Below are 144179 nucleotides of genomic sequence, written 5' to 3' on the forward strand. Positions count from 1 at the left end.
ACAGAGCGTTATCACCCAACCCTCCAAGCTAAAGCATCTTTCAGCTCATTGTTTTTGGTTTTCTGGCCAGCAGATTTTTTTGGACCATCATCATTTTTGACCACACAAACTGTTGTTTCCAGCAAGAGGGCTCAAATAAACCCATTGTATACTATCTATCTGGAGGCAAATGGCAAATTGAGAGCTTAGCTGGTGAGCACAGTGGAGCATTTAAGAAACTAAACAACCAGATATTTTTCTCAGGAATTGGTGGAGTCCAAAATGAGTTAAAAGGAAAGTTTATATTGGAATTACATTCATCAGATGGCCAGTAACACAACTGCTGCTCTGTATCAGCTAAATGTGACACTTTGCAGCTATTTGTTCACCATATCAACTTAAAAAATGATAGTGTGTTTTTACAACTTGTTGCCCCCAAGTGGCTAAAAAAGTCAAATATTGCAGGCTCAAGACTTTCTTTATTTCAGTTTCATAATTCCATCTCATCTAAACATCATAAAATCAAATTCATACACAGTCAATACTGAGCTAAGTATATTCACGAACAGATCATTGGTGGGTTGGGGAGCCCGTCTGGACTCTCTTGCATGTTAATATGACCATGGTAGGCTTCGTTGTTTTTTTTTTCTGAGTTTGACTAGGACCATGCCCTTGTCAAACTCAGTTAATATCATGTCAGATTTACTGCTTATCACGCTTTCACATTTGTGACACCAAGTAGGGGATATTAAACTTTACTGAGCCAAAGTGTGCAGAAAATGCAGCAGCCATAATTGAATTTGTGGAAAACAAGGACATGGTAATGGGGTGTATGAGAGAAAAGCATCTAGGAGGTGTCGTATTAGGTCTCAGCTCATTATGTCTTGATCTCTGAAAGCTATATGCTGTCGTAGTCAGAAGCGAAACCTGCAGTGTACTCTGTTTAAATGACCATTCTCGGTGTCTACTCTGTCTCTCTCTGCCACTTTGGTCAAGAAAAGAGATGGGATGTGCCTTTGAAAGTCATATAATTACCATGGAGTAATCAGCCCATTTAACATTCGTCTTTCCTTTTGTCCAACATGTACAAAAGCTTAAGGATGGCTAATTGGGCAAGAGGGCTTACCCAAATGGTGAAGACTTAGGAAGAAAAGTGCCTTTCAACATAGGAAGATATGAAGGGCTTACGTTCTGTTCTGAATAATTTTCTGATAACATTGAGACCACTCTTTTAGTTTTTGGAAAAAGGCGGTAGAAAGAAAAACCTGGCTGAGCACAGCTTGCAGCCACTGTGGCGCTTTGTGAGGAAAGACTGCCTGCAGCCCAAGATAAAATGATGGGAGGTGACAAATTCATAACGGCTTTGTGTTCATACAATTCAGAAGGATTCTGGGGTTGGCCGGGAATAAGGTGACACGGCTGACAGGGATTTCATCTGGCTGAACTTGCCACACACTGCAGCAAGGAGACAATCCTCGACAAGATGCGTCTTGGAAAGTCAATCAGTGGAAGATTCTTTATTCATTTATTTTTTTGTGCACAGACTCAAGCAAAGATAATTTGCACAGCATGGTGAATATATTCACATAGTTATTAAAAACAAGAGCGGCATAAAATACATGATAAACTCACATCAAAGCAAAATACCTTTTCAGGTACAACACTTTAGTCTTCTGAAATTTAACGTCTGTGTTACAACTGGTCAACAACCCAAATTACAGCCATTATGAATGTCGAAGCTCAGTCATATTGCAATTTTCAACAGATTAGTATGTAACAGTATGTAATTTAAATAGGAATAGCTACAACAGCCAGTGTCATAAAAACAAAAGTTCAGCACACAGTCCAATCCAGAAACTGTTAAAGCGGGAGCTGGAAAAGCTGGAGAAACCAGTAAGAGTAAACTAGATTTTGAAGGTACACAACCAAAAAGATCCCACCCTCGCTCTTCATGCCTCCTTCCAACGCCATTCCCCCAAAACACATGAACACACGCTGCCTGACCACTGCTCGAGGACAAGTCCATGTGAGAGCTTTGGGGAGAGGAGTAATAATGAGATGAGCAGTTCTTTAAAAACAAAATATATAAAATAAAGTGACTCTGTGAAATGCCACAGTCATATAAACACAGGCAAATAGCCCTCATGAACATAGTTTTATGTCTACCAGCTATCAGTCTTTCAAATGGCTACCCGGCCCGCCATGTACTGCTCACAGGTTGTGTACTTTGTGCTGCTGTGTTAGCTGTGAACAACAGTTTGTCGGTTCAAGGGGTGAGTACTGGAGCTCAGCACATCATTGTCATTGCTAACCATGTCCAACTACCTCATGATGTGAGAAAACATCTAACATTATCATAATAAACGGAAATACATTTTCAGTTACATCACAGATGTAACCCAAACCTAACCCTAAGAAAAAGAAAGTGAAAACAGTCTTTCTACAACAATTTCATTACCTCTGTCACTGACTTTGCTAGCTTGGTACTTTTTGTCAGTTAAAAAGAGAACATTTAAATGACAAGTGTTTTTATGTAATGACATTACTCATTTACACAACTGTAATTATTTTGAGGTGGACTAACTGGCTGCTGACCAGCTATAGTATACTTTCAGTTAATGAATTTAGGGAAGAGGAAGTGACAAACTTCACTGTGGAAATTAACTGCCCACTCAACGGAGAACCTTGGTTTTGGCAAAGCGTCATAATATTGATTTTTTTTCCTTGTATATGATACTGTAAGGCTTCATCCTCGACTGTATGAGAATCATGGACTCAGCTCAGTTTTGAGCTTTAAACCAAAAACTGCTTTGATGCTGAAACTGCCGCGTTCACCCCAGCATGCTTTCAGTATGGTGAATGTGAGCCGTATTAAGCCTTGACTACTCATACACAGATGTTTCCTGAAACTGATATTGTCTCCCTCCCTTTAAGAAGAATTCTGCTCACATGACCTTTGTTTTTCAAAATATCGCCATACACGCAAGAAGGAAAAGCTGATTCCAAATGCTCAAACAAGAATCCTGGGCCAGTGGGTGGCAATAAATGTCAATGATACATCAAATGCCACAGAAGAACATCATGAGTGCGTAGTGAACAGACTTTCCTTTGCTGTTAGTAACTTCAAAACATAAACAATAGTAGGTAACTCATTTGTAGTTATTGAACACGTCTGACACACGGCCTACCAGTGTTGACCAAACGTTCATTATACAAAGCGATAATGGGCATGTGTGAATTGATCACATCACTGTATCCTAAACGCGCTGTTATACATGTACAAACAGATAGAGAGAGTTTGAAAAATCGTCCCTTTAGAAGCTGTTTTAAAAATCTCCCTTTTAGTGACCTACAACTCTGTTTGTGTGTGTGTGAACAAGAGGCCCAAACATAGAGAAAAATGTTAGTTTAGTTTCATAAAATATCAATATACATGTGATCAAGGCCTTAGTGTATCCTCACTCTCTTTACAGCTCTTCTCCCGTCAGTCACTGCACCTGCCACCACCACTTTTGATGATACCAACAAAAAGAACCATTTCCAACTGCCAGCCATTGTGCAGCTCCCTGGAATATGTGCTTTGAAGTTTGAAAAAGGAATAAAGACAGACAGAGAGAGAGAAAGAGAGAGAAAATCCACATTCTCCTACCCTCAGCCCCTAACGCCCCCATCTCCCACCTTCCAGCAATCCCTACCCTGAGCCACTACCGCCCACAAGCATATGCATTTTATCATACCGGTTTCTGCGTAGGCCAGAATGATTCATCATAGAGGGGATGTGAGGGGTAGGAGGTGATGGTGGGGGAACACTGAACATCCATCTTAGGTGATGAAGTAAGAATCCCGTGTTTCTAAACGCACTTCATTGTCAGTTCTCATGTATAAGTGAGGGATGCTGTTGCATGCAGCTGCAAGGAAAAGCATCACTCCACCCGGCATCTGTTCTGTGTGAGGACAGGAGAAGCTTTCCATGCAATTCCTCTTGGGAATGGACTGACTGTGTAGCAAGCACATAAAATATCACTATAAATAGACCTCAACTGTGGCTAAATTTGATGTATCTGCCTGTGGTGAATGTTCATCATATAAGCATGGTTTTATGAAAAGACAGCACAAAATAATTTGATGACATTGATTAGAATTTTCATATTAATATTACATACAGTAGCAGATAAAACAAGATTATGAGAGTCTCATAGCTAAACACTACAATGTGCTCAGCTAATGAACAAAGTATAGTTTATTTGGATTAGAATCCATTATGCTTCATTCTCTTTTGCCAGATGTGGTTAAAATCAAATTTCTGTCAGTGAAACATGTTTAATAGATTAACTTTTAAGTAGTTTCTATCTCAGATCTAATGTCTTTTTAATGGACTGCTGTGTATGTTCATGTATGATTGCTACTAAGAATAATTACAATTCTTTAAAATGAGAATCAAGTCAGTTTCTCATATTGTTGAAAGAGACAAATACGTTTAAGCTGCAGCAATTGTATTCCTGCTAGACCAAATTAGACTTTAAACTAGAGTTGATTTCATTATTTACAAATTACTCAAGAGTAATTGCATGTTGTTTTGATCTCCTTATCAGCTTGTCATCCAATCAAATTTTTCTTATTTTGAGCTTGTACACATTCATTGATTCATTCTTTCAACAGCAGTGGGGTGTCGTGCTTGAAACACAAAGGCCAACTGTGTGACTTTATTAGTTCGCGCTGGGGGCCAATCACTTACATCACTTAGGGTTTATCAGAGTTCTCCATCTGAGATTGTTCTGAGCTCAGGAGTTCTTTTTCTTTTATTCACTTTCCCATTTGAGGGACAGGTTCTTTCCCTATTGTCACTGTGAGGTGTCCTCATAAAATCACCGGGCCATGCCGGGGTTCATCCCAGACGGGTCACCTGTCTCCTTGGCCACCTGGAGGGAGGTGAGAGAACACAGCAGGCTGTCAGTCAGGCCTGAGAGCAGACAGGAGGAAGGAAGGACCAGGGAGGAAAAGGAAATGAGTGTTAATAGGGGAGGGGACATTTCTTTAGGTGAAAAAGAGCAGAAAAGATCTGTCTTGCATGCGTTAGTGACCTCTGACCTCTAATACATTACGCTTTTAGAATATGTTCTGTTGAACTCTTTTAGTAGACGTTATGTTATACACCCTGGGACAGCAGTATTGTCTAGAATTTCCTCACTAGATGCATGACTTAAAAAGCAAAAAATTATGTTATTTGAAGCAAACCAATAGCAGTAGAAAGTATAGGTAGCACAAAAAAAGGGGTTTTTATGAAAGTCTGCTGTATGCTCAAAAACATCCATCTGAACATTATTCTACCTCTTTGCAATCATCTGCATACAGTATGGTGGAGAAAAGATCGTAAAAATCGCAAAAGAGGGATAATCGGCAATGCAACAACTGTAGGCAGGCCACCACGTTCATGAAAATAAGGGGTTTTGTTTTGTCTCAAATGCACCTGGTGAGTAGTCTCATCAGAATGACAGAGGACCACATTAGAGCTGAAATTCTCAAGGTCGTTCACATTCTCGGCCTGGAGAATGCAAAATGTCAGCAGGTAGCTGGGTTCTGGCAAACATGTAGAGATCTGCACTCCGCTGGAAAGAACAGAGGTGGTACCATTGTTCAATGTGGTTCTCTCTGAGGCTTCAAGACAATCTTCTCTCAGAGGTGAACGATGCCAGCCCCTGACTACTATTCATCATTTTTTTCTCCAAATTCAATCCCATTTACCACTGTGCCACAGGTGTGCCACAGGTGTGTCTGTGCTGTGGTTTTGTTATGAAAAATCTGTTCGTCCATGTGAACTACTGTCTGCACCTGCTCCCAGATTCCAAAGACATGTAACCTAAATGACAGGACAAAAAGTGTATCCTGAAATGTTGAATGTAATACTTGCCAGTCAATACTGGGTTTATGTTGTATTACAGAGCTATCAATGAGATAGTGTTTCACTTGACTCAAAAGCCCTTGTCTAAAGAAGATGTGGAAAGTGACATTGCCACAATCATAACTTTCATAGTGACTGATCGGCAGAAAGTGCAGGACATTGTTATGTTTTGTAATGATATTGTAAGCCCCAAAGCAAAGCTTAAAAGAAATGCCCTCACCTCTTGGTCTTTAAATGACCCATGCTTACATTTTCCTGACAAGCCATTTGTCATTCATGTGTGAGAACTTATTGGCCTGAAAATACTGTGCTATTTGTTTTCTCACTCTTTCTAGCCAGGGATTTGTTTTTAGATTCAATTGTGGCAGTTCAGGTTTATTAGCATAGTAGACTACTGGTGTTTGTTCTGGTCCAACCAAACACAGAGGCAAAGCACCGAATCCATGTAACTTTGAAAACCTCTCATTTCAGTTGTATAGAGCTGACTGCTTGGTATTATGATGCACTCAAAGCTGTAATCATGATAAGTGCATGATTTGCATGCTAGCATACTGCTACCCTGTCTGTTGTGGCTGTATGGAATGCCAATATAAGTGATTTGGTCCTGTTGCCATCAACCCTCTGCAATTTATTGACGTCGGAGACAGCACACAAGATGTCAGCACATTAATAGATTTTTTTGCACTCCACCTGTGGGTCTGAGATTGGGAAAAAAGCGAGAAATAAACACATGGAAATGAAGCTTAATTAGACCCTTCTCTGATAAGGGCTCAATATATATTGAGTAAGTGGAGGTCTTCCAATAAATTCTGGGATGTTACAAATGAGAAGGCAGGAAACAGAAGCGCATCTGATATAGTCAATCAAGTGCAATTAATCTCAGTTGTGGGTGAAGGTATGGGTTGGTTGTAAAGTGCCTCACACCCCTGGCATCATTACACACTTGGATGCCTGCTGCCTTTTAAGAGGTGTGCTGCAGCGGTCTATTTGTGCATCAGACCGTGCAGTGTACAAGCAAGGCCAGGGACATTACCCTCGCTGTGTGTCACGACACTGTAGCCTCATCAAGGTAACCTCTGGGGAGGCAATCTGTGAATGGAGTTTATCATTGCTCTAATCCAAATGTCACTTCCTTTACCTTGCGTTCCTTCGGCAGAAGCGTCCGTCTAAAACAACACATTTTTTTCCTTAGAAATAAAGAGCAAGCTGACAGAACAACACACATGAGCCTACATCATCAACCCCATGATTAATGGCCGACTCTTTCTGCCAAGTGAGCCTGTGCTGACGGGACCAAATTATCACAAAAACATAATTTACTATTACTTTCTATTTTGCACAATGTAGCTACATAGGTTGGCCCTTTTTTCTATTTGTTGTTTCATGGTTTAATCTGTGGCAGTGATGAGGAAGTAGTATCTGCACATTTCACTGAGTTAACCATGTACCACGTCCCATCATTGGAACTTTACTTTATAAAGCTTCTTCTGCCTGCAATATGCTCCTCATGAACATACTGTTTGTCTTTCCAAAACTCAACATTTGGTTCGTTCCATCTTCTTTTCTTTAAGTTGTGCAGCGCCTGTTCAAAATGGACCTGTTTGGAATGTGCCGATTGGTTGTGCATGACAAAGGATGGGCTGACATTAATTACTGAAGGTAACTTGTTAACGTAAGCTTAGTAACATTAAGATAACCACAGCATGAGGTTATCAGAATGTCAACATTAAAACTGTTATTAGCTGACATCTTGTGAGGAATAACCGACGAGAGGGTTAACACTCTCTCCACATGGCACTGGGTCTAATACATCTGGAACTATAGGCTCATTCTTCACACTTGACATTGCGCCTCTTTGAGTCCTCAAAAATACACCTGACGAGCGTGAAGGATGAGCGATTGTTGAGAAAATCAAAGCACGGACATACATACAGACAGAGACTCCTTCCATTTTAGGCAGATTAACAATTTCTGTTTTAAAATTGCTGACGATTCTTATTTTTTGTATATTTTTCTGGAGCTCAGGAAAATCTTCAACCTCTGAATGAAAAATAAAGATTAGGTACTAAAAGTAAAACTATGCATTATGTCTATTTGCCTATTGACACTTTTAATATATATTTTGTTGTGGATTATTATTGCTAGTGCAGTTATATATAAGCAAATTAATTGTGCTGAGACAAATGCGGTGGATAAAAAATATATTTCCTGTCACAGTATATTCTCTCACCTGCTGCCATTGTCTCCTTGTCTGCTCACCTGTGCTCACGTGATGACACACCTGAGGCTCATCAGTGCAGTATTTAAGCTGCCCTGCCACACTCACTCCTTGCCAGACGGTTCGTTGCTTCTATGCAAGGGTCTCCAGCAATTACTAGTGGATTTATCTCCCGTTGCCAAACCTGCCTCTTTCTGTCCACACCTCTTACCCTGTAAATATCTCAGCGTTTTGTCCCCAACCACGAGTCTTACCTTACACTTCCTGGATCTTTGCCTGCCTGTGACTGTTTGGTGATTGATGAACTATACGTGACTAGAGACTGTGTACTTGTTGCTGCTTATCTGGTCTTGCCAAGTCTAAGATTGAAGTCAGTATAAGGTATATCCATGTTGTGGTGATTCTGCATTGTGGTCCAAAACCAGCCCATTACATTTTCCCTCTAAAATAATGTATAAAGAGGCATATAATGTAAATATTCAACTAAAGTACAATACAGTACTTGAGAATTTAAATTAATTATGCTTCACCACAGATCTGTGGTCATGTCTCCAAGATTACAGAACCTTTGAATGTTCTCAGAGAGGTGGATTAAGTCAGAGAAATTTGTTTTTTGGGTTGTGGTGCTCCAAAGAATGCCTTTTCCACATTAATTCCCCGCTTCCCATCGTGTTGGAGTTTGTACCGTTTAATACACATGTATTCTTGTGAGCCGGAATCCTATTTTGTTCAGGAACATTTCAAGCATTCACATGACACAACCAAACAATTTGTAGTTTTCCTCTTAATGAATTCCCCAGTGTTATTAGACGGCCCAGTGCATTCATCTTAGCAAACATCCAAAAAGTCACCATGGTACATTTATAGTGATTAGATTCTCGCACGGACCAGAGGAAAATCCTTCTCTCATTTTGTAATGTAATGTATATTAATCTGTTCATCCATGAAATCAGATCAAGGATTATGAGAAACGCTGAATCCAATACTTTTCATGATACATTAACCTCATGTGTATTTATCGCAAATGGCGTTTGTATCATCAGCATAGTGATAACAAACAAAACCACAGGGGAAACAAAGAGAGGTAGAGATTAGACTTTTCCTCTTTTTGTAATTTCAAGCCCTCTTCCTTCTGTTCACTGTTTTAGACTTTATTTTCTAGTCACACAATGATTACACCTGAACATAACAATAGCAGGAGCAACAATAAGCCATTACTGCATGTGGAAAACGCCACTTTGACTTTCAGGATTTCACAATTGTCAAATCAGTCACCTGTGATATTTTATTCTTTGTGTGATGTGCAATTGCTCCGAAAGACGTCAGACTTGTATTCTTGTGAAATGAGAAGCAGCAGACAATATAACCCCATCCAAGGCAACAGCAGATATGTGTGGCCATCATGTTAACTGTCTGACACCTTTAAAGTACTCTCACCGCTGTCATCAGGGATACTTCTACTTCTTGACTCATTCTTGCTGTGTGGCTGTCAAACGAGTACCACCACTGATGACATGCAACATATTTCCATGTCTTTCCTAAGAAGCTCAAGGACTGCTCAGTGGACAGTCATCTCCACAATGCAATGCCACTCTTCAGAGGCTTCCTTTCATTCGGTCTGTTCCTCTGACAGCCAAACTGATCCATGACCAGGAGGACAAGTGATATTAGTGGCAACCTGCTAGGAGGCAGGGAGAAGTTGATGGGGAACGAGCAAGTGTTTGGGCAGGTCTCAGGGGACTGCAGTTCAGAGTCAGAGGTCCTCATAGGTCCGGTGAGAAGAATGGACAGAGAGAGAGCTAAAGGGTGGGAGGGAAGGTGATGTAGACCAAGAGGCTGAGAGTCCAGGGAGATGGAGAGGTTAGCGTAGTGGGAGGAAGGTTCAAAATTCAGAGGAGAAAAGTAAGACAAGTGTGGTGTTTAGGGCGGTCACCCTCATGCTTCCTTCTGACGTGGGAGGATGCAGAGATCAGTGAAGGGCTCTGGTTTTAAGAGCAGTTGAGGAAACAGAGCATGTTTGCCATTTATGTCTTGGCATCATCATCTTGATCTCAAAATCTTTCTGCTGCACTATGATAGATTTTGCTAATAAGACTAACGCTTTGAATAACTTGTACTCTGTGATTTGGGATGGATACTCTTCAAGCTAACATTATTTTAATTCAAGAATGTTGTTACATCAGCATCGCTCTGAATCACATTCATATCAGTCAAATCTCTCTTGTATACTTATCTTGTATACTTGCCACTGTGCTTGCTCTTTGTTACTTGTGTGCTGTAAGGACTTAAGTTCCCTGGTGTGGGATTAACAAAGTCCTATCTTATGTTATCTGAAGTGTATGATTTACATCCAGAGCAAATGTGCAGTGTTAACGCCTGAAGTGACCTCAAAGCGGAAAGTGAGGGAGGAAGCCATTTCCAGAGGAGGATTGGAGTTCATGTCCAGTCATTGTCACAGTCTAAAGGTTAATGCTGCCTCTTTTAAATGGTCCACATGGTCTTTCCCTAACCTTAACGCCTCTGCCCTCACTATGTGTCTACAGAGTGAATTAAACACACCTCACTTTCCACAAACTTTCTAGTTTTGATCAGATTTTGGCTAATCAACCCACATGAAATTCAGAATTAATTTCCAAAGGTGCTCAAACAAAGAATATTCTTACAAATACATATATTTCCTGAATGTCTTCATTTTCAATGTTACTAAATGTGTATAATTTGACCAAACAACCAAGACAGATCTTACAACCCCAATGTCAAAAAACAGGAGGCTGGGTGAAATATCAATAAAAACAGAATGCATGATTTGCAAATCCTCTTTGACCTAGATTCAATTAAATACAGTACAAAGATATTTCATGTTCGAACTTACAAACCTCATTGTTCTTTGTAAATATACATGCATTCTAAATTTGATGCCTGCAACACGTTCCAAAAAAAGCTGGGATGGGGGCCTGTTTACCACTGTGCTACATCACTTTTTCTCTTAACAACGCTCAGTATCAGACTACACAATATTTTTGTCTTTGACAGTGGTCACCATGTTACATCAAATAATTGGTGTGTCTTGGTCGGGTGACTGGCAAGACCATACAAATTACCCCGACCAATCACAGCACATCTGACTTCACAATCATAATCAAGTTAAGGAAAAAGAAGTTCAGGAGGAAAAACAATTGTTAAATGGTTGTTTGGTAAAAGAAGATATGAGGAGAGCATGTGATTGGTCAATGCTAAGGAACACATCGTGGGAGATGTCACTTTTCGTCTGGGTGTGCAGAACACACTTCATTCAAACACCACAGAAAACACAAAATAGCACTCACCAAAACTGTCTCGTCTTTCCACTGTTACATTAATCACCAACTCTGCTTTTCCATGGTGGTGATGACTGACCTTCCTTTTGTTGCTCTGTTGCTTCATGGATCCCAAACTGCTGTGTCTTCAGTATCCCTAGAGTCAGAGTCGTGGTTGAGCCTGCTGTAAATCACATCAGCACTGTTTTCACTGTTGTCAAACTGGCTTCCTCCGGCCATCCAGCAATGTTTACTGGGAGGGTCCCGAGCCCGGTTCTGTTGCATGCACTGTGATCACCAATAATCCCATGGTCCTCAGAGATCTCTGTTGGGGCAGAATCAAGTCAGCAACAGGGCCACTAGCTGCACCTTGTGTAACCTGTGCATCTGTATGAGAGGCCAAGAGACATGACAAAGTATCGGTACGTGACTCACTGGGAGTGAGACCATGCTCCCCCACACCATCACAGATGCTGGCCTTGTAAAATCTGGACAGTCCTTTTCCTTTTTCTTAGCCCAGAGGACACAGCATCCATGATTTCCAAAAACAATTTGAAAGATGGAGTTCACAGACCACAGCAAACTTTTCCACTTTTCCACTTTGCATCTGTCCATCTCAGATGAGGTCTGGCAAAGAGTATTTGGCAGCATTTCTGGAAGCTGCTGATATACGCTTTTTGCATTGCATGATTGCATTTGTAGATGCAGTGACAAACTGTCTTTAGCAACGGAGCTGCCTTCGGGTTCAAAGGGCACAGGCAGTTAATGATGTTTTTTGGCCTTACAACACCTTCTGAACCTCACTCCATCCTCGCTTGTGATCAACTGAGCCTTTCCAGGATGCCCCTTTCACACCCAGTCATGATACTATCACCTGTTACCACTGAACCTGTTTACCTGTGGAATGTTCCAAACAGGTGTTTTTGGAGCATTCGACATCTTTCCCACTCTTTTGTTGCTCCTGTCCCAACTTATTTGAAATGTGTTGCTGGCATCAAATTCAGAATGACTGTATATTTCCAAAGTGATTTTTGGCATTTTCATTGAACCTCTACAGGGAGTTTGTTTGATGAGTTTTGAAGAAAAAGAAAAACTCCAAATATTAATGTTGAGTACATTTTGAATACAAGTCCATCAAGATCATGTAATGATTGCAAACAGTAACCATTTTTGAGGAAGTAAGGTTTTCTGGCACAACTTCACCTGTTGGACCACTGCATTTCAGCTTGTGACCTTTATCAAGGTCATCATCAGCCAATGGCAGACCTACAAAGCTGAATAGGGTATATGGCTGATATGTATATGACTATAAATGACTGGCTGTGTTTTCTATATTTTTTCACTGATTCTTATGCGTGTGCTTGATTTTACTTAATACCATTTCAAATCAGGAGGCCAACTTCTAACAGAGACTAATAATGTTGTTAGAGAGATTTTCTTGAATGTGTTTATTTTTCTTTTGTTTTTCAGCAATTTTTTTCCATTTTGTTTTGTTTAATTTGACCAAACAACCCACATTACAGTCTCAGTTAAACCAGTACTGGTTATAATTATGCTTATACCTTTTGTAGGAAAAGCAAAACTCATATTCATCACAAATTTTCAATAACACGCCAAAAAAGCTTTTATGAAAACAGGGCTGTTCACATTATAATACAGCAAAGGTTCTGAAAATTATATTCATATTTGCTTTTTGTCTGACCTTCCCTGGCAGCAAAGACCACATTTTCCTCCACGATAAAAAAAAAAAACAAAAATCTGACATGTTTGCCTGAGGACCATCCCAATTCAAAGGTGGACTTTGTATGTAGACAACAACCTAGTAATTTCCCTCGGTGCAGCAGCTGAGCACACTCATCTGTGCAATGACAAACGGAAAGGGTTATCCAGTCCCCTCAGAATATCTCACAAACATCGCTCAGATAAACCTAATTTTGCCCAAGGCTCTCTTCACCTGCTTGAAAACTAGAGCAATAAATTTGAAAATATCTTCAAGAATTCCCAGTCCTCTGAACCTGTAACTATATCTCCACAGGAGCATATCATTTTCCCTTGAGGATTTCTGGATATATATATATATATATATATATATATATATATATATATATATATATAGAGAGAGAGAGAGAGAGAGAGAGAGAGAGAGAGAGAGATTGTAACAATTACAATTACAAATGTCATGGCACAAAAATCATCAGGAGCCTTGTGGTACTTTTTAGGGGGTGACATTGCCAAATGTGTTGGCTGTTTATTTATTAATTTTGTCTTTTATTGTGCATAACATTACTCATGAATATAAATGTTGCCTCATGGTGGGAACTGTTTGCAGTACTCAGTGGGCTGGAAGAAGCCATGAAACAAAGCTGGGGAAAATCATACTCACTAATGTGAAGTGGGAGTTGTGGGCTTTCGGTGCAGTGGATCAGTCACTGAAATAACTGCATGCTAACAAATGTGACTTTTTTTATTTTTATTTATTTATTTATTTATTTCATTTTTTTTTAAATGAATAAATAGGTTCAGGGGGGAAAAAAAATCAAGCCAGCCAAAAATGCCACATTTCTGCTCAAATATTTGACATAAATTGTCTCTGACTTTCCAAAGAGGTGTCCAAGAAAAGCTTCATATCATTTTCCAAGAATAAGTCATATGGGAGCTGTGGGCTGACCTATAGTGGGTCTTTACCCTGAGACTAGAGCTGCTTTTAGAACAGACAGCCAAACTTCAGGTCAGCAGGGATTAATTAGCTTTTTGAAACCCAACCAGCAGATGTCAAGGTAATCTTGGGATGTGGGCTGCAGAGGTCAACGCAATATCTCAGAGCAGAGGGAATGAGAGCTGATCTCACCAGTGTCCAATGCTCTGCCATGCCAGGCATTAGTCCCAGATAGGCTGAAACTGCTCTGTGCCAACCTCCAGCCGTCATTCAGGTCCCATTAATGGCAAAGCATATAATTGGGTCACATTTTTCATGGCTGCATAAATAAACATTACTTTTTTATAGTGTTTCATTTCATATCACCCATCAGTACCTGTACAGAGTGTTTATGAAAATTTACACAGACACGACTAAAGAGACTTTCTTATCTCTTGGATAGATCTAGATTTCACAATGAGGAGACATTGTCAGTTTACCCTTGCCTCTTATGTCTGGATGAGCAGAGTCTCACATTGCCGGACCAGCCGCCATTATTCTGGAGCTCTGTGCCAACACAAGGGGAATCACGGGCCAAATCCATTATTATGCTGTGAAAGGTGAGAAAACAGGGTTGAGAGTCATTGAGATCAGAATTGTCAAGGGCCAGCCTAAACTGTGGTAAACTTCCTGGTGCTCTTACAAAAATATGCTAGGGGGAAAAAAAAATACTGTGGAAAATTTGGCGACAATACCAACACCATCACACTTATGGCATTTTCAGGCTGTATCTGGATGTGTTTCTCATGACCCCTCTGTAAATGATACTGCAGATTGTCATAACCTCTCTGCTTGAAACTTACCAACAAATCTGTATGTTGTATAGTATTTCACTATTTCATTTAATTTATTTTATTTATTGCTTGTATTATCCATTTTTGTGGATATTTTCTTATCTTAACTCCCCATCTTTTATTGCTCTTATTCAATTTACTTTTATTTTCTTTTTGTCATTCTATATTTTGTCAGTTTGTAGTACAGCTCTTTGAATTGTATTTGATTTGTTGGAAAGGTGCTATATAAATAAGGTTTGATTTGTTGTTTGAATCTGAGGGGGACGTGACTGTCTGTGTGAAATGTCATGTCAATTGATCCAACAGTTGTGGAGACACTTTGACTCAAATCCTCAAATGTCAACTTCATGGTATAGACTTGTGGAAAAATCAGTCACAAAGGTACGATGCGTGCCTGTCCAAAATTTCTTGCCAGCCCATTTCATAGATGAGGTTTTTCATTCTGAGCCTGCCACTGTGACTGAAAATCGACAGAAGGATCCAACCAGGCCCACACTTCCACAATCCAAGCCTCCATCATTAACATGTAGAATTTTAGCTTGAGCATATGTCATTATTGCTGCTTAGCACAGGAGAGAGGTCTGGCAAAACCAGCTCTGTGATTGGGGAAAACAATGTTGGCAGGCAGGCCTTAACTGCTCTAAGCCAGCGTTATTGTGCAACAATTTGCACATGCATAATTAAACATTTTAACCAGCCTTTTCTCTTTTGCATAAAAAAAGTAAAATTATGTTCAAATCACCAAGATAATCTACAGACTTCATCCATCTACAGACCATCCAAGTGCAGGATACAAATACTTTACTATCACTGGAATGTTGATAATTAGGTTAGTTCTCATAGCTGATACTGCACAGAATTTAGACATGTTAATGTTAGAGTATACAGTAAGCATAGAGGGCTAGCAGTTAGAGTGGTCTATGTCTGATGATTCAGACTAGAATGAAAATACACAGCTTTTCTGCATGAAGAGGAGATGACAAAGAGGTGAAGGGAGGAAAACAAAAAGCTTACGTATAGTCAGACCAGTTGCTGAGAATACACTATTCCCTTTGTTCCTGTTTGACCCCACCATTGAGATTTGGTGACCCCCTCTGTAGTGGCACAGCGTTAATGACTCAGAAAATGCAACCAGGCAAGACACTTCCATGGGAGCTTCAGTATGGCCACTAACATTGGATGTGCGCTGCTTTAATAAGCAGGTGCAGAGCTTGAAAGTAGGTCTCATCAAATCCAGCAATTAATATGTTAAGAGGAACTTTGATGGTAAGCATTTATTTCAGTAACAGCCCAATAAAGAGCACAGAGTTCAAAGTGCTACATATAAACACTGCTTTCTCTATCTCTCTCTATATATATATATTTCTTGCAGGTGTGCCTGGTTATTATTCATACTTTATAATGAAATGCTATTTTCGAGGTACCAGTATATCTGTGAAATTCCACCTATTTCTTCAGAGTTAGTGCTGAATACAGCAAAATCTTTGTGGGGGAACCTGCAGCCTGAAGGCTCCTGTACTCCCATAAGGAACAGCTGGACTCATGACTGGTAGGCTACAATAATAACAGACTCCAATGATTCTAACATTTTTATTAAAGTTTCAGAAATGAGCCATGTGAATGTGTGGTGGGAAATGCTCCCCTAGTGCAGGTGGATACAGTATCAGGCATCGTGTTAGTGAATGCAGCCCCAGGCCTGACACCTCCCCCAACCATGTCCCTAATCAGGGCCAGATTACATAAGACACGTGTTGGTCTATGCTTATTCTTTTGGTTCCTGTCCTCTGTTGCCTGAGCACACAAGTGATCTCGTAAGTTAATGCAGTGTGTTAACGCCTCATACCTTAGGTAGTTCACCTGCTGCTGTTTCCCTCCTTATTTTTTTGTTGTTTTGTTGTTGTTCATTTAGTTTGAGTTGTCATTCTTTTGCCTGTATTGTCAAACCAACTGGGTTGTGTGTTTGTTATTCTGTTTGTATTAGTTCCCTTTCTTTAAGTGAAGCAGAGTGCCGTATTGTTGGGAGGCAGGCACCCATGTGCGAGGTCTCTACACTTTATGCATGTGGGTAAAGGCACTTTGGAAACAAATGGAGACTGTGCCATTTTTGATTTTTGCTATGTGGCAAATGAGATGAGTAAGTGGCAGCACCCCTTGGCACCACTCAGTGTGGTTTGCCTCTCCAGAAGTGGCCTCAGCTCAGTTTCCACAGTTTATGCAGGACTACTTTAAGGCTCACTCACAGTGTTAGATTTTGTATTAAGGCCATTTCGGCTACTTGTAATAAAGCACTATTTTATTTGGCTGTAATCAGCAGCTTCAGTCTCTACATATCGTTGATTTTTCCAATAAAATAATTGGTTTATTGTGAAACATGCATGTTGTGTGTCAGTAACAAGTCTCTGTGCCTTATCAATTTTCAAGGCTCTTCAAACCACAGTGCTCCAGGTAGTTTTGTTTGCCTTTTCCACATTCTCCCCTCATTGCCATCACCCCACATTAAGCTCACATGAAACAGTCTGATCATCTCCAAGATAGGAAACATTTCTTGCCTTGTTGGCTTAAAACAAAGCATGAGCTCATTGCATGTTTTACCATTTTAGGGTGATACACATCATGGTGCAATACTTTTCATTTTCATTCATTTTGAGGGACCAAATTTGTGTACACAAATCGTATATTAGAGGATATGTGTCACTCATTTGTGCACTCAAATTAGTTACTCATGCGTGCAAATTAATAACTCGTAGACACAAATTAGTAGTTTGAGCTTAGCATTTACCAATGATGAAAAATTTTGCCCCTGATGCCTGCTGGGCTCCAAACAAAATCATCCATATGAGTGTTTTACTTGTCGAATGACCCAATAGATATGAAAAAGACACCAGCAGTAATTGAATCCATGTAACTAAATCATGGTCATGTTTGCAAAGTCAAACACTCGATACAACAATCTGCATGACTTTTGTAGCAGTATAACCAACTGCGGTTGTTTTTTCGTCTCATTTGTTAGTATGGTGGTGTTTTGTGTCTATATACTGTACAACGGGGAAAACTCAAGGAAAGAGACGCCACATAATTTTCCACGGTGACTTGGAAATATATATGACTGGTGCAAATGATAACGATATTCAGTAAAGCACACACGGCCATTCTGTGTGTGTCTGCATCCTTCCTCCTTCCCCCGCCTCTGGTTTCCTGTTGTATTCTCCTTGGATACTGTTATTCAATCATTATTCCGAGGTGGCCCAGCACATTCTACTACTATAAACTCCATCAGTCCTGAAAACTGCTGTAGCATCTGGGACAGCTCACAACGAGGATAAGACAACCCTTAGAACTAAGTTCTGTCAACCTGTTATGATGGGAATGAGCATAAATTCCACGTTGACGTGATGTTTTCAAGTCTGCGGTTTAAGAAAAAGCATCTGTGAAAGGGCAAGCTAAAGTCAATGTGGTCTGCCCCAGGCTTAAATATACTGGCAGAGTATATTAGAAAATACACACTTTCAAGATTACTGCTGCTAACATTTCTTAGAATCTTAGGCATTAGAGTTTCTGCCTTAAACACTGTTTTGTAGGACATTCTGTGTGGGGTGTTGATGGTGTGCCTTACATTATTTTGCAATGTAATGCTGCTTAATAAACAGGGTTCTACAGATAATGTAATACCTCCTGTAGATGCAGATAGACACTATGCACAGAGCATTTAAAATGTTTAACTTCTTTAACTCAAACCACAGAATGTTTTTGCTTTGCTTTTATCATTTAGGAACCAAACTCCTCTTCATATATCTTGCTGATTCTAATATGGCCAACTGCAAATGGATGGAGAGGGAATATGAGACAAGAGAGATAGAATATTGCTCTTTGCAGGGATTTTTTATTTTTTATTTTTTTTTATTCCCTTCCACATGGCTGCTAGAGGAGGTTGAGGTCATCAGCAGAAAGGTCACCTAGGATAAAGAGTATAGAGATTCACTGTCTTGCTTGAGAACACCTCAAGGTCCTGTATAGTTGAAAGAGATTTTCCCTTCTCACTGTGAGACTGTGATGGCCCACGGATGTGATGAGCACGAACAAAGACACTAAAAAGGTCAGAGACAGAAAGAAAAATGACTTTGTGGCATTAATATTCGGGGTGCAATGACATTGTTTGGTGAATCTGAATTGCTGAAGAGTTCATCTTGAAAACATACTTAGCCTTTTCGCTTCCATCTGTAATTAATCAATGGTGCACTCATTCAGCTGAGAAAGGTAGAGTTTAGATGCAGGGGAATCAGTTGAATTCACAGTCACTTAGTGGAGATTGATGAAATTTACATTTGCTAGGTCAAGGTTTTGGTCTGCAAGACCTTAATCAGAACATTCAGAATGGTAATTGAGTAAATTCAAGTGTGGGAGAGTCTTTTGACTTTGAAAAGAGATGGTATGGGTTAACATAATATATATATTTAAAAAAAAAAAGAAAAAAAAAGAAAAGAAAATAAATAAATTCTTCAGGTCATTATACTGTTATTGATATTCAAATTTCTTGTAACAGCTACTTCAATAACACAGTATAACACCCTGAGCTTAGCAGTCTGACATGTACTTATAATTAGTCCTTATTGTGCCTCATACTGTAACGAATATACAAACCATGCCTTTGTTTCATCCTCAGAACTGCAGACGGTGGACATATCTCTTTGTGTTGTTTGTGCTGTGCAATACTGAAGCAAAATGTGCATTCAGGTCTGCAAGAATAGACCTGACATGACTATTGTTCAGCATGTCAGAAAATGTATAATTCAAAGTCATGTTACCTTAAGCTGGAGCATCACATTCAGTTTAAGAACCTCTTTGAAAACTGCTAGTGACTTCCTGGAAATTAGACTTTTACACAGAAATATGGTTGAACCCATTCTTTTTGGGCTAAATCTGTTTTATCTATTCTACCTAAGAATCATCCTTTAGCTTTCCTTGTTGTGCCGCAGTTGATACCATCAATAAGTGAGATCAGTCAAACCATGATTAAAACATTAAAGTCGTGCACAGATAAAAAAAAAAAAAAAAAAAGAAAGAAAGAAAGAAAGAAAAAAAAAGTGCTTTTTAGGGACAATGAAGGAAATGAGGGAAAGAGGAAAAAAATCTCTGTGGAGCATGAGCAATGCAGCTGTATTCTTCTTAATTATCTTTTAAAGCCAGCAAAGGAGTCACTGTAGCTGGGTTTTGTTCCCCTTGAGAAACTATTTACCTCCGACTGCATTTCTTTGTTTTTCCTAATTCTTTGCAAGTTGGGGAACGTGTTATCTTTGTTTTTTCTGAATGCTACATCAGAGGGACTTGTTTAATTTACAAATGCAACAGTTATCACCTCCAAGATTTTTTCCTTCTTCTTCTTCTTCTTCTTCTTATTATTATAATACTTTGATGTTACTGAGTTTTAGAATGAACAAGAACAGACACAGACATAAAACAGGTTTAACATAACATATACATTGGTCATAAGGTTGCATGGTGTCAAGGGATATACAGAGACAGTATAAACCAACCTTCCCCAAGATTCCCCTCTTTGACTACATGTTGGGAATATGCACAAGTAGGTAACTATTATAAATTAAAATTCGTGTTAATCCTCTTGCTGCAATAAGAGGTGGTAGCTAATTCATCCAATAATTAGCAAAAATATCCATATAAGGTTTCAAGGAGAAAGTCAAGATTTCATAAATAGTCCATCCACTCGGATGTTGGGGGGTTCTTTCCTACTTATAGCCTTTTTACTGCCTGCGTATAGTATTTGGAGTAGATACTTGTCATGAGAATTGAGTTTGGTTTAAATATTACCTAAATATATTGTACTGAAATCATGATTCATCTCAAAAAGCCAGTTATTGATTTTTTTCTCTGTGACTACTCCCAGCCACTAAGATCTAATTACAGCCCCAAAAGATGCAAAAGTGATCCACCAAGGAGTTCCATCACTTCCCCAGCAGTGAGGAATCCTGGTTTGGTAGTTCATCTTCTTCATTTTCAACCTCTCATCTTTTGACTGTTTATGTGTAAATATTTTAATTTTTCATGAGGTCATGGTCCCCGAAAATACTGATCTCAGCTGTGTTTTATGTACTTGTGCTATCAGGCCTGGAGTTGTTATTACAGATTATGTAGACTATTCTCTACAAGGAAAACAAGTAACAGCCATCATCTGACATAGTGAGATTTAATTGAGTGGATATTATTGTAAGAGACATAACACTGTGGTGAGAATGTTCACATGAATTGAGGACACAGTCTCTGAATATTTAATGACCGTCACAATAGCCCAGCGTTATCAAATGATCAGATTTGCACTTGTTTTTATTCACATGGTTTATGCATAATGCACTTTCCTTTTGCAAGAGAAGATATTTAACCTGAGTCCACAGAGCGGAGCTGTGGATGTTTTGATTGAACTATAACAGAAGTGGATCTTTGTGTGTGAGAGATGTGAGTGAAAACAACACAAGAAATACCTACCCTGACCTACACCATGCAATGTTAAGATCGTTATTTTTAAACCTTAAATAATCTCTCTCCGACCAAGAAAAACCACTGTAATGTTTCCTGGCTCAAGGAGAGATTATGTGGGTTTTTCAGCAGTTTATCATCAGTTCCCACTGAGTACCTCTCAAGAACGTAGTGATCAGAACATGATAGATAGCTTTCACATTAGCCTTCATCTGCAGTCCCTCTTGGCGGCACCCACAGAGGTATTCATCCGCACTCGACTACGTGGGTGTAAATGTGAATATATGTAGCCATGCAATCTGTCTTGCTCGGTCATAGCACGCTGGGGAGCAATTAACTTTAATCAGGCTTCAACTGGGTCAGCAATTCCAGAAGCAATCACAATATTCCAGACATGTTGACGTTAAATGTCGATTTGGCACTGAGCTTGTTTCGTGAAGAACTGATTCATGGTTGTTTTACAAGATGCTTGTTACGACAAGTGAATGTCTAGTGACTTCTGCGAATGCCAATTTAACTTTGTTGCAAATGATCAGTTCAAGACTGACAGAAGAAGCGCTTTGGCAACTTTGACTGACAGTTTCACAAAAAATAATGATCAACACAACAGGACATGATGTGCTAATATGTCCAATACCAACGTCAGCACCAAAGTATTATTATTATTATTATTATTATTATTATTATTATTATTATTATTATTATTATTATTATTATAACCATTATTAGCATTATTAGCATTATTATTATTATTTAGGCTAAACAACCTATAATAAGTTACCCTAAAAACAAACCAATAGATTATTTGACAAACAAAATTTTAATCAGTTGAAGCCCAATAGTGAAATTCTGTATGTATACATGAACGTCTGCAGGGCTGTTTTGAGCTGTGTGTGTGTGTGTGTGTGTGTGTGTGTGTGTGTGTGTGTGTGTGTGTGCAGTGTGCACATCCTGTATGTGTGTATGAAGTCCTTGTTTACATCTGTTCCAGTGCGCCGGGTTCATTGTGAGTGAGCATTTATTCGATAAAGGCTTAGAGGGATTTGCGATGAATCTTGTTTCTCTGTCGTTTTCTGCTCCCTGTTTGATTTTGGTATGAAGGCTGAAGATGAAGATTAGAAAGAGCTGTGCAACCTTAAAAGGATGTGTTGGGACCATGTCGGAGCTGTGTGCCTTTCATTTGACCTCTCTGCTGATTTATTTATGACTCAATCTGAATCTGCAACTATTCAGATTTAAAGGTGATGTGTCTATAATCACTCTAAATTGAATTGTCATTGTAAAACATTCTTGTCAAGGTCTGACCCTGATGCCCTCTGGGGTGTCGTGGTGGTTCTTCATTTAACATGATCGTACTGGCCTCCTTTTCAGTGATATCACTTTGAAATGAAAGCGGCACATTGAGAAGAGCCTGAAAAAATTCCAAATTTGCTAGCAGCCCTAATCTCACACATTCAAAATAACCTTGTTCTTTTGAGACGACCAGACTCCATTATATAAAGAGCTGGAGAGAAGCCAGTGATTCACCCTGTTAAAATAAAAAAATAAAGGTTTGTCTGTCAAAGGCTATTTGAAGCATGAGTTCACATCTCAACTTGCACCTCTCACAGACCGACGTCTGAATGTGAATGCTGTGCCCACACAGGTATCTGAAAATGAATGCCAATTGCCTGTGAACAGTGCCTTGTGAGGCCCACAGTAACCTTGCGTGGAAATTCCAGAGCTTGCAAGCAACTAGCAAGAAGCTTTTGCAAGTGAGTCCCTTTAGAGCAAAGAGGGTGTAATTTAGCTAGAATGGTCATGCAACGATCTGCAGGATTCCCAGCAGTAAGACAAATGCTGTACCTGTTTGTGTCAGATTGATGCTTATATATGACATAAGTGACATGGTAGCCTGCTGCTGCGCTTATCAGCTGTGAGCTGACACATTACCAGGAACACTGGTGTCCTTATCAAAATTCACTCTGCGTCCTGAACCGCTACCAAACAGATGGCTTTACATAAACCCATAAGAAATTGTTACAACTCTTGCATACAAAACACAACGTGGGCTCAAATAATGGGTGTCACTCTGCATAATGTCCACATTTCTGATGGATTTGGGCTCATAATGGATTCTTAATTAATGCTTGTACGTTTTGAAAGGCGCCGGTGCCGGAGCGAATGATAAGGCTCTCGAGCCAACCACACTTTTTTTTTTTAATCAGTGGACGTGAACGTGATGACGATGACGGTGATGATAACAGCTGTATTTACATTCTTGTGTGCCTGTGCAGGCACCGGTCTGCCATACATCCATCTGTGCCGTTCTAATATTGGCGAATGTGGGCTGAGAGCGTCATTTGTCTTAAGTGTCAAAGGCGCTTGACATTACAGGCCCTCCAGCTCGCATCTCAAAGAGAGGTTGACAAGGATCTACCAGGCAATTTGGAGCCATCTGAGATGGGGCTGATCTGTCAGAAGCCCCTTCTTTGTGTATTTTAAAAGTTAACCACTAAGAAACTTGAGATGAGGCCTGAGACCAAACCTCCAGTACACAGATGAAGCCAGAATCCAGGCTGCAGCATGCGGCTATGAGAAGATGAGCAGATTATTCACTGAGTACTGCAGCATGATGGGCTTTGGCCAATTTAGCAATTCATCCAAAGCCAGTTAAGTAGTGGGATGGACGATTGCAGGAGGCAGAGAAGCACTTGAATTGATTCTGTGTAAAACTCTCTGTCTTATGTGTTCTTCTAGCTCTCAAATGGTTTAACGATGCATACTTTCTGTACCACATAATTTCTATATTTTTATGTGTCAGAATTGGTTGTGAGAAAATAGAAATTGGTGCAAATTGCATTGAAGTATAGCATTTTGCGCTCACTCCCTTCCTGGTTGGACCATTCGGGGAGAGAAACTTGCACTGCTGCTATGCCTGATAAATGTCTCAGCAATGATTTATTTCCGCCAGATACCCATAACGTCACCGTTCTGTCAAATTCATTCACTCTGATCAAGGAGCAATTTCAGCACATATACTCGAAAGGCTTTTTTGATTTAGTTTTTGACATTTTTGCCAATATGTCTGACATGCAATATATGCAAATTGAACCTCTCTAATAAGCATCTTCTTTGGTTCAATTGGTTCAGACCTTTTTTCTCTCATCTGACAGTCTGCGCCTCTAATTTTGGTCATGAAAATAGCCTTATTATTTTCCTGATAAGGGCATGCCTATTGAGATGTCACTATTCTATTCTTGTGGAGCAATCACCCCATCCATTCAATTTGGATTCAAAATATCACTTGCACTTCTCAGGGGAGATTGTTACCTCTCCACAGCATGTAGGTGCATGCACAGATGCACGCATACACACACATTCGAGCACCTCATCATTGTCATCTCGAATAGGGCTTGAATGATGGATGATTTTGCAATGTATTCAAGGCCAAATAGGAACACTGAGTTCTCTCACTCAGCTCCTCCAATTTCTTGCTCTCTGCTCCACCAGGAGGAGGAGAACAATGTGGCGTCAATATGTGCTGTTAATATTTTTCCCATCTGAAGATAAAACAATGGGTGGTTTGGGTCAGGGGTCAGCGCCACTCACATTAACTGCCTGTGAAGGAACCGGATCAAAGATATAACCGCGCCTTCTGCTCCTGGGAGGGTCTGATTCCACCCTGCACAGTGCCTGCACTCCCTCTATGGGTGTGTTCCCCCCGAGAGGTTGAAAAATGAACGGCACCAAAGCAGATCTGAGGAACTGTTGCCGAGCAGCTGCACTGTGAAATTGATATTAATTGAAATTGATTATTCAATCTGGGACACATGGGTCATTAATTTCTAATCTCTGCCTTCAATCAATAATATATCCCTCTCCTCTCTAAAGCGTCTTTTACAGCTTTTAACTCTTGTTTATGAATAAAAATGATTACAATGATAGCATTCCTTAATTAAAGCCGAGGCTTCCCTGCCTCATCATTATTTCACTGAATTTCATGCCTCTGTGAGAAAAAAAAAAAGCCATTAAGCTAAAAGAAAAGAAAGATTAGGAGTGGGAGGAAACTCCTTGTTTGAACTCGCTCCTTTGCCTCAAAATGTTTGCACTTCACCAGTTTGATTCATTTTGATGCCAGAGACAAATGGGTTTTCTAATCTATGGGTCTGTATTTTTCTCTCAGCAGTACTGACAGAGGGTCAGGTAATTTAACACACCCGGTGGCAGCTATGTGGAGGCTTGGGCAGCGAACTCAGATTATCCACTTAGGATGTTGTGGAACTGACAAAACAATGACATGTGTGAGGTTGACTCTGCTTTTAGTCCTGTTTGTTTTTTTGTTTTTTTTTCATACACATTTCATTCTTAGTTGGGCCTCCATACATACAAGTAGTATATAAATTGCAGTGTGCACATCATCACTGTAACTGTCATAATTCTTTACTATATAAAAAGAGTATACCGTGTGCACTGTATCCAAAGTGCACCAATAGACGTAAACTGTGATTCTAGAGTGACAAAGACGAAGCAAAATGTTTTCCATTTGTTGTTGTTATCCAAGGATTTTTTTTTTTTGAGCCACAATTGATAAAGGCCACAATATCTGGTGGCACGGTGGCACTGTGGTAACACTGTCGCCTCACAGCTAGAAGGTCAAGGGTTTGAATCTCGCTGTGGGTGCTGGGGGCGTGTCCTCCACCATGCCTCCAGTGCCTGCTGCTCGAGGAAAAAGGGCCTTTCTGTGTGGACTTTGCATGTTCTCCCCATGTTCACCTTGGGTATCCTCCATAAAAATACCCCCACTGAAAACATGCAAGAAGATCACTACCTGACCAATGGTGACAAAAGGAACTGGGTCCCAGCCCACCGCTCCTGGTCTGCCATGGAGGAAGGACGACCAGGATGGGTTAAAAGCGTAAGACAAATTTCACCAGTGCATGGCGTGTGTGTGCATGGATGTATCTGTGTGACAAATAAAGGGGATTGTCCGTCTGATTCTTCTTCCTTCTTCTTCATCTTTTTTACATCTATTAACAAGTCCTCCATGACCTTTGTGCTTCGTATTGGTATCCGCCAACAGCGCACTCAATAATCAAGCAAGTTGTCTGATTGTTGACGCCATTACTTTATCACATTATTGGAGTTTCTGACAATACTGCTAAACCTCTAAACATTTCATGTACAAGCTTTCTTAGTGCAAAATACTAATTTGAATGCTGGCAACTTGCGTTCTCACCACCAACCTCTTTATGTGGCTACGGAAAATTAACAAGGGCCGTCTTCAGACAGAGTTGTTTTCCACAATACAGCCTGATTGGGCGTTGATTATGTTTGTTGGTTCAACCTTAATTATCCCGGCTGTTTGGTACACATCTTCTCCCTCTGATTGCTGACGCATATCACCGTGAGGTTGCGAGCAGCAGCATCCTGTGCGCTTCAACAGCAACATTTCAAGTGCCACTGAGGCTCCTAATGATCGTTTCCAAGCACTCCAGGCTGCTCGGGATTTGATTTGGAGTGTGTGTGTCATTGGAAAAGGAGCTTTTTCAACAAACACACACAAGTATTGCTTTTTCATGAACTTGCCTCCTCTTGAATCATCATTCTTAAGGATGTTAAGACCCGTTTGTCCCTGAAGTGATTGAATTACCTTGTTTCTATCTTTTATTAGCATAAGAAGTAAGGGCTCATTCAGAAACATGCAGAAAGGCTTTAAATGAAAATCTATTATATTTTTATTCTGTGATATATATATAACGACATATTTTATTATGTGATTGGTAGAAATTATAGCATTAGAAACCATTTATCAGATTAAACATTCTCTGATCTGTATCAGATAGATAGGTAGGTAGGTATGTAGATAGATGCATACATACGTAGATAATAATCTCATCTGATCTTGGAGTGTGATACTGTAATAATTTAGTGATAAAACGTATAAAATCTAGTAGATACATAAAAAGAAGTACATTGTCGTGACTGCTGTTTCCAAAGATAAACTTTAAATCTCAACTTTTAAGACAATGTGGACACGAAGTCCTTGAATTGCTAAGAAAGATTGACATTCTGCTCTGCGTGATACAGTTGAAAGCACCAGAATAGCTGAGCTACAAAACAGACCTTGGTGAGTTTGTTTTGACAAATGATTAATTTGAATTACATATTTAGCATTCTAACAATATACAAAAGCTGCTTGCCAGCAATATGCAATGTATGCTGTATATTATATAATTAAACTCACTTTAATATATCTGATATGTACATTTTAATGATTCTTCCACTGGAGAACTGCGCATATTGATGGGAGGGGAGGGGGGCTTGAATATGGAATACTTTCCTTGGTGCTTCCTAGCTGCAAAATGTGGCCCTAGAATTCACACTTTTGCATAAATAAAGGATGTAAATATCTTAGCTGTGACATCAGAAATGGTGTAATAATTTCGTTGAGATACACAGTGGGTTGAAAAATGAAAAGCCATATCATTTTCTTACATTCTTTTCACAGCTTACTTCCCATTTTAAACACAGCTTATGTTGGTATTTCGATTCATCTACATTACCTTCATGAAATATAACATGATGAGCCCAATTTCAGTCACCCTATTTGGACAGAATCGCCATTATCTAAGGGCAAATCTAATGTTTGGTGAGCATTAAGTAGAAAATACTTTGTAATACTTTACTTGAGCCTCGCAGCACTGTACGGCCTCAGCTATCCAGACAAGAAATAGTGCTGATTTCACACTCCACTCCCCTAACACACAGACTCAGACATTGACTGTGGAGCAGTGTATTTGTAAAAATGTGACACAAATCCAAATAATTCATAAATGACCTTGTCTAGCGCCAGTGCCTCAATCCTCTGATGAGTACATGTCACAGCAAAGGATTGTCTAATAAGTGATGCATTGGAAAGCCTGGCCAGAGGATCCCTAAAGCAATTCTTTTGTAATTGATGTTGCAGCATAAAATGGCTCTCAGTGGGCCCAGCTGATTAGGTCGGTTTTTTGTTGCCGTCTAGCCGCTCGCCTCTCACGAACAGTCACTCACCAGGTGGAATGACAGTTTCACATCCAATTATCCCATTAAATGCGATCACATTCTTTCTGTCCTGTCCTGTGTCTTTTACCTCATCTCTAAATGTGTGTTTGCACAAGAGAAGGGTCTGAATATTAATAGTAAAGTCTGATTATTGGCTATCACCTGCATTGATGGACGGCAGTCAAAACAAACAGAGACAAGATGCAGGTTTATTCTGGAGTATTGAACGCAATCTATAATTTATGGGGATAAACATGCTGGGAAAATTCTACTCTTTCTCTCTCCCTCTCCTCCTCTGTCTCATCTTGCTTGTTTTATTTTCTGTGTTCACTGCCATGTGGACTCTGGGGACTCAATGCAAATGTCCTGGTGCTCCACTTACTCCTTGATCCAACAGAGTTCATCAAATCTAATCAGCTGTGTGCTCCGTTGATTCCCTCTCCTTGCCACAGACTCAGACAACAACAGAAATATATGTGTTGGTGTATGCAACCTTATAATTTCTCAGAGCACTTCCCTGCATTCTGAGTGTTACTGTATATTAACATCACATGCCTAAAATGTGTGTACTGTGCAATATAACACATTATGATACTCTTATATATACTGTATAATACATTAATACATGATTATAGCACCATGTTAGATTAACATGCAGCTGTCTAGCGGCCCAAAACCCAGTGGCCCAAGCATGCAGCACCCTACATGTTGTAGTAATCAGGCAATTATGATAATGCTCTAAAATGAGCACACAATGTGCTTTTGATGCCTTGCGACTGGCATCTCTACTTAAGCGTGGTGCATTTGTGTTCTGCTGGGCAGTCTGAACAGTGTTATTACTATGGTGCCGTGTGACACATTTGAAAGGATTTTTCCATAAAGTAGTAACAGTGTCCAAGTCAGTGTGTCATCCGACATGTCAGTGATGTTGTGCTTTTTCCTCCTGTCTCTGTAGTTGTACTTGCCGTAAAACTATATTCTGGTGTTTTCAAAGACACATCTTCTGCTTTCTTTAGAAAAAGAAGCAAATAAATAGAACTGATAGAATGAAAAATAGATTTGAGACGTGAGTGAGTGTAAATGATTTTAAAGAAGTAGCCAACTCGAACAGTAATCACAAAGGTATTTGCAAATCTGTTTATCTATCTATCTACATAAGCAGGTTTATCTAATACTTCATAAAGCTGTTAAATTAGCTTCCCCACAACCAGCTAGAGCACTGAAAAGCAGCTTCCTTGTTAATGCATCAAAGATAATCCAATAATACAGTTTATATAATGACATTTCGAAAGGGCCATTGCTCAATTTACTACTGAGACTCAGTAAAATTTTCAATGCAGGACTTTTAGTTTTCTCACAATATGGTATTACACACACAAACTTTAAAATGAAATTACTTAATTGATTATTAAGAAGCAACTTTCTTGAATTAGTATTTCCCTATGCTGTATGTGCCACGTGTTCAACCTGAACAAGCAGATGAATTAAACCAGTACAAAATAGCAAGAAAATAAAGCAAAAATGGTTCAAATGCATTCAATATGCTACCTACCTACCTGTCTATCTATCTATCTATCTATCTAGCTATCCAGCTATCATGTTCAACTGAGGATGATTTTTTGTGAATAATAATGTAATAATATTTGGGATAATATTTTCCTCAGACAGATTATGTTAGTGCTATTATTGCTATATGTAGTAATCTAATAATTAATACTGAAAAACATAAACCAAAACTGTTTTCTTTCAGTACATCTTTCACACTCTCTCTTATTCCCTGCACAGCCGCAGTCAATGCAGCCTTACTTCCTAATGAATGGCATTCATCTGGCACCCTGAGTAATGCCATTTTACAATGCATCATAGCAGCTAATAAACTCAGGATTGATTTGTGCTTATACAAAAACACATCAGGTGGAAACCATCACATCGGTAATAAATTGATGCTGATCTGGTCGTGGGGACAGAGCAGCCAAATGCCAGGAGACTTTTATTTATTTATATTTTTTTCTTATTGGAGGCTCCTCAGCGGTGCAATCGATCTCGGTGCAGAGCCTTTTGTTCTCTGAAGTAATAAAGGAGCGTATTGATTTATTGGCGGGCGACAGTTACCTTTTGCCTCCTCCTCCTGTTCTCTGTTTCGTTCCACTGTTGAGTCCCCGGGGAGGAAAAGTTTGGTCTGTGTGGAAGCTGAAGCCCTGCACTTTATTCCAGCAGAATGCACATCCACACTGACACTGAGATTTAAGTTCACTGTGAAAATACAACGCAAGAAGTATAGATCTGAAGTAGATTTTTTCTGAAATGGATGTACAAATATGTTTGTTGACAAAACAGGGCCAGTACTAATCTCCACTCAGGGATAACTTATGTCCTCCAGTTGTTATAATAAGTGTGAGCATCCTTAATTGTGCAAATGGGAGCAGAAATTAAAGCAGGAAACAAAATGGCAGATGTGAGAGCAAAAGCTACCTGACTCAGCTAAATATCACTTTCACCAACACCATTAGTACACGTTGCAGCTCCCGTTTTAGATAACGTTTCGTATCTGTGTCACTAAATTAGTTCATTTTCACTCATTCAATCTTCATGCAATCTTTTTCTCCTTGAAATTGCAGTTGCACTGGAAATGCATTAGCCAAATCAATGATTGAATCTACTAAAATTTCTAAAGGCAGCCCTGTCTCCTAGTCCAATGTGCAGGTAGGTTTCTGCAACAAAAACATTTTGGGTAAGATTAGGGAGAGCAATCATTTCATGTAAATAAGCTTTAAGTCGCTGCTCCCTGTGAAGTTTTTGACCTCTAGTAGCAATATGGAGACATTTTCTTAATTAAAGAATGCATCAGCAAAGACAGGGAAGAAGAACGCTAACAAGGAAACATGGACATAAACAATGCAGGATTTGAAATAAAAGTAAATTAAATGTTTATCTTTGCTTAGCTAGAAAGCACAGTCATCGATTTAGACTTAAACTCTGACCTAAAATGTCTAGAAAATGGCAAAGCCAGCCTATTACCTCTTCAACTGAAAGCAAGAATAGAAACCCCATGTCAAAATAAATATTTAAAAAGTAACTCTTCCTTTTATCTCTACTAGGATGATGCACGGCAATGATCTCGCCTCAGGTCATGATAAGATGTCTACAGCTACAATGCTGAGCAGATGTGGGCGCAAACATCAAGGTGGTCTGAGTTTGGTTCACTATCTGGTTATAATTGATTTAAAGAGAATCTAAGGTCATCATCAGAATAGATATTCTGTCTTTGGGTAAAATGTATTCTCAGCCAAAGCAGAATAAAACTGCTTTGCTGCTGTATGCCTTGTCCAACCAGTCAAGTCAACAGTTGAGGTCACAGTGACCTTTGATGTCAGACCACCAAGATTGAATGAGTTGATCTTGGAGTCCAAGCGAATGTTTGTGCCAGATTTGTTTGTGCCAAATCCTGAGACATTGTGTTCATGAGAATCAGATGGGCGAAAACATACTGCCTCTGGCTATGGCTCTTGCTTGTGTGGAGGCATAAAAACAAAATAAGAGAAGTCATCTTTAGTAAACCACAAACAGAGAATTTAATTAAGCACATTTACAGAGATTCAGAAGTTTTTTCTTTCCTCTGATACCTTTGATTGACAGTCTACTAAAGGTCAAAGTGTCTATAATCAAAGCTTGCCTCTTGCCACCCACTCACACTGTCATAAGGGAGGCTGCATGGAGACACTGGTAGAATAAAAAATGGAGCCATTTACAAGCTCATGGTAATGTATTATAGCTAGCTGCCTCTGCAGCACAGGTTTTTAGAAAAGAGTCTGGTAATTGCACAATGAGCAGAGTGCTGTTAAACATCATAATTATGGGTACGGTACCTTGGGATCTTTTTATTTTGCTGGAGGAGGTACACATACTGTGGGAGGGCAGAATTATTTTTCAGTACATTTCTTTTTTTAATTTTTGAAAAACACCGTCCATATCCCTAATTATTCAGACTGTGTTTATGTTTAATTAATATTTTGGTAAAGATGGGTAACATGTATTTTTGACTCCCGCAGATTTCCTATTTGGTGATTCCTTTCCCTTCTGTGTATGGAGTTATAAATACAACTGGTTAGCAAATCTAAGGGTTTGCCAGCCAGCTGTAAGAGACCATGTCGGTTTCAACTCTGAGGTCACTGAATGTCCAAAGTCACCATGGACCAACAAACACAACCAGAGATGCTGTCTCCCATTCTTTCTGACCTGCTCTTTTCACGCTGCAGTGAAGCACTCATTTCCTCCATGTAATTGACACGGCCGTATCCAGGAAAAGACATGCTGACATTTGGTAATACATTCCAGCACTCACACATCTCATCAAACACTACTCATCCATGTACAGCCCTCGTCCAACGTAGCTTTTGACATGAGTTGGAGTTGATAGGGGGAGCAGGCAAATTGAGGTGATGACTGTTAACCTTCACAGGTGCATGACTTCCCTTTGGTGTGCAGTGTCATTAAGGCATGACATGATAACAGATTAGAGGTGGCATCTTATACCTGACATTAAGAAAGCAGACAGCGTCTTTGACCTGCTCTGCAGAGGCACAACAGCATTTTGATCAGTGACTGAACTAAAAATCCATACATTTGTGTATCTCCTTCACAACAATAAATCATTATTCATTTGGAGACATGGCGCAATTATACTTGGAGTATAATTAATGCAAATAAGAAAAAAAGAGAAAGCCTGAGCCTTCCCACAGCTGAAACAGAGCCCACACAGCTAAGCCTGTCTGACAGTTTATGTTTAAACCAGTACTTTCACCCATTCCAGTGTTAAATTTACCGTGTGCTTCAAACACCTGACAAACAAACTTTAACGTTCATGCAAAACTATAGAACATATATATATGTTTTATATATAGTGATATTTTTATTGCCAATATTTATAGGTAGCACGTTGTTCATAATCAAGGACACATCCTCCAATGCACTGTTATAAAGATGTTTGTTGACTGAAACAAAACTGCAACAGTTTTCTTGCATGGCAAACTTTAGCTTCTGACTCTTATTTCAGAACTATCAGCTTTTCAGGCCAGAGTGTGCGCAATGCAGTACTTTGTTCTGTCTCATCAGGAAACATGGGTATACTGCCCTTATTCTGAAATTGACAAGAGTGAGTGATGATGTGTGCAGCGGACGGTGGATGATTTCAGGCAAGAGGTAATGTGAAACTGTCGTAATCTACCTCTTCCATTGGTTATTCCTAAGACATTGGTGCATGGTAAATGCTGAGTGGTAAAGGTGTAGTTTAGTTTAAGTTTCCACTTAAAGCTACAGAAAGATTGTGGACATGGCAAAAAAAATAAAAAAAATAAAAAAAAGGTTTTCTGGTAGAAATGGTAATTATGGTTGCTTTTTCAGCCTGTTATTAAGGCCAGGCTACAAAAACAATCAGCTTAGAGTTAGGGAAAGATTGTAGTCATGTTTAAACACCAAAACAACAACAACATACTGTAGGTACAGGATGACCTGTAATGTTAGTGAAGTGAAGCCCTTGTTTGCTTCCTTTTCTTCACAGCATGTCTTGGCATACTGATACCACACACAAACTGTCCTGCAGGCAAAGTTCAACAATAGCTTGTTGAGCTGCTATGCACTTGGGTTGGACAGAAGGTGCTGTGTGCTGCCTGAGCTTAATTGGTATTTGGTCCCATCACCTTGTCTAAACTGGCCATGCAGCGGAAGCAGCACGTCAGCAGCACAATAGCAGCAGCTGCTGTCCTCTTTCAGTGTCTACACTGGATCTGTTCAGCCCCAGTACTGCTGTGCACCCCAGACATGCTTGACAGAGCTCACTGACAACACATACGCATATCTGTGTGTGTAAGCGATAAAAAAAATGGCTTCAGGTTGCAGTTACATAGCTTGAATGAGGCACATGCTACTACACAGCTGGTGTAGTTAGCTGCGATGGTTAAAATGTATCTGTTCCATCACAAAGAAGACTGAAAAGACAACACTGCAAAAACACATCCAGTGTGGATAGGATGGTACTTCCAATTACATCGTGGAGAGAGAAATACTACCAGATAGAGACTGAAACAGAACTGACAGAACTACTTCTTACACACAAAATACACTGAATACATACGTTCTCAAACCTGGCACAGACGCTGTAAGTTTAAATATGACCTGAAACCTGCACTCAACAGTCCTGGAACGTGGGCTCAAGTCTGTCTGTAGCCAACCTCTGCCCTTTACTCACTTCCAAGAGTACCATTGTACCACCACTGTATTAAATTTGGAAACAGAATGAACTTGATGACTTAACAACGTTAGTGAGTAAAAGTGTGAATAATACACAATTTCGTATTACTATTCAAACTGCATAGTTTCAATTTCACACTAGCTTGCCTCATTGAATTACATACAGGGTTTACCTTAAACAAGGGCTGTTGTTGAGGGGGAACAAGTCGGTTCCATTACAATAAAACCACATGAGAAATGTAGTCTTAACTTTCAGTAGATTAAAGGTACAAATGGAATCAAATAGAGGCTGTTGATGGTGTTACCATGGTCTAACTTTTCTAGAAGTGTCGCACGGTGGAAGTATAAGTTGTTTTTTGTGTACCCATTTTGTTTGTATTGTGTATGATTTTATATTTTTCCTGCATGATTTTATTGTGTTACTGGTTTGCAGTGGTGATTTTATTATGTTTTATTTCATGGTTTTAGGTTGAAGTGATTTTGAGTTTATGTTTTACCTCCTGCCGGGGCATCCTTTGTCATTCGGTTGATAACCTGCACCTGTGAAGTGCTTTACCTCTGTATAGACTGGCCAATAGGACTGAAGAACGGAGCGGTGAGCAACCAACTGGATGCAAGGAGGAGGGACTTAGCGGGCGCACACGGAAACAAGAGCAGCGAGAGGGGAGCAGGTGGACAGGGGGTCACAAGGTGCAGATACACGAGCGGCAAATATTAAGAGGAGTACAACGATACCGACACAGCAAGCAATGGAGAGACCGCTTGAAAGGACTACGACTGAGACAGGGACCAGAGACCGGACAGGAGGTGGTGGCAGCAGCCGAGCCGACGAAGCCCAGAGTGTTACAACACGACCTTACGATTAAGTACCCTTTGGGACCCAGTAACACTCTGGCACGCGAAAGGAAGGCGTCTTAGCTGTACCATGTTGTGTACCCCCCACTGCCGCCGTGGTTGTTTTGTTCCAGGTATCCTGGCCGATGGTTCGTCCTCCTACGGAGTGAGTCAGAGGAGGAAGTCAGAGAGCGGGGTGGCGACGGCACCGAACTCGGAGCAGGAAAGCCGCCGTTATCGGGTTTTGTTTTAGATCGGAACTCTGGGCCTTGTACATTTGTTTTAGCCAGACTTTTAACAGATTTTAAGTAGTGTATTGAAGATTGTTAGGCCTATTTTAGAAACTGTTTAAATTACACTTGTTTTTAAATTTGGCTTATTTTAAAAAGAGCTATTGACATGTTCTGTGCCTAACAACGGGTTGTAATAAAAAAAAAAAGACAATCTTGTTCCAACTGAAAAGCTGCTGTTACCTCCTTGGCTTAACATAGTGCTCACCACTTGATTTTAAAGGACCAGTACAAAGTTTATAATAAATCCTCAATTTTCATTCTCATTACCTGTATTACAGAAGCCGTACCAAGATGAAGGGCGATTTATAGATTGACATCTGAAAAAACTACATATAGCACATTTTACCTTGTTTGTTTGACCTGCTGATGTGGGTGGAGGAAAAGAGAGATTAAGTAATCAGACACGCAGTGCATTTCACAACACTCAAGCTTTGTGATGTTATTACTGGGTGAATTTCTATTAAGCAAAAGGAGTAGAAAAAAAGCAAAAAAAGAATAGCTAACATAGGTGCATGGCCGTACAAACAGTTCATGATCCAGTTTATTTACCCTGACTCTAATTTGTCAAACCTTTTAAAGTGTATGTAAAATAAGAAGAAAGATAATTAAAAGTACCGTGAAAAATATTCCAACAGCTGGAATCTGTTATAACATGATGTTTTAATATCAATTTATCTACAAAATCTTGACTGACACCACTGTTTCTGGTCTTCATGGAAAGTGCACTGTCACTGAAGCAAAGGGAACATATAAAAATTACAAACAAACAGACTGTACCATTTTTACCATAAAATGTCCATTCATTTGGCATTGGTACTTACAGTATAAATGAGGACAGTCATATTGAAACAGGATGGTTCACCTTTTATATAGTGATATCTGAATTTCTACTGTAGATTTCTTTTGTTGTAGAGTTTGTTCTTCTGAAACAGTTGTGCATTTTCTCGCTGATCCATCTCATTCTTTATGATATAGCACTGAAGGTTGTTGCCACAAAACAGAAACCAAAACAACCAGATGAGTACATTCTTTATAATTTGTCTCCTGATTTACTGTATGTTTGGTAATCCATCGAGACTGTAAGCATCTGCCCCACAATGGCCACAATTCTTATGTTCAGGAGTTCTCCTTGAAGCCATATATAGTCCAGATCTCCCACCAAGCAGCTGTTAACTGCACAGTTTGGTAGTCTCATAATCCATTGAACTGGGCAGACGTGAGCTGAAGGCCTGCAAGGAGGCATGAATGCGAACCACCTCGCTCGCAGTCAGTTTGAGGCGGTGCCGCAGAAGACAAGCAAATAGGTCCAACCTCTGTTGACCTGGAGGGGACAGTCGGTTGACTCGGTCTCGTATTTCCAAGAGCTGAAGCATGGCCGTGTCTTGGGAACCTTGGGTGTATGGGTAGTCCAGCTGCAGAATCAAGTCACGGATTGCCTCCGGGTCAAAGTGCATGCTGTAGCCAAAGACCTGGATGCTGTTGATCTTCATATAGCCAAGGTTCCGAGCAGGATCTGTCATTTCTAAAGGCTCGTAATAAATGCTGTCATTCACTCCATCTTGGGTCTTTATCCTGCTCCGAAGGTAGATATGAATCGTTTCAAAGAACGTCTTCCACTTGTTGCCCAGCGTCAGAGTCCAGTTATAGCACTCGAAGGGCAGGTCCAGCTTGGTTGCCTGCCAGTCTGGAAAACTGTTCTCATTGACAGGGATATACCAGCTCTCTGAGTGGCTCCCTCCAAAGGGGTTGATGTAGAGAGTAAGGACAGGCTCCAGGGTGCTGTTCTTTGTAAGGCAGATCTGGAGGGATATTCCCAGCAGCATGTGGACCATGTTAGACTTGTACTTGTTGCTCTTCAATGTCAGTAGCATCCTCTTTCTCCATGATGGGTCAAACCAGCTGTTGAGTCTCATGTCATTGCTGATGAAGATTGCATGGACCTAACAGACACACAGACATAAAAACAAGATGGACATACTGCACTCATGAACATAGTGAGTATCTACATGCAGGGCAAAACTTCAATTGTATCAACATAAAGGCAAGATTACAGCTGAATCATTGGTTTGTGGAGAACTGGAGGTATATTTTTTTGGGGCATTTTTACAAAAAGGGATGACGTGCAGTAAGTGTACCCGGCTATAGTGGAAACAGCACATTGTGCTTATGAAGTACAGTATGTCTCTTGGAAAACGCATAATTGAAATTTCAGGCCATGTGACAAGAAACAGTTTTTAAATGGGCCCAAAAAGCAAAAAGCCTGTTGAACTTATTTGGTGATCAGTGAGCAACTTGCTATGAAATGATTGGGGTGCAGTCTTGGAAAATTTTATCCTGTTGTCTTTACATATCACATGGGTCAAAATGCCAGCACAAGTATGCTTTACAGCCAACATTCACTGAAGGAAAAGAGCAAGGAGTGAAGGAATAGAAGCTACTTAGAAGGCATAGGTATTAAGTTACCTCCTGCATTTGAACACATCAATCCATTTAATCTATTTTCATGCAGTTTGACAGAAAAATCTCAACACACAGTCAAACTTATTTGTAAGACACAAGATGCATCAAGCTGCCATTTCTGAGGTCAAGCATTACCCTTCAATCTCACCTATTTTTATTTATATGCAAGTAAACTAGTGTTATGTTGAGGCAAAAAAATAGGGTACATCTGGTTTTAATTGTATACTTGTATACTTCTTGGGCAATGCCTGCTTGCCTTAGGCAAGTAAATTATGTGATATTCAGGATAATGTAAAGAAAAAATAAATGTATTTTTGACTGTAACTGGCTCACCTTGTATCATCATCTATCTACATTATCAGATCAAATCACTACAAAATCTGAATTGGTTTTGTACACTTTTATTCTCTGTTCTAATCAATCAACCACAAATTGCTAAAAAATACAGATGATCTAAATGTGGTACAACAGATACAAGGAAAACATGGGGAAACTATGTAATTTGTCAGTAGCCACAAGGGTGAGACTTTGCAATGCTTAGTAATTCTAATGAGTGAATATATCCTCCGCAGGCTACTGCTGTGAAAGACAGCTCAGCTCTTGATCAGGCTGACATGATTAAATGGAGGCTAAAAGAAAAATACCTCTAGCCTGCGGTCAGCTCTCTGTAGTAGGTAGCCCAGCTCCAAATCCTGAAGGTCCGTCTCGAATCCCAGGTAGTTCTCTGTAGAGTCTGCCACCATGGGCCTGCAGGCCCCCTGCATCAGAGCAAAGCCTGGGTTGCAGCTCCCACAGCGGGTATGGTTGTCTGGTGCACACACCGCACAAGCCGAACCTTCCCCAACAGAGCAAGGCGGTGGCAGCTGACACGGGCTGTGTTCGTATCGACAGCTGCAGCTGTGGAGCTCCTCAGAGAATGCACCAAGCTGGTTGTTCTCTGAGCAATACAGGAGTGACTGGAAATGACTCAGCCAGTAGGACTGGGGCCTGCACCAGGGAAAGAAGAAAAACAGAAGAAGAAGTAGAGAGGCAGAGAGGGAGTAGTTATTGAACGGGGCTTATAGGATGAGCTGGTTTATTGGGTAGCTTCTTTATTGGGTCCAGGACACCTGTCTGGGTCTACAGACAGCTTGCTCGTTAAAAATAGCAACCATAATCAGCATAATGTAAAGTATGCAGACAGGCCTGACAGGATTCAAGCAAGTGTGGTTTAGGTAATTTGACCTCTGTGTTTTTTTGGCCTGTGCCCATATAGTTTTTTTTTGTTGGTTTTAATTTCTTTTCCAGTTGTTTACAATGAGAAGAGAGTGTTAAAAGCATTAAATTAAGAGAGGAAATTGTGATACGTGGACAAGAAAGGCTCAGTTACTGTGCGAGAGAGGTTAAATTGCCATTCAGTGTGTGAGAGAGACCTAACCTCTAACTTCTCTAACAATCTGTCAACTTCTCTTGCAATTTTGGTTTAGGTCTGGTTTGGCACCTCATAGAAAATCATTACTCATTTTCAAGGCAACCAATTATACATGGTGCAGGATTCGTCGGACTGGTAACCAAGAAGTAGAAAAAGTAGAAAACCGATATTTCTACCTGTGTTTCAAAATTAGTATCCTTCTAGGATTAGACGCATTACAAGGTTTTAAGTTATCTAATGTCACAGCTACAATCTCTTGCTTGGATATTTCCAGCAGAATGATGACGTCAAGATTGTATAATATTGTTTGCAGGAATACTGTCATGTTGTTGAGTCAGGCTGGCCTGAGATTGCTGTGGAGTACGCCAGTTTTCATGTTTTTGTTGTCCTGAAGTGCCCGATGAATGGAGGTTACACATTCAAAGAATATGAATGCAAGCATCCATGTTTGAAAAGGACGAGAAAGCGAGAGACGGAGAAAGTTGTCTTGGATGAGTTTGTGACATAAATATTAGAAGCGCGCTGCAGCCGTAGGGAACTGACTTCCAGACGTACACATAATTCCCCCATGTGGACCGGAGTTTGATTCCCGTCTGTAGCACATTCTCGACTGTGATCCCTTTATGCCTCTTATCCTCTTTGCTCGCTGAAGAGAAGAAATGCACAGTACATACCGCTGGCTTTCCTTTCAGATAAAAAAAGAAAAAAAAAACTTTTTCTTTGATGAGCGAGCATTGTGGTAAACTTTATGCTAATCTGAAAATGTTTGCGGGATTACATTAGGGGCATCCTTCCTCTGTATCCCAATCTTATTGTGTGCTTGGCAGTAGGAAGCAAGTCTAAGTTCAGAAAATCACTGATTTGAATATCAAAACCCCCTAATGGAAAAAGCAGTGATGGGAAATGAACCAAGAGTGCTCTTCCTTTCCATCACTCGCTACCTGTGGGCAAGGTATTTCACCTCCGACAGCTTCAGCAGAGCAAAGCAGTCGCCAAGACAAGACTGCTGTTGTACTGTTAGTTCCCTGGTGTGATTATGTACAGCCTTCCTGCTCCCTGCAACTCTTCCTCCAAACTACTGCTGTAAATCACAGTGTCTTCTCACTTCAGTGCCACTTTTAAGGCAGCAGGCAACACTGTTTTGAAAATGAGTTCAGCCTGTACAGCTGTAGTTTTTTGGGAAAATATGTAAAAACAACTCTGATTCAAGTGATTAAAAGGACACTGAAGATCTGTTACTATAGACTATATTTTTAAGAAAGGGACAACCCAGGGTTTTTTTATTTTTATTTTTAAGAATGTGTTTCCCTGAGATTGATGGATTTTAAAATTAAATCCATATCAAATATCCTGACACAAGATCAGTATGCACTTTAATCGAGTTTTGACTGAAGCAATGTACAATACATTGCCACAATTACGTGTACACCCAGAGATTACAAAATAAATCGTTGATCTACAATCTAACCTGTGCTCCTCTGTTTTTCGGTTTTCTACAAGAGTTTGGAATGTGGCTGCAGGCATTTCCTCCCATTCAATCACAACCACATCAGTGAGGTCCAACCTTATGTTGAATGATAAGGTCTGGCTCACAGTTGGCATCCCAGTTCATCTCAAAGGTGTTGGATGGGTTTGAGGTCAGGGCTCTGTGCAGGCCAGTACAGTTCTTCCACTCCAAGCTTCAGAACTCCACAAAACCAGAAACCTTCTTTGTACACTTGTCTTTGTGCATTGTCCTGTGGAAACCATACCATTGCATGCTGTAGCATTACGACTGCCCTTCACTGGAATTAATTGATAAAAAAAAGATCTCTCTCTCTTTATACTGTAAAATATTTTCACCTTTCCTTCTTTTTCAATCTTCACTCCTTTTTATTTTTCATATGCTTTGTGCATTTGATGGTGCACACACACACACACACACACACACACACACACACACACACACACACACACCCACACACACGTTATGTCCTCATCACTTTCAGGGACATTACATCCAGGAAATTAATGTAAGTCTAATCATAACCATAACCACTACATGCCTAAACTTACCCTAATCCTAACCTTAACCCAACCTTAACTATAATCGTCACCTTAAAATTTAATTACATTACTGGGACCTGCATTTTGTCTCTACAAGTAAGGCGAGTCCTCACAATGTGACTGTGTAAACAGATTTATGTCCCCATAATGTGAGTAATACATAGCTATTACATCAAATCATCATCAAGTCATGTTTTATACTTGTTCCCAGTATTTATATTGTCAGATCTGCAATAGATGCTCCCCGAAGGAGCACACTGTCGCTTATTTCTTATTAATTTCAAGTTATCATCTGTCAGAGGTACTATGTATATGTTTTTAACAGAAAACTGCCAAACCAGTCAATCAATTATAAGGGAAACAAGCAAAAGCTGTCAATACAAAGAACGTAAAGGAAGCCCCATGTCATGATATGCAATAATTAAATCTTCTTGCATATATCACACCTTCTCGCCATTTCTCCTGTACAATTTAATGTAACTGAAACAGTGTGAAGCTGTAGAGATTAAATTGGTCTGATCTAGTGAATGCCCCAACAAGTTCATTAAAGAGCTATTCAACATTTTAGTCAAATCTTAACTGCGCTCTCTTTGTAGTCAAACAAAGAAGAGAGAGGACTCCTCCACACAAGACCTTGGAGTTCATGAAAAAATCTGGCACCTTTTTTGGGGGAAGGCTGCGCATAAGAAAGGCATTTTCTAAGCTGATTAAAGCAGAAGTACTAAAAACATCACTTGAATGACAATGTGCATCATTATGCCTAATGGCAAAAGTTTGAGCACAAAGTGTACTGTGTAGTCTTATCATTACCCGCCTAATAAAAGCCAAGCTGACTGCTGCTTCGACTGGCTTATTTGCTCATAATTGTCAGCACAGACGAAAAGTAGCCCCCAGGAAGCAAAATCAATCACACATCTCTCATCTATCTCAAGTGCCCTGAACAGGATGTTAAAGAGAGAGCGAGGGTTTTTTCGAGAGTTTCCGTTTCTCTCCCAGGCAAACTGACAAACATCCCATTCTCAACCTCCTTCCACTGAGTATGGAGATTTCTGTGAAGACATAAAAAAAAGGGAAAGCTTCACAGTTGACGTGACGGTAATAACATAGATAAACTCCGCCTGGATGAGGGCGATGATGCTCCCACTCCTTTTCCTGGCAAGTGGGTGGGAATATCAGCTGCACAGATCATTGATTAATGTCTGTTTTGGCAATGTGGCAGACAGAAGGAGACAGAGGTGTACACTGAGTGTGAGAAAGGAAAGAAGAAGAAAAGAAACCGAGAGAGGGAGACTGGACATTGAACAGCAAGCACTGTAAAGATTAATCTGCTGGTTGATTCATGTGTTGTGCTCTCTAGCATCACCACCATTACTGTGGAAGCTCAGTCAATCTGAAAACTGTGTGACTTACAGTGATGGTTGGATTCATCGCCATTGGCAATCACACCCTCTGATGGAATAAAGTAGCCGAAGAGAACTTGGGCTTTATCTAGTGTTGGCATTAGTCTGAAATTCAGAAACTGTCCTTAGCAGAAAAATTACAACATTGGTCAAATACTTACAATGACCTGACAAGTGACCTCTTGCTGCCATGTGAATAATGTCCTCTCTTAGCAGTAAAGCCACAATGTTGTTATAACACTGTACAATGTCGTGGAGAAGGTCGAAGTGGACTGAAGTTTTACACTGGAGACTATGATTATTTTTCTGTGTCCAAACAACAGTCAACAATGGTTTTGGTTAACCTTGATGGTGGGCCTTCCCCATTGAATCAACTAGTTTTAGTTGCCTAAACTAAACCGTGGCAACAGGTGTTGCAGATCAGAAAACACTGAAACATTTTTGGAACGGCCATGTCGCTCACTTTGGGTAATACTGACATACATGCATTTAGGTGTGAGAAAGAAATGTGTTGTTCAGGCTAGTTTCAGTTTATTAGCTAGTTGGTTCGAGTTGGTTATGGTTATGTAAAGGAGAAAAAACCTACTGTCTGATTAACCTTGCCAAAATAGGTGTGAAAGTGTTGTAACTTAGCTTCATTCACTTACATACAACAGGGCAGCATATCAACAAATGTTCAATCCCTCTTTCAAAATTTCATCTGATTTTGTAGTCAGCTGAAATACAGAATTTGATTTGAAAACTTCTTAAGCTGAGAAAGACATAAAATCATAAACATGGCTTTTTATTCTTTGCAGTCATGAAACCCATGCAGAGAATCTGGTTTCACAGGGATTTCATGGAGATGAAGTCCGGTGCAATGAAATGAAGATTTCATCATTTCATGCAGATTTCATGAAGCCTGATAAAGATTTAATGGAACAGAGACTTGTGGCTTTCTTAAGTAAAAGTTGACTGTTGGAACAGCCGATAACAGTAAGGTAAGCCAGGTAAGCTCATTTATGGTCATCTGCAAATGAAAACATATGTGTCTATAAAAACGAGGCTAAATTGGGTTAAAAACTTGTACTATGCTGTAGATGTCTAGCTTGTTTTGATGCCATTTCACTGCATTTCAACATGTAGCAGGGTGTGCATATTTCTAGTGGAAAGCTGTAAAAAAGAGATAAAAATGAAATCCTTTGCATACAGCAAAGGGATATAGCGAGGGTATACAAGTGAAATGGCACCACAGTATAGCAGCCTGTTTACTTCCACCTACGTCCCAGGAAATCTATAGAGGGACCTGCAGGCTATGATTCGATGTACATTAGCTGTGGGCTAAAAAATGCCACAACTTTGCAACTACTACTGGAGTCTAGATCAAACAGAAAGGGAAGACATATACAAGAAGAGAATAAAAAAGACACTGCTTTAATGAAAAATGTTGGCTGCACTAGCTTCACCCAGGATCCTACTCCGGAGAAAGTCACCCTTGACTAAAACACATTGAAAAAGCAAATCTATCAGAGCCACATGGCTAAAAGTGCCATATTGTAGAAAGTGAGAGTTACATATATAAATAAAGCTGGTCTAGGTGCAATATAAATACTGTGAAAACCTCAAAATGCTCAATCCACTAAGAATTGCACACCGCCCATATTCAGAAATTGTGTCTTTAAAAGAGCCATCAGGACTTCCGTAAGGTTGTGATGTCACAACCATAGAGTCACCACCCTCAGCCACGCCCCCCGCATGGCCTTGTTTCCAAAAACACCTGCAGAGCTGATGCAGAAACACGGTGGGCAGCTCCTGCTCCGGCCTGTGAGAGCTGACCTATCAGAGCAGACTGGGCTTTTTGGTGAAGGGCCTTAAAGAGACAGGCACTAAAATTGAGTGTTTCAGACAGCGTGTGAATAAAGGTGCTGCAGCAATTGACAGCAGGAGAAAAAAAAAAGTTTTTTGAAAATGAAAATATGTTAACATTTTTCAGTATACACCTAAAATGAAAGTATGAACCTGAAAACGAGCAAACTGTGGGACCTTTAACATGGACATAGAGAGACTAAAACTGTGTGTTTCAGCAGCTGCACTCACCGTTCTCTTGGCAGGCGGACTTGGGGCTGTCGGTGACATCTTTTACTAAGACTGAAGAGCTTGAAGATGACTCTCTGGGCTCGTTTGGAGAGGACCCGCATGCTGTTCTCCAGCTGCTCATATCGCCACTGGAACAAGTTGTCAATCGACCACAAGTGTTGGATAGTTGACACGTTCAGGAAATAACTCTGGGGCAGCCTTGCATAGAACGCCTTGAATTCATCTTTAACAGAAAAGACAGATAAAAGAGGGTATTTTATCATTTTAAAATTAATACAGCATTGTCATATTTATTTCTAAGAGGACTATTAGCATCCAATATCCTCTATACTGTGTGCAACATTAGATACCATCATGACAAATGGTGGTTATCACACCCATATTTACATCAATAGCAGCTATGTGATTACAGGTGGGATTTCCCACCCAAACTACCCAGGGTTATGAATATTGTACAACCCTGATTCCAAAAAAAGTTTGAACACTGTGTAAAAAATAAATAAAAAAGAATGTGACAATTTGCTAATACTTATTGACATACACTCAATTGAAAACACAGACAATATAATTAATATTTGAACTCATCACCTTCATTGATTTTTGTAAATATCTGCTTATTCTGAATTTGATGCAGCAACACGTTTCAAGCACTTTGAGACAGGAGCAACTAAACTGGACTAGACTGGGAAAGATGTGGAATGCTCCCAAAACACCTGTTTGGAACATTCCACAGGTAAACGGGTTCATTGGTAACAGGTGATAGTATCATGATTGGGTATGAAAGGAGCATCCTGGAAAGGCTCAGTGGATGATAAGTGAGGATGGAGAGTGGTTCACCACTTTGTGAACACATGATTGGATAAAGGATGTTACTGCATGGGCTTGGGAAACACTGTCTATTTAAACATGTACCTCTGTGGTTTGGAGTCAGTGTGCAGGTGTTTTCATTTCGTGTTTTTTCAATACCCTTGCACCTACATCTGATGTTTGTGTAATTGCGCTATTTTGTTGGGTAACTCCTGGGTCTACCAATACCAGATTATACAGTGCAAGTAAGTGACATTTTACTTCAACACATGATGGAGACCTGGCATGTTAACACTCTTTGTATCTATGTGGCCTTACTTTTATCCTGTGCTTACAAGCCTCAGCTGCAAACAACATTTATGTTCATATTTATTGACCTCCTGCAGTGGCTTAGTCATGGGTCCAGTTCATGTAATATGATGGCCACCTGAAAGCAAATATCTCATAATCATAATATCGCCGTGTTATATTCCCTGACTTAATGACTTGACAAGCATCACTTCAACACTCCATTAAACAACTGTCTTATGCACATTGCATCATGGGTTATTATAAAATGCAGATGGTGCACCAGTTGTGTCCTCCAGTTTAAGGCAAAAGAAGACTCAGTTGCATTTGAAGGAGCCTTTGAAAATGGTCAGATGTTGGAGTACTTCAATTGGGACACAGCATCTGGCAGGTGCTTTAAAAAGTCACCTCTAACATTTTGATTGTATTACCTGAAAAGCAAAGAAAACAAAAAGCCTCAAGAATGACACCAAAAATGGTAAAAAAAAAAAAAAAAAAGAGAGAGAGATGGTGCACTTTGAAGCACAAAGCAAACTTTTTAATGGTAATTTGGCTCGATGAGACAAGGCATTAAAATTATTGTGAATATGATATATTGTTCTCTAAAAATGCTATAACACAGCATCTCTGATGGGGTATTACTGCTGCAACACTGTGTTCAAGTTCAAAGCATTTTTATTGTCCCTTACAGAGTAAATTGTCCACTACATTGCCACATGAACTAAATAAATGAGTTTAGTCTGAATGTAACAGCAACATATAGCTACAGACCGGAGCCTGCTTAAGACATCTGGGACAAATGACTGGTTATAGTCATTTTCAGTCATTGCTTGTTTTAATGTGAACAATAGTATTGGTTCTAGGAAGATGTCACTAAGTGATCTCCATCTGTGTCTTGTGGTGAGACCACTTCCTGGCATCTTCCTTTGCTGACAAAGCTAGAAATCTGCGATATCCCTCACTGAAGGACACATTTATGACACTTGTGGTTGTCTGCATTCTGAGCACGGTCCTGCCCTCACTCACACCCAGCTATTAAAACATAAACTTTGAAAGTAATTGCACTTAGGGATATTTCAGCCAAATCTGAGGAGTGGAAAAAAGACATCCATTTTGCTTTCACCTGAGTAATAATCACCAAGGCAGGGTGACCGAGCACAGCAATAATAACCAAACATTATGCTAGGAGCTTCCACTCAAACTGTTTCCCCGGTGATATGAAAAGCCGGACTTGCAATAAATGGGTTTTATAGCTGATTAATCTGCTCCAGACATATTGTAAACTACCTGAGCCGAAAGCTGTTGATTTTTTTAATCCGGTCCTGTCGCCTTGTTAATTTGCTTTATGCAGATAGTGTGCCAGCACCCAGGATTCACAACCAGCTATTATAGTCCACCTATAAATCATAGAAAAGGGAGGAACATACACATAGGATCCTGACTCAGATTTAACGGTGCAGATAAAACACTTGAATTCATCCTCACTCCCTGTCATATAAATGATTTATACTCTAAAAGTTTGATTTGCCTGCATTTAGATGAGGCGTGCAAAGTGAAAGGAATCCATTACTTTCTAGAGAATTTGCTACCTGATTCCTCAAACTCTTTATAGAAGATCCCCCATGTCTCTGTAATCCTCTCCAGGCTCTCCTCCATGGCTTGGATGTCCATATACGGGCAGTTGCACTCTGGGAACTTGGTGTCACAGTTGCACCAGCAGTCATTGTCCTTGCAGCCAAATTCGCCCTCTCCATTACAGGCTATGTAGCTGAGAGCAGCCTGCACAAAACTTTCCCTCAAGTAGTCCGGAAGGATCACCTGCAAGCCTGTAAAACAAAGCTGGGTTTAGTACAGTCATCAAACTGTGAACTTGGGGAGTGACAGTGAAAGTATAGTGGCAATATTGTGCTGGCTGAGCTTACAACTTAATGAAATCTATAAATCTGAATATTTGTATGCCATATTTGCGCCTTGTGCATATACCTTTCAGAAGAACGATTGATCTTTAAAAACATAACACGACAATCATCATAAAAGGGGTAAAAATCAAACCAACCTTGCAGCTGCACTTTATTTTCAGGACTCTGAACCAGCACAGAGCTAACAGAGTCAAGGTTGTCATAGTTACTGCATCCAAGAGGACCTGTGCGGGTCTCTGTCACCTGGGCAACAACAAATAAAAAGTTCATTTAATAATTCTCCACAGCACCCATTTGAGATGGTTATGTTACATTTCTTTACAAAAATATATTTTTAAACATTAGAGGGGAGCCAAAGAAAATGTGCCTTGTGTAACACCATTGCCTTCCTGCGTTCTTTAAAATAAACTAGTTTTGTAGGGAATCAATTTGACTTGTGAATGTGAGAGAAAGTGAAAACAGGGTTGAGCTCATTTAGATTCATCTAAAGTGCTGTACTTTGCTTCACTCATCTTTTGCTCCAATGTTTCTTTTTTTTTTTTTTTTTTTTGTCCAGTCGCTGATTGAAGACGTTTTGATTGACCTTTGCCACAAAGCATCTCCAGCAAAGCATCTTCTTTCACTTCATTTGCAAGAAGAGATCTTATTACAGCACTCTCCTTTTTCTTGCTGTGACACGGCAGGGAGCATCTGACTGATTCTCATTTTTCTCTCTTTGTGGTTCTGGGACACCATATTTTGTTCAGCGATTTGTCCTGGTCGGGCTTGTCAGAGGACAGTTGGTGTAAAGTGACAGATGGATGAGGCGAGACAATGAGGGTCAGTCGATCAGTAACACAATCATAGAGGGCTGAAGGGCTTGGGAACTCATATGAGGCCAGTGCTGCAGGGAAGTGAAAACTCAGTGTGGGCTTCTTTAATCAAAAGCCTAATCCAGAAGAAAGGGGATTGTGAGCGGAAGAATAAATATCCTCTGCGAATGGGAAAAGGAAAATGAAGATAATTTGAGTGCAATTCTTCGACTATAATATTTATATCACATTATAAATCCCTTGTTTCCCTCATGAGGGATTTTAATCCTGATATGAATGTGAGGAAATGAGATACAACCCTGGGTTTCAGACCACATGAATATTGAATCCATATAAGGAATTATTTGATATGCCATATGATATGCCATATGGCAAAAACATTGACTGATGAGCAGAGCATTCAATTTCCGCTTTGCATAGCAGCTGCTATTCACTGTAGATGCATTCTGGTATATTAAAAATACTTAATAGGACATTATTGGCCACCTGTATCTTGGCACATGGCTGTATGAGGAATGATGCAAAGGCTGGAGCTTTGTTGAACATTTCTGTCTATCTTTGGCATATTTTTATTTTTTATTTATTTATTTTTTCTATTTCATGGTGTGAACTTTTCTGGGACAAAATTGGATGAACTGAAAATTGTGGTGTGGTGTTTTCATTCCAACTACAACGATGAAGACGTAACTCGCTCTGAATCACGCTTAATATATTGTCTGGGATACTCCCATATTTCTTTGTCACAAAGCATTGAGGATATCATTAAAAGAAAAATTAAATAGGAATATAGAGTGGTGAAAAAAACACTTCCAAAGCCTGCAGCTGCTCCGACTCCTAAATCTACTGACTACATTCACATCCAGCACACACACCTTTGCTCCAGTTTAGTTTCCACCTGATTGTCAAAGAACTATCTTGCTTCGGATGTTACACTTTCATCACCAGCTAGTCACAACATTTGCTGCTGTACACTGCTGTTTGGTGTCACCCAGGTAGTGTATATTGTGTTTATCGGAGCTTGTTTGGTGGAATTAGGTGCTTTCTGCAGCTTTAAACGGGGTTTGATGAACTGAAGTGAAGAGTTGTGGGACGAAAAACCAAAACAATGAGCTACATGAGTTGGTGATAATCACGTCTCATAGCCAATTTGATTTAATGATTAATGTAGCTTAAGTCTTAAATCGTACAAGCCATGCGTTTATGAGTGTGTCAGTATGTGTAAAATTGATTTAGCGAGTATTTTTTCTGTCTGAAATCTGTTACTGAGGCAGTTTTACTGACTTCTCTCTGTTTATGCCAGAAATATGCTGTAAAAATAAAGTTTGGCTTGAGTGTGATCACAGATGATCAAGTTAGTGGCCTATCTTCTCTGCGATCGATTGAGTCAGGTAACACAAAAATGCATTTCTCTACCATAATGACAGCACAATACAATCGAGAGGCTGTCCACAAGATGAAAAGATGAAACCAGAGACTCCTGCCGTTTGCTTGTTCAAGTCTGTCGCCTTGTTCATCACTGTGTGCAGACACACTGACAAATACGGCCTGAGTCAGTTGGGGATATCGCCATCAATTCAGTCTGGGAAATTCTCAAATCATAACAAAAATGATCCCCGACACTCTCCAACAACTGTAGTCATTACTCATTGTGGAAACAAGCCGATCCGCTCATAGACTCTGCTCTGTGCCATGACTTCTTTGAGGCCAGATTTCCACAGCCAAACCCCTGCACACCATAACAGTAACAGGCTTTTCCTCCGAAATGAGCTTCGATTTCCCCTTTGCATGGAGACAGCAGGGGGGCCTTCGGCTCGCCAGCCCCCTCTCATTCATTCCTCAACTTGTTCGATTTTGAATTCATGCAGAGGAGTGCTTAGTTGTATCTGTTCCACTGCTGTGTGGGTCAACGCCCTGTGGAAATGAAGCACAAGCGTCGAGGAATCTGTCGCTCCTTTGACTCACTTTCAACCGGTGATGGAGGTGAGTTTCTCCTGTTTCCACTTCCTACCTGTCAGTTACGCCCGATGACTGCCTTTGGAGCATGAAAGCACACTCTCTCTTCCTTTCTGTAGCTACAGAAAAACCCTAATTCCCGAGAAATGAAACACACAAAAGCAGCTGCCTCTGCACCTCTGATGTGCCCACCTTAGCTGCAAAAGAAATACCCAACCCTCCCTGAACACAATGTAGTGAGAGGACAGAGCTTTGATAAAAGTACAGGGAGTTTGATTCATGTTCTGCTACAGCAGAGAAAGCCACACTTCACAAGCTGACTACCACTGTGTTCTGAGGAATGAAAAAGACAGAAAGGAGGGTCATCCTCCCCTCCGTAGCCCTATTAACCCCATGCTACCTGAAGGTGACAGCCAGAGGCAGAAACCTGTCACGAGCTGTGTTTCACAAGATTCATTTATCTTCCCCTCACCATATGTGCACATCACAGAGCTTCCTCCAGACTCGATTTGCTTGTGGCGGCTGAAGATCATATCTCATCACAAGCGGGCTGATAAAAAGCATCATTCTCCACTTTACCGCTGATCATTGTATTATAAGAAGGAAATGACACACAAAACTACAAGTATGGCTTTTAGAGATGCAGTTTTCTACTTTGCAAATGACACCTGGAAGCGGCAGACAAATTTCAGCCGAAATCTGTGATTGTTTCTAATGAGCAGTGTGTGGACTGTATATAGAGATGACAGCAGTGTGTGTGCAGTGTGCAGTGAGTTTGTATTTCTTCACTGTCTATATTTATTTAGTACAGTTTTCTTTAATGATATTTACTTTTCTGATACTTCTTGAATTTGTTGGCTTTTCTGCATTGTTGCTCATCATCTGTTAGGATTTGCATTGAAAATCTGTTGTCAGATGCATTAACAATAACACTTCTCCACACACTGTCATTTACACGTTTGACATTGCCAAGGTCAGCATGTATTTGAATGTCACTGAAAGTAGTTGGCGTAGGACAGACTATCATATAATATCATTTCCACTAATGGTAATTATGCCTTGCTTTCATTTAAAAAGGGGTTCAAAAGAGGCTTCTCTGGGCAGCTTCCCATGTTATAGCAGCTCCAGATGGCAGTGAGAGGTAAGGCCTAAAACCCTGGAATCATGTAAGCACGATGTTGTGCAAGCTCATGTTTACAGTCAAAGCCAGTCTGATGCTTTATAACAGAGGATAAAAAACAGGAGCACAAGGTCTTATGTTTGTGATTCCAGGCTTCTTAGAATAAAGCACTTGCTCTCTTCTATTTCTGTTCTGAGTTTATTTTACATTGGTCATACCAATTCCAGTGTAATGTATAATTATATTCAGCTTTTCTTGTAGCCCTATTTTGCCTAATTTAACTACTTAGCAGCTTACTCAAAGTCTGTGAAAATAGCGTCCAGACCTCCTTACCAGACGCCTAACCCTTGTCACCATACATATATATCTATAAATATACACATAGAGAGAGAGAGAGAGAGAGAGAGAGAGAGAGAGAGAGAGAGAGAGAGAGCGAGAGAGAGAGAGAGATAATGCTTTAAGTTATCTGATTTTCAGAAAAATGTGATTTTAGTTTGGCTCATGGAATATCTGATGGTCGTTGCAGTAGTCTGAGAATGCGTATCAAGAACTCAACAAAAGAGATAAGAAGGCGTTACCTTGATGGCAGTGGAGGCGATCTGGATGTGGTGCAGCTTGCGCAGGGTGCTTTCCCTGTCGATGAAGTAGGAGGCAGCCAGCTGGTGCAGAGCTTCCAGAGTCACAGTGGAGGAGTTACCCGAGTAATCGCTCACCTCTGCTTTCTTGCTCAGTTTCCTCTTGTCCACAAATATCGTTAAGGCCTCTTCTCCTGCACAGAAACATAGCATTTTATTGTTAAATTATTAAAGGGATAGGCTTTGCCCATTATCTATTGCTATTTAGGGCTTCTAACTATAATACCACCTTTAGCTTCTTGAGGACAGAGGCGCACTCCTCTGACATAAAATCAAAGAGATAATATCTCAAGTGTTTCAGTGATTTTTGGTGTTTGGTTTGTCTGTCTTTGAGGCGAAGCACTCATGCTGATGTGTTGTATTGCACTTCCCACAAATCCCTTGTCAATCCAAAACTCTGCCAACTATTGTGAGATCCCTCCACTTGGATTACTTGTTGATGAAGTTTGAGCACCTGCATTTGCCACTGTTTTCATCATGGCATACGAGCCATGATACCTTTTTTTTGCTCTGAATTATTCCCATTGCTCTACAATTTAACATTTAGCCATAATTTTAAAACACAGCACCTGCTCTGCTGCAGAAGAGACACATACTGTGCTCCAAATTAATGGTGGTTAAGAGCACAGGAGCAGCCATACAGGAGCCTCTGAAGCACAAAAGACACTTGACCACAATTAGGGTAAGCCACGTCACCCTGTATCAGTAGCCACTGATCATAGCAATCAGCACTTCATAAGTCTCGAGGCCGTGGTGCAGCACACTCTTTGCCTGAGAGTCCCCAGGACACTGCACATCATTTTTCTCATCATAATGCAGTGTTAATGCTTCAGGGCCATTCTTTCTGCCCACTGCCTTCCTTCCTCAGCCGCTGAAGGGCACCCTCTTAATATCACAATCTATTTATTAATTTCATTAAGTCCATCTGTTTCTGAACACAGAGGCAATCCATTCAGAACCACAGAGGCATATCTATGGCAGCAATCCAAGGCAAACGCCTCATTCTCCTCTCTTCATACCACTAAGTGCTGGCTGGGAGCCAGAGTGAGGGGCTGCATCAGCTCAGCAGCTGGTGGGGTTGCATTACATGCAGCCACTCACAACAGCGACCTTTTCTAAGCCAGGAGTCAGGTCTAAAGTAATTGACAAGTGTTGCTCTGTAAAAGCAAATCTGCTTCGCAAGACTTGCCTGAGCCATTCTGGCATCTTAAATGAGCTTTTTTTTTTTTTTTTTTTGGTTTGGTTTTTCTTCTTTTTTCTTCACTCAGAGGGCCATTAATGTTAGTCTATTCATCACACAGAAAAACAAAAATTGGGTGACTTTGATTCGGAGTGGGAGTAGCAGGTTCACAATACACAGGCTTTTACATGTATTCATACAGCTCTGAAAAATGATTCTGTGCTGCGGTGGTATATTGTGTTGTTGTGATGTGTTATTCAGTTACTTACTGTGATTGAGTTATTGTGCCATGTCCATCTGTTTTCCATATGCAACGCCTGGGAGAGCAAATTCTAAAAGCTTTTATCAACACAAATTGTATACTTTACTGAAGCCTCGTAATTCATTAAAGCACATTTTTCCTCATACTACTGTACTATAAATATTTGGACCAACTAGCTCTATGCTGGATTCCGATCATACTTCTTCATTTCTGTGTCTACTACATGAAGCACCAGCTGGTGAGCATGCTGACTTTACCTAATAATCTTTTATATATTGTTGCTGTATTGCGTTAGTATGATCATCACCGCTGTAACCCTTTTTTCAGGGTTATCAGTTTAAATCAAGTCTGTTGATAAAAAATTTTTTTTTTAACCAACTCAGAATTAATCTTCATCAGCCACCCTGCTACAGATGATACAATGTGACAGCAATGTGAACTGTTTTCCAGCAAAACAGACAGTCACTCACTAAAAATGACAAGAATGCTTTTGTCTGCACCTGTCTCAAATAAAGAACCCATTGTTCCAAAGATTACTATGATTTCTGAATGTGTCTCGTTTGTTTTTCGAAAACTGTGTAATTGCTGAGCCAGAATGCAAGGCTGGACATGAAACACTTAGGGTTGCACAGCTTACTGAACAAACAAAATACTAGTTGCTTGTTGGTGGGATCTGTTTCACCAATGTATTCCAAAAGGCTAATTAGTTAGCGCATAAGGCTTAATATATGCCATTATTAAGATATTTTAAAAATGTTATCAACCTAAAAACAGCAAAATATCTTTATTTTCACTTACCTCCCAGTGTAGCTGACAACAGGAAGTGAGTCCCATACTTCCGGATCAGATTGTCAGTGATCATCTGGGTGGTGGGCCTCCGGCCCAGAAGTCGAATGTTCCTGATGAACTCAGGAGTAAGAGGTAATGGAGACTCCAGGAAATCTCTCCTTTCCACCGCCAAGTTGTTTACCTTCCATCTTCCAAACTCCCTGGAAGGGATAATAGGAGAAACAAATATAATTTACAATTAAAGGCGGAGTTCTATTAAGAGTGCACTATAAGAGAATTGAAATGGTAAGTCAATTAATACATCTATTAAAATATAGCAACACTATCTAGGTACATGATTTGCCTAAAGCTGAGTATGCAGCTGGAGAGGACAAGAAAAGAGAGACAGAGACAGAAGAAAAAGAGAGAACGACAGAGAAGCTAAATCTATTCATTATGTCCCTCTGTGCTGTTACAATGTAAGGAATCCTTCGACCATGCCGACACTGCCTGAACTAAAGTGAAAGTGAATTGATGGAGAAAGAAATAGAGAATTAGAAAAGGAGAGAAAGACAAAAAAAAAACAAAAAAAAAACATCCAGACAAAAACGTGGTATCATTTGAAACCGTGATTGCCACCTGGGACGGATACGTGCTTCTACTACACAGCTGACAGATGTTTTCCTTAATAGCCCCATCATGAGAGATATACATCGAGATGAATAAAGTACAAGGTGGTACAAGAAATAGCCCCATTGCTCAAATAGAGCATGTTTTCTGTAATGACAGAGAAACAAAGTGGCTGCAAAAATGTCAGAAAATGGTGAAAGCAGTGTGAACAAAAGACTAACAACTAACACTGTATGTCTGACTTCAACCATGAGTGCAGCTTATATGCTGTGTTTCTTATGAATACCTAATGCTTCATTGATTATAATATCTCTGGGCATGTTCATATTCGGTGGCATCCGACAGCTTTAAGATGATAACACGATGCACAATACACAATGAATCGAGTCCAGGCAGCAGGAAGGGAACAGAATTTTAATAAACTTTGTATACTGTGAAGGCCAGACTTTCTTCCCGCATATCTCCCTCTGACAGCTTTTAAGCTACTCTGACTTTCTACTTTCATGTAAAAACCGAGCACATACATTATGAGAAGGAAAAAAAAAAAAATAGATATGTCAAAGGCAGCATGGTAAACCGAACTGGAGCAAAACTCAGCGAACCAAAGGATGCGGCTGTTCAATCAACAAAGACCAACCTGGCACTCTGCATGCATTCTGTCTAATCTTTTTTGTGGAACATTTGCCCAAGGCACAGTTCTTTGAGCTGATAGTGCATTTGGCAGTGCTTTGACTCGTAGCCTATACAAAGTTATTCTACTACCAAAAAGTTAAAGGTGTTTAGTGCAAGATTTCCATGTGAAGTGTCCTTCACACATACTTTTGTATACTGCGAGGCCTGCAGTTCTGCAGTCAGCTTAACAGAGAGAACAGGCTATGAATTAAAATTAGACTTGTTTTGTTTGTCTGACATTTGGCAGAACATTACAAAATTTTAGGCTTAGAATATTGTGTTTTGAGAGGAGAGGTGTATATGGCATGCTTCATATGAATAGCTCTGCAAAGCCAAAGAAGTTATCTGAGAGCGGTAAACTGGATTATTAATCTCAATACTATACATTTTAGTTTGTGGAAACAATGAAAAAAAATCTTCTTCCTCGTTTGTTTGATTCATAACAAAACTGATCTCAGAAATTTCAGTAGTCAACCACTATTTCTTTCTTTCTGATCAACATAATGTTACTTTTATGGCAGATGGAACTGGAATATAAAGTACATCAGCACCCTCTCAGTGCACTCCAAGTATGAGCAAGGTTGATAGCAGAAAGTAACTCATTTCATCATTTTACTTTTGATCTAAGACACTAATGACTGTAAAGCTTTGCAGAAGCCTCGTGAGTGTGAAGTTACTCACCAATGGAGCAAAAGTAAAAATAAAACTAAATCAGCAATTTCTACATGGAGGCTGAGCTGTTAGCTCTGAAAAATAGAATTACATTATGTTAAAATGTTGAGATGAGTTGAGATACTACACACTGCTAACTGTAAAACAAGGCTGACTCTACAGCTCTGTAGGCTGTAATGGTTGCATGCTCTATGTCTACCAAGGTTACCATCTTAATTTAATCTACTTATGGTAACATTTATAACCATTTAACACAAAGTACAGCTGAGATTGATGGAAAAGTCATTAATTGTGCATTTATTTGATCATTAATCAAAGTATTTACTGTTTTAAATTTTGACCTGATGATGCTACTAGATGAAGAGATACGGGATCACCAAAATGTAATTACAATTGATCCTGAGGGTGACATGAGTGTGTGAACCTGCATGTAAATTTCATGGCAATCCATCCCTAAAGCAACGTCGTTAGCATGGCTAAAAATGTAATATTTGAAAATGAAAATGAGGAACAAAACAAGTCCCCCTGGCCTTAGTCTTTTTCAATATTTCAAGCTAACACATCTATGAATACAAGCTTCCATACAAACATAGTTGGCAGTGGCTGCCTGCACACACACCCAGTAAGCTGCAGTGTCAAGTTGTTTAGCTCTTTACCTCCCAGAGAAAAATTCATGTAATTTCGATGAAAGTGCTTTCGTTTGCCCCGAGCAGGCAAGGCTAAAAGTTGTACTCTGACCACTGCTAACCTGCTGTCATGACAAATTGGATAAAAGAACCAACGGCCAAACTCCATATGACTAAGGCAGCACAAGATCAAAAATGCAACGTCAAAACATCTTACTTTACAGAAAATATGCTCTCAGAACTGAGTATGCAGCTCAGGAATTTCAAGTATGTGCCTCTGCTTTGTGCTTAAAGACCCTAAAATATGATGATGTCATATGAATGATGTCAACAATATATAGATCAAACTCATTTTCATTTTAAGGCATGTTTTCACCCTGTAGTGAGATTGTTTCGGAATGTCTGAGTATTAACTTTTTATGCATGTAAATAACCACAAACCTACCTTTTTTAACTTTATTGTATACCTTTAGCAATACTGAATAAAAAGAATTTAAGCGCTCATGACGAATAATGAAAAATGAATCAATATGTAGCCACCAGTTTTATATAATATGAACATTTTCAGGCATCTTGAATCATTTCTTTTCAGAATTCAGTGGACCAAGACACAGGAGAGAAAGGCCATGCCCTCTATGGAATGGAGAGGAGACACCATTATAAGAGACTCCTCACACAATATCCTGTCTGTGTCTAGTCCTTTCCTTTTACTTGGTCAGAAACAAGTACGTGCTTATTGCAATCAAAAACTGGCTAAATAGCCAATATGTACGGTATTGTCAGTTTCCAGAGTTTCAAAAGTTTTGTGTATTAGTTTTGTGTATTCATTGAGTGAAAAGGTAAAACTTTGACATTTCATTGTTAGAGGCATAAAGGGCGTTCAAACCCGTGGGATGTCGTGCTAGGAAGGTTTTTAGTTTATTTGACTCCCCAGAAGAAGTATTTTTCAGTATGTCTAGAGAGTAACATGTTCTCAATAGATCTGTTGTTAGCAAAGGAAGTGTCACCTCACATAGCTCAAGAATCAGAAGGGCAGCAGAGCTCATCCACTGTTTCACCAACAGTCAAAGTAAGAATAGCTTAAACAAGGCTGATTATATATGTGTGGGTTGGTATTGAAACTAAAATAATGAAAATTTGCTAGACAGATACACATAAGAAAACCCACCAACAGAGCGATAACCTATTTTGGCGTCTGTAACTAGGACTAATTAAATATGTACTTGTAAAATCAGACAGTGTTTGAAGACCACAACCATCTTTGATGTTTAAAAGAAGAACAGCTCTGATATTAGGGCCAGGGGCGAGATTGTATTTATTTTTTGCAAGCTCTTTCCCTCCATCACAAATCTGCATGGCAATGAATGTATAAAGAGACAGTTATGAAGTCACAGACAGATATCACAGCTGTAATTATAACAGATCGGTTGTGATTACTTTGAAATTTCTCGGGGAGGCTGCAGGAGTGTGGTGCCAATTTTTGCAATCCGCCTGGCACTGCCCCCAATTTACTCACATAATCACGCTTATATGAGAAGAAAGGAATGGGAAAAATGTCCCTCAAAGAGCCTTTGTCCTTTTTAGAGAGCACACTGTTCATTTTTGAAGTTTTTTAAGATGGGCTACATCATGATGCTTTTTAAAAAGCAAGGAAAGGAAGCCTTTCAACATCAAAACCTCGAAGGAGCCACGTGGAAATGCACATGATTAATGAGGGACTTGACTGAGGGATTATTTTTGTCAGATTTCACTGTGCGGCAGGAAATAAACATTCAGTGAATCTATGTGAACTGCACTATCCTATCAGTCAATTGTTGCACTTTTCTCTCTCCAAAATAAAAGCTTGACTGCTATAATCAGAGCGGTTTCTACAACCTTGGCTGCTGATGATGGATGGAGGGAGTGTGGCCTTTTGAAAGGGTATATATCACATTAAACCAGGAGTAATGAGGAAAGCTTGAACACCCAGATGTTTGAATGATACAAAGTGTAAATCCTGTAGAATTCAAGCGGCTGCACACAAAAGTCAAAACAAGCTGCTGCCGGAGATTTGCAACACACATCGATTTCAGCTCCTGTTACATAATCACGACTCAAGACACTGATTCACCCAATATTAAGCAGAAACTGTGGGTAGAGTGTGTGAAGTAAACGTAATGATGTTAAATGGATTGGTGGTGCCCGTTGACCTTTTTGCTGACACTGTAGTATTCAGACAAAGCCTTTGACTAATCTCTTGCTCAGATATATCTAGTGTAGCTATTAATCTTCACCTCATTTCATGCCATATAAATAAATGACCTCTTCAAATGGGACACTGTGTCTCTTGAGTTCCACTTTGCAGCGTGAGAGCACTAGTTCAAAGCCACAGCACGTTCTGTGGAAAAAGAGGAATACACAGGGAGGGAGGGAGGGAGCGTGAGGGGGTGGAGGAGGGCGGCAGGGAACAGGTATGGAAAGAGTATTCGCAAATCCCCGCTGTCGTTCGTTTATTCAGTTATCGTTGACTGTGATAAGCTAGCCCTGTCTTATCTTAAACCCCCGATAGGTTCGTCCTGCAGGGAGAGGAGGAAATGAAATGGGTTTCACCACAGAGTTGATTTTAGGGGCTGCAATCCTCCCTACAACCAGCTAAGTCATTATTATTATCAATTTCATTGCTCCTTTTCGCCAGCGTACATCAGTTTCATCACTTTAACTCTGTGGACGCTATCATGGCCAAGTTGTTTGAGTTGCTGAATTTTCTCCAAATTAAAGAGGCCCCCTTTTTCCTGGCTGGTTCAACATATCTGCATCTGCAGTTGCAGACACTAACTCAAGTGCTGTACTTTAGTCCAATTTTCCAATATTTGTACTTTACTTGAGTAATTCTATCTTATGCTTCTTTGTACTCTTACTCCACTATATAACAGAGGGAAATATTTTAGTTATCACTTCATTATATTAATTTGATCGCACAAGCTTACAAATTACATTGTATATTCAAAGATTAAACCAACTGTTCCAAAAGACCAATGTCTAGTTTTCATCATTTGTCACATGTCACACCAAAGTCACTTCACTCCTCCTATCAGATGGTTCCTTTGAAATAACCGTTAAGGTCAAATTAGGTAAAACTATGCAATATTTCAAAAATATGAAAACATTGTAGAAAAGTGCAAATATAACTATGAATTTGTGCAGCAGGACTTTCCTTCTTTCAATGCACAAGTAAGAGCCACAAAAGTAAGCTGTTACTTGTGCATTGATGCATCAGTAACAATCTAATAATGTATAATATAATATATAATAATACCTTGATTACAGGAGCCATTCTTCTACAGAAAAAAGTATTTTTTACTTTTGATACTTAAAGTGCATTTAACTGATACTTGTTAAACAGGAGTCTGAATGCAGAACTTACTTAGATCAGAGTATTTTTAGGTTGGCGTACTGGTACTTTTACTTAAGCATATGAATACTTATTCTGCCACTGTGCTTCTGATATTTCTTGTATTCACATTTATTTGCTGGCAGGTGGCCTAATGTTTAAGCAGTTTAACAGTATTTAATGCGCAAAGTGAATTTTGGACAGTCAAATAATATTTATAATGAAATCTTATCCCATAAAAAATAATCACACGCATTATCCAAATGCAATATGTTCAGAACCCAGCCAAATACATGTCAACACTCCTGCCTTCACCCTGGTGAATATGGCAGCATTCCCTTGGCAATGTTTCCAGAGGACAGGTGGCTAAGGCAGAAGGCCCACATTGTGTTTGTATTGGAAGCAATGGGTATGCTATCCAGTGAATCGCCAAAACACACACTCACACATCCACAAAAACACAAACCCTCTTTCATTTCCTTCAGACAGCTTGTTAAAAATTCTTTCAAATTCAATCAGTAAGAGGCAGGAGACTGAGTAGAGGGATAACTGGGTGTGAGTCCATTAATCTATCAGTGCTGGGGAAGCTCAAACACTGCAAGTCGGAGTACCAACTCTGGTAATCTCCCTTCTCTCTGCATTTATTAAGATGTTGCACAATTCTGGACTACATGTAAGGATGACCAGAACAGGAAATAATGTTGTGTCTTTTAATCCCCCCAATGATGATGAGCCTCTCAACCTAACATGGACTGCCAAAAATGATCATTCACAACAAACACAATTCATTTGACTAAGTTATTGTTGTTGAATCTGGCCAATGGCCACCGACACTTAATGATTTAGTTCCTCATATTATACACAATGTGTAGAACTCAGCACAGAAACTGCAGAGACAATAAGATGCAAACAAGTCAAGTTCAAAGCTCTTTTTAAGTTTTGTGAATTTCAAGCTGCTTCCACGCTGTCATTCATGGAACAGTTTCTAAACTATACAACGATCAAAAAAATTGACAGATGACCACAGCATACCTGTCAAGTTTACTTAAGAATCATGCACCAAACAGAGAGTAATTCAAGAGCCCATACTCATAGAATCTGGAGTTACAATATGTAACTAATGTTTCCTTGGTTTAACCATTAGTATATCATAATGTTGTTGCGAGCTTATCTCTGTAAATGTCTCAGTGATGATGATGGTAATGATGATGATGATTATTATTATTTTAAATAATGGTATTGCCTTCTCCATTAGTATATCTCTATGTTGTTTTGTTTTTTCCTTGTCCTTGTTTTTGTAGTTAACATTGAATGAAGGTCTGCCCTCAATGATCTCTCAAATGTAAATAAAGGTTGAATGAATGTGTCACACGCCAGAAGACTGAGAATTTGCAACCCTGTCTTAGTGTTTACAACGTTCACCATTTTAGTGTAGTGTGCTAACATGCTAACATTTGCTAAGTAGCACTATACACAGAGTACACCAGAGGCTGATGTGAATGTCATTTGCTTTACTGTCATAAGAGGAATTGGACAGACTAAGATTGTGTCTGAAGATCGAGCTTTATGAAACGTTAGTGGATTATCAAAGTTTTTCCAATTCATCCTAAGTGGGACATTAATGTCTGAATCACATTTCAAGCTCATTACGATTTATCCTCTGAAGACAATGAATGTCTGTGTAAAATTTAATGGCAATCCATCAAATATGTGATGACATATCATAATGTGGACCAAAATGGTAGGCTGACAATCAGGGTGTATATTACCATCCATCTATGCTGCCAGTGTGGCTAAAATCCTGAAATAAGGATAAAAAGGGAAACCTTAATGATGCTTTCCTCCATTTACAGTGGAATCACCACCTCCTTTTACACTTTTATGATTTTATTGAATCAAACTTAAGCGAGACAGCTCAACTAGAGAGAAATTACCGACTTCAGTTGCCTGCAGCGCTGGCAAAGTGAATAAAAGTGAGAACTAAAATAAAAACTGAGCAATTAATGGAGCTAATTTAGGGTAGACTGTCTAACCTTGTGTCTCTTAACACTTACAAAATATTAAAGGGCAGAAACTAATACCTTTTCTGATATTTTAAACAGTGGTTGAGGAAAAGTGTCATGAGGGGGGGAAAATACTATTTATTATCGTTCTTTCCACAGCCTATTTACCACAAGGAGCAATTTGGGATTGCCAAAACCTCTGAGGGGTTTTCAGGAGGAGAGACGAGACAAAGCACATCAGTGAGAATGTAGCAGTGGGATGCTGAGAAGCAGCGCTGAGGGAGTCTGCTCTAAAACACTCACCTCAGCCCTCCTCAGAGCACCTGCAGACCCCCCTGTGGTTTAAGAATCTGCTGTTGTTCACGGTGCTTGAAGTGGCTCTAATATCAAACAGCTTTCTTTTGATCAAAGTAAACTCAAAGGTGTGTGTCCTAGGTGCTCCGGTTTGCAGAATAAATTAATTGCAGATAATTATTAGCATCCCATTGTTTTAATTCATGTGTTGATGTTCAGTGATGCTTACTGACACATTAACACTATCTGCTGTAATTTACTCCTTTCTAAACCAATTGGGTGTCCTTTATTTTACGTACAAATCAATTACTTTGTGTTGATGATTTTAACATCTGTGGTGACAGCAGCTTGTGGAGCTTTTAACAGGAACGACTGCCTGAATCTAGTTCAGCGTGTATCTGGATACCTCCTGTGAATCTTTACACTTTCACTCTCATTTCAGTCTTGCTAAAAATGTGGCTATGAAAAGTTAAAAGGTTTCCAGTGGCTATGGTCAGCTTGAATTCAGTGGTTACAGTGGATTCCAATGGTGACAGGTTTTCTTGTTTTCCCTCTCTGGACGGCACTTCGTAAACTGGTGTTTTTGAGAAATTCCATAACATCTGATCATCTCTGTTAGTTGAATAATTAACCAAAGACAGTTGTTTTTAACAATTAGCTGCAATTTTAATCTCTGGCAATCCTCACAGAATGCAAATTAGTTTCATAATCATCAAACAGCGACAAAATCCTTTGAATCCATTCCAATATAGTGATAGAAAGCAAATAACTTAAAACATTTTTTTATTTATTCAGACAGGTAATCTCACTGAGACACAAGGTCTCATTCTCAGAAGAAACCTGGCAAATAGTTGGATGTTTCACAGCAATTATGTTTGCAAATTATTCAGCTAACAATTGTGCTCAGAAACTAAAATTATATGTAGGTGATAATAACCGAGATAATTCACATAAACTGATAATCACTGAAGTTATGAAATCTACCAGGACACTGGACATGGCCAAGGACAACATCAAAAATAATCAAGATACATAGAGGTGCTGCAGGTAGGCTCCACAGAGCAATAGTTAGCAGGGGTCACAAGATACATCTGAGAAGTTGAAAACATGTTTTCCAAACCACATTTTTACAAAGTGCAAATCAATATTTGATGTGTCTGCAGCATCAAATATCAAAAATTTTGCTCATATTGTTACTAATGTTTTAATCAGATACTTTTCATCTAAATCCGAAAACTTTGGAAGCTTTTTATCTCATTCAGGCAAAAGTTTTTTCATGTACGACAGCTGAAACAGTGATGCACTGAGAGGTTCAGCATGGTTTGCACTGACACAGAGCATCACTTCTTGTTGGTACACGAGTGACAGAGCTTGATTTTGAAATTTAAGGACGTGCGTTACACAGCAGAAGCATACCTGTGAAATTTGGTCCCCTTGAGAGAATTTTGCAGTGTGCCCACTTTCTTTAATAAAACAGCCTTACTGAATTTTGTATGAGCTAGCTCCAGGTGTGAGCTCCAAAAATCATCACATTTCACACCACCAACACAGGCACTGAAAGGGAGCGATCATTTGCCAAAACAGGAAAACAGAGGCTTACCCACAGCTGTATCTCTCCAGTCTTCTGGTTCAGATTCCTTTCTGAAATCAAATAGGACTGAATCCAAGTAAATTTCCAATGTAGGAAGATTTACAGGCTGTTTACTTCTTAGGTTAGTTTTTCTTTTTAATATCGTCACTATTAATCAATGCTGCATTGTGGTAATCTAGAGAGCCTCAAACACAACCTTACAGCTGACAGAAGCCTCTCGGGGGATTCTGCGATAATGCAGAGTAATAAGTACTAAGAGCTCACTAATCACTTGGCCACATGATAAGACTATTAATCTTGCCGCCCATGCAGCTAGGCTCCAACGGATCGCTGCCTTTTGCCAGAGAAGGAAATATTAAAAAGCTCTAATGCAGCAACCGTTCACTGAAGCCATAAAGTATCCTCACTCCAATCCATAGATGTCAGGAACCCTGTCTATCTCTTTCCAGAAGCCTGGACGGCATCCTCCAGAATGACAAAGGATATGATTCATGACACAATTTCCACTAATTCGGTCGCATGCCAATACCTCAGACTGTGTTGCTGTCATGACAAATCATTTTTTTCCAGTGCTAATTAATGTATTTCAGTTGACCACCTGATCAGGTGACTCCCTGGGGGTTTGAACGGCAGCAGAATGTGATGCACAGCCATACTGTCCCCTTTGTGCAGGAATATAAGATATACAGTTATGTTGCGTATTTTCTCTTACATCATTTTGATGTTGTAATAAAAAAGTTGGTAGGGAAGAGCAAAATGCACTGCTCATAAAAACCTTCTGCAGCTGCAGCTGTGAACACTAGCATCCCACCACTGAAGTGTTCAGATAACCTTATCACATACATGCTAAAATCCCCTTGGTACAACCTTGCCCTTGAATTTAATCTGTTTCTCAACCAACATATTACAACAGATGTACATTTGTAAGTTAATTCAACCAAGGCGGATGAAAGTTCACTCGCTTCCTTTCTCATCTCTATCATTTAATTCAACTTCACCTGATTTAACTGCAGTGCATTTCATTGCAAGCAATATAATGTTCACTAGCGTGCTTTAATAGGGGTCAGGTAAGGACTTGCATATTTTCTGATGTGTGGTAAGACAGCTCACCCAAAATTTGTAGAACATCTGCCTTTTAATAGGTTTGTGGTGCCTACAGGAATTATCCAGTATCAATGAAAACATGCAGGAGTTCTCCCTTCCAACATCAAAGAATGATGCTGAATCATTACATTTAGACTGCAAATCCCCTACACTGAATCTGTTCCCCCAAACTGACATAAAGACATGCACACAATGAAAGTAAGGGGGCTGCTTGCCACTAACCTGAAGCTTGAGTAATATCCCACGATCAAAAAATTAAGCTAATGACCACTGCACACCTGTCACGATAACATGATAATTGAAGTCTGTGGTCAGTGATTGAAATCATTTTGCTAATACTTCAGCAATCAGCAATGAAGTGTTCATGTTAAATTGGCTCCATCTTACAGTACAGCTCTAAATGCCTCTGAGTGTAGCAAAGGAAAGGATTTTTTATTTTTCAGTTAAGTTGCATCTGTTGCTTGAGTCGCCCATTTGTCATCTCAGCAAAGTTGTGTTGGATCCAGTCCCACCACCTCACTTAGCACAGTCACTGTAAAGATACTAAAAAATAGGTGTACAATATTCTAGATCACTGATTTTATTCATGGTAGAAGGAAGAATAACAAGAGCAGAAAGAACTGAAGAAGACGATTTTCACCATACTCTGACCGGACAGCAGCGAAGTGGACGGATGCAAAGTGCTGCTGTCCTCCTGGACAACACACCTGGAACATAGTCCTCCATCCTGTTCCTGTGCTTTACTGAACAAGATAACTGTGTTTTTTATCAACATCAGTCTCACCCTGTCATCTCATTTTGTGCTGAATTTATATTGTATGAACTTTTTTCTTTTTTGTGTTAAATGCATGATGCTAGCATGCATGCAGGTGTTTTCAGCGAACGTTAGCTAGCGCCTCCCCTTCAGCTGCTGAGTGTATAACATTTGATGTCTTTCTGTTAAACCATGTTACCAGTAACATGTCAATTCATTTGATTTTCAAAGCCACGGGATCAGATTTCTACACAATCAACAAACTAAGCTGAGTTAGCTAGCTCGGCCGTTCACGTTTAACATGTTTGTAATCTAATCAAACGTCGAGGTGAGATGTGATCCTCCATTGATTTGTTGTAAAATCTACATGAAGAACCTGGCTTTATTTCACTATTTAGCTATTTCAACTTCTACATTAAGTATGAGATGCTTGTTGCTTACATATTGTTGAGAACCCATTTGACATGATTAATTGTTCTTGTGGCTTGTATTTTGCAATAATTGTATTATTTGAAGTGCATTGGCTGCTGAATGTAATAAATGTAATGTGATACAGGCATCTCTTCTCATTGTTCAAGACAAAAAGAAAGTGAATTTAGGGTACATGGATGAAGACATGCAGACTGAGAACCTGTTCAGCGTGAGGAATGGTGTTTTTATGGATCCTGTTTTATGTATTGTACAAAAATGAAGAATTTAAATTTGTCAGTTACTGGGTGTGTTGGATACTGCATTGACTTTAATAAAAGACTCATTTTGTGAGGCACTGATTTGTCCAAGTCATTTCTGTGATAGCAATTTTCAGGGTTCTCATTTTAGATTCCGCATTTCTATAATAGATTTCACAGTAATAAACTGTGAGCTGTGGAGATTACAGTCAGAACACTAAAATAACACCATCATGCAACCAACCAGCCGACCGTATTATACTGTAAAGCTACACATTATACAGCACTGTGAAATTTTTTTTTTTACAGTAATAAACTGTTATTACAGATTACGGTAGGTACACTGCAGAATAACAGTTTCATGCTGGCAACTGTAGCTGCCAGTAGTTTACTATAAATTACCAGGGAAACATCTTCCAGTGTGACCTTTCAAAGAACAACCATGGAGACTGTTGGACGTGGCTGCTGACATCCTGCAGTCATGACTCACCTGTATATCTTGTATCTGGTGGAGAAGCCTTGTCGGTTCTTCTCCACAAAGTCAATGTACTCTGGGGAGTGGTGGAAAGGCCCTTTATCAGACAGAAGCCAGTCCAGGGGGCCCCCGGGCTTGTCATTGGGGAGGCTGGCTGTTGCTGCTGCTGCTATTACTGCAGACCGTAAACACACCCAGCAGTGAAGGCTGAGGCTGACGACGCCCCATAGAGCCATCAGAGATGGAGGGAGCGAGAAAGGGATGAGGGTGGTGATGGTGGGGGGCGTTCAGCAGCCAAAGCCACTCGTCATTAGTTGGCTCCTCCACTGGGATGACCGGGGGACCTGCATCACCTCAACGCCCCCGGAACACCTAAAGAACAACACAAACACACAGATAAGGATACATACAAACACCCACATCCAGAATAAAAGAACGACACAGAGGAATAAACAAAAACCTTAAAATATTTCAAACTCTGACAGCTCAGTGTAGCAGCAAGATGCAGATGCTTGAATTTTCTATTGTTTTAGGGGGTTCATTACACAGAAATCCTGAGACAGGTTCAGTAAACTACACAGTCCTTTTGTCTTGGATTGAATAACCCATTAATCAATTGTGTATTAAGAGGAAACAATGTTCAACAATGTTGTTAATGAACTGATCATTCATATTCATAACTTACCAAGGAAAAACAAGTATGCAGCAGCTTCTAAAATATGAGGATTCGCTGCTTTTTTTTTTTTTTTTTTTTTGAAGACCACTACTCATTTACGAAATACAGTATGGAAAAAAAAAATATATATTAATTAGTTGAATACCTTACGTTACGAATACGTGTTTGATTGTTGTCTGAACAAAACAATGTCACCTTCACACTTTCTGAAATTATCTTCTTTTGTAGTTGTGACTGTGTAAACTATTACAGTGTATTCTCCTATTGACATACCAAGCATTGGTCTACTTAGCAAACTGGAATTCAGTGTCCTAACCAAAGACACTTCATTATGTGGACAGCCCCAGATTAATGGACAGCCTCACTCTTGTTTCATCCACACCACTCAAATTGGGGAGAACATCACAGATTATGTACACAGCATCGCTCACAACAGCACAACAGTGCACATGTGAAAACAGTTGAAATATTGTAAAACATGATGTGAAATAGAATCGTACCAGAAACAATGCAAGAAATCTGACTCCACAAGTTTGTTGCCCCGGTGCACTCTGGGAGGCTTAGGCACTTGCAGTATTAATCAATATGCCGTTTTACACAGTCTGTTCAAGATGGGAGAGTTGTGCCCTGACTCTGCCTTGTAGCTCTGTCAAAACGTACAAACACGGAATGGGGGGGTATTGATGCTCCACCTTGAAGCCGATGGGGGAGGTAGAAACAGAGCCGAATTGATGTCTGTATGTAAAGGGTAAGTTGTAAGGATGGGACCGGGGTTGATATTTTGACATGCTGTGTGTGATCCACCACTGTGGGATTTAAAATGCAGCTAGCAGCAGTTAGCAGCTAACTTAAAGAAGGACATTGACTGAAAATGTCTCAGAACTGGGGAGCCAAAGAGGTCCGGGAGTTCCTTCCGACCACATAACGAGGACAGTAAAAAATGGCTTGTTATTAGAAAGGCTGCAAGAAAACTGAAGAGCACACACAAAAAAATTCTACCAGACCAGCAACCATAATGGCAGCAGTGGTAGAGGACAGCTGGAATGGCCATATATCAGCTTGTGCTATTCGATTTGCGGACCAGCCACTCTGTTAACACAGTTGCTCTACTGAGCAAAATGGAGGAGCCAGCTCCTGCTAAGACCATTGCTGCTGCATCTCCCTGCTGAGGAAAAGGTGGAAATTAATAAAATACAAGGCAGTGAGAAAAGAAATAAGGGACCTGTTGCTGGCAATGGACCGTGAAGATGAGGAGAGGGATTGGCTTGAAATGGAAAGACAAAGGGTTCATGGAGAGCAGTTGAGGAGAGAGGCGCGGGAGGTGGAGACAGAAGCACGGGATGCTGATAGACAGAAGCGGGCAGAGCAGATGAATGTCTTTGGCAAAATGTTTTGCGACATTCAGTGTGAGATGCAGAGTCAGGCCTCAGTGCTGCTGACCTGATTTCACGCATGCCAGCTCCCGCACCACAGCAACAAACTCCCAGACGACAGTACCCCGCTCCTGCACCCCAAGCGCCGTGTTATTCTCCACCACCGCAGTACCACCACCACACGGACGACACATATGGATCATTTGAGCCACCTTCCTCCTCCCTCCTCCAGCAGCTGCACTGACAGCAGTTTTACACACCATGTTGTGCCTTATACTTTTGCACGTGTTCATTGTCACTGCTTTTCTGTTCATCTGCTGTTTATTTGCACTGTTAAATAATGCTATTCATTGTAAATACATATTCAGAACTTAGAACTGGAAAACTTATTTTTAGAGACTTTTTAGACAATAAAACACTTTTGCTTGATCCATTCTGTTGCTTTTATTCATTAACATCAGTTATAACATATTATCAGATAATTATTAGCCAATAGTCTGACAGCTAATCAGAAGATGTGTGAAGATGCCTGGTATATTTTGAGAAAATCCAGCGCCTGGCATCTCTTAGGTTTCGAAAGAAGTTTATATAATGTCGGTGAATAGCTTACAGACAGAATGGACATAATAGCTTCATGGATAGCTTGGTGACCTTTGCGTGCGCACCTTGACAAGCAACTGTGGCAGGTTCAGGAACATTGGGTTGCTCAGTGTTTCACTCTGGCAAGAAGGGTTCTTTATTTTCACATAGATTGTGTGGAGCATAACAGGCAACAACAACATCTGATGCAAAAGTGGTATAAAGATCCTTTTGCTTAGCCAGGCACTTCCAATGACCTTTGAGACGTCCAAAAGCATTTTCTACCACCTTCCTTGTCGAGTTCAAACACTTGTTAAAGCTTTACTGCCGTTAATCGAGTGAGTTGTGGTTGGTGAACCCTTTCATCAGTTACTTCCTGAGGGCTAACACGGGTCTTAGATTATATGCACAGTTCTTTCCACTCTGTTAAGTTATGGATTTCTGTGGACAGAGCAATGTAGATGTATAAATTCTTCATGCAAGCTCTGCGATCCTAAACATCCTAACACTTTTATATATATGTCTGTGTGTGTGTGTGTGGGGGGGGGGGGGGGGGAATAAATCATTGTGACTGCATCCTATATGATGATTACATGTGACGTGACAAATTTGACTGTCTGATCTACACAGATATCACTGTAACATGGGACGAGGTACCCGCTCTGCCCTTCAGCCTTTCTAACTGGGCGAGTTGGATAAAACTTCATGCATCATGCAAGTGATTGTACACATCTGTGAAGAACTGAGTGTAAAGATTGACATAAAACATTGTTTATTGTTAAAAACAAATTTTAACGCAGGCTGTGATCCTTACCAGCAGTTGTGGGAAACAACAGCTTGGAGAACAATGGAGTGCCACCCTTGTGATAGTAGCAGGTTGGTGCATCATCAAGGGCGATTATTTGCATACATATGCCACTGATGGCACCAGCGCACATTGTGGAGCCATTCACAGTGAATGATTAGTCTCAATACATTTTAAATGAGCTGCTTTGTACTTTTACTTAGGTAGAGTTTTACACGTATGTTTTTAAATTCAATAAAATATCATCAAAGTAGCAGTCAATCAAAGTGAAAAGAAATAAATAGGTCTTGTGTACCGACAAGAAAGAAAAAGAAAAAAAACGTCTGTGGATGAGCTCTAACATTAAAAGCAAATGCAAGAGGCAGTGTAAACTTCAGCCCATTTGGTCACTGTTTATACATCTATTGGGTAGCATCCGGATGACAAACAGGACAGGTACAACGAGTTTAACGTATAGTCATTTTACTTCCACAGTTACTTATTCTCCAGGGAGCAGAATTGGCTGTGCTGGCTGCATCAAACAGGCTACTTTAACATTTGATCTCAAATTAATAATGATAAACATATTCACGCAGTTAGGACCGGGGATAATGTTATAACAGCACAGTCAGCTACTTCCGTAGCATCTGGGACGCCGCATGACAGGCCGGTTAGCGCGTCAAACTACACGAGTACAGACACCCGGTTGTGAACGACAATCGGCCACGTCGATGGTAATTCGTCGGCCAAGACAAAATCATCTCAAAATCAGGCTGGAATCATGTAGTCTGAAACAGGCATAACTGGTGCAGGTTTAAATTTCATGGGTGATTGCTGTAATGATAGCTTTAAATGTCAGAATCAGAATCAGATTCAGTAATACTCAATTGATCCCAGAGGGCAAAATGGGTTATGTTACAGCTGCTCCATTCTAGAACAGAAAAATTTAACACCATTGACAAAGTATAACAAAGCCTCTGCCGTGAACTGCTTTTTCTGCTCCTCTTCAATTTCTGGTCCAACATATTTCTGGTTGTACACACACAACGCATGAATCTGCCATAATGTCCGTATCATTTGGTATGCACAACAACCTTGCTTGCGTATGTGGAATGTGCAAAAAATGCAGCACTCATTTCACCCTATTGTTATTGTTTTGAAAGAAAAGCTGCTGCCCACACTTGACATTGACGTTGTTGTGTTACATGTGACGCTTCTCTTGCTTCTGTCGTTAATAAGTTTTAATATTTGTATTTCATTGTGAATTCAATCGAATCCAAACAAGAATCAACCCGTTGGTAAAACTGTTATTTTCAACATTTTACACTACAAGAGAAAAAAAAAAAATGTAGGTTGCTGAAATCAAAAAGAGTCTGAAGATTTAGTTATGATTTCTAAAAATAAACGAAGCATTGATCAATAAAGAAGTAACCTTTAGTTGCACTCCTTTAGCAATAAATTGGATTTCTTTGGGGCTGGTGGGGAAATAAGTAAACAAATAAAAGACAATCACAGCATTTTGAAGTTGAATGCACTGTGATGTGCTATGAATCCATCTGCCATCGGAGAGAGAAGAATTTAGCTCATTTTTTAGAACACAGTATTTCACATTTGTTATGAGTCATTGCCTCCTGTGACTTTGGATTTCCATATACAAGACAAAAACTTCATTTGAGGAAAAAGGGAAAAGTTTTGCAGACTTTATGAGTAAAGTTGCGCATTTCTGTTGCAGACTCATTTTGTGATGTACAGAAATATTCTGATTTTAACATCCTGGCCAGCACATCTGCTTCTCAACTGATTCTAAGTGTTGATTAATGATTGTAAAAGTTACCATACTAATTGTGAATTCATCTCTTTAACTCAGCAAACAATTGCTGTGCTGCTGTTTTGAAAATGATACTCATCATACCTCAGCAATGCTTTATCATGACACTGTAATAGATCTGTTAGGAGTTGTGAAATAGAGGAAAAAACACATTCACACACACACACACACACACACACACACACACAGAGCCACGTTTTTGTAAGCTAAACTAAAAAGTCTCGGTTGCTGTGTTTTATCCGACTACATGCTGTTCAGAGTGTTGTCCAGGGCTCACATTAGTCTCCATCACCATCTCGAGCCCCGTCAATCATCTCCCCCGCAGTGACACGCTCCTTTGCTGTGTGTGTATGTGTCGGTGTGTGGGGGGGGTTTGAGTCCCATTACAGTATTCTGATGACAATCTGTCAAGTTAACTCAGCCATATGACCGTCTGTGTGGGTGTGCGCACATGTGTGTGGGTTTCAAAAAACCTTTCTCTCAGACAACGGAGCAGACAGCACGGGAAGAGCACATATCAGCTGGAGACGGATGGCGAGGAGAGGAAGAGATTTCAAATGTAAATACTATTATATGTTCATCCACAGAGAGACAGAGACAAAGGCTGATTATTGAAAGTTTAAGCATGCAGGGGGACTTTGATTTAGCAGTTATAATAAGATGAGATGGCAATTTGGAAATTGATTTCAGTCTGACTTCACTGTCATTGACTCCAGAGTGAGTGGGTGTGTGTGCGTGTGTGTCTTCATCTTTTAGTGAGCTATAATTAAAAGACTTCAGTGCCAATATACGCAGTGCTACTGTTTATTTCAGTCTAGGGCAGGTGCAGTTCCCTTTAAAATGTATGTTCAAGTGAAGGTTCACGTCATTAGCAAGAGTAAAAGTCATGATCCAAGTTTTTGAGGTCTTTCATAATACGCCGCAAATCCCCTTCAAAGCTCCAAAGTGTTTTTTCAGGATCAAAAGACTTGAGTGCGGTTTAATTGAAACTCCATAATTTGGCTACCGTCTCAAGCTAAAGTCTCAAGTCCACGTCAAGTTTGAAATTCTCATTTTAGTGACTTCAACCTGCACAGATCTTAAATTTGCTGACAAACAAAGAGCACACATCCCGCACATAATGTCTTCCACCAACACACACAGATGTTTCCAGCCCTTGAAAGGCAGAGAGGAGGACAATCAGTAAACAATGACCAGAGTTAGAAAACCCACACAGTCCCTTGTTCCTGTACTAAGATAGAAATGGATTTGGGTCAAAAACTGTTGATGGCTGGTGAATTAATGTTGCATTTTTGCAGAGAAACCAAAGAAAGTGCTATACTTGGATGATATGGTGATTCGTAGACGTGAGGAACAAGACCTCTGCAGAGACAGCCAGATGAGATGGAGCTTTATGAGCGTGAGGTGAATTTTGCTGGGCTGTGGCTCTGCACTGGAACCTGCACTGAACTGGATAAAAAAATAATTCTCACTCCTAGCACTCTTTTGCTTTGCCATTTGCGCTACTATCTTTTTTTTACCTTATTGGTCCTGAATCCAGCTGTAAAGATCACACATTTGTAATAACCTCACTGGGGTAAAATGGGTAGGGACTTGATCAGAAGGCCAATGATTACCTTTCTAGATATATATAGATATTTATGAAATCACATACTACATTATTTTATATCCCAATTTGGTCCAGTTAATAATCCCCACTATAATGTGTACCTGCTGTCTGACTCAGGTCAAAGTCTCCAGTTTCAAGTCTGCAGTTCAGATATGCACACATTGCACTTGATCTCATGTATAGCATGGAGTGCGTGCATGAATGCGGTACAATTCTGCACACCACTGCTGCAAACAGTAAAACAGGGGCAGGAATAAAGTTACCCAACACTGAAACAGAGCAAATTCTGCCAAATTCTCTTTTAACTTCTTCTGTTGTTGACGCAGTTTAACTGTGAACGAGTCCTTTAGCCATATCTGTTCTCATTCCAACAGTGCTGAATAGTTTATTCGCGCTGAGACAGAGGACCTCTGTCTTCCCAGCTTTTCTGTCATCTTCTGCCATGCTCTCTGTTCGAACTTGAGCATCCAACTTTTCTCTCTATTCCTTCAGCAGCAGAGGGACACACAGAGAGCAGAGCCACACTTTGTGGGTGTTCTGACAAAATCTGACATTAAAGTCGCGGCTTACTATTATATAGTATCAGGTTTGAGTGCAAGCTGCTCTATGACAATAATGTATGGCAACATGTCTACACTGCAATAAAATTGGCATCAAAACAGCTACAAGTATATCTTTTGTCAGCTGAACCCAAAGCTGCCCTCAGCTTCCACTCTGACTAAATATTATAGGTGTAACACTGCCTTGCTTTACATGGCGCATGTTGTGTATAGAGTGACCTCTCAGAGGGGAGTGTGTGGCGTGTTAATATCAAAATAGAGCACAGAGGTCATATTAAAAGACTCTTTAATCCTATCATCCAACAGGCAGCTTTCCAAAAAGCTGATGCTGGCAAAACACTGGGCTCTCTCTGTTCCCTGTTGGCCACTTCCTCTCTTTTCCTTCCTCTCACACTCCTTTGTCTCTTTCTTATTGTCTCCTCTTCCTCTAACAACCCACTCTCTTCTTCCTCTGCATTCTCAAATACCTTTAAAATCCACTTTGGGCTCAAATCCTCCATGTTTTTTTTTTCACACACTTGCTATGACAGTCCTGTCAGTAAACATTCATTGTTTTCAGACAGGTCTGCACCAGCCTTATAATCACATTATCACCCAAACAAAGCCATCCACTAAGCCTCTGTTATCAGCTGCCTGGGTGATATCAGATACATGCCATTTTCACTTTACAAGGGCATTATGTCACATTTCCAGCCTTATGCAAACACTGCTTTTCATCAGACAATGTTAAAAATGTCCCTCCTTGAGGCAGGAAGCCCTCACATAATCTTAAAACAACAAATCAAATGTTGGGCGATACAACAAGATGGAATTTTCAATTCAAGCAGTAGACAAGCGCCGGGGCTCCAGTGGATCCACTCAAATATGATTTTACACAACGTGGGCCAGCAATAACCCGGGGCTGTTTGGAACCTCTGTATAAAATGAAAGCTCTGTTTGTTCCTGTGAGGTCCTCTCAATGGAAATGTGAGCAGAGTGCAAATGATGGGGGAATAGATTTTCCCACACACGAATGTAATGAGGACTTGCGTTCCCTGAACAGGCAAATGCCAAGAACAATATCAGTGAAAGGCAAGATGTGGCATCTTATCGCAAACACAGCCTTTTACCAATAATCTGTGTAGATTTTAGCTATCAAGTGACTGTTTTGTTTTCCTAATGTTTCGGTAATTTCCTTCCACATTGCCAGACATACTCTCAGAGCACCAAGCTAATCATTGTTTTAAGTTAAATTAAGAACAGCATGAGCTTTGAGATGAGATTTTTTTTTTTTTCTTCCTGTTGAAAATTTTATGAGGAACCTCAAGGTTTAGAAACATCTCTCTGGTCAAACTGACAGTCAGCATATGCCCCCCATGCACAACTGCCTCAGCCTCGTCATGTGACGCCACAACTTTTCTTTCATATGTTTAAAAAATGTCCCACACATTTGCACAGGGGACATAAAATGCTTCTTTGAGCAGGGAGCAAGCATAGAGATTGAAATTTATCTTTCAAATGACACCTATGACAAGGTCCTGTTTATTTCCGCAGGCAAGAAATATCCATTTGGAAGTCTTTTTTTGTTCTGCCAGTTCGATCGAGAGAGGAGGGTGTTAAACAAATGGCCATCCGAGTGAAGTACAGCCAACAGTGGATCAAACTCTACAACATTTTTACGCCCACTGCCCATCATAACGACAGGCTATATTCAGTAAGCACCACTGAATATCAAATACTTCAGCTGCGGAAATACTTAACAAGTCATTGGTAATGACTCCTGTCATATGCAAGGTTTAATGTCTTGTCATTACTTGACCAAAAGACCCTGCAGATCAATGGCAGCACAAAGAGTCCCACAAATCCCTGCTGTTTTCTTCTCATGCCATTTACTTTTTAATTAAAACTTACACTGTGCACTTGCCCAATGGTTTCAAAATGAAGTTCTCTGAGAGGGATTGAAGACATGCTCTGTTAACCAAAGACAAACTATTTGCATGTTGCTTCAGTATGACTCTATCTTCACACGACAGTCGTTCGGGGAATGGAAGCAGTTCTTGAAACAGGACTGGAAAACATGATGTGTGTTGGAAAACCATCAGTCACGCAAAAAGGTAAACACCCTCATATCTTAAAACATATCTCAAAATGTTCTTCCCTGAGGCATGATGTTAAAAAAGTAAATGAAATGATGAAAGAGGGAGTCAAAGGCTTTTTTTCATTACAAGGACTGGTGGTTACATTAAGGTATGACACATGCACAGTGTGGGCCCGGCATGTCCTGCAGCTATGTCGAACCTCTATGTGAAATGACAAGTCTCTTTGTTTTTCCACTTTTCATCTGAATGATCAAGAAGGAAGCATTCAAAAAGCATTTATTTATTTATTTATTTATTTATTTTTTACATATAATGCTGGCTTTTCAACTGATACTGCTGTTGGAATCTTGGAAGTTAGCGTCGCCGGGAAAGAAGTGAAATGTTCAGTAGACATAATTTGACAGATTCCATGATTGCTGATATTCTTGGTATTATTCAGCACTTGGTTTGAAATTACAGTATGTGATTGATTCGGAGACTTGAGCTAAATTAACTAAATTGCCTGTGTTGCCACTTTGAGTTAATATCTCAATTGATTTTGCTAAAGAGAACAAATTCAAAACAAGCTCATTTATTGGCCTCTTGTACCAGTCTGCTTTTTGCGATGATGATTTATCTGTCTTCACAAAATTTCGGAGCACGTCTTTCAGGCTTTGCGGCACCACTTCCTGTAACTTTGTGCCAAAATGACATCCTCCTTTCCTCCAGAGATACGGGCCTGGCTACTGACTGCAGTGTTGGATCTTGACTCTCCCCTGTTTTTTTTGGAGGATACGGTAAGCTTGATGAGATGTGGGAACTCCCGAGCCTAATCTTTCTTGAGAATTTCAGCAGCCGTTTTCATTGGAGACCGGGACAAAGCGGAGCATTCAGCCCCTAAACATCTGCTCGCCTTTTGTAGGATGACAGAGCTGTAACGGTCACCTACCTGAGCTGTGTGTGCGTGTGTGTGTGTGTGTGGTTTCTTGCGGTGTGTGTCCATATCAACGATTGGAACACTCACCACAGCAGATCCTCTTTGTTGGCAGTGCAAGTATGCAAATTGAAATGAGTCTCTTCTTGTGATATCGCACAATTTGAACACATGTGAGGAAAACGATGGTGGAAAGAGAGATGGAGGCGAGGCGCGTGCTTTGCAGGAGGTGGCTGATTAAAACATTTCATTAGAATTTCTTCAACAGGATCCACTTTGTAACTTGTCTGCAAGCCAACCCCAAAACCATCCTCAAAGTAGGGAAACAGGAACTGATAAACTTTACATCTTCCCCTCTGTGCTGACTAATGAGGTTTTTGGCCCTAATTAACCCAGTTATCTTCCCTCCTACAACTGTCAACAATACCTCTCATACCAGCGCCAGGGGTAAAACGCAGCCTTTGTGAAATTATAATATATGACTGCCAGTTGCACTCATCCGGCTGTCTTACAAACAAATACAAAGGATGAGCTCCCATGGTGTCCCGAGAAGAAGACATCAAAGACCAAAAATTCCATGATATATGCACTTACACTCACAGGCAGGAATACATATGCACAGGTTCACATGATGCAGACCAACATGCGAATATGACCATCCAGCATGAAGAGTCAAGGCAATAACACATGAGCAGTAGTGCTCGGTTGCTGCAGGGAAGGTCAAATGAAAGTGTGCATTTAGTGTTGGTGTGTGAGGGTGTGTTATTTTGCACAAACCGTTGTGTAGGTGTTTTGCAGACGGCTAAATTTACTCTTGAGCCTTCTGGAGACATTGTGAACCTAATTTAGTGATGGACTGTCCTCAAGAAAAAAATGAAAAAAAAAAAAAAAAAAAAAAAAAGCTCTCCTCAGCCACCTGAGACACATTTCTTAAATATTCAGCACTGTGGTCTTCACGTCTAAATTCAGATTTAGAAAGCAGACACGATGAAGCATAATTTCATGGACATTAACTCAGTTTTTTAAATAATTCCTGCTTTTATCACAGTAAAGTCTGACTTAAAGTTTGATGATTTGCATTTTGGCTGCAATATTCGTTATCTCTTATAATCCTCTTTGTATGTAAATGAGTTTTACTGAAGTCACACAACAAAGGAACTTATTTACATTTGTTATTTACATGGGCTGCTGCTCTAATGATGTAGACTACTGTATATGGAGATACTGTGTATTTAGTCTGGTTTTTAATAGGACAACACAAACTGTAGCTTTCTTAAACCTTGTCTTTTAATGAAATTGGCTTCATTTCCTCATTGTTCGGGTCCCATAGACCCCATTGTTATATGGGTAAATATAATAATAATGGCAAAATCAACTGGTTTATTTTTACTTTTTTCTTTTCTATTTGTCTGATCTTAAAACCCAGTATGTAGCAACCTCTCTCCACCCTCATTTGTGAACGACTGAGCCTTTCCAGGATGCCCCTTTCATACCTAATCATGATATCATCACCTGTTACCAATGAACCTGTTTACCTGTGGAATGTTCCAAACAGGTGTTTTTGGAACATTCCACATCTTTCCCAGTCTTTAGTTGCTCCTGTCTCAATGTGTTTGAAATGTATTTCTGCATCAAATTCAGAATAAGCAGATATTTGAAGTTGATGAGGTCCAGCTTTTAATATATCGCTGTGCTGTTTTCAGTGGTCCGTCTGTTTGCCAAATGTTTCTCGCAGAAACAAATGTACAGTACGATATTGTCCATAGGGTCATTTCTTACGTTTTGGGTCAATTAGGTTCCAGGGAGGTCTGCTTCATAAAAAGTATTGTGAACATCAATCACAAATACAGTGTATGAAAATCTGTAACCTTGTTTTACAGCTGGAGGCTCTGAGATCCCAAACAGAAGTAATTTTCCGTAGCCAGCTTCTGAAACATGTCATTAGTCATACTAATAAACAATTCTCCTAAAATAAGTAAAAAGCCACAAAGTATCCAGCTTATAAACAATGTTAAGTACGTTTTTTATCTTTTGTCAAAGATAGGGCCGGGGTCTCCAGGACCCCAAACACAACATCAGGATTATGCACTGTTTAGGTGATGGTACTCGGTTATGTGCCAAATCTGTTTGCTTTATGTTACTGTTACATTTTGAATAAATCAATAAACTGGCCTGAGCAACTGTCACAAATTCACTATAGGACTTAACAGTGGTACAGTTTATTACAGTGTATTGCTTCGATATAGGGAGCAGAAGCGTATTTTGCATCTGCCTTTGGAGAAGCCCATTTAGTATTTCTACCACTATTTACAAAATAAGACAGCAGCTTATTAAGGCAGAGACACTCTACAGCAGACGTCTTCTAGGCCAGCAATGAAACAGACCTGGAGGCTCATTACAGAAAATTTCATAACTGCTTGTCCCATCTGAACTTAAGTTTCAAAAACAGCATAAATCATACATTTCTACTACAGAATAAATTCCTAAACTCATGGCTGCATCCTCTCCTATCTCACATCTCCTATCCTATCTTGAGAAAATCCTAATTCAAACTGTAAACCCCATTCTTCAATCACCACTCATCCTGTCATGCCTGTATTGCCTGTGTTTACAATGTACATGAGACCAGACTGCACACTGGCTAACTAGCATGCTATAATGGATAAGACACCCAATTTAAGCTTTGATGATTAATTGTGTCATATCTTGGGTGACCACTGTGAGAGGCAAGGCTGGGAAGTTGGAGACAGATCTGCAACCTCAGTCTGGAAGTCACAGGTGGGAACATTTCCTGCTTGGGGTCATGTGAATAGGAGCAGGGATCGCTAGCTTTCCACCTCAAGGCCTGCTAACATTTCAAGGAAAATGCCAGTGTGGCTGTGTAGTGGACGGCGGCAGTGACATAGGGACCACTTATGGCATCTATAAATGTTGCAAGTGCTGCTGGACTGTCCCTTGCTCCATCTGTTCAGGCACTGCCATGGCAGGTGTGAAAAGGTGCAACACAGAAATATTCCTGAATGCAGTTGCATGTGTGAATAGTGAAAATCACTAGCGGCACCTGAAAGGTCATCCCAGTAATTAACCCAGGTCCTAACAGGGTCTATGACTATCCAAAGTTAAGATTCCTAACAGAAACTCCATTCATCAGACAGCTCTTTGATTGCTCAGTTCCTATCCTAAGATTTTTCTTATCTTATTTTACCTAAATGCAATTAGGAAACGTGTTTTTGTGACAACAAAACTCCTAAATGTTATCATAAACTGAGATAAGGTAGGATTGCAGATGTAGGAAGTTTCTGTAATGAGGACCTAGGCCAACAAACTCTTGCTCTCACAAAAGCTAGATGGAAATTTGGCTGCAGGAAGCAATAAAATGATAACAAACTCAGCAAACCCTCCTTTTTTTTAACACAGTGACAATTCATTGTGAAAGATGGATAGCAACGAGCCCAGTCACCTCACACAGTGGCATCAAAAAATCACAATCAATATGCAAAGATGAAAAAAATGATCCAAAAAAAAGCTGTCTTTCGTCTATTCAAACTCCTCCAAATCGATTCTAAACAAACCTTGATTTTTGAGCGCTGACAATCAATAAAAGTATGTTAGTACAAGCAGGAAATGCGTGTGTATGTGTGGTTGTCAGATTGTAAACCCAATGTGTGTTTTAGTTCTCTTTGATGGCTGTAGCAGGAATTGAAGATTAATTATTTAGACAAATTCGCTCAATTACTCAGCTCGTGGTCTCTGTCAGTGTCTGTGCATGTGTGCAGGTGTGGGTTTGAGCAATTTAAAACTATGCGTGCATTTTTTAATCTGCCGGGCTGCTGTAGTTAATCATTATAAGCTATAGTACATAAAAACTGAAGCTGAAAGCAAACAGGGGGAGAAGTCACCTTAATGATTGCTACCCAGACTGTAAACTTCTCACTTTCAGGTTTTTATATGGCTGCATATCACCAAGTGGCCAAGAACATACAGAGAGCAAAGCTTCTATAAATCACAGTAAAACACAAATAAACCTCTTCTGCTGGTGGCCTTGTGCAAACAGGGACACAGGTTGCTCTTAAATTAAAGGGATGGTTTCCTTCCTCACTCTTCTCTCTGGCTTTTTCTTTATTTTGTTTATGTCTCCTACTGCTACACTGGCTTCTTGATCTGCTTTTCTTACTTCACATCCTTTCTCTATAGAAGAGGCAGGCCAGGGAACGTACAAAGCATCTATTCAAATGGCAGTTTTCATGCCATCTTATTTGAGTCTCAACCTTTTACACTTTTTGTGGAGGATAATAAAGTGATCTTGTATGCTAACGTCCATTTGGCTTATCTGTAACTGACGATGCAAGTAAGTGGAGCTTTGTATATTTTGTTCAAGAGATGGTGGCATTTGAATCTGAATAACGGATGAAGCATTCACATCTTTGCAAGGAGGCATTTTCTGAAAGATCAGGGTTCAGGAGCTGTGATGGGATGCTTTTAAAAAAGTTTATGGATTTTTTTTTTTTTTTTTGTTTCGTTGATTTTCTGTCCTTTTCTTCTTCTTGACGTGCCCTTTAAATGTAGAAAACAAAATGATCAACCATTTTTTGAAAGAGAACCAGGAGACATCTATTCTTATTATCCGTCACACAGAGTGTTCGCGTTACTTTAACCACTTGATCTCCAAAAATACAACCTCACAAGTTTCTTGTGAAGGCAGCTTCAATTGTGATTTGTTGTGACAGTAATTTGGTTGATATTAGGGATGAGTTATGTGAAGCACATGTACTGTTGCAGCCATGCTTAGTGTATGGGTTTGGCCATGGTTATGACAGTTGAATGTCTTAGTCATCTGCCTGTTTTATTCAGAAGTCTGCACTTGATTCGTAAAACATAATATGAAAATTACTGCATTACTTTTCGTGACAGGCTGCAAATTAGCCGTAAGAGCAGTCTCGTGTCTGTCCGTTAGAGCGTGCCTTTACAGAATATGTTCAGGCTCAACATTCAATTAACAGTTGCCTCATAGAGATTTTAGTTTAATGCCCCAGCCGCACTTAATCTGAGAGATTCTATTTTAAGGCCCTAGTCAGTCTCAAATCCCTCAATGAGACATTTTTTCCCCCTTTTTATGATTTTCTCCTCTTTTGCTTTTTTCTCATCTTCTCATCTCTTCTCCTTTTCCCATCCTCTCCCTCCAACCGCTCATCTTCATCATTTTAGATTGAAGTCAAACTAGACGGTTTGCTCATTATCATAAAATAATGGGCTGTGGATATTGAGCAGATCCTGGCAAAACTTGACCCCTAAGTACCACCAAAACCTGCACAGTCAATCTTTTCCTCTTCTATTCATCTTCATTTCTTTTTTTCTTTCGTCTCTCCTTTCTTTCTCTCTCTTATCTTCTTATTTCAGACTCCAGTTTTACCTCCCTCTTCCAGCTCCCACTTCCAGCAAATAGCTGGTATGATCAAATACACTGCAGTGGTATTTCACACAGCGAGGGCCCTCATTCATTAAGTCAAACACTTGTTAGCATTCTACCCACCATCCCACCCACCCCCTTACCCAAAGCTAAGTGACGGAGAACAATTCCGCATCAACCTGAAACTGCATTTAGAGTCTTTTCATTGCCCGGTGGTGTGTTCACAGTGGCTGTGGGAGGGTAGTGGAAGGGTTCCTTTCACTTCCTCCCTCCACTCCCATTCTCTCCTCAGCCATCACACCTACGGACAAAGCCTCACCCAGTTCTATCAGGCAGCCAGCACTTAACTGTAAGAACAAGGTGCTTTCTTGGGTATGTAATTCCTCCTCTTGGCATTAGTCTCAAAGTCTATAGATGACTCCCTGCTCGATCACAGTCGCCATGTAAAAGTGTTTTTCAGGCTCAATTTGAGTCCTTTCAGGTATACGTCCATCACAGGCAGCTGGTCCAGTCATCAACACATACCAGCAAATACGCACTCTCACAGGCATAAAATTAGACACGTAAACATCAAGCCTGTCTGAACATCCGAACAGTGAGAAAATGTAGAAATGTGACAAGCTGTTAAACTTCTTTCTTTTTGTGGGGCAGATGAGCCATATGAGGAGAGAAATCTCTCTTTTCATAGGAGGAGACAGTGTGCCTTTCAGGCCTAGACACGGTCGGGTTCACCAGTCTCCCAGGATAGATGAGGACACCTCTGAACAGTGGCCCTGTTGTGGCCCTATAAAAAGTCTGAGGCTTTGGCACTTCTGCCTAACACTGGCGAGTGGCAATGAGAATTACAGCAGTGATTCACTGCTTTTTTTTTTTCACCATAAAGCTCAGCTACAAAACTACCTTCCTGTCACCGGAGCGGGTTATTCACTCTAAGATACGGGTTTAATATCAAGTTAGACTTAAAATACTACACATAACACCTATGCCAGCCTGCCCTTGGGCGAGTATGATTGCATTTAAAATGTTATTTGTTTTCTTCGAGGGCATTTGGCTCATTATCCGAGCCTCCACTGACGATCCCATAAGGCTGCCCTGACTCATGTGCCTGCTTTGAGGGTGCTGCTTGAGGGTGAAATGTATAATTATGGAACCAGTGGGACTTTTTTTTCCCTATATTTTCCAGGCTGAGAGCGAGTAGGGTTGTCTGCCTCGCTGGTGCTTGGCAAAAACATGCAGTGTGCACACATCAGCGTTCGAGATCTGATCCTCTACAGGCGAGAATGCCAATACACCCTTAGGAATATAGATTAGAGATGTTAGTTGGAAAGGCAGAGAGAGGATGGCAGTGTGTGAGAGGGGCAGGTGGAAAGGAGGCAGCTCAGTGAGAGAGGTTGGAGATGAGTCTGATTGTGCTCATGGGGATACTGACAATGAATGAAAAGCAATATTGTGTATGTTTTCCTGAAAGCGGCAGCAGATTGGCCATGCATTCATATACATGTGCAGGTGTGTGTGTGTGTGTGTGTGTGTGTGTTTCTCTGTGGGAGTTTCTGCTTGCATCATGGTCAAGCTTCAGAGAGCATCCCATGCATGTCACAGCACAGCAGATTTCAAAGTGCTATCCAGGCCAAGAACACTGCTGCTATGTAGAAAATGAGCAGAAAATATCCACAGGTAGGTTGTTTAGATGTGTATGCATTCTGTTTAACATTCGCACATCCAAATTTGACAAAAACATATGCATAATAGCGAGAACTCACCGCGGTTTGGAACTGCAGACAAAGTTTAACTCAGTATTTCCCATTCTCCCGCTGAAGCTCGATGACTCTCAACTCTCGAAATTGTAGAAAAACTCATTTCACAGTTTGTCGGGGCTCAATAGCAACTCCGCGGAGGAAAAGAAACAGCACTCCAAAAACACACTCAGGGATCCGAAAAGAGGTAAGAGTGCTCGGTGAGGAAGGCTGCTCCGGACCAATCCGTCGCACGGTTCTACACCAGTGAGAAACTTTGACTTTCGCAGGGGGTGAAAAGTCGGCTTATCCCAGTGTAATTCAGCGTTCCTAGAAGCCGAGGCTTTGACCTTTCTGGGGATAATGACTTTACAAAATGAAATCATCCAGCAGGAGATGTAGTCAAGAGGAGAGACGAGGAGAGGAGGAGAGAGAGGAGAGGAGGAGGAGGAGGAGGAGGGGAGAGACTCAAGGAGCGCAAAGGGGCTGTCGATTAGAAGATTAAAAAGACGCGTTTGCGCATTTGTTTCGGGCAGAAAACCGGCGGCGTCCAGCGTCGGACAGATGCGACGGAATGTGGCTACCGGGACGCGGACAGCCGCCCCGCGAAGATGGCTAAATATCCCGTGTTAAATTCCACCCCAGCGCATTTTCTTTTTCTTTTTTTACTTGACCCGCCTACTCCGCATCGCTGTGTGGAGGAGCAGGAGCGGAGGATCCAGAGGCTGGAGAAGCTGCAGGTAGGCGCCCAGCATCAGATAACAGGCATGGGCGCCTCACTTCTCCCCTGTGCCCCTCTCTCACTTAGTCACATGTTTAAGACACAAGTAGCTCTCTGTAATAGCTGCCAAAGGAGGGTAGAATAAGGTAGGCGACGTGGCGAGAATGATAACAAGCGCTTTGGAAACAGTCTCCCTCTCTCCTTCTCACTTTAAATGAAAAGCGCTGGTGTGCACTAAGCGAAATGACACTCTTGTCATTAACTTTATGCCCTAATATAGTTCCTTTAATGCCGCAGTTATTTAGAAGACATGGGCAATGGAAGTAATTGAATATCCCTCATAACTGCTTGGCTGGTCCACTCCAAAAAAACGCCTCCGGAGAGGACGTCAACATTTAAGTCCTTATCTGTCTGAGCTGTCACATTAGTCAGAGGAGAGCAACGGTGTTGAGCATAATGTCTAATCCTCTTTGGTTTTGTCTTGTGGAGCATGCCGATGCATGAACCATGAGTCATTAAGTGGCAAGGCAAAGGCAGCTCTGCTAAAATCACCATGCAGTAGAGACTGTAGCCACTGAGTGACTGAATAGATGCTGGCATTTTCATAATGACTATGACAGCACACATTATAGTAACAGGGATCAGCGCTGTTAAACTGCATGCCCAGGCACCTGGTTTCATTTCAGATTGCACGGATCAAATCCGGTGCCAGAGTGTGTAGGATCTGAACTGACTTGATCAGCGCAGGATCTCTTGGCCTTCATTGGGGCTTATTGCTCTGCAGGAAAAATTAATATGCAGTGAGAAAAAGAGGGTCTTTTGTGTGAATTACATCAGAAATACAATTTGAATTCGTCGGTTATGAGGCCACTCTCCTGGGTAAGTAGCTTTGGTGGCTGACAGTGCATTCCAAACACTTGGAAACATTCAACATTATTTTTGTAATTAATGTTTTCATGTGAGATAATGTTATCAATACTGAAAAACACTAAGACATGTGACTAATGTGCTGCATCATATAAAACACTGTGTGTGTGTGTGTGTGTGTGTGTGTGTGTGTGTGTGTTGGGAGGGGGGGTGTCCTTGGGTTGTTTGTTAACTCTTGATTCTGTTGGGATTAAAGAAAAGAAACTAAATCTACCCAGAAACAGCAGAAATGAATCTGTGGAAGCAATCAGGTCTTGGAATTCTTCTGGCACAGCAGCCTCAGTGTGGTTCTAATTAACCCAGTTCCCCATGTGTTTCAGTGTCCATTTAGTATGCTGTGCTGTGCTGTAGCTGTCCGTGGTTCTGAAGTTGATTTATGTCGCGTCCCAGCAGAGATTCGTGCCAGATTCGGTGTGACACAGACTGCGTTTCATATTCCTAACTGTCAATTCCGATCAGGATGGTGCCACAAAAAGTGACAACTTGTTAGAAAAATCTCATTAATTTAACCGTTTCCTTAAGTGTATCCATCCATCTGTGTGTTACATTAACAAAAAAAAAAAAAAAAAAAATGACAGCGCTGTTCTTATCCCGATCCATTTATCATTTCCATTTATCATTCACATTAAACCCATCCAGCTCTGAGAACGCTGTTGTTGATGATAAGCGTATGGATGGGCGCTGTCCGTGGTCCTGAAAGACCAGCCTCACACTGTTTGCAGCCCCTGGGATCACCCAAGTTTGACTTTTAGATTAAAAACTGCTTAAATGCTTGATTGGATAAGTGCTTCAGTGTATTTATATTTGCAACCAAGAGTGCTCTTCTTACAAAACAGCAAACTAAACATAATAATTTCTAACCACTTTATCTGATTATGCTCTGTATGACAAAACACTTAACATTTCACCAGAAGTTTTTTTTTTTTTTTTTTTTTTTTGTCCTCGTGTCCCTTTTTTCTTGGCCGTGACCCGCTAAGTACTGTAATTCCATTAATTTAGCTATCGACCATTAATGACCTCCATTAGCATATTAATGAGTGATGTTCATGAAATGGATCTCCATCATGTCTGGTGGAACTGAAGCAACCCAGTGGATTTGCTGCTCCAGTGTCTGTGATGAGCGAGGCTGTGTAACTAATTTACACCTTAAGCACAGCCTCATTAGAAGACCTGGGAGTGTCTGGAGAGCATTGCATTCATTTTAGCTCTGTGACTGTCTGGACCGGTGCAGAAAATATTCCTCCAATAGAGAGAGGGCTGTCACGTGTAATATTTGGCCTTTTTCGCTGTCATTCTTCATTCTCTAATGCCAGCGTTCTGTTCAGAAAGGAGTTCACGTCCATGTCAGCTATGAGTCATCCCTGAATCAGAGATATAACCTTTTTGGGGGGGTTGTTGGGTTTCGCTTGCATGCTTGTTTGATTTTACATTTTTGACAATAGCAACTTTAATACACAACGGGATCTGCAATTCCTCCCCATCCTGTGTTCCGTCTCAGTTGATGGTACTGTATAGCTGACAGGCTAACTCTTAAGCAATCCCTCCACAGTCACACACAAGCTGAACCCCCCTATAATTTGACCTTAGCCGTCTCCAATATCCCTCAGGCAGCCATGGAGGACAGTTGATTCAGATAACTCCATTCCACTGGGCCTGTGAAATGAATTTAGGTCTGTTCAACTAAGGGCCCATTCATTTTGGCTCCATTTCACCGTCTATCATTTCCCCAGAATGCCATCAGACCAGCAGTTATCTATTCTATATTTAAAACAGCTAGGATTATTTGGTGCATGGGATGAATATACTTCTTACAGATTACCTCAAGCTATCTTGTGTTACCTTCTATCTGCTGCTGCACTACAGATTCAGTATTAGAATATAAGCCAGTGCCAGCGGTATCATACCCTGTGTATTATAGTGTATGCTTATCACTGCACACCCAGGACAAAAGGTTCATGAACAGAAGGAACTTTTAAACTGCTCATAGGGAATATTTAACTTTTTGTCTCACCACAAAGCCAATGCTGCTGCTTCCCCTCTTGACTTTTTAAGAAGGCGAGTAGCAATCATCATTATTTACACTTTATTGAACACAGCGAAATCTCAAGAGTAAGTCCATTGACACTTTCTCCTCGCCGGGTGCTGAAAGAGATTTGACGAGACTCTTCAGGGTTAATGTTTTAATCTACCGGAACTTCTCATGATATCATAACCAGTTCCCAAATGCACCTTACTGTTGTACTTATTATGCCATAAACAACACTTTGTGTAATGGCCAGTGCAAGGCTTAATGATGACCCTGATGAGAGGAGGAATTAAGAGGATACCAGAGGCAGAGTTATAAAGGTGAGATAACCTTGCTTTTCGACTGGAGGCAACATCAGTAACACTGTGATAGTAATCAGTGTTTTCATTCGAGATATTTATCGTGGCATGGCAGCTTCAGTGCTTAACAGTGTGGCCGCTAATTCTGTGGGATTGCAGGATTGATAAAACATCTGTGGAGGGGGATGAAGAAGGTAAGCTGCTTTGTCTACCCTTCAGTAAACACACATCACATTTGCAATTTCGTACAGATAATGTGCTGTTCTTCTAAACACGCATTCACTCGTTCATATGATGCCAGAAGAACTGCCAGCTTTGAGTACTTTAGCAAATTTTGAAGTCATAACTGGAAATACAAATTGTATTTTCTTTATGCAGTTAGAGAAGTAAACTCTTGACAAAAAAAAGTTGTTGGCACAAATCCCTGGACAGACTGAAAAGAAAAAAAAAAAAACATTCTTGAACATCAACTACAGTCAGAGTGCCCTTAGGTTAGGCACTGAACTTACATCTACCCCAGTTACGCTGTTCATTGGTTCACTGACGAACAAAACAGCGCTGTGATAAACATTTTCACAAAGAATTCCCACTGCAACCACTCCCTCGTTGTTGCTATAATGTATTCTTTTTATCACGTCTAGTATAAGCGTTTACAACATTAAAATTATATATATAAAAAAAATAATAATTACAGTCTGCAGATCTGCAGCACAGCTGGTATCCATCTTTGTAGTGATGCACTGCAACAGTGTAGACATTATCAGTCAGTTCTCTTCCAGAAAAAAAAAAAAAAAAATGGAGAATTGAGAGGCCAAATATGGACAGACCAGTGTTCCTTTATACCTGGAGTATGCTGCCATGGAGGAAGCCTATCATTGAAACCCAATGAACAGATAGCTTGAAGATTTATCAGAAATGATATAGTGCTGTGAATGAGAAGGCTATGGCTTCTCCATTACCCATCCATCACCAATGATGTATTGCAGATAAACTACCAGGCAGCAACAAGCTCTTGCTGAGAGGCTGACCTCGTTGATGAAAGCGAAAACTCCCCCATGGCCATCCCAGCATACACAGCCCCCTCTTTTCAATACAACAGTCAGAGCTTGTCTCTGTACAAGGGAACTCATATCAACACTATTACTTCTTGGGCTTGGTGTGTGTGCACTGCCAGAAAAGCCCAAACACACAATTTGTCTCCAGACAAGGGATGGAAAGTCCCTCTCCTCGACATCAGTGCTTGAAGGTGAAGCCAAAAGGCTATTCTCACACTGTGCAGTTGATGTGCGTCTTCCCTAACCTGTACCTCACCTGTTCAAATAGCACCTGGTCTTTGGTTCTGGACTGCAGCTGAGCCTGCATTTTGTGTTTGGATGTAAATGTTTGATGACCATGAGTTGAAGACAACCTGTCCCGAGCAGTGTTTAATTTTGCATTTCAGCAGGACCAAACAGAGCACAGGGCAGACTTTATTTTGAGCACGTTGGTGCTCAGAGAGTACTTCCATCAGTAAAATGCCACATTATCAACCTAAGTCAGTCTATAAACACATTATACCAAAGAGATGAGTCATCTTTCAAAAAAGCACAAAAAAGCATGACCCTCAGCAATATTGTTGCATAATAATATCCTGACAGCAGTCCCCTTGGACGTCCCAATTGAGTTTTTAGCCCACAGTCCTGATTCAAGTCCTTTAATACTGGGTGTCTGCTGATAGAGGTCAACGCAATATTTACATTTTCTTTTGCAGGTCTACTATAGCACAGCTGCACAGTGCATGCATTGTATAATGGCAGCATTAAAGTTAATGAGCTAATTTATTATGTTTAAATATTTTGTTCATGCCTCTGCGTTAAGGAAATATAGCCCTGTCACAAGTTTCATTTAATGGTTTCGAATAAAATTTAACACAGTATGTGTTTTAATGATAATGAGTGGAGTGTGGGTTCGGACAGCCTTTCTGGTTCCTCAACAAAATACTCAAGGTCAAATACAAAATTTCAGCCAGTGGCACTTTAAACAAGATCAGATGTCAAAAAGATTTGATTGAAAACAATCTTTATTTGTTTGTGTGTTTGTCAGCAGGGTAACAGAAAAACTATTTGACTGATTGACATGAAACTTGGTGGAAGGGTGTAGCATGATTTCATGGGGGAAATTATACAATAACTAGCACAATTGTAACAATATTTTTTCCTCAAGCCAAGGTTGTAACAGGTAAGATTAGGACCCAATAAGTGCACTACCTAAGCATGGAAGTCTCTTAGAGTCTTAGACAAGGAAGGTTTGATGCGCCGTCTAGAGCGAACGACAGCTTCAGGAAATGTTTGGCAAGCCCAACAATTGACAGTTCCACTTAGTAACAGATCCAGGAAGGGCAAAGCAACAAACGTAGTCAGGTACAGAAGGCTAAGGTAATTACCACAGGGCAGGAGAGCAGACAAGGTCAGAGGCAGGCTGGGTCGATACCAAGGAGGCAGTCCGATAGTGAGTGCTGGAGAGTCTTGTATGAGGGCGAACGAGTGAGACTGGGAGAGCAGCTTAAGTACTGCACTGATTGGTGATGAGTCTCAGGTGTGCCCTCAGGTGATCGGGCAGGTGGGTGTGGATGAGTGGTGAAATGGTGCTGGCTGAACAGGTGTGCAGAGAGACATGGCAGCAGGTAAGGAGCTGGCAGAGTGTGACAAAGGTGTTTTTGTATTTCTGTTTTTCACAAATGTTAAGTATCTGAAATATATCCTATGTAGATGTATATACTAATTGCACAGCTGAGATGACGGGGCTTCAGGTTGGCACAACCAGATTTCAACATCACTCTAATAGTTTTGAAAACCAAACATATATAGTAATTGTGCTTGCAGATTTGTATATTAAGGAAGAGTGGCGCTATTGGCCCTGCCACTGGTCATTGGTATACCAACGATGTTGCACAAATTATGTATATATTATATTCGCAGTATATATATTATATATGTATTTTTTATTTCATTTTATTTCATATACACACACACACACACACACGTTGTTGTTTGTCGTTTTCTTATATATAGATGTTGGTAGAAGCTAAAGCATTATTAAACATTTTTGTCTGATGTTTAAGCATGTAGATGCCAGTCCTGGTTCAATACAGAAAAAGTCCACATTAACTTGAAGCTTGAGACAGGATGTATGTAATTTCTAAAATAAAATTAAGGTTGTTTCCTAAACATATAAACAAATATGCAGTACACCCCAAACATGCACCCCAACCAACTCCCAATGCCTTGCATGCAGTGCACAAATGTAGCACATCCTTTACTTGAAAACATTGCTTGAGAATATAAGACAGGAAGCAAGCGTGTTTACCATCACTACATATTTAGGAAACCAAATGAGTATCATGTGAATAGAATTTTTTGAAGACAGGGCTTGGTATTCTCATACCTACTTTGATAGATATGGTTTGTTTCACTTGCTAGCAACAAGCTTCACAAGGCATAAGTTATGCTGAAATCCATACTATGCCACCAGTTCAAGCCATCCATTGTGCAATTAAAAGCCCAACCATTAGGAGTCATTTGCACCAACAAGGAAGCAATCCCTCAGTGCTCTTCAAGACCACGGACTGTCTTTATTGGATCTCATGATCAAGCCTCACTTACCCATGATTAGAGCTGGTCATCACAATTATCTGCTTTTACTTGCCCACACATCCCTACTTTTAGTGTTTGTTAATCATCTCATTCAGTTGACATTGCCCTGATGATATGTCTTATAAAAATGCAATGTGGTATTGGGATGTACTTCTCATTATGTCCTCAAAAAGCCGGCATTTGACATGATAGAAAAATATGATCTCATGTCTCTGTTTTGCAGGTTTCTGAGGACATAGATTTCACTCCCTCTGACTATAACTGGCATCAGAATTCAACTTAGCTAATAGAATAAATCTATGAAATCACATAACCACTTCATGATTTAGCCAGGGAGGGTGGGTTTTTACAAGAAAAATCTGTCTTTCTACAGATGAGGAGTGTAGGAAAATTGAACGGTTTCCTCGTCTTTCTTTTCTGTGTTTTCTTCTTATCCAACCTTTTGCTTCGGCAAGAAGAGAGTAAACAAATGACACAAAGCTGAGTGGAAGTCGTAGAGATAAATTCTCAACCTGTGGTTTGCAGAGGATTGAGCATTGGGACAAGTTAAGGCATGTGAAGTGACCCGGTCCACATTACCCCTGTCACTATCTGTATTTCCCAGCTTGGCCTGATAGATCCATGGGCCCTCTGCTGACAGAGATAATACAAGGCAGAGAGAAAGACTGTTTGGTGACAGCATTGGGGAAAGCAGAGAAGAGTGGGGAAAAGCAGAGAAAGGGGGAAAGTGCATGACTCAGCGAAAGGTGGCGCACCATTAAAATTAAATTTACAGCTGGTTTCAGACAAATCTGTAAGCTCTGTGGCTGTAGGCAGAGGTGGCTGGGCATTTGGAGGACATTACAAATTGACACCCTACTTCTCGGGACTACTGAATCATTTATTACACCTACCACTACTTAAGCTGTCGAAGCAGTGATGGGTTTGGCACTGTGTTGTCCACAGTTAATTTATCAGGGATGAGCTGGCTGGTGCACTGACTGCCCAGTCCTCTGTTGAATCTTCCTCTGTCATTAAAGACGTCAAAATCTCCAGCTTTCATTTCATCAGTAACGCTGTGGGAGAAATTGCCATGAATGTGTTTGCTTAAGTATGTTATAAAAGGCGTTTATGTGTGTACTGATTTTGAATAATCAATATTATAATGTACTGCTGCAGCTTAGATGCTTATTGTTCCTGAGTTAAGTCGTAACAACGTCAAAAGTTATGGTCAAGGTGGGGGTTTTAATTTGTCAAACAGTGTGGCAGGTACCACATCACTCCATGAGCAGTCGATTTCTCTCTGGAAAAGCCTGAGTGTGACTGTGTCGCCGCGGGACACTGGATGTGAGTATGAGCTGAATTACTCCTGACTTATACCACTTTGCCATGCAGAGCATTTATTACTCTAGAAAAGGGGATTTTTAAGCATCCAAAACCAGCAGACAGAAGAAAAAAATAAAGAAAATGCATGGGACCTGAAGGCTGTGTCATCTCAGTCTGTGCACGAAACCGTGGATAGAGCTGATGAATTTCTTCTGTGGACTATGACCCCTGATTAACCACACAAATTAAAAGCATAACTAAAACCTGGCTTTTCCCATTGAAGTATTACTAAAACCAACGCTTCAAACTTCAAGCAAAGAAATTGATTTTTTTTTTAACATTACCATAAAACCCTTATATCTTTCTGCCCAAATTAATTACTTCAATTACAGTGGAGCTTAGCGGAATGGATTTGCATTTTTTGGCCATAGAGCAAAAGCCACTCACTCCTATTTTAATCGTCATTTACTTATGGATACCAATGAAATAAAAATAAAACTGTCCACAAATAGGGTTTACTCAGGCTGATTTAGGGTTGATTTTTACTTTGCTTTACTTCCCTGGTCATGCAGTGAGGTTTGTACTGGAGGTTCACACAACAATCATGTGATTTAGCTCATACATACAATAACTTTTACCATAATATTCTCTGCTCATCTCTTGCTGCACTGTTCTCTGTAGTCAAATGAATCCAGTGTGTCCAATATTTACCTGATCATCTCCTGATCATTCAACAATCTCAATACACTGGTTACAACAGAAATCTGTCAGTTTTGTCACATTTGCTGCACATCGCACATGTAGCAATTATGGCACAAAAGTTGAAAATAAGCATCAAATCCAAAAAAAACAAAAAAAACAAAAACAAAACAGATTGAGAATATGAAATGGAAAATGCATATAAACCCCTTTGGACAAGATAAAACGGAAACAAGTCTGTGTCCAATATCTGCACAGATTTCCTTCAGTTTCAACTAAAAAATGTCAAATACATTTCTTGTTTGCTATCAAAAGTCATTTTTCATCATTCAGAAAGGAGGAATAAAAGGTCTTTGGCGATACATCCTTAGCCTCCAAGCCTCTGAGTGGGCAGGCAGTGAATGTGTTTGACTGACAGGATACCCAGCAGGATAATCGAGGCACAATGTAAACAAAGCTTGTAGGGTATAAGCCAAGGACAGGCAGCATCGTGTTTGCAGGACCATTTAGCATCTAAACTGGTCGGCATGTTTTTAAGCTATTCGGTGTGCTACAGCTGACTAGATAATTAGCTATGTAGCCTGCAAATGATGTCAGCCATGTGCTTTTCCTCAGTGACTGTTTGATGGCTCATTTCGTAAGAAACTGTGCAACCTTAGATACAGTAAGTTTTAATGTTTGTAGGCAGGTGACACAATGTGTGTTCAGAGTTTTTATTGGTTGTTGTGTATGTTGTATGTATGTGTCATCATCAGCCACTGGGAAAAAAAGTGAAACATATACATTTTCTAATCAGAAGAGAACTTTGCCATCCATTACTTTAAATTAAATTTAAAATTCTGCCCTGGTGGACATCAATAAAGTTAAACAAAAAAATAAACAAACAAACCCCCCCCCCCCCCCCCCAATATTTCTCATTTCCATTACGCCTGAAAACACTCTTCAGGATAAATATTTGGAGAGTGTTTTCAGTCATTTCATTTGTTAAGTGTTGCTGTTGCTGTTTTTGCAAGCTGAGTTGATGATTGCCACAATAAATATTAATCAGGGGAAATGAAGTTGTAGGAACAGACTGTCACACTTGGTACTGTCTAGCAGCAGAGCTCAAAACCATGATCATGACTGCGAATTAAAGCACAGCATTGTTTATTGGTCTTCTGAATATTTATTTAAAATAGCAAAAAAAATAAAAAAATAAAAAATGCTTTTAGCAATGTCGTGGGCCCGACATTGACACATCATCATGTTTTAAGTTGATATGGCAACTTGTTAGCAAACCGTTGCTTATTTACTCATCCAGCAGTTAAGGAGCAACATAATCATTCATTTACAGTCATGTTTCAGACCACCAGGTGAATGTCACTCTCCTGTAGCTCTGGTTTTGGTTTCCACCAACTCCTGAGGGAAATATCTGACTCTACCTGCAAAACTCTCCACTGTGTTGACCATCGCTAACTGTATAGTAACAGTAAAGTTGCCCAGTAGCTAAACAATGAGCTGAAATGCACATTAATCTTTGGGAAGCAGAGTGGAGCTGCAGATTCAGGGGATTATTCTCTGCAGGTTCATCACTGTGAGCACCCTTTCACATTTTATGCATTGTTACTATAAAATTATTATAGCTGCTTTAATTAAGGGTCATCGGTATTACAAGAGGCTTCAGCACACCCAAGAGGAAATAATAATGACGTGTCTCAATAAGTCAAGTAGACCTAATTGATTTTCAACAAACAAAATCTGTAGTCAAAGTCACAGAAAATATTCCAGTTGTCCTCACTTGCATAGAAAGAGAAACATTTCTGGTACCCTTCACATGCATAGAGTTTAATGAACTGGTTATCAATTAAATCCTCAGAGTACAACCTAAAATAGAAAATTTCGAAAGCGCATGATCATCAACCTGAAAACAAGGAAAGGTCATTGCTAGAAGCTTTTTTTTTTTTTTTTTTTTTTTTTTCTTGGACCAGTGAACTATTAAGTCCAAACTCAAAGTCAGTTGTGTGATATAACCGCCTGCCTCAGCAATATAAGTGGGTTTCGTTTCCACACACAGATATCTGCTGTTATTGGGACATTGCAATGTGGTGATTTGGCCTGATTTCAAGACAAACTTTCATCCATCAACATTTATTTAGAGTTTGGATGTTGGACATCTGTTTTTCAGGGTTTTGGAGAATATTTACTGAGAAACAGAGCTGTCGCCAGTCTCTGGCGTTATTGTTTTATCCCCACTACAGACAAGGGATTTAGGGACCCTTTAGAAACAGTGATTGACAACCATGTTAAATTACAGAGAGCTTCCAGAAGAGGCTTTTTCCCTCGTGGTCTGACTGGCTGTAATTTTCCCTGAATCTGGTGCAAGCATTCCCCTGTTCCCGAGCCCTAATTTAACAGTCCTAAAACACCCTTGTGCACTCGGTGCTGAACAAAAACCAAACGCTGCTAATGCCAAGTTAATTAATAGACACCCAGCTGCTTGGGCCTCAGAAAGGCATACAATGCCAAGGAGGAAATATTCTGCTCTGTTCATGTCTATTTTGACAAAAATGCTTTGGTGTCAATGGGACATGCCCTTATTGGCCCTCTCACCATTACTGTTAATTTTGTTTATGGAGCCATTGCTTTCCAAAAAAGACTGTGATTAATTTCAGCATCACAGTTCTTAGGGCTTCCATGTGTAATCAGATCTGAAAGGAAGAATACTCCTTCCACACAAGTGCATAGTTTTCACTCAACACACTGATTCATCAATAATTTTATCTAATGAAATCAAATTATTCTTTTAAGAGGACATATCAGGAATTTTTGTACGAATTCTCTGCTGTTTTTTGTCTCAACTTTCAACAGTTGAAACCCTCACATTTCAAACTAACTTAAGCCAAATGGAGGTTTAAAATGACAATGTTTGTTTTGCCCAACTTAATAAACTATGCAACAATTTTTGATCATTTTGATAATTTCACCTACAACTTGTGAAATGACAAATGTGCTGTGAAGTTTTGAGCAGATATCCGTAATTAGAGGAGGAACTCCATATCAAAATTGTGGTGAACCACATGTTTACTATCATTCTCAGCAAGCTGAAGCATTAACCAGGTATTGCATATTTATTATTGCTAACTTGACCACAGAGTCCTACACATTGAAAAATGACACTAAAGGGGCTCCCAGTGCCTTAAAAAATGACGTTAAGGGGTCCGGATCAAGCTTCATATCAGACGAGTTGGGAGTGACAATGTGTTGACTAAATCCTAAACACTAGTCATTTAAGGACAATGAATATAGAACATTAGATAAATAAAATGAATAGCTGGTCGAAAAAGAAAACATTACAAAATAAATATGGTATCAGGCCCTGCAATCGACTGGTGGCCGGTTCAGGGTGTACCCCGCCTCTCGCCCGTTGACAGCTGGGATAGGCTCTAGCCCCCCTGCAACCCTGAAAGGGATAGTCGCTATAGAAATGGACATGGTATCAGTGACTTAATGCACAATTTTACATGAATATCAACGTAGACTGTAAAGTAACGCATTATGAAAACAGAATGGCTACATTGCAATTAATTAGCTTTATGCTTCACTTACAACACGTTAGAAACCCTTTTTCCCCTCTTTCAAATGTAATCCCTCCTCCTCTTCATCAAGGGACTGGGTTAATTGAAAGGATAGATAACAGCATGTTTCCATTGGCTGCAAAGCTTTATCTAATCCAGTTTTGAGGGAAGATAATTAAAGGTCAAATGACTGACCAAGGTAGTGCTTTCATTTGCGCTGCTGCCCTCTCTGATAAAACACGATGTCGCCCAATCATTTAATTGACTTTGCTTTACATGTATCTCAGAAATGGTGAACGATATACGATTGTGGGAGGCAAGGTCATAAATCATCTAGCTTGCCTGTAAACACTATCACTTAAAATGAATAGTAGAGATCTAGCAGACACTGTTAACAAATCTCCTTTGACCCGAAAAAGAGGCTGGCAGCCCTGCTGTTCGGCCCCAACGCTTTCAGCCAAAAGCAGAAGCAGTACACATGCACCTTTCCATTCTGTATCTGACTTTAATTTTTCATATCTAGCTTACCACCTGATATGAAGAGGCAGGTCAAATTGAGAAACATTGCCCTGAGTATGGTAACTGTGGTCAGTTAATGGCTATGAAATATGTAGGCATTTTCCCTCGTCTGAGGCATGCATGCTATTGATTCCTTTGGGGCTCCATCAATCATGGCGATAACCTCACCGTCACATAAGTTACTGAGAGCCATCGCTCAGACTGGGGCTGAGGGAGGACAGGACAGGAAGGGACAGAAATCTATGGGCTCTTTATCTTCCCAGTTTGTTTTTGTTCGTGCGTTGTTGCCACCAGTCAGTGTGTGATGTCATTAGGAGCCAATGAATGAGCTGACATGAACGTTTTCCCTCTAATTGTGTAAACTGAACTGTCTCCTCTTTATTACCTCTTACCTAATCAGTTTTGTAGTATCATAACTTCACAGGTCTTTGGGATGCATATGGATTATGTGTGACACTGCAAATTTATGTATTCCATTAGTCCTTCTTTGGGAAGAAGGAAGCTCTATGGTGGAGGCACACCGCTGAACAAATTGAAGATATATCTTTTTGAACTTGCTCAAAGCTCCACTAATCAATATTATCTATGTTGCTCTTTATCCTCATTTTTTTAAGAGCAAGCATACAGGGACATGTAATGGGCTGAGCTAATTTGGAGCCTCAATAGCAATAAAAAAAGAATTTGAATCAAATCAAATGACCATGTGTAATGTGAAGGGCATGGATCATACGGAGAGTTTTTAGTGTGTTTTAAGGCATTGTTTTGGTTTACTGCCAATTATGCTTATCATCAGTTCATCTTTCAGCTGTTTTTCTATTCAGTTCATCATTTAAGTCTATAAAATGTTTGAAAACAATGAAATTGTGCATAAGAACACTGACGCTGATTACTGTTACATCAAGAAGGATTTCTGCCTTGTGACATAAATATCTCAGTTAACTACTATGCCATTTGTTCAAATATGGATAGAGCTTTCATCACCTATCACATAGACAGTCAGAAAAACAGACATTGGACATTTCATTTATTTATTTTTTTATTATTTTTAAAACATATCCATGACATCATGTGTGTCTGTCCTCTGAGTGTTTCCCTCCTGGAAGGAAGATGCCACCCTCGCCACTGAGGATTTCATCAGCCTTGAGTTTCAGAGGAGAGCTTTTGTGTCCAGCAATAGTTTGAACATTGTTCCACAGACATTTTCACCTTGACCAAGGCACAGTTCTAGAGAATGATCAATACTTATTTTTTGCAATGCTGAAATTCAGACATATTGAACATCAGCACAAAAAAAATACTGGCAACTCAAAAGTCTTAGTCCTGAAATACCCACATCAATATCCACTGTTATCAGTCACCCACATCTCAAATACATTCTGTTTATTTTAACTGCCACAATGTTTGGTTTGGCCATAGATCAATGCAATTAGCTTTCTGGCAGTAACAGGAATGTATTTGAAAGTCAGTTTAGTATATTTCTACGTGATTGACAACCTGTCGACACTGCTGACACAGTATTAATTGTGCAGGTGCAGTAAATCCCTGCCATCATGTACTGCACGTAGATTAAAACACAAAGATTGATTTGAAGTAGTCTATGACCCAGGCCTTACTCACAAGCCTGTGCAAATGTCACTCACAACATGCTGCACGTTTGAGCAAAGAGAGCCTGAAAGGCAGCAGGGTAAATTATTTATTTAGAAATGATTTCGATGGGTATTCAAAAAGGGTCTGTTCTTTCTCTTCTAACAGCCAGCTGTGAGTAAACAAGTAGCCATTGTCTGATTGCTTTGCCGATGTCAAAGCTTTCCCTCGGGACTGACATAAAATATTCATAAGGCATGTTCCGAAATGCATTTAAAGTCATAGCAGTGAGTGAGTTGCAGAGGGGTTGCACTGTATCGGTTCTTTTTAAAAGATCCTTTAATCTGGGGAACAACACAGGCATCTTTTAACTGTCCACTGTCCACTCTGCACTGCATGTCATGTTAAAGGCCCACATGGGTGTATTCAGTCCAGGCTGATTAGACCTCTGCACAGGTTGATGTTGGGTATAAATAAAACATAAAACAAGATAAACTAGTACACAATAACGGAGTAAACATTAAGATAGCATTTAGGAAGTCATATATTAAGGTGTAATTAAAGTAAATGAAAATAATAAATGTGTAATTTGGCTTTTTTTCAGCTCACGCACCCTGTTTTAAACTGGACACACTTACCTCGTTTGGGTTTCTTAAATACTTTCAAGAAAGGAACTGATATGCAACTAGAAATTCTTAGAAAGATTCCTGTAAAAGACTTCCATATTAAGACCTCAGGGGAAATGGGTAGAGTGTCCAACTGGTACACTTCCAAAAAATGTATTCCAGGTGTTTGCTTGCATGACCTACTGAGTCAGTGCACTAGAGAGAGTTTTAGTGCACTGCAGGCCAGTCGAACATGCAAAAGTGATTTTTTTCTGCAGGAGAGAATACAGCTCAACAAATATGGAGAAGAAATGTTTCAGGAATACAGGAATGTTTTCTTTGGTTTAAATGGATTAAGAAAATAAACAGTTGCTTGTCAGTTGGTGTAAAAGCACAACTAACTAAAGGCACAAATAGACTATTCAGATTGAACTTCAGCTTCACGTAACTAATAAAATGAAAATCTTCACAATTAAACACAAAATGAGAATTTTCTATCAAAGGTAATGTGTTTGGTCACACATCTGAGCCGATGAGCTCTTAGATCAAGGGCAAGGCAGGCATTTTCCCATCATGCACTGGGGTCTTGGTCGTTGGAGAGAATTGCCGGAATTTGCTCTGAAACCTGCAGCTGCCTTGATCCTGAGAGGATGCAGCTGCTAATGTCAACATGACATCTCTGTCAGTCAGAATCAAGTTGGACAAAGATGTAACCAGCATGCATTGTGCAGTGGTCTTATTCTATTATTCTAGTATAGTATTCTGCACAGTGGATATAAACAAGCCAATCGGTTTGATTTTTCTCTTTAATTAGTGCAAAATTCTAAAGATATTTCCCAGAAACGTTTTGAACTCTTCAATTATGACACAAAAACTAACAGGACCTGTTACACACTGGATTGTCAGCAACTGAATCCCTTTTCAATTTTCATTATATTCATTCATTCATTCATTCATTCTTTGTTTGTTTGTTCGTTTGTTCGTTTGTTTGTTTTGTGCTTGATCTTTTTTATGTTCTTGTCTGTGAGGTCAGTATCTGTGTATGCTGTTGTCATTTGGCTGTGGGGAAGGAACGGGCTTGGTATTAAAAAAGCTCAGACAGAAAATAATGTGAAAAGATGTAAGTTGCCTTGACTGAAAAGGTCCAACAAAAAGGATATGACAGTGAGGTGAATGTCGCCACAGTGTAGTCTGTGCTCGGCGTACAAAGCTCTGAGCTCTAATCAGCCAAAACCAGCGAACACCTGTGTGGGCGTGCCACAGGTGTGTGGCGCCTTAACAGATGCTACTGTTTTTGTGTGGTCAGGATCTTTAAGACCAAAACGGCTGATACAAACTGTAACCTTTCTTTCAGCAAATGTAAAACCTCCTCTTTTATTTTATTTATTTATTTTTGGCATTTTTGCTTTATTTGATAGCAACAGCTGAAGAAAGACAGGAGGGCAGGGAAGAGAGCAGGAGACCTGCAGCAAAGGGTCTGGACTGGAATCTGGGGTTCGATTCTACAAATACTATATTTGGATTTTAAGTCTTATATTACATCTAGTTAACACCTTTGTTTTTCTATGGCATTTACTCATGTAATCAGTATTGTTGGTGGAGTCACTTTTTCTGGCTTCTCTCAACAAAGAATTGCCATTCATTTTCATTTTAGCCCTACATCAACTTAAATCACTCAGAGCTCAAAAGAGCTCAGTTATAGATGCAACACTTTCTTTGTGGACTCTCTTGGCTACAATTTATTCCTTGTAGCCTAATTCTGATCTTTTTGATCTTAAGTTGATGATGTGTGTACTAATACACTCTTAGATAGGTTTTCAACAGTTATTAAAGGACTCAAGTTTCACAGTGAAGCATTATCATGACCACAGCAAACCTATCACTGATAACACTGACTCTCTGCCTCCAATTAAATTTGCATTCCACCATTACCTGTGTCACAATTGATTAGATCAGGGGCAAGGTAGGAAACTGACACAAAATGAGAGCTATTTTTACTTTGTAAGTAATAGTAGTTATTTGCATCTACAATAGCACAGTTGAAAAAAAAAAACAAGACCATAGTTTCAGCTTCATATTAGCCTTCCTTTACTTAATGCATATTGGCTGTCTTTCCACTTTGCTCTCAAAAACAAACAGCAGGGGGGCAGAGTGGTAGCAACATCCTCTTTTTAAAAGAAAGCAGCGGGGTTTATGGGAAACAACACAGATGCTAGTGAGTTATCAGCTCACGAGAACTACAGTTGTCAACCTTATGATTGATGTTTTCCACTGTTTTGGAAACCAAATTTTATTGCAATGTCTGAGGGAAATGGCTAGGAGAAAAAAGAGGAAAAGGGAATGGTTGTGTCTCAAAAAACCTTATGGACAGTTTAAACTTACGAGTTGTCCCTATAAGTTATTGATGTCTTGTTAAAAGTCTAAATTTGCTGCTAAATTTCTGTGCTGCACTGTTGTTGATAAGTCAGGTTTTCTCCGCCTGTGGTAGCAACAATTAAGATAACTGCAAGGCCTGAACGAGGTTTGCGGTATCAAAACAAATTCATCCCAATTAGCCAGGATACAGTGACACAATTGATACAGCAGTTATGGAAAATGACCAGAAACAGTGAAACTGGATGTGACTCAGAGGCATATTGCTCCTCTTATACTGTTATGAGTTTTAAAGTTTGCTGGTAATATGAAAATACAAAATATTTGACCTCCCACTTGACTGTATTTTCAATAGCAATGTTGCAAAGAGTTGACTCCTCATTTATACCTTTGAAATATAAAGGAGTTTCTGTCATTTACATTCCAATATTTCCCGCAATTACGCTCAGTGGAGTCATGATTATTAAGATGGAACCCACATGAACTTTTCTAAGGCTGGTTTCGTCACAACAGGGTCTGTCATTAACATGGACTCCTGCTCGGAGCCTCGAGCCTTTAACTGTCCTCAAACTACCCATGCAAAAGTGGGAAATTAGCAAATGTCAATCATTGGCTGACACTACTATCAAGAGGAGTCAGCTGGAGTCTGAAAAGGCCTAAGGGGGTGGTGGTGGCCAAGTGGGGTGGTGTGACTGTTACATTGTCACACTCTGAATATCAACTCATCATATTATGTTCATCCTTCTCACTATGCTGAATTCTTGCCTACAGTGCTTCACACTAAGTCATCTCGTCCTCTGTCACCTTGTTTGCACAAACTGACAGCCATTGGAAACCATGTAGGTGTGTCAGTTTGATAATTAGACTCATTATCCAGCACAGTTTCAACCAAGACACGTCTTCCTGTGCTTTACTATTGGGATGAGATAATCAGGACACAAAGAGAAATGCTCTGAATTTACACTGGATTTGCACAGATGTGTTTCTACCGGGTTTGTATTGTGGATTAAATGTTCAGGTTCAAAGATTTTCTATACAACCAGTTGGTGTCATAGTGTCATACACTGTTAGCTGGACCAAAGAGATTTTAAACCTTACAATAAATAGTTTCTGCCCAATGCCTTGTGGTTATGATTTTAGATCTCATTTGATTTGACAAATTTCAGGTTTTACTAGCTTGCTTTGTTGTGATGGTTTCAGTTTTATTCTTTTAGCATTTTAGAGGTATGAATGCCACTTTTTGACATAGAACACTGTTTACGAGGCTTTGAGACACGATAAAAAGCACAGTCAAGGGTGCTCAGGGCATGGAAGTTGATTTTTTATAATTTTGTATTGAGGAGCAAAGAGTGGACCTTTGGCACAGCTCGACATGGCAATGAATAATGAGGAATACATTATAAATAACTGATGAGAGCTAGCTTGTTTTTTCTTTCCCTTTGAAAGATGTGCTCCAAAACTCACTTTCACTGATGCAAAAGAACTTTTGCACAACAAATCGGTGGATGCATGTGCAGAATGCTGCCGCTGTGATCTTCAACAAGGGAAAGTAATGTATTGGGTAACATGCAAAAATAAATAAATAAATAAATAAGCAGATGCTGTGGCAGCCTGACAAAGTGGTAAATACCCCTGGGACAGAGAGATAAACTCCTAATATCCAAATTTAAATCATAAGCAGTGACATTTCACTTCAACAAATGATGGACAATCATGGGTTACTTTTACATATGTCACCATTAACTTCCATTTTTTTTGCAAAACATTTTAAATCAGTTTATGCCTGGATTTTATAGCTCATTTACTGCATTGCAGGTGATGTATTTGCAAGTGGCTGAAAAAAACCTGGACGTAAATATGATGTGGTACCAGGATATTTCCTGACTTCCCTGTGTTGACAAGGACCTTCTGAATGCACCATTAAATAATTGACCATTGCACAATGGGCTGCAAATGGTACAGCAGTTTGTGTCCTCCAGTTTCAAACGAGGAAGGCCTTATGAAATACAGACTATAGGAGGATGGAGCCTTTGAATTGGGATTCAACACACAGCAGAAGTGCCAAGAAGAAGTCCCGAAGTCTCCCTTTGTGTTTTTCCCACATGCAGTCCTGTGCTCCCCTGTCTCTGCTGCTTCTAATTAAGACCTACCTTATTATCCCCAATGTATTTAGGCTGTGTCCTCAGTCAATTGTGTGTTGGAGTCTCGGCTGCTGAGAGCAATGACAGACCACTGTAATAAAAACAAGCACAAAAACAAAGCAAATGGTCTAAATTTAACATAAAATGAAAGTGAAGACGTCTTAAAATATTGTTTTTGTCGGTGGTTCTCATTCCAGCAAGTCTTTTAAAGTTCCCCTGAAGTAAACATTGATATTTAAGTGTTTTTTGACAACATATTTGTGCTAAATGTCACCTATATGCCAGTAGGCCTGTCTGACCCTACAATGACCAAAAAAAAAGAGAGTAATTTTTCAGATTTGAAATTATTTAAAAAAAAATGTTGATGACTCGCCTAGATTCAGGGATGTCCAATGAAATGCTTTCTTGAATTTTTATCATGTTGCCATATTTTGTGGAGAAAATATTGAACACCAGAACCAAAGCCAAAGCCAGGTGAGCAGGCAACAGATCCACTTGGAACGGAAGCCAGTTTAATGACAGGGAATATAGTACAGGTGTAATTCACAGAGCTTTCTGATGGGCAGATAGCTTTACTTGTTGCTCAAATAAAAGCTAACTAGCTAGTTAACTCAATTAGCCGTGCAGCAAGGGGTCCTTGCCAAACTCTATCTTTGTTGGTCTTGTAGGCTGTGTTTGGTCCTTTGGTGGACATGACTACTGATCAGTAGTCATGTCAAGTCCCTCCCTAGCTGTCTATTTTCACAGGAAACACATAAATTCGGAGAAGCAAATAGCGTTCTGCTAGCCGTTTCATGGAAACTTTAAGACAAGCTTCGAACAACTAACAGTTAGCAGAATTTAGTGCCGTTTAATAAGGAAAATGTATCAAAGTTCTTCTCTTGAATCCATAACTTGGAATGCTTCTGAAAAGATAAATTAAACTACAATTAGAATTTTAAAAACCACTGGTCATTTTGGAAAGAGGATTTAAACAATGGCCAAATTGTATTGTAACCTAAAAAAGAAATTAATTTGTTTGCACTCAGTCAGTGACACACAAAAAAAGCACATTTAAGAACACACAAATATGCTGCTTTATACTGTCATCATACAGTGGGATAGCCTAACTATAATCACAGGGCTTGAGCATTGCAATTTTAATTTAGGCAGGGATTAAACTGGAATAAACTCAAGCAACAGGTTTTTTCAATGTGGCCTCTTAAGTGTGACCACTACCTCAGAGGTGGGCAGTGCCAACACATTTAAATTCTGGTGTACAGCAAATATGTTCACGTCAACAAAGTTGAACCATTTGACAAAGCCCCACATTTTTTACTCTGCTGCTATAAGTGAATTGTCCTCAACAATACACACACTGGGCAATATCCACAATCTTGCTGGTTTATTGCATGTCACACTGTCTGAGATGAGTCTCATAAACTCTTGGCCAAAATCTGTGTCAGACTGTCTGTCTGTCATCAATTTTTATGGCATTTCAAATACTGAAAAGAATGCCTGTAGAGAATTGTGGCACAATGATGTAGAAACAATGCAAACAGAGACGTTATAAACTCGTGTCATCCATCTGTGCTCCTCTCATGTTTGGAAAATGCACCATTTTGGACAATCATATATATCATATTATACGACATAACATCATATCGTGTCACTGCTATTGATTTATTTGTAGATGTAGCTCATATTGGCAGCTCACATTGACTCACTGACTCACAATGACTATACAAATTTGGTCCTAAAATTCTGACAGTCAGAGTTTTAAAACAGGCTGTCTACAAAGCTTTGAATCAGCCATCGGTGGACTCGTGTCACAGTGCAATCTAGAATCACATCTTTGGATTGATGAGTACAGATTTCATCTTCTTCATTCTCCCATAATTGTGAACAGCTCAAAATTGCAGAATATGATAAGTACAAGAGCTCATACTCTCACTCTCATTAATACTGGTGTCACACATTTTTGAGTCATTTGTATAATGTGATTCATCTGTGTTCTGAAATGTTCAGTTCACCCAACTACGAATAAAAGCTCAGTCAACCAACTATACTTTTAGTAAAAAACACACCATGGACTTTAAAGCCTGTTCCCCAGAATGGCAGAGAGAAGAATCTTAGCAATTGCCTCAGATTTTAACTGCCATGTCTGCTTCAGCTTACCTTCTCCCCAAAGCCTGTAATGCTCAGAATCCTGGAGCCGATGCTGCCCAGCCTTTCACATCTAGTGCTCCTTGATTCCCTATAGCCTGAGTTTCCTGATCATCTTAAGAGTCTGCCATTACTCTGAAAACTCAAGTGGACTTTTATGAAATCAAGCCTTCAAGGGAGAAGGGAGCAAGCGAACAATGATTATAGTGCTACATAGTGCCACATATTACCAAATGTCGAAGGGAAGTCAAGGGGGACATGTTAAACGATTACTGAAACAGGCTGCTGCTCGCTAGCTATGAGGCCAGTAGCCCATATATTCCTGCTTTTCAGCAATATCATCAAGCGGTGGCCGTGCAGAATCACTGCCAAGACAACTTGTGTACAGAATAGTATGTGCTGTAAAGCAAGGATTGTTTTCCTGAGACAGACATTTTACTGTAAGGCATTTTTCAAGGGAGATGTTTTTGGTTGTGCGTCTTTCTTGTTATAGACAGCTTGAGTGGTAGCGACGGTGAATCATCCCAGTGATCAATTTTTGTATTGACCAACAGGTCTTGAACAAGTGAGAGCAGCTATGGCAACTCTCAAGGGAAAAACTATGGAGTAATACATTGGAGGGAAATAAAGAGAGAAATCTGATTTCTGCAGCAGCTGTTTGATTTTGTTGTTGTCTTTTCACTGACTTCCATTCACTGTCAGTCAGATGATAAGTAATATATCTGCACGGCTCAAGACACCAAAATTACGCTGTGCTGCTGGATTGTTACTGACACATCCCCTCACTGTGCCTTTCCTCTGACTTTGACAAGTCATGTTTACAATGACTCAAGGCCACCGAGTGAAAATGCCACTTCCCCTCTATGCACCATCTATCATGAAAACAGAGCTGCCAGGAATGTTAGTATTTTGTCCATGTTATTACAACAGCAGGTGAGGAGTAATGAAAAGCATAATTCACACATCATTGCATAATTTTGTAAAAATAGACTTTTTACACAGTAGACGTTTTGACATTGGACATTATGGGTAAATCACTAGTGTGAATAATACATTAAATGACTCCACAGTACCAGGGACTAGATGGAACTGAACCATCATTAATGTTATTATTCACACCTGTAATTTTCCTAATCTGATGTGTCAAAATGTCTTCAGTGAAAAAGGCATATTGTCCAAAGTGTCCTGTGCACATAAAAAAACAAAAAAAACAAAAACTGTACATTTTTGAAACTGGTCTGCTTTGATGCTTGATTATTGAAAAAATATATATTTCCACTTGAATATACCACAGTGTCTTGGAAAATATTTGATTTTTTCCCCAATACAATTTTTATTCAAAAAAAAAAAAAAAAAGCTGCAGTTGCCAATTCAGGCAGCCGCTGTCTGCTGCAGCTGAAAACAATGACCTGAAAGACTATATAGCTTTGAAAAGGCCCTCAGAGCTAGTGACGTGATTCATTGTCAATATAATAATATTGATTTTTACTACTTTAAAAATGAGTATTGTTCTATGAAAAAGTTGCCTCATAGTGCTTATGATGTATAATCTTGCCAGTCCAGTCCAGAGTGCCCATTAGCTTAGCCTTTTAACAGTGAGCAATAAAAAGCACAGTGAAGAATGCTTGCCAGGACACACCATGTAAGGTCTTCTCAGAAGGCTATAATGCCTATCTGAAACAATGGCAGATAGTCCTTGATTAAGCTTGTGCCTTTAAGGGGGGGCTGGATTTGATAGCGCAGGAGGGTGAGATCATTTGCATTGATTATGTCACACTCTTGTTATAGAGAGCCAATCGCCGAGAATTAACTTCAGTTCCGGAACTCTAATCATTTTTAACCATCCTGCTGAAATGAAGGCAAGAGTGATCGATATGACTTCGACTGATTCCATGTGGGGGTCGCTCCACTTCTTATCTCCTCCTCTAACAGAATTGACAGATGAATTTAACAAGAGGGGCACTATCTGTCTTGCCAAGAATAGAACGGCTAAACTATCTGTGGCCTTGCTTGCATGGTTTCAGCAGTATTGATGAATATATCACAGTGTGTTCAGTCAGTAAGAACCACTGCTCCTCCTGCTTTTCTTTTTTAATGACTGATTTAGTTAGATCTCTTCCCATAGAGCTGGGTGTGTTGACCCAAGGTAAGCTGCATTTTCACTTGCAGATTTGTGTGCTCTTAAATGGAAATGCTCTCAGTACCGAAATGCATTAATTCTGTCTAATCAGGTTTAGGTCATGAGTTCTGTTACAGCTCAGTAATCAAGTTCGATGCTGTGTGTGTGGGACATTATACAACAAATTAGCTAGAGGAATGAGAAATTCATTTACTTCACATCATACCTCATGTAGAAACTTTTTGCAACAGCTTTTTATTAATTGTGAACTTTTTACATCTGCTACTTATATGAACTGTAATGTTTACTCTAATAAGAAGAGGAAAAAAAATGTTGAAGCTTTGAGACTGTGGACCTTTCACAACTTAGTTAGCATCTTTACTAAAATGTACAATGCAATTTGTTGGCTTGTTTCCTCACATTATCCTGAGTGGCAGGACTTCAGACAGACAATTGAATCTGGTTGTACTTCTAAAGTGATACTATGTATCTGTGGATGTGGTGATGCCAATACAGTTCATAATACAGTTCCCACAGTCCAATTTGAAATTAATTTGTGACACATCCACTACACTATGTAAGAAAAAGGCAAAGAAAACTCACTTCAAGTATTTGCTATCCACTTCTTTACTCCACTTCTCTCCTTTAGATAGCTGTTAGCTAATGCTACTGCTATCTTCTTATCGAGTAACTAAGTCAAATCCATTTATTTTCACAAACACAAGTTACAAAGTGCTTTACAAAGGCACTGTACAACATACAGGCCACCCTAACCCTGCCTTTTAAAAGACTCCACAGAAACAGCGGACCGTAAGGATGTTGGCAAACCATTCCATAGCTTTGGTGTAATGGCCTCACATGCTCGATCAGCGGGGGTCTTGAAGTGGGTGGGACTGACACCATATTTAGCTTACTTGACCTAATAAAGCAAGCTGATGTGTAAAGATGAAGTAATTCGGCTAAATATGCAGGAGTCTCACAGTGCAATGCTCTGTAAGTAAGAGTGAGAATTTTAATCTGGATCCTCTACGATCTAGTGCAGAGATCTAAGTTTAGGGGCCATGTAAAACCATCTGTTTGACCTAGTGAATAGTCAGGATTCCCTGCAGATGATCAAAAGCAGACATATTGAGTGAGGAAAAAGCGTTTCAGTAGCCAATGCAAGATGAGATAAAGGCATGCATAAGCATCTCTTGTTCAGTAGTTGAAACTACAGATTCCAGATTAATAAAATGTCTTAAGTGGAAAAAAAACAAGATCTGGTCAGCTGCTTAACAGGGGTGTCAAACCATGAAACTTCTGTTAGTGAAGTACAATGGAAACCAGTCTTATGCTAAGCCCTATGTGCCCACCCAATCAAGAGTTACTACCACAGAATAATCAGCAGCATCAGACAACAGTAGAATTACCATTACAAACCCTGAGAAGAGCAGTACCAATAGAGTGCTATTTCTGAAACCCTGGCTGAAACTTATTAAAAATATTGTGCCCAATGCAGTAGTGTGATGATTGGCCACAACCTTTTTTAAAATCTTTGACAAAAATGGAAGTTTAGATATAGGCCTATAGTTCTTGAGGAATGCAGGATCTATGTTAGTTTTCTTACATATGGACCGGATAGTAGCATGCTTAAAATACCTTGACTTTGAGACTAACATTTACATAAGATTGTTGATTTTATCTTATTTCATATTTTCTCATACAGGTCAGGGCCAATTTTACCTCAATATTTCAGTGCATTCACCATCAGTGAATTTCTGTCTGCCATCAATGATTGAATCATTTTTCCGCTTTGAAATGAATGATACCGTATCTGACCCACTGCCCATGCATTGCTCACCTCCAGCAGGAATGTTCAAAAGAAAAACACCCTCCATGGCTGATGGCAATGATGGCTGTAGTAGAGCCTGCGGTTTACAAGTCTTGCACAAAGCCTGGAGTAACATAGCTTCCCTTTACCACAGCTGGTGGGCAGAATCTCTGCCTTTGGTTCAAGGTGAAACAAGTATAAATGAAATCCAACTAAAATTTCCAGAAGTAAAAGAAACCATCTTGATCCAACAATCCTAGTTCATTTAAATTTGTTGATTTAATGTGTCAATGTGCACATTTTCTAATGTTTTGTAAAACCTCTGGTTTTATGCCCTGTTGCTCCCACGTTTAACGCAAATTAACATTAAAATAATTCAAAAATTAAATATGGATTTAACTGAATAAGAAAAACAAACTTCATTTAAAAATGTTCATCCTAACAAATCCGGTTGCTAGACACATTTTGTTAATGTTTTCAGCAAATGTATTCATGCAGATGGTACATGGTGTTATCACGTGTTTGGGTGCACTGGTTCCATTTTCTCTGTCCAAGAGACGTTTAATGTTTTTCTGTCTATTTAATACTTATTTATTTATCAGCCTTATAGGCTAAGTAAAAGCACCTGGATGGTGACACAGTTTGTTTTCCTCAGGATTGATTTAGTGTGGTGCATAGGTTAACAAGATCCCATTGCGGCAAATGATGAAGGACACTTATTAATATCACAGCATGTGCAGGCCTGGGGAAAAGGGGCACTCATCGTTTTTCCAAGCCGTCTGCCATCCTACAGTGTCAGTGTGGAGAGGCAGAAAAGGCTTATTTACCACTTGTCCCTCAGGTTCTGTGACATTTTCATATCAAACATACCCTTTCCCCTCACTCCCCTCTCTCCTTAGATAGCAATGGCATTGTTAGCTGGACAGGTGTAACATAGCACATCATTCCACATTTCTCAAAAGAGTATGGTGAGCATATCCAATAATCGTAAATATACCATTAGGAGTTTCACCATCATCCCAGTGTATTCATTACAACCATTACAGATTTGAGCTTTCAATGAAATGTGAGGCTGATAAGGCAAGGTGAGTGATATTAATACAATGAGTGTGTGTGTAGCACATACAAAATGTTGGCTATTTGGTTAGGAGGTTATTGATGACAGAATACCATGAGCTGATGCCGAACATTTTATCCCCAGGGATACGCGTGTTTGTGTTTGTGTTATTCTTCTGTCAATTGTTGTGATGGTGTGGAAACCATGCTCATTATCATGCTCATGCTCCTAATATCTTGATGGGAAGAAAATGGCATATAGGTTGGATACTGTATGTGTAATGTGGGCATTGGTATAGCATTCACTTAACTTGTATGTCTTAAAGCTGTGTTAATGTATTTTTGGTCATTAACAACAGAAGCTGACATACTGTACTCACAGCCACTACATACCACCTGTTTCACGAACAGTTGGCTACTTTCACCTTCAGCGCATTCACATTAGCATTCAGTTGGCGATTCTGAAAGTGTCTGGCATCTGACAACCCTTTAGCTCCAGTTGATCATAAATGGGTCTTAAGCTTTTTCAATTCACAGAAAAAAAGTTAAAAATTCTGTACTGCATTCCACACAGTGATGAGATGTTGGCATATATATACATTAAATTTCACTTTTGTTAATTGACCCTCCCGAATGACATTTTATTTCTTTTTATTTTCCTACAGAGGTAATTAGTGTAATGAGGAACATTGCTGTTTAACAAGAACAGGCCACACAGCCTGGCTTGGGCAGACAACCACTGCTGCACTGAAATGTGTTGATGGCTGAATTGTAAGCCCTTGACTGGCAAGCAAGCAGAGGAATTTTCACAGAAGCAAAGACAGAATGAAAGAGAAGGCAGGAGGGGGTGGTGGTGGTGAGAGAAATAATCATTGGGAGAGGAATGTGCTATCCATAGGGGCTCCTGCTAATTGCCTCGCTCATGAGTTTGTGGGACGTGGTAGTCGGCTACTGGATCTGGATCCAGCTCTGCTGCCTCAGGGGTGCTGGCATCTCGGCTCACCAGACGACAGCTCAGTTTGACATGGACTTTTTTTTTCCCTTCCTCCCAGCCATTGCAGCTTGCCTCCCCTAGAGGTTTCCCCCCATCAGAAGTGGCCTAGCTGTGATGGATTGGCATCCTGTGAGTGTCAAACTGCTTTATGGCTCTTTAATGAGGCGATCAGGCAGAGGGAGCCTCCACTGCCACTGCCACTATTGGTGCTTAAATAGGAAATCAAAACAGGTGAAGTTTCATTATAGCTGCTGCTGTTCCGCATCCACCTTCAGTGGGCAAACTACTCCCACATAAAAACAAACACACACACATTTTCAGAGAGAGTGAAAATTGAAGTATTTCCATATGTCTTACTTGCCTCAGGTCATATTTTGTGTAATGGACATTCACTACTCAAGAGATTTGTGGGAATGCAATTCATTTCCAATTTTAATGTGAGTAATAAGTTTCCGGAATAACAATTCTATAAGTAATCAGAAAACCTTAACAGAAATTGTATTATTCTCAATTTCCACAGGTCCACATCATATGTTCATATGTATTGCATAAATTACAGATAAGGGAATGGCGTGCACATGCAGAAAGCAGATGTCTTCCCGGCTTCAATATTGCATTATTTTTGGAATTACATCATTAGTGAAACACCACAGAACAGCCAGCAGATAGCTTCATTAAATAATGATGTTACAGCTCACAACAATCTGTTGGTTTAATGCATTCTGCATTGACAAAACACCCACCCACACATACAGTCTGCACATGTCCAAACACACACACACACACACACACACACACACACACACACACACACACCTACCCTCCCTAAACATACATGTCTACACACGTCCAGCCTACTAACACTCACACACTCAAACACACACAATTACTCAAAACGGGAGCAAAGTGAACCCTGTTGACAAAGAAATACTCCAATTATGCACAAAAGAAGATACAGAAGTGAGCAATTACTCAAGCTGTGCCAGCTGTCACAACAGTAATATGGCTGTGCATATGCTGTATTCCATCAATCAAGAAACTGCCATGTTTGGCTCGGCGCACAGCTGTAGCCTGGTGAATGGTGAAAACCTACACTGATAAAATTAGGCACAACTCAAAAACAAAATATAGGTCTGTTTATTGCAAACAACACATCAGGATATAATGTATTGAGTGCATTTATACTTTTTCAAAACTGTGTGTGGTTGCCACCAAGCTGACTAGCACAACAATCCAGCAAACATGTGACAGTTGAAACTTGGTGTACTGAGCATAAACTCTAAAATACTCTTTTTTTTTCTTTTTTTTTATGCATACAGTAAACACTAGATTCCTCCTGCATAAAAACGTGTCACAAATGATAAAGTGGCTACCCCACATTTTACGCATTAGTTTGGTTGAGGGCAAACAAATAAACTTCCAGGCAAACATCTTGAGACACTAGGATATTAAGTACTATTTAGAAATCATGTTATTTATTTTCTAATGGTTTCTTTTTCACAAAATCCAGCTAAGGTTGCAAAGCATTTTCCTATGTCTTTTCATTCATCACACATATTATCATTAATTAAGAAAAAAAAAAAACAGAACTGTAAAGCAAACTCTCTCTCTCTTTCTATGAGCCTATGTTTAGATATCCATCATCCATTCTGGACGAGAGTGGAAAGGTGATGGTGCAACGGTCGCGGACTCTGTGGAAGAGGACAGACTCTCTCTGTAGATATACAGAGCTCATTTTAAGGTAATGAAAACAACTATTCTTATTTGCATGTGACTGCACGCTATTGAAAAAATAACCATCACATTACATTCATATCTGTCAAAAGACCGCCCTAAATCCTACACACATCAACAGTACCCTTGTTGAAAGGTTGCCACTGCGGCTCTGATGGCACCTCCTGCTGAACCTGCATTCATGAATCAGGCCAGGGAGGATGTAAATTTGAAGCCCAGCAATGAGGAGAAAGCGGAACCCACCACAGAGCTAGACTCTGGTGCGATTCCAGCTCTGATGACTCCCCCTGCTACACCTGCATTCAAGAATCACCGATAGGAAGGATGCAAATTTGAAGCCAAACATTGAGGAGACAGCAAAACCCAGGAGAGAACCAGACTCTAGTGCACCTCCAACTCCAATGAAACCCTGTGCTGAACCTGCATTGAAGGAACAGGTCAGGGAGAATATAAATTTAAAGTACAGCATGAGTACACCCTCTGTGACTCCACTATTGACACTGTGGAGTCTTTCCACTTCCTGGGAACTATCATCTCCCAGGACCTCAAGTGGAGCTGAACATCAGCTCCCTCATCAAGAAAGCACAGCAGAGGATGTACTTCCTACAGCAGCTGAAGAAATTCAGTCTGCCAATGTCAATGGTGGTGCACTTCTACACAGCCATCATTGAGTCCATCCTCACCTCCTCCATCACCATCTGGTGCGCTGCTGCCTCCGCCAAGGACAGGGGCAGACTGCAGCGTGTCATTAGGTCTGCAGAGAAGGTGATCGACTGCAATCTCCCATCTCTTCAGGACCTGTACGCCTCCAGGACCCTGAGGCGTGCAGGAAAGATTGTGGCTGATCCCTCCCACCCCGGACACAAAGTCTTCAAGACACTCCCCTCTGGCAGGAGGCTGCGGTCCATCAGGACCAAAACCTCACACCACAAGAACAGTTTTTTCCCGCCTGCTGTCAGCCTTATCAACAAGGCACGGACCCCCCCCCCCCAACACTCTTCCACTCTTCACACTCCACCTCTGCCTCTACTAGTCGCATTGACATTGCCATAATTCTATGCATTTCATTAACGCTCAGCTTGGACTTCTTTCTGAAAAAACAGACTGTGTTTCTGGAAAAAAAAAACAAAACAAACAAACAAAAAAAAACAGACTGTGCTTCTGAAAAAAAACAAAACAAAACAAAACAGACTTGTGTATATATATTTATATTGTTAGATTTTTTTTTTTTTTTACTTTTTTTAATAGCTTATATTTAGCAGATGTGTCATGCACCAACTTTACCAAAACAAATTCCTTGTATGTGTAAAATCATACTTGGCAATAAAGCTTTTCTGAAGTTCTGAAGTTGTGAGGAGAAAGCAGAACCTAGTCAGAGAACCAGACTCTGGTGTGGTTCCAGCTCCAATGACTCCCACTTCTGAACCTCCATTCATAAATCAACATAGGGAGAACATATGAGTAGTGTGATTCAAACTCTGATTACCCTGGCAGGTTGCTGGCAGGTCTGGTCCAGGCTCCTCCTCTCCTGAGCACACCTGACTTCAATTATTCAATCAAAACCAACCTGCTGCCACAGTATATAAGCACTGGCCTAACTAGTATTTGTGGAATCTTCTTTTCACATAAATGGTAACCTTGTGATTGAACAAGAACCTTTAACCTATACTTTTTGCCTGCCTGTCTGTCTGCCTCCCTGACTCTGTTCTCAGGTCCCTGCCTTGTGTGTCTGCCTCATGAGTTACTGGATCTGGATTCACTCTCAGACCTGCTCTCTCTGGCCTGCTTGTCTGCTCTTGTGATTGGACCTCTCAGATTTGACTGCTTTACATTACAGCATTAACATTAACATTAGCAGAACAATTTGCAAAACATGGACCCAGCTGACTCAGACAGGGAGATTGAAAGCCTGCAGCAAGCCCAGTCACACCAGGGAAAACTGCTTGGGCAACACAGACATACTCCAGGAACAGCAGCAAACTGTGCTCAACTCTGTCAATCTATTTAACTCACAAATCTCACTGTTATCTCCTGTCCCTGCCTCCATAGCCTCTCTGCCATCCCCATCCCCAACTGCTTCCACTCTGACGGCACCTCTTGTCCAATAACCCCACGTCGCTAATCCAGAATCATTCTTGGGGGATTTCGGTAATTGTTGTGGTTTACTCCTTTAATGCACCATGATGTTTTGTCAAAAATCACTAACTTTTCTCACAGAGATTTCCAAGATATGTTTTGTGCATGGGCTATGAAGAGGGGAAGCGCTTGTGTGGTCAAAGGCACTCTCAGGGTCGGTTGAAAAATATGTCCTATGATATGTTTATTCCTGAATTTCGTAAAGGTGGCCTGGACTAACCTGGATCATTTCAAACAGGGCACCTGGAGTGTGGTAGGAAACTGTGTGCTAGAGTTCTGGACATTGACTGCTGAGTCAGGTGGAATGAGGAAGTGCTCTGGGACGTGTTTATTAAAGGTTTGAGTGAGTGATTAAAGGATGAGTTGGCAACTCAAGATTGACCCACTGACTTAAAACCTGTTGTAAACTTAGCAATTCGGCTTGATAGCCACATCAGAAGAAGACTCTTTTCTCGTCCAGTGAGTTCAGTTTCTCTCACTCTTGAGAGACCTTGTTCGGTGTCCAAGGAGACATCATCTGCAGTCGCTGAACCCATGCAGAAAGAGCTAGAAAGAGTCCACAGTGCATACAAATCTGGGTATGTTTGTATTGCAGAAACCCGGGACACCAAATCATGACGTGTCCGGTGTGGCCATAAGACAAGAATCACCAATGGCTGTGGGGGTATTGGTAAGTCAACCCACGACTAAAACCCCACTCCTGTTGAGATTGCAACTCCCTGTGACTCAGTTTACAGTCTTTTCTCTCCTGCAGCAAGCGTTAGTGGATGCCGGGGCTGAGGACAGACAAACATCAACCAGGAGTTTGGCAAGCAATGTCAGCTGCTGCCAGAGCTCCTTCCAACTTCTACCATGGCTAGAGCCCCTAACAGGGGTTTTCTGGTGAAAGTCACCCACCATACCGCTCCAGTCACCCTCCTCCAGTCAGGTAACCATTCTTAGCAAATTCAGCTGTGCGTGATTTCAACACCTCAGTCCTCTTTGGTTCTGGGTTTTCCCTGGGTTAAACATTATAATTCACATATCGACTGGGCTCATAATAAAGTCTCCGCCCGGAGCCCTTTCTGTCTGTCTCACTCTTTACAAATCGCTCCCTTCCCGGAGACAGCCTCCTCTGCTCCTAATGTTGCAACACCACCAGACCTGTCCATGGTGCCCCAGGAGTATTGTAATCTCAGGGAGATGTTTAGTAAGGGGTTAGCCATCTCTCTATCTCCTCATCGCCCATACGACTGTCCCATTGACCTTCTACCCGGGGCCTCCCTTCCGACTAGTCGTGCCCGGAAAGGAGTCTCTTGCTGCAGGCATTATTGGTCCCTACTTTTCCAATGTTGTTGCTAGTTTCTTTTTGTGGTTAAGAAGGATAAGTCTCTTGGTTCCTGTATTGATTATCATGGCCTCAATGCTATCACTGTCAAAAATAGGTTCCCTCTGCTGTTAATCTCGTCTGCCTTTGAACCCCCTCATGGAGTCACTGTTTACACTAAACTAGACTTCCAAAATAATACATACCACCTGGTGAAGATCAGAGAAGGAGATAAGTGGAAGTCGCCGTTCAACACTCCACTGGGGCATTCTGAGTACCTGGTGCTGACTTTTGGGCTCACCAATGCCCCTGCAGTTTTCCAGAACTTGGTAAACAACGTTCTACAGGACCTCTTGAACTGTTTTGTCTTTGTCTATCGGGATGATATCCTGATTTTACCTTAGAACCAGGGAGAGCACAGAGAACATGTGAGGTAGGTTTTGCAGAAACATCTTGAAAATAAATTGTTTATCAAGGCAGAAAAATGTAAATGTCACGCTAACTCTGTCACGTTTTTGGGCTGTGTCATAGAAAGTGGGCAGATGAAGGCAGATGCAGAGAAGATCAAGGTGGTGGAGAAGTGGCTGGTCCCTGGTAACAGGAAGCAGCCCAGTGTTTCCTGGGATTTGCTAACTTCTACAGACTCTGCATTTGGGATTACAGCTCCTCTGACCCAGCTGATTTCCCCTTCTTTCTTCTGGTCCTCCGAAGCAGCCGACGCCTTCTCCAAATTGAAGGATTTGTTCACTTCTGCCCTGGTTCTGATCCAACCCGATCCAGCCCTTCAATTTGTGGTGGAGGTGGACGCATTCGACACAGGGGTGGGGGGTGGTGCCGTCTCAATGCTCTGGTATGGATCATAAGCTCAACCCGTGTGCATTTTTCTCAAGGAAGCTGAACGGAACTACGATGTCGGAGACTGGGAGCTCCTAGCTATTAAGATGACATTGGAGGAGTGGTGCCACTAGCTTGATGGTTCCGACCAACCTTTTATTGTGTGGACCAACCACAAAAACCTCTCCTACATCCAGTCCATGAAGAAACTAAACTCCTGCCAGGCACGGTGGTCCTGTTACTCAGTCAAGGAATGTGAAGCCAGACGCCCTTTCCCGTTGACACGGTGCAGACACATCTGGTTCTGAGCCGAAGCCCATCCCCCCTGCGTAACTGGGAAATTGAGGCAGTGGTAAGACGCACCACAGCTCCAGCAAGATCCTGGCAATGGCCCTCCTAACTGTCTTTATGTCCCTGTTTCTGTCAGATCCCACGTTCTGCAATAGGCACACACTTCTAGGTTTGTTTGCCGACTTGGTACCACCCGGACTCTCAAACTTCTCCAATAACACTTTTGGTGGCCTGGGATGGGGGCTTATATCCAGTACTATGTGGAGGCTTGCTCTGGCTTCCTTAGACCACTACCATCCTGGGCCGTCCTTGGTCACACATTGCCCTGGACGTTGTGACCGGACTGAATACATCCTAAGCTGATATTGTTGTTCTCACTGTGGTAGATTGGTTGTCTAAGGCAGCAAACTTCATTGCTTTACCTAAACTCCCTTCTGCCAGGGAGACAGCAGAGGTATTGGCCAAGCATGTGTTCCGCCTCCATGGCATCCCCTTAGACATTGTCTCTAACAGAGGCCCCCAGGTCATTTCCCAGGTTTGGAAGGAATTCTGCTGAGCACTGGGGGCATCTCTTAGTTTTTCCTCCAATTTCCACCCTCAGACCAACAGACAATACAAGAGAACCAATCAAGACTTGGAATCCAGGGTGTATAACTGCCTCAAATCTTTCTTCCTGGTCCCTCCACATTCCTTGGATGAATATGCCCATAACTCTCTGACTAGTTATGAATTTCAAGTCCAGCATTGAGGAAAAAGCAGAGCACAGCAGAGAACCAGGTTCTGGTGCAGTTCCAGCTTTAATGACACCCCTTGCTGAACCTGCATTCAAGAATCAGGCCAGGTAGGATAGAAATCTAAAGCCCAGCATTGATAAGAAAGCAAAACTAAGCAAATAACCAGAATCTGGTGTGGTTCCAGCTCAAATGACACTCCCTGCTGACCCTGCATTCAAGAATCAGAGAAGGGAGGATATATGCCAGCCTCTGCTGCACCTGTTTCTAGTGAGGATATAAATTTAAAGCCCAGCATTGATGAGAAAACAGATCCCAGCAGAGAACCAGACTCTGGTACAGTTTCAGTTCCTGCATTCATGAATCAGGCCAGGGAGGACATATGACTAGTGTGGTTATATCTCTGATTACACCCCCTGCTGAACCTTCATGCAAGAATTCGGCCAGGGAGGATATAACTTTATATCCCAGCATTGAGGAAATTTCAGAAACCAGCAGAGAACCAGACTCCGCTGCGGTTCCAGGTCAGATGACTCCTCTTGCTGATTCTGCATTCATGAATCAGGCCAGGGAGGATATATGAAATACCCTGCTGAACCTGCATTCACGAATCAAGGTAGGGAGAATATAATTTTAAATCCAGCATTGAGGAGAAAGCAGAACCCACCTATGTGTGTGTGTGTGTATAGAAATGTGAATAAAATGACACCCCCTGCTGAATCTGCATTCATGAATCAGGCAAGAAATCAACTATGTATATATACATTTGAAAAAGGGGGGGTGGGGGGTAACACAGTATATAAAATAAATATATGTATAGGCTTGGTACAAAAAATATGTGTAATATTGAAGAAAATGTAATATTGCACCAGATATTACATAGATGTAATAGCAAGATGATAAAACGTAAATCACACAGTAGTGCAAAACAGTAGGTATGTAAACACAGTGTTACAATAAACAATGCTAGAGTTCAACAGTTTGACCACAGTTGAAATGGTAGCATTTTCTGTTCCTCTCAGAGCTTCCACAGCCCCAGCAGACCACTGCATAGAAAATTGCAGATGCCACCACAGAGTGATAAAATGTTTTTAACAGTGTCCTAACATACTCCAAAGGTCCTCAGTCTTCTTAGCAGGTGGAGATGACTTAGGTCCTTCCTGTACGGGACATCTGTGTTGTTAGTCTAGTCCAGTTTGTTGTTGAGGTGAACGCCAAGGTATTTGTACTCCCCCACGATTTCAATGTCCAAGCCCCAGATGTTCACTGGTGTAGTCTGTGGTACTTTTGATGTGGAAATCTATCATCATGTCCTTTCCAGTTTACACCATTTGACAAAGTTTGGTAATGACCTCCCTGTATTCCAATTCGATCCTCTCAGATACAAATCAAATGAAGGCTGTATCATCGGAGTACTTCTTGATGTGACACCTGTTAATGTAGTGTCTGAAGTCCAATGCCCAGTGTACAGTGTGAGGGTGGGGTTAATCAGTTAACTTGCCCATTCCCGGTCTACATTTAAGGCCCTCCCCCTGGTCACTGCTGTGGCCTGAGATGGTTTTCAGGCCTCTCCAAGCTTGTCTGGCGTTCAGCAGTCCTCTGCTGGTCCCTGGACCTCACTTTGAGAACCACTAATCTATATTTTCAGTATTCATCTCAAATGTCCCAGAAATTGTGCTATTCTTTGTGCAAAAACCAAATTTTTGTGGTGTGCACGGGTGGGGTGGGGGCACCAGGGATTTCTTGCTTGGAGCCCCAAGAAACTCTAGCAACGCCACTGCTTGATTACACCATCTGTTGTTCACAACATCGCTATGCCACCACCTTTCCTTGTGCTGCTCTCCATCATTCTTCTGTCCACTCTCAGCAGTTGAAATCTGTTGAAAACAACATATCATAAGCTCATTCAGCCAAGCCTCCATGAAGCACATGATATATGAACACTACTCTTTCTGCAGTCTGGTTAGCGTTAGGTGAGATCTCACATTCCCCATAATAAGAGATGGTATGAATGATTTGTTCAGTTTTTTCGTGTCGCGGCACTTCAGCCCAGCCTGCATCCTTTCCTCCTCCTTATTTCTGTTGGGATCTCTGGTCTTTCCACTTTGAGTATGTCCGTGTTGCACAGCGTTAACAGATGTTCCTGACTGTAAACAATGTAGTGTGCAGTGTAAGAGGCCACTGAGGTTTTTCTGTCGTTGTGGTTCTGGGTGAGTTGCCATTGTGGAGCAGACTTACTGTACGGCATGGTCACAGCCAACAACGATCCGGTGGGATGTTACAATATAAAGATAGATAGGTATATAGACAGGGTGATCTTTCTTACTGTGAGACCTCTGACTAGGAATATTTTATTATGTAATACTGAATATTGACTTGAATGCCTCAGTTTCATCTAGTTACACTTATGTATTCTAATAAGGCAATATCTGCTAACCTCTTCAGTCGATATCAGTGTGCAAATATAATATTTGTTTTATTTAATATGGTATAAATGCATGATGCTATAAATAAACTGAACCAATTTAATTTCTGTAGCACTTTGAAAATTAGTTTAATTCAGGTGCACCAAGCTGATATCGCAAAATATTGTCAGATGAAGGCAATTATTTGCCTACAGTTCGATCAACAATGTTATTGTCCTGAAGCTCTCGGTGTATTCCTTAAATACAAACATATCACAACACATTCAGCATCTCCCCCTCTGGGGCTTATCGATTGGATCACTGTTAGCCTGGTCTCAGACAGATTCAATAGTTGCCCACATGTCCCGTGTGTCTGATAGGTCTCAAACTCTGCTTTTTCCTGAATGTGAAAAATACCAAAGTCAATCAGAGCACAGTAGGGAAAAAATGGGAAGAAGAAGAAAAGTCATCCTGTGCCAGAGCCAGTACAAAACCAACAATAAAATTTCCACAAAAGATGAGTGTGAATGATATCAACATGACATAGGTTGTTCGTCAACTTACAGACAATGTATATTTTTTCAACGGTCAGGAAAAACACAAACCAGTCATGGTAGTCACTACCATGTCCATGGTTACTCAAAAGGACATTGATGGAACAAAGACTGACATCACTGCACACCTTCAAAGACATCTACATAAATGCTAATTCAGACTGAAAAAAAGCAATTCAGTTTGATTTTTAAGATAAATGCTGCTTCAATATGTATGACCAGTGTTTGGTCAAAGCACCACATATAATACTGGATACAGGGAGCTCTTTTATTGTCTCTTCACTCGCGGTTGATCCATACTCATAGGCTTTTCAATGGCTTATACCAATATACCAATATTTATAGAACAGAGTGGCTAATGGCCAAATTATAATGTTGACATCATAGTACTGTTGTTCTACACTTGCTACAATACAACAATTCAATAACATTGACAAAAGAGACACAATTGCAATTGCAATTACATTAACACTAATATTATTGTCTCTGTTTTCAGAAGTTTTAGTGCACTTAACAACAGCATTTATCAGAGAGAGAACAAAAATTTGTCAACTTACATAAATAAATAGATAATATATTATATTAGTTCACACAGTATCACTCAGCAGCATCTCCTTGTTTTTGGTCTCAGTCATCATTTATTTAATACCCATGTTATTTACTTGAACACAGAGAAATATTTGAAAATATAAACAAAAGCATTGTCTCTGACATGTCTGCAGACATTAATTGTGTGATCAGCCTTGTGAGAGCAGGCATCACCCGATGCCAATTATCTCAAAATGGCAGATATCTGTCCAATTAATCGGGCGACCAATTAATCAGTCTACTACCTATTCAAACTGATTTTTATATATCTCTGAAGTTTCCAGATGTGCACACAACTATACTTGTCAAATCACTAGTTGCTATTAACTTAAATATCATTTGCTATACCTAAGTAGTTTAATTTGCCTAACAATGACTATACCTTACCATATGAAAGTTTGGTAGGAAAAATATGCGAAAACATTGAAACTAAATGTTCAAACATGCCGTCATACGATGTAATCCAGAGTTTGACAGAATCCATTGTCAGCATTCTGCCTGGCAACAAGTTGCTAGATGCTTCTGCATGTAATCTGTGATTTGCAGCAGTGTTATTGTACACATTAAGATTTGTCTCCTGAAAAAAAATCTCCCATTGGAACTGAGGTTTGGATGGGCCACTTTCAGTGGAATATTACTTTATATGCACAGCAAACCAATAACCTCCTTGCTCCACAGCCATAGTGACTCTGACACTTACTCTGTCACTCCACAGAATAGCCTCCCTAAAAAGCACAGCAAGTGGTGATTATGTAAGGTGGAAAGTGGGTTTGAAATTAATCATATCCTGTAGTCTGGTCCTATGGAACAAATTCAATCTCCCCAAAAGTGCAAACGCTGCCTGTCTAGCATGGCACCTATGCACTTAAACTCATTTTAAGCATTTTGATTGCTATTTGTCCATGCTTTAGATTCTAATCCCTTACATGGCCACCAGAGGCTGACTGTTGGAGGCAGCAGGCAGCATTAAAAAGGTCCCCAGGACAATGATTTATATCAGCACTGTGCACCTGTAAAAGCCAAAACTGAATATCTTCAATAGGTCAAAATATAGAGGTACACCGTGTAGCACGGAATCCACTAAGTGGAGTTTTTCCTCCACCAGCTGATGATGGCCACAAAATGTCATGGAGATGGTTCAGTAGTTACCATGTGGCATAAATATCTATTTTTTGAATATACGGTCACATGTTATCACATTAACTGCTGATGAGGACTACAAAATGTGGCTCCAGAAAATGTTCAGTTTGTGCCTTGGACAACATCTAATTATGTCATATTACCTTTACTTTTATTTTTGCTGTTATGTGAAATGACTTGATGCTTTTGTTTGTTTTTTGTCTGCTAATATATTTGATTTAATTTATAAAACTGAAAAACTAAGTCATAGATAATGATCAACAAATCTTTTGTTGATCATTAGTTGGTAGAGCGAGCACAGTAATTGATCAAGAAACCTGCTGCTTCATCTTTCTTTATCAGTAGGAAACATTAATTACATTTAAATGATGTCATCTAATAACAAAGATTTTGGACTCTATTTAAATGGTTTGCTGAGAATACTTTTCATTTTACCAATGAGCAGTTTGGACTAATCCGTTACACTACCACTGATATGATGCAGTTGTGACATCACTTTTTGTGACTTTATGCAAGTTAAATTCTATACTTTGGACAATGGTTCTGCAGTGCTCTGTTATTACAGAGATGAGCCCTCCAACTTAGCTCATTTCCATCCAAATGTCAGCTTTGATTAATCACCTCAGTGAGAGCCCTCCACCATCTCATGCATCTGCCAAGACCCAGCACAACCACACAGCACACCAGCAGACTCTCAAACAGGGCCAGGTCCACTGGCAGACTCAGGATTTAGAAACTACAGTATATGCTTCAGTACAGTGAGAGGATTTGAAGAATGTCACCAGAGTTTCATCAAATTAAATCGTTTCTATGAAGGTATCAAACGATTCAGAAGAATAAATTGAATTAGTAGAAGTCATGGCATTTCCTCAGATTGATTGACATTTCCGTCATGTGTCATGTCCCAATAAATGTTTATCATTTTTCAATCAAAATACAAATTGAAAATCACAGTTATCACAAGTTATTTTTCTGACTGCCCTGGTAAAAGTGCTTTGATTGACGATATCTTGACAGTTAAATTCAAAATTGGTTTGAATGAAGTCAATAAGGTTTATGAAATTAATTCAAATGCAAGCTTTCATAATAGTTTTATGACTGAGAATGAATTGCATGCAATATTTTATACACCATTATTAACAGAAATAAAGTGACAAACAATGTACGTGATGTATAAAGATACTCTATCTGTCAAACTTGTCTTTCAAAAAGTATTTGTTTCTAAATCTTTTTTTTTTTTTTTTTTTTTTTTTTTTTAATTATGCTTTATTACTGATGACTGACAGGGAGCAAAGATTAAAATCTCTCCATTATGCAGCATGGTTTCTGATTTATGAAATATTCTCTAAATTTGATAGTTTGATAGAAGTTAAGAAGTTATTAATGAAATCCCAAGAGTGTACTTTCTCAACTTGAAAGATCCAATCTGTTATTCTGGGAAACCTTTCAATATTTTTTTTATCTTTTATTTTTAACCTGGAACTTTGTTAACCACCTTTCTGACAGTTTAGCAGCACGGTTTGCCAAGTTTGACCTACTTTTCCCAGATCTCAGCATGCTTCAAACAAGCTGTAATTATCCTTTAAGGAGAGGGACTCATACAACTGCAACTGGTGTATAGGGCAACCCCTATCCAGCATCAAATTATTACTATTGGCACCTGGAAAACGCTGAAAAATGCTGATGAATTTAAAACTTTATAGCTTGACTTTGCAAATTCATCTCAGACTACACTACTTATCTGCATTTGATTGCATTCTTCCATTACATCGCTTGTATCTGCTATTATATGTGGGCATGAGTGTCTGTAGACTTATGGGGTTATTCAAAGTAAATAACTATCCTCTGCTGCAGGTTTGTAGTAAAACAACTTACATCTTATTTGAAAAGTTTTGGGCTTTAAGTCAAAATGAGATTCAGTCAGTTCTGAATGAATTAATTTACTTTCATCTCCAGAAAAATCTCTGTGGAGCATCTTGCATTCCCCACAGTCATTCTCTACAAATGTGTACTGGTAAGATTAAAGAATAAAAAAAACATAATGTTTCAATCATGGCTACATGGAATGAAGTGGGCCTTATATATTCACAGGTAATTGTAGAGCTAATTATTGTCGACTGTAACAGATGGTGCAATAGAGTAGATGCTGATGAAGAAAATCTTCTGGCAAAGTTCCTGGATTGTTCATTTTTTAAAATTACTGAATATCTCAACCACCCAAGTTTTGCGGATGTTCATTCGCTACTTTGTGATAATAATCACTGAATGATAAAGCCATTATAATAGATTGAGTACACAAAATTGAAACACAAATGAAACTCTTTGGTTAACATCAGTATTGTGGAAACAACAACACTGACCTTATAAATGCTTAAGTGCTGTATATTTTAGATTTACCTCAGTCCACAGTGCATTTCAAGAAATGTATATACATATAAATATACAGTGTATGGCAGAATTAATTGTCTGTCTTTTTCTGCATTAACAAAAAACAATTCTTCTTTTAGCTTTATCGCTTATGATGAAAGACCATTGAACATACAGTTCCTTTGAGTTAGCGGTTCATTTATTTCTCTGGTATATGGCCACCTTATATATAGCACTGAATATATATGGAGATATTTCACAGATATTTGACCAGAGGGGTGTGTGTGTGTGTGTGTGTGTGTGTGGCTATGAATTACTCGGCTTGCAGGGACATAAATCTGTTTACACAGTCACATTGTGGGGACTCACCTCACTTGTGGGGACCAGAATGCAGATCCCCATAATGTAAATCATGATATTTTAGGGTGAAGACTGGGGTTAAGATTAAGGTCCTTTTAAGATTAGGTTAAGGTTAGGGTAAGGGTTAGAGTTAGAGTTAGTAATGTCCCTAAAAGTGATGAAAACATAACTGTGTGTGTGTGGGTGTGTGTGTGTGTGTGTGTGTGTGTGCATGCATGCATGTAGGCTGGTGGAGACCACCACAGTACAATGACAGAAGAACACAATACAGGACCTGAACTGGAACTATCAACAATTGCTTGTACGTTTGGTGTTTGATCATGAGTGCCTGGGGAATGTGAACTCTTCGGCCTCGTTCAGACTATTCAGACTATACAAAATTTTGTCTTAAACAATGGTCACCTTGTCAGATTTAACAGTCACAATGCCAGAAACTTGCGCTGTGTCTTGGTCGGGTGACTGGCAAGACTAGACGTATGACCCTGATTGATCACGGCATATCTTATCTCGCGATCACACACAACATCAGACGTCATTGGGGAGGTGGGTGAAGCAGCTGTTAATCAAACTGACGAAGCGTTGTGTGTTATGCTTGTGGTCTTAAAGAAAAGAGAAAATGGCTGTGGATGCATTATAACATTAAAAGCAAATGCAAGGTGGAGTAAACTTCGGCCCATTTGGTCATTATTTATACATCCACTGGGCAGCATCTGAATAACGATTAGAACAAGTACAAGTTTCACATACAGTCATTTTATGTCCACAGTTATTTATTCTATAGGGAGCAGACTTGGCTGTTTTGGCTGCATCAAACAGGCTACTTTAACATTAGATCTGGAATTAGTAATGATAAACATATTCCTGCAGTTAGGACCAGGGAGGGTGTTATAACTGCACAGCAGCTCCTTGCCAGGCTGATGAAGAGCTTCTGCTCTTCCTCACCGACGTTTCTCTTTTTTGGCTCGGTTTCTTCCCTCGAGGAAACGTCAGACAGGCAAGGGTACTGTTGCCACAGCTCAACAAACATTTCCTCTCTTTCGTTGTCCCACCTGAAAGCAGCCACCTCAGCATCCCTTCTCTTCCTCGCCGTCGTTGTCTGATTGGTTGACGCTCAGGAACATGTGATGGGGATGTCACATTAGACAAGTCAAGCTCAAAAATTCTGACATGCTAGGCTTTGTGTCGGGGTGTTGCAGGGCGTTCCAGACGCTGCACGACAGGTCATGTCACACTAAATGAGTACAGACAACCAATTGTTGTTCACGATGGGCCACACAAAATTGGGCAAAATTGGACTAAAATCATGTAGTCTGACCCAGGCCTTGATGAAGGCACAGCAGACAGCGTGAAGTCACTGCTGTTACATGTACCTGTTAAAGGGAAATGGGAATAATACACTTTATTTAACACAAAAACAAAGTTACAAAGTGCTTTACATGGTTGAAACAGGATCAAAGCATTTCAGATTGTAACAGCCTGGTCACCTTTAGTCTTTAGCAGGGATGAAGGAACAGCCAGAAAAGCCCTGTCTGAATATCTGAGGCTGCACTCTAGCTCACAGGAAAGCAGAAACCATCAATATAACAAGGAGCTAAACCACAATGTGCAAAGTTAATCCGCAAAATCTTTAAATCAGTTCTGAAACTTACTGGTAACCATCAAGTCTTACTACTAGACCAGATATTACTGACAACCAATTTTCCTGGTCTTGTGGATAATAACTGTCTTCTCTCAGTGGTAAAGACAGACATGATGTTGTAATACCACCAAAAAGTCTTCAGAGGGTAGTTGAGGTTTATATACAGGTATGTGACTTCATCAGAAACCAAGCTGAAACTAAAGTTTATGTATTCTCTTCTCCCATCAATCAGAGTTGGTTTGGCAATCTTCCCCTTAAACCAATTAGCTTTAGCTGCATAATCTTAATTAGTAGATACCAGTTGTGGCTGCACAGCAACATGAAGCTCTTATGACAAACTTTACACATTTAGCAGATAACATTCAACAGTAGCAATTAAGTCATAGTTCAGCCCACCTGGCAGATTTATGTCCAGTGTTCGCTCTCCTTTTAGTTCTTTTTTGGAAATATCTGGCTCTTTATCTGCTAAATGCTCCACTAGTTTTGGTGCTGGGCATGTATAACATATAGCACAGTAGATTTATCAGAGCTTTTTCACTAGAAACATCACTACGAGTGAACCCTTTGACATTATGCGTAGTCATTTAATCAACTCACAAGCAGTTGAGCAGCTTTACTCAGACCATATGAAAATACTCATGGGTCATGCTTTTAATCACTTGCTGAACTGTATACATATAGGACCATGGTTACAACACAGCCCTTCATGAAGTATCAGCACACCATTACTCAGCCAGATGTGATAATGTCCAGCTTCCAGACTACTTATTTTGAATTGAACACAGGCATACATTTCTATGGTATTGCAGAGCTACTTCCTGGTTTAAATTTTCGTACAGTACTTACCATAGTTGAGTGTGCATGCTATTTTGAAATTTGATGGATGATTAAAATGGGATGTTTGGGAACATTCAACTTCATTTTCCCTTTCGCATAAGTGTTTTACATAACTGGATTAAAACCACTTTGAAAACACTTTTTGATTCCAATGCCATAACCGTGCAGCCCATGCATGCCCTGTGTAGTGGTCTCACTGTAGCACTACATCTCAGCAATTAATCTGTTAGGTAAAGTGTTATCGTGACACAGAGGAATGATAGCAAAATAAGACCCAGGCTGTAAAATTACAGAACTTTCTTTCTAGTACTTGCTCAGGTGCTGTGGCCCTGAGGCAGTGATAAAACCTTTCAAACTGCTCTAAAGAGCACTAGAAGCTACTTTTTTAATTACAATAACAAAACAATACACCCCCCACTTTTTGCTTATCACTTCTTTAGCCTCTCTGATGTTGAAAATGCCTTTAAGACTTAATGGACTGTGGTGGTAAAGAGCTTTAAAATGATCCATTAATGGAAACCAGAGACATTTTGTCTCCTTCTGTCAAATGCTATAGTGGCTCCAACAGAGTAGTTCTAAGAAAAGACATTCAAATACATCATGTCAGGGAGGAGAAATCTGAAGTTTTGTGTTCTTTTGTTTTTGTATGTGCTGCTCTTGAATAATAAAACTTGCCTTTCGGAGCAGTATTGTATATCGATAAAAGGGGGACATCTCTCTTCAAAGTAAGAGTGCAGTTTCTATCAACTTGCTACATCGAGAAATCCAAGCACTAAAAGAACATCTGTTGATGCTGTGTGACTGTGCATTCATGCCACAGTCCTCTCTGCACTGGAAGTCCCAAAATACATCAGAATTTCTCAGAGGCCCAGATCAATCAAGCCCACCAAAGTGCCCAAATGTTTGACACATCCCCATCCAGTCCTGCTTTTCTAACTATGTTCCAGCTGAGCGGCTTGCAAGTGTTTAAAGCCTGCACATGTAAAATATCTGCAGCACTTCCCACTTTACGATCTGAGGATGTTGTTAAATTTCTCAATTGGCTGCTAATTAAGACTCATCTGAAGCAGCTGAGGCAGGATGGAGAAGTAGGTCAAGCAAAAAACATCACAGCCTGGTCAGATTCAGTGGCTGCACCAATGAAACTGAAAAGTTTACATTACAGAACTGTTGAATTCTGAGAGACATGAACCTCAGGGGTTGTAGCAGCTGACTAAAGTCATGTTAAGAGATGTAGTTTCAGGTAAATGAAAACATAATAAAATAATATAGAAGAGAACAAGTGGACACTTCACACAGGATTACCATTGAAGACTGCTTGCTCTATTAAACAAGGTGCCATTTATATGCTATATTTTCTCTTATAAACATTAAATTACCAACTGGTGGTGTAGCTCACTAACATTGTTTTCAAAATCAATTGGAATTGAAGCTCACTTACCTCAGTGATCATTGTCTAAAATCTTAATGTTATACTCCAGAAAGCAATCATCATATTAGCAACAATTAACTTTATGTCCACCCTCAAATTCTGCTGAGGACCTCCATTCCAGAATATTTAATTGAGGAGCTGAGGGCTGCATGAGGTGTAGCCTAGTGATTATGTGGTGCATGATGCCTGACGTGTGGACGCAGTCTGACCACCACTCTGTGTAAAAGGTCCATCCATTGAGCAGCTACTGTCGGACTCTGTGTCTGTAGTGGAAAGACAATGAGTCTGGTGGTGCTTTGATAATCACTAAGAGCATATTTATGTCTGTGATGCCTTTGGATATAGATTTGGACCCAAATGCAGTTGGAGGAAGGTAGCAGGATGAATTAGTGATTAATTGATGCAATAACATACTGACAGGTACAGGTAGGTAGGTAAGTAGACAGGCAGGGAGATATGGGTCCAGGTAAACATGCAGATAACAGACGCTCGAAACCAAAGCAACAAAGATGAAGTGGCAGAGTATGAGTGACAATGGGCTGGTTAAAAATCTACAGGGCTGATGAGGGAGAGAGGAAACAGGTGAGTAGGGAAAGTCCGGTCCGGAGGAAAAGGGGTTATTGTAGGTGAGGGGTGAGTGGATGGATGTGGGAGTGAGAAGACTGGGACAGGAGAAAAAGTCAGAAAGCATCTGGTGGACAGGACATGAATGGCAATAAATGTGTTTGAGCAAGCGGGATTGTGGCTGAAAGGAAGGACATCGAGACATAGCTTGCTAATGTTACTAGCAGATATTTTCAAACGGGGTCCACAGTCAGCCAGCTTCTTCTTTTTGAATTTGGTGTGGCAACTGCTGAGGTGCCAGATAATTTGCTTCAGCTGAACTTTCAAATCCAAGCAGATACATACAAGCTTTCTTCCTTTGTCCCAGACACGAGCCTCAGTCTCCTGGATAGATGGGAGTCCTGTGCTTGACACATTCAACCACCACAACCACCTCCAAAGGTAGACTTTTCTCACTCTTTCATCATTTGATTAGTTGGGAGTGAGAACAGGTTGTCTATTGAAGTCTGCTGAACTGCCCTGCACATTGAAAAATGATAGAAAGATACTGCATACCAAAGGATACATACCATAGGTGGAAAGATCACCTGTATTAACAGTAATTAATGACAACAAAAATTGATGTGGTTTTCATCACAGGATGTGAGAGTAAACTTCTCCTTCATTAATTGTGAAAAGTCTTTATAGTACTTTTAAAACCAATTATTCAAATTATCTGTCACATAAATTGGTAATCAATCCTCATTGATTGAATAAGGTTTCTGTATTCTTTCACATGGAAACTTAAAATAATAGCAATCTATATTGCTACGAAAACAACAAAATTTCCATATCAGAGTTGTATTTTTTTAGTTTTGCAGAGCATAACCAGACCTCATCATGTAGCTTCAACCAGCATGTCCTCAAATTTGAACAAGAACACTGCAACACAAATCTCTTTCTCATTCAACTGGTTGCCATTTTGTCTCTTGTGCATTTTGACAGCTGAAAAAAGAACAAAATTTGAATTTTCCCTTGAGCAGCAGTGCTGCAAGAACCCACAGTTACAAGCAGCATCTCAATAAGAAAACTGAGATTTCTGTAATGGCTACATCTGTACTGTCAGCCCTTTTATTGTGAATGAAAAAGCATCAATAATAATGTTTTCTATTTTTGTGGCATGTGGTGGGGGGGCTTCCTTTTCTGTTTGTGTTGACTCACTTCTCAGAGGAGACCCAAGATAGAGGGACCAGAGCAGTGGGATCTGTTGCAATCTGTTATTGCACATTTCAGATCATGCAATGTGACAGGGCAAACATCTTGCTGCAGTCTGCACACCAATATGCACAGCCTCGGATAACTGTGTCTTAAGTGAAATGTCAAAATGCTACAGAAAGATACATTGCAGGTCATGGTAAAGTAGTGGCCTCTTTTTTTCAGAGTGGAATGTATATATCATGCTATGATAAGTGTTCTGACTCTCATAAATCATCCCCTACAACACTACTGTCCTTGGAGACTGACAGTGGGTGATTCTCTTTCTCTAATGCATACATGCACCCCCACACACAAACACATCTGGCTGAAAGCTGAATTGAGAGGTGGTTGCTTATGACACACAAATGTATATGATGTGGTGATGGTCAAATGTCATGTAGAGGTTAGCAATATTTTCAGGAATTCTGTGGGTCACAGGATTGTTGTGGGATTCCTGCAGGATGAGAGTCAGTTTCAATGTTTATCACGTGACTGGAGCAGGACCGGAAAAAATAGAAAAAATATGTCATTTTTATATAAATACGCAGTTCTTATATGAATAAATATGCCAGTCATTCTGTTGTCTTTTTTTCAAAGTCTGTTTTTATTCTCTCTGCTGGTTGGTTATGTTAGTGGTTCTGACTGCATTGTGCTGTGTAGAAAGACAGAAATAAAATACTTCACCGGAATGCATCTGAACAATTTATTTGCTGACCAGCAGCAACATCAACTGCACTTGTGGAAAAAAAGGACATTCATGGGGTTTCTCTCGTGTACATGCTCTCAGCGTCTTCCAGAGGAAAGTCCTGAATCAATGAGTAATACAGCCGCTGTAAGTAAGGCGTGTAGTTCATAAAATAAAATGCTTGCAATACTTTGAGCAATAGCCAGAAACATTTCCATTTTTAGGGAAGTAACTTGAACATGAAATCCAGTATACTAATGTAAACAATTTCAAATGAACATACTGATGACATATCAACAACACTTGCATGCGACATATTGTTGGAAAGCTATGATTCTTGCAATTAGATTGATGCAAACCATTTCAAGATACATTCACAACAGCAGGTACAATCAACACCACCAACAAACAAACAAGCGACTCCCAAATTGAGGCAACTCACTGATTTAATAATCCGCAGAAAGCTGTTGCATCATTTCAAATTAGCTATCATATCTTCCAGTTTGCATATATGTGTAGGAAATATGTTGGTTTCCAAATGGCTGCTGCACTCAGACTTTTCAGTTCACCCTCACCTGTCCTGTCCAGCCTACAATAGCTAACCAGAGTCCAAGTTGGAAAGTGCATGGCTCTCTTCTTTCAGGTGAAGCCAACTGCATCCTATACTGCAGATGACTGTCACAGTCCAACATAGCACTTACCTGTGCTGCAGTTCTTCAGCCACGCCCCATACCTGCCCATCTGCACCTACCCACATCAGGAGGGTATTTAAGCCACGCTGTCATTCTTCCCAGTTGCCAGATTGTTGTCCGTTTCCCCGTATTCCCTGTAAATCGGCTGGCACTGCAATTGGGTCCTCCACTAGTCTGTTACAGATGACATGACATAACTTTATAGCTAAAACAAGAACAGCTTTCAATTTACCTTGAATATGCTTTGGATAGGCATTTTGGGCTAATTGTACAGGATTGGTAAGAGAACATAGGAAACGTGACAAAGGAAATACTAACCCACATTCAAAATAAAAGTGCTTCAATCCACAGAATACTTCCAAGATGTATGATGCCCTGTTCATAATATAGCACAACAACATTACACTATTACAGTTGCAGCCAACTGACCAGTGCATGGTGTGTGTGGACTGTGGGTGAAAAACACATGGTACAGCCATCAATATTCAAAAATGGAGTCAGAGTCAGATTTGGGGATTGCAACGCAGCGTAAAGGACAATGACGAGCAGATCACACTAATAGAGCTTTTGGGCAAGTCTGAAGTTTTCAGGAAGTTCCTAAGAATCAAGAGTGATTGTGTTAAAACTCTGCTGCTTTTAAGACATTTAAAGTAGTTATTAAATACACCAAAAACTCTGGTATTCCTCACATGGGTAACCAAAATTTAAGACCATCCACTGCTGTAGATGGATAAGGCTCATCAACGTTGCTCAGGAGCTCCTTTCATATTAGTGCTAAACTTTATGGAGGGAGGTAGCATCGAGGTCAGAGTTGCCCCGTTGAGTGCACGCACAGTTCCTTGTCTGCTGAAGATGAGTATGAGAACATGAAAAAATGTTTTGTAATGGATAAGCTCGATCGATAGGCTAGGCTACACCACCTCTACATTTTGTAATGTTTAATGTTGGTCTCACGCGGTACCCCTGCAGCAAGGTAGCCTGTAACCTAATAATGTGTCCAGCTACAACAAAAAGACCCATGGACTACATGGACTAGTACATGAACCTATTGTAGCGAAATGTATAACATGTTATTTATCATTATCTTTTGTGTTTTCATCTTTTTTTATATATACACTTAATTAAAACTTTGATTTTCCTAACACTATTTTCCTTTTTTTTAACTGTTTCATCTCTCAATTTTCTAAATTTTCTCAATTTTTCTCATCTGTTTTACATCTGATAGTGTGTGGCCGACAATAACAATTAACACGATAACTCAATTCCTTTCATGCCCAGACCTAACCACCACTCTAACCACTGACCTCTGGGCAGAAGAGAGGGCAAAAACACAATTACAGTCCATTACATTCTTGGTTGGAGGATGTTGGTGCTGGCCACACAAAACCCATGACAACATCAGAGGGACTGAGGAGTCAGTCCTCCAGGAATCTCTCAGTCTCTTGCTGTCGGAATGCTCTTGTGCTGTATATGTATGATGTGTGCCTTGTGTTCCAATATATCAAATCAAGTCAAATCAAATCAAACTTTATTTATATAGCACTTTGTATACTAATAAAATGCAACACAAAGTGCTTTACAAAAATTAAAAGCACTGTAAAGGAAAACAGAAAGAGCCCATCCCTCCCACCCTCCCTATGTACATATATACACACACACAACTACACACAGCTACTTACACACACACACACACACACACACACACACACACACACACACGCTTACACACACACACAGACACACATTCTCACCACTGACAGTAGCGAGACATGGCAAGGCACTGAGGATTGAGGAAAACGCCACCTTTGGGGCTGTCTACACTGAGAGAAGTTGCAGACTATGACCACAGGGGGCGCCGGCACCTGGGCCCCCCTGACTCAGCACCCCCAGCAGCAGACCAGACACAGCTCTCAGTGTGGAAGACCCCCTTGAGGAAATTTATTGTAAAGTGCTCTGACTTCTAGATGAAGCAGTACTTTACGGCAATTAAATTATTACCAATCATTATTATGTATGTTTGGACCATATCATGTCATGTGAAGCCAAAAGTCTAAACAAAGGCCCACATACAGAATCCATAGCCTGATAATAAGCTCAGAACTCAGAACAAAGTAGTAATGCCAAAATCCCGTCAGGCCTTGCAAATCACACTAAAGTGCAGATTTGGCCTGAAGGGCACTCCTGGTTTCCCATTGGACAAGACCCACTGGAACTCAGGGAAATCCCCATGACAAAGCCATGACATCATCAAGAATATAACAAACAATGCTCGCTGCTCCACCTTGCCTTTTCACTGCAACATGAAGTTGCTACAGGAGGTATATTGTTCCTTATCAAAAATTTGTACTTAAAATAACCTAGGCAACAGTGCTTTTACTTGCTGAATGAGGAACAGACTGTTTGTGTTCCCGGAACACATTGGGCCCCAGACAGATCAGCTGTTCAATATCTGGTGATCTCACAGTTGCCTGTAGAAGGACGACATGGATTAACCGTGTTCTTCAAGAAAGACATAGATAATATCTATACCCTGCTCTGTTTCAATTAAGCTGATGTTAAACTGCTGATGAAGCGACACAATGGCCCTCGTCATTGTGTGAGCTCAAAGAAACAACGGATGCACTGGACGGACTGAATCACCCTTTAATCCCTCCCGAAGTCTTCTCAAGTAAGAAAGAGGCTTTTGTCTGGGCAAGAGACAGTTAATGCTGGTGTGTTACTGTAAGCCTCATTGCTCTTGTGACGTAGCCAATGACACCATCATGTCCTCCATCTTGCCTCTCTCTCTCTCTCTCTCTCTCTCTCTCTCACTCTCTCTCTCTCTCTCTCTCTCTCTCTCTCTCTCTCTCTCACTCTCTCTCTCTCTCTATTTCTACCCTTCACTCTTCACCTGGTAAATCTAAAATTGTATTTTAAACATTGGCATTCTAAGTGAACAACCCTCTTATCCCCCACTGTTTGGTTATTGGTCCCTGATCTCTGGATGGTGCCCCATTATTGATTATTATGAATTCATATTAATGATTTAATTGATATTAATGTGTTAATTTGTGTTAATAACTATCCTTAATATCTGCTAATAACCAAATCTGCTCCGACCAAATCCCAACATGTATTTTATGTTTATTTCAATTCTATTTTTTTTAAGTGAAACATTTAATATTTAAAATATCCTAGTCAACAAATTAAATTGTTTACTTTACTTAGTACACACTGTCTCTTTGAATGTCAGATTAGAAAAGGAACTGGACAGATCACTGAAGCAATATTGGGATTTGAAAATAAAGGACATTTTCTGACACCCTGCCCTTGGCAGTCCCCCTACCCTCATCACTGTCCACATACCCCTTATATTAAGACAAGGCAGTGAATCCTAAAATCACCACTAGGCAACCACTTAGCATAAATGCAATAGCAAAAATGTTAGAATGCTGTGTAAAATGTAAATATGATGATTTGATGATTGAAACCCCATATATTGGAAAAGTTCCGAAATGCTAAAATACAACAGCTGGTGGAACATCTCACAATGAATTAGATGACTGGGAAACACATTGGAAACATAACTGGGTCTAAAAAGAGCATCCAAGAAAGGCAGAGCCTGAAGTAAAGGTGGGGAGGGTTCGCAACTCCATGACAGACTGCACTGCCAAATAGTGCAGCAATTTTAGAACAATAATCCTCAATCTAAATTTACAAAGAGTTTGGGGATTTCACTGTCTACAATACATAATGTCATTAAAAAGATTCAGAGAATCTGAAGGAATTGCTGTACGAAAGGGATAAGGCCCAAAACCAATATTGGCTGGCTGAGATTTTCAGGCCCTCAGATGCATGAAAACAGAAAGGATTCTCTATTAGACATCACTGCATGGATTCAGGAACGCTTTCAAAAACCATAGTCTGTGAATACAGTACATGACTGCATCCATAAAAGCAAGTTGAAACTCTACCAGGCAATGAGGAAACAATATGTAAACCAAATCCAGAAATGCTGCTGCCTTCTCTGGTCCTGAGTATGTTTAAGATTAAGATTAGCGGAAAACTGTCCTGTGGTCTGTTGAGTTCAAATCTGAAATTATTTTGGGAAATCATGGATGCTGTGACTGCTGAGCTAAAGACAACAAGCCACCCAGCTTGTTATCAGCACACAGTTCAAAAGCCAGCATCCATGATGCTATGTGGGTGCATTAGTGCACATGATGTGGATAACCTGCACATTTGTGAAGGCCCCATTAATGCTGAACCATATATACAGATTTTGGAGCAACATATATCGCCAAGTAGACAGCATCTTTTTCAGGGAAGTCCTTGCTTATTTCAGCAAGACAATGCCCAACCACATTCTGCAGGTATTACAACAGCATGGCTCTGTAGTAAAAGAGTCTGGGTGCTAAACTGACCTAGCTGCAGTACCGACTTAACCCATTGAAAATGTTTGCTGTATTATGAAATGTAAAATATGGCAAAGGAGACTCCGGACATTTAAACAGGTAAAATTGTACATCACGCAAGAATGTGACAACTTTCAAAATGACAGCAATTGGCCTCCTCAGTTCCCAAACACTTACAGTGGTGTTAAAAGATGAGGTAATGCAACAAAGTGCTAAACATGACCCTGTCCCAACTTTCTAAAGTTTAGACAGTGTCTAAATGAAGATAGAATTTTCAAAAACAATTAAATTTCCCTGTTTCAACATTTGATGTGTTGTCTTTGTGCTATTTTCAATTAAATATGGAGTCTTGGTGTTTTGCAAATTATCACATTCTGTTTCTATTTACATTTTAAACACGGTGTCCAAACTTTTTTGGATATGTGGTTGTAGAGGGTGATTATGAATTTGGATGGGAGGAAGTATAAATACAGACAGTGCTGGAGAATAGTTTTGTGCCTCTTGGGTGCATTTATGCTTGGCAGATTTGTTGCTTTTCCTTTTGTGTGATACACTAAAATGCATTTAGCATAATATAAAAAGTATGGCTTTGACGGAGTTGCTCCTCATTAAGTATGGGTAAGAGGGTAAAATACTGGAGAATCCCATGAAAAGTGGGAGAGCTGACAGGTCTGGACAAGGTAGGACACCAGACTTGCAATTCTCCAATCTGTAAGACATATTCTGCAGTCTTTGAAGATGAATGAGGTCCTGCTTCACTGAAACAAGCCCTGTTAAGTCAACAAAATAGATCTATGTCTGATGACATCATCCACCTCCTGGGACCTTTTGATAATGCTACCACGCTTCAATTGGAAAACCAACCCTGGTCTCCTGGGTGAAAGTGCTGCCCAGGAGTAACTTGCGCATCAGTATGACATCAGGAGGGGCATGCAAAAGGTTTACGTATTTGATGACCTGGGAATGAGATCAGCCTGGAAAGGGAAGTTAGCATGGGTGGCCAACTTAAAATTCAAACTCCACCTTTACCACAAGCTAGCCATGTCTCTCTCTCTCCTAGCCTAGAAGTGTTTCTTAAGGAAATCTCTCAATGCTGAAGAGTATGAGGAAGTTATCAACACTGTGGCAGCAATCAGGCTATGTCCTCCTCAGAGGTTCTGCCTTTGTTGACCTTCTAACCATCCTACTGAGAGGTTCCGCCTTTGTCGGCCAGACCACCTAGGCTATTCCACCTTCACACCCAGCCTCTTGACAGACCTCCAGTGTCATTCCATTATCAAGTCCCCAGGCCATCCGCCTCAGGTGCCCTACTCTGTCCATACCCAGTTATCAGGCTGCCTGCCTGAGGTTCCCTGTCCAGTCCATTCTTCAGCTCCTTGACCACTTGCCCCTAAGTCCCTCCTTCAGACCTCCCTCCTTGTTGAAATATTTACCTTATGTGTCATATTTTGCTTTACCTCCTGTGCTTTCCGGTCTGTGTAATTGTATGATTGTTTTCATCTGTGTCTCATTAGTTCTCCCTACCCAGTGTATTTAAGTCTGTGTTTTCCCGCCCCTTCTACATATGTGTGTCATGTTTGATTCCTGTTTTTTTTTTTCCCTTGACACAATTTCAACAGTCACCTTCTAATGTGGATTAACTGGATTATGTTAGAACCAAAATAATATAATGTTCTAAACCTTTATCCAGTATGGATTCATCCCACGGTGTGGTTATCTGTCTCTGTGCCTTAAAAAGCATAGAAATTGATTTAAAAAATATGTTCATTGAGACCATTCTGATTAGAAAGATAGACAAGGAAAGAGCTCAGTGCCACATGTTCGGTCTAGATGAATTATTGCAGCTGAAAAAAAAAGGAGGTTTAAGTAAGAGTCCTGTTGTTGCTCCCCAGGTAGTGTTAAACCAGGTGGTGTTCGTACGTATCTTTGTGAGTGAAACAGAGCGAGAGATAGAATAACAGCAGCAGGGTTTGTATTGGTGTTCACGCATTCAGTGTACTGTACGGGCCCCTCTCTTGCAAAGAGATTCTCTCATGTTGAGTTAACGCTGTCTTGGTTAATCTCTTCCTCTTCATAATCACTACGCTCTGCCCAGGAACAGCACCTGGTGCTGCCACCTCCAAAAGGCCCCAAGTCTCTAGCTAGACTCTTTTCTTCTGTGGTTCCCTGGTGGTAGAATGAGTTACCAAACTCCATTCATTCTGCGGAGTTCCTCTCAATCTTTAGAGAAAGACTAAAGACCAAGCTCTTTACTGAACACCTTGTTTCATAAAAAAACAACAACAACAACAACAACAACAACAACAAAAAACTCTCTGTCGACTCTATGCACTTTTTGCATTACTTCGTAACTGTCTCGTAGCACCTATGTCCAGTTGGACCAGAAAGTTGCGTTAGGGCACTTACTCTTGTTCTCTCCCGTCTAGAACCTTGCTTGTGATGTATGAAAATCTCATATGTACGTCGCTTTGGATAAAAGCATCTCCCAAATGACAAATTGTAATTGTAATTGTAATTTTGGTTATTGGTTGTGATAAACATTTCATGTCTGCAAGTGTTAAGGAACATGAGTAGTTAGACTGCAGGAAAATCTTCATGTTTCCCTGCATTTCATTCCAAATAAAACAAGTAATCATCAAAATTGTTAATCAGTCAGTCAATTGTATGTGTCCATTAGAATTGAAATTGAGTTAATTTTCATACTGTAGTTGTCTACAAACATTTTGCCTATGAATTATCTGAACTAGCTATCTACAGCTGTAGCAACTATCTGGAATTAGCTATTTTGCTGAGTTATGTGGGGGTTTGGGGGATTTTTTATTTTCTTTTGGTATTATTTTTTGTGTTTTCTGGTGTCTCATTATCTCTTTATTTTGTGCAGGTTTGGAGGTGTGGCAGGCAGGTGTGTTTAGCGGCAGCACAGCTGATTGACATCCTGCAATTATTTCCATGAGTTTTTAAGCTCTGCGTTTTCTTGCTTCTGGTTGTCAGGTCGTCTTGGTATTTTTGGTAATCTTAGTAACCTTGTATCCTGTATTCTGCTCGTGATCTCTGTTTCCTGTGTCATCATTCCTGGTGAGGTTTGCGCCGCCACGCAGGTGCTGCTTTTTTCTGTGCTCGTAAATAGATTATTATTTCTGCTTGCCTGCCTCCGTAGTTGTGTACTATTTTGTTTTTGGGACTCTCTTATTTAGTTTGTGAATTTTTGTGTTTGTGGTTTTTTCCTGTGGAGAGATTTTGGTTAATTCTTCCCTTGTTTACTAAAATAAAACCGTTTAACGGCTACTTGTGTTTTTTGTCATCTGTGCCTTGGCATTCGAGTCATTTTTCGGTAAAGTGGCCTCCAGACATAACAAGTTAGTCATGTAGCTAGTGGCCCTTACTCCAGTCTGCTCATGCTGGAAGCTTGGGAAATATTGGTGTTGGCACCACCAACTGGTCTCGACAGCCTCGGAGTGAACACGGCCTGATTGGGGCCGAGTCCGACGGAAGCCAGTTTGATGATATGGACTTCAAGGTAAGGTAACGGCAAGGTAATTTACAGCAGCTCCAACTAGAACTCTGACTCGGGGGACAAGGAAGACATGGCAGGCAGAGACAGGAGAGGTGTGTCAGTGAGGAGTGAGAGGTCCTGCAGGTCAGTCACCAACATGGAAAAGCAGTATGTAGAACCAATAATTTTTCACATCTAACTCTGTGAATTAAGAGTTTATTTCAAACCGGAGCTGGTGATTATTGGAACAGTGGAAAGACAAACCATGTTGATTTTGGTATTTTGTTTCTGTTGAGTATGAATTAAACATGTTTTACAATGAGTTAACAACTCATCTTTGTTTGGTAGGAAAGAGAAATTTGAATTCAATTCAGAAGATGTATGTGTTTACTAAGTGTTTAATATTTCATTTCTTCACATTTCTTTATTTATTTATTTATTAGACAAAAAAAGCTAAGAGAGTTTGTGACATGTAACAAACTCACTGCTCAGATGGAATTAATTTTAATTAATTTTGCTGTGTTTCAAATTTTTACATTCTTACACCTTTAAGTGGATTTAATCAAACTGTGGTATAGTTTCCTTTTAAAGCAACAGGCAAACTGGATGTAGCAAATGATGCAAGGCCACCATCTTTCATTCATTTTCTACAAGTTGTGCCAAATCGCTTACTGTAGAACTGTATGAGAGTATTGCTGACTGCAATGAATTTAAAAATGAGTGAACTTTGATCCAGAGGTGGTGGAGAGACACTTCTGCAATTTGAAGTCTGCTGTTTTTTCTTTTCTTTTTTTTTTCTTATCATCCAATGGTTTTTTTTTGTTTTTTTTTTCCTAGTCTCCTCTGTACCTTGTTGAGCAGAAGCAGCTGGTTTACAGGCTTGTTGAACGTCCCAATGTGATTAGTTATCACATCATATATATTTAAAAAAAATTGGGTTAATTATGTTG

The 144179-nt window shown here is 40.1% G+C and overlaps 1 protein-coding gene across 1 annotated transcript; it reads right to left on the bottom strand.

Annotated features, from left to right (window-relative positions):
• Window positions 1-36286: 36286 nt before the first annotated feature.
• Window positions 36287-86087, bottom strand: brinp3a.2 (bone morphogenetic protein/retinoic acid inducible neural-specific 3a, tandem duplicate 2). The gene is made up of 9 exons (XM_076726430.1): window positions 85330-86087; window positions 67778-68134; window positions 54934-55124; window positions 52637-52827; window positions 48311-48416; window positions 47844-48080; window positions 45160-45382; window positions 38871-39213; window positions 36287-37706 (listed from the first exon to the last, which is right to left on the bottom strand). The coding sequence occupies exons 2-9, from the start codon at window positions 67996-67998 to the stop codon at window positions 36936-36938; spliced, it is 2283 nt and encodes a 760-aa protein (XP_076582545.1). The 5' UTR covers window positions 67999-68134; window positions 85330-86087; the 3' UTR covers window positions 36287-36935.
• Between the last annotated feature and the right edge of the window lie 58092 nt (window positions 86088-144179).

This window comes from Chaetodon auriga, chromosome 3, assembly GCF_051107435.1.
Source record: "Chaetodon auriga isolate fChaAug3 chromosome 3, fChaAug3.hap1, whole genome shotgun sequence".
NCBI lineage: Eukaryota > Metazoa > Chordata > Actinopteri > Chaetodontiformes > Chaetodontidae > Chaetodon > Chaetodon auriga.

Coding starts and splice junctions, on each gene's coding strand:
- brinp3a.2 (XM_076726430.1), bottom strand. CDS start 67,998: ATGGCTCTATGGGGCGTCGTCAGCCTCAGCCTTCACTGCTGGGTGTGT. Junction 52,828..54,933: donor GTTGTCAGCTACACTGGGAG/GTAAGTGAAAAT, acceptor GTTTCTGTGCAG/GAGAAGAGGCCTTAACGATA. Junction 39,214..45,159: donor GTCCGCCTGCCAAGAGAACG/GTGAGTGCAGCT, acceptor TCCCTGGTGCAG/GCCCCAGTCCTACTGGCTGA.